This window comes from Leptosomus discolor, chromosome 9 (assembly GCF_034619465.1).
Source record: "Leptosomus discolor isolate bLepDis1 chromosome 9, bLepDis1.hap2, whole genome shotgun sequence".
Lineage (NCBI taxonomy): Eukaryota > Metazoa > Chordata > Aves > Leptosomiformes > Leptosomidae > Leptosomus > Leptosomus discolor.
Genome location: NC_141399.1, coordinates 10,456,534 through 10,565,594, shown reverse-complemented (window position 1 = coordinate 10,565,594; position 109,061 = coordinate 10,456,534). Strand labels below are relative to the sequence as shown.

At 45.9% G+C, this 109,061-nt stretch overlaps 7 protein-coding genes across 10 annotated transcripts; 4 read left to right on the top strand and 3 right to left on the bottom strand.

Moving 5' to 3' along the window:
• The first annotated feature begins 956 nt into the window (after positions 1–956).
• On the top strand, positions 957–3,387 carry RPP14 (ribonuclease P/MRP subunit p14). Its single transcript, XM_086470119.1, has 5 exons — positions 957–1,042; positions 1,145–1,229; positions 1,940–2,016; positions 2,591–2,669; positions 3,299–3,387. Exons 1-5 carry the CDS (start codon positions 957–959, stop codon positions 3,353–3,355), a joined length of 384 nt encoding a protein of 127 aa, XP_086326245.1. The 3' UTR covers positions 3,356–3,387.
• Positions 3,374–4,017, top strand: HTD2 (hydroxyacyl-thioester dehydratase type 2). Its single transcript, XM_086470120.1, has one exon. It carries the CDS (start codon positions 3,399–3,401, stop codon positions 3,903–3,905), a length of 507 nt encoding a protein of 168 aa, XP_086326246.1. The 5' UTR covers positions 3,374–3,398; the 3' UTR covers positions 3,906–4,017.
• A 2,362-nt stretch (positions 4,018–6,379) lies between these two features.
• Positions 6,380–43,497, top strand: PXK (PX domain containing serine/threonine kinase like). Of its 2 annotated transcripts, none has more exons than XM_086469990.1 (18): positions 6,380–6,486; positions 17,130–17,180; positions 17,856–17,903; positions 23,233–23,419; positions 25,357–25,434; positions 25,614–25,687; positions 26,566–26,640; positions 27,940–28,044; positions 28,212–28,313; positions 28,930–29,091; positions 30,439–30,556; positions 31,008–31,086; positions 33,303–33,351; positions 34,122–34,199; positions 34,594–34,680; positions 35,288–35,357; positions 36,325–36,387; positions 43,264–43,497. In XM_086469990.1, the coding sequence occupies exons 1-18, from the start codon at positions 6,385–6,387 to the stop codon at positions 43,464–43,466; spliced, it is 1,731 nt and encodes a 576-aa protein (XP_086326116.1). In that variant the 5' UTR covers positions 6,380–6,384; the 3' UTR covers positions 43,467–43,497. The 2 variants fall into 2 exon arrangements, with proteins under 2 accessions (XP_086326116.1, XP_086326115.1); XM_086469989.1 differs by having other exon boundaries at positions 43,261–43,497.
• A 127-nt stretch (positions 43,498–43,624) lies between these two features.
• On the bottom strand, positions 43,625–49,306 carry PDHB (pyruvate dehydrogenase E1 subunit beta). Its single transcript, XM_086469991.1, has 9 exons — positions 49,166–49,306; positions 48,849–48,956; positions 48,715–48,777; positions 48,594–48,629; positions 48,210–48,495; positions 47,385–47,495; positions 46,688–46,779; positions 46,085–46,226; positions 43,625–45,704 (listed from the first exon to the last, which is right to left on the bottom strand). Exons 1-9 carry the CDS (start codon positions 49,304–49,306, stop codon positions 45,559–45,561), a joined length of 1,125 nt encoding a protein of 374 aa, XP_086326117.1. The 3' UTR covers positions 43,625–45,558.
• Positions 49,307–49,889: 583 nt separating this feature from the next.
• On the top strand, positions 49,890–57,563 carry KCTD6 (potassium channel tetramerization domain containing 6). Of its 3 annotated transcripts, none has more exons than XM_086470715.1 (3): positions 49,890–49,911; positions 54,827–54,935; positions 56,163–57,563. In XM_086470715.1, the coding sequence occupies exons 2-3, from the start codon at positions 54,909–54,911 to the stop codon at positions 56,847–56,849; spliced, it is 714 nt and encodes a 237-aa protein (XP_086326841.1). In that variant the 5' UTR covers positions 49,890–49,911; positions 54,827–54,908; the 3' UTR covers positions 56,850–57,563. The 3 variants fall into 3 exon arrangements, with proteins under 3 accessions (XP_086326841.1, XP_086326840.1, XP_009953606.1); XM_086470714.1 differs by lacking the exon at positions 49,890–49,911 and adding an exon at positions 53,236–53,539; XM_009955304.2 differs by lacking the exon at positions 49,890–49,911 and having other exon boundaries at positions 54,609–54,935.
• A 1,744-nt stretch (positions 57,564–59,307) lies between these two features.
• On the bottom strand, positions 59,308–76,529 carry ACOX2 (acyl-CoA oxidase 2). The gene is made up of 14 exons (XM_009955303.2): positions 76,370–76,529; positions 75,009–75,171; positions 72,376–72,527; positions 71,804–71,911; positions 70,949–71,068; positions 70,361–70,476; positions 69,782–69,954; positions 68,499–68,661; positions 67,641–67,831; positions 66,329–66,490; positions 65,233–65,338; positions 62,193–62,410; positions 60,333–60,462; positions 59,308–59,370 (listed from the first exon to the last, which is right to left on the bottom strand). The coding sequence occupies exons 1-14, from the start codon at positions 76,527–76,529 to the stop codon at positions 59,308–59,310; spliced, it is 2,025 nt and encodes a 674-aa protein (XP_009953605.1).
• A 7,315-nt stretch (positions 76,530–83,844) lies between these two features.
• FAM107A (family with sequence similarity 107 member A) lies at positions 83,845–97,382 on the bottom strand. The gene is made up of 4 exons (XM_009955302.2): positions 97,271–97,382; positions 88,993–89,167; positions 85,103–85,259; positions 83,845–83,952 (listed from the first exon to the last, which is right to left on the bottom strand). The coding sequence occupies exons 1-4, from the start codon at positions 97,380–97,382 to the stop codon at positions 83,845–83,847; spliced, it is 552 nt and encodes a 183-aa protein (XP_009953604.2).
• Between the last annotated feature and the right edge of the window lie 11,679 nt (positions 97,383–109,061).

Genomic DNA, 109,061 nt, shown 5'->3' with positions numbered 1-109,061 from the left:
GGCTGTATTTCACACCAATCTTCAGATCAGCTACACCCATGCATGCTGGTACTGAAACTGTGTTATCTCCTCAACGTGGTGCTGAGCAGTGAGATGCAAAGGCACGCTGCCAGCCTGCTACTGGGTACTTTTCTAATCTGTTTCAGTTGTGTTTACTGCAAAACAGAGGCTAGGATAACACAATGCCCTCAATGTTAGTAACCTGCTACAGTGCCAGACAACACGCCTCACCAGGAACTGCATCAGGACCAACATCGTTTGTTCAAAGGGGAAGGGAGGGAGCATCTCTCCCAGCCCCTCTCCAACAGTGTGTTTACTGTGGAGCGTTCAGTATTTGTCCTTCTGAAGCTAAACGCTAGCACGTAGCACTCGGCAGCACCATCTGTTCCCCCAGCTTCCCAGAGATTGGTTTCAGCCCCCAAAACTGCTTGTTGCCTTCCTCAGTCTGAACAGGCTTAGCTCAGGCTTTCTGCAGGGCGGGTTTAGGGACTCTGGGCGCAGGCCTTGCCTGGCCTCGGCACGCAGGGAGGGCACAGCGCCGGCAGCGGCTCCTCTCGCCACCGTAACCGGGAACCGGCCGTTTCCTCTGCCCGGAGGTTCAGCGCCTCCAGCCCGACCGGCGGGGCGCAGCCCCCGAGCCAGGCAGCGCGCTGCTGTGCCCCTGGCCGGCGGCTCCCCGAGGCCGTCCCTCGGCCACAGCTGAAGCCGTGGCGAGCGGCTGCCTTCCCCAGCAGCCGCCTCGGGGCGCTCGCCGGCGGCTACCGCAGACGGGGACAGCGGCCGGGCCGGGCCTGGGGCGACGCGCTCCCACCGGGCGCCTCCCGCCGGGTCGCCATGGCGACGCGGAGGCGGGGCGCGGCGAGTTGACCCCGCCGGGCCGCCGTAGAAGGCCGGGAGGTTCCGCGCCGTTATTGGCTCAGCGGGGGCGCGCGCGCGCGCGCGGCCGGGGGGGGCGGATGGAGCGAGCGGGGCGGCCGGGCGCCACCTTCGAGCGGCGGGTGCTGCGGAGCGCGGCGGAGCACCACTACCTGCGCGTGCGGCTGTGAGTGTCGGCGCGACCCTCCGCGGCCGCCCCTCCCCGCCGGCCGCCCCTCCCCGCCAGCCTCCCCTCCCCTCCCCTCCGCTCTGCTCTGCTTCCCCGCAGGGAGCTGCCGGACGGCGGGGCCCGGCCGAGCGTCGCGCAGTTCAAGCAGCTGGTGGTGACGGCGCTGAGGGAGCTGCACGGAGAGGTGGGCCGGGGCCGGGGCCGGGGCCGGGCTGCCGCCCTCGGCTGGCGGCTCCGGGTTGGGCTCAGGGGAGCCGTGTGGGAGCGGCCGGCCTGGCCCTGCCTTCCGCGGCCGGTTGTCTGTGGGTTCTGCCCGCGAGGTCGGTCAGCCCGTGTGGCTGCGGGGAGGGCGGGCTGAAGAGGCGGGCGGGGGCCGGGCAGGTGCCTCTGGCGTGCCTCTGCCTTAACCTGGTCCCTCCGCTCCCGCCCACGCTGTAGCTCGCTCCTGGTGAAGCTGGGCCTGTGCCTTTTGGCTTCGCGTCTACAGTCGAGTGTCTCCGATGGATCCGGCTTTTCGATTTTGGGGTATTGATGCTTCGCTGTAGCGAGGTTGTAAAAGCAGAGCCGTGGGGATGGCTTCTTGGATGGGGACGGCCACAGTGCAATTCTTGCTCTGTTTACAGTGTTGCTGGGTGACTTTAAGCCAGTCACATCGCTGCTGGGTCCCTCATTGTCCAGCTGTAATGTGAAACTAAACGTTGCTCCTATCTGAAGAGCTCCAAGAGGAAGGGCTCTCTATAAAATCTAGTGGTCTTGTAGCTGAAACACTCGTATGGGATTTGAGTGTAACTATAACACCTTTAATGATGTCACATGCTGGGAGTGGCATCACTTGACTATAAACCATTATAAGAGCATAGGATGGTACTTATTAAATAACAAATTTTTTCATAGGTCGGTGCAGCTTTGCCTGTCGATGTCTTAACATATGATGAAAAAACTCTGTCTGCCATATTAAGAGTTATTAGCAGGTAAGGTATGGTAGGTACACACTTCAGACATTGCCATGAAAATAGTTTTCATAAGAAAACAGAACTCTTAAGAGTGGTCTTTGAAGAATTCAGCCTGCTTGCAGATGTCTGCGTACAGAATAAATAAAATTTCACTAATATTTGGTAACCTACGTGCATCAGTACATTATTCCTGCTTTGAAACAGAGTGGTCTGGCAGGAACTCAGCACGCTTGATCCATGTGTGTTTAAATTCTGTCTGCAGTAAAGATGAGAGTGGTTACCTCTGTGAAGACAGCTGCAGGTGACTGAGGGGGAGAAGGAGAGAACGCAGAGAGAGAACAAGAACAGGGCTGGTAAAGGGAACTTGGAAAGGCTGCAGGACGTGTCTGTACGTCAGGACAGGGACTGCAGTCATTGCAGTAACCCTTCAGTGCGTAGTGTTGCCACTGGAACTCATGGGTGAAATGACTTGCTGTTAAACTCGGTTAAGGTTTCATTACTCTTTACGTAACCCACTTTTGAAGATGTTTGTGCTGCAGGAAAACTGAGAAAACCAAATTTTATTAATGTATTTCTTTTTCTTTTTGCTTAGTGGCCTCGTCAAGCTGTGGAGCGCTCTAACATTGCTGGGCTTCTACCAGAACAGGAGGTGTGCCTTTCGAGTGCTGCAGGTAAAGCCCTGCGGGGGCTGGCTGGCTTCCCCCAAATGTCCGTTCTCGCTCTGAGGTTGGCTGGCTGAGCACGGTGCCTCTTCAAGAAGGGTGGCCTAGGTGCAAAAACATCTTGATTTGGGAGTGAAATGCTTTTCAGTGCAGGTGTGTGGGCCTGTGTTTAAGCAATTCTCATCTTGCAGTGAATCTTGTGAAGAGTGATGGTGGTGGCTGTCTCGTGACCGTATGGTTTCATTCTCATTAATACGTCTGTGAGAAAATACTTTCGGAAAGTGTTGTTCTTGGCCCACATTTCATCCAATCTTTATTTCCCCTACCCCATTTCTTCCCTTTCGAATAGTCACTGTTGACTGCCCTCGTTTAAAAATGCATGCATGGACATGCAGTTCCACAGCTTATTTTTTTTTTCCAGAGGATGCTGCTTAGTGAAGTGAGTTTCAACAATTCCTTGTCTCTGAAGCCATGGCTAAACAAAAATCTGCTCAGGCATAGCTCTAAGTTTTACATAAAAACGTAAAAAGGAAATTTAAGTATTTTCTATTTGAGAGCATTTGATGGTGATTTTTTTTTCATGCTTTAGTTTGTTTCTTGCTTTGTGTTTTGTTTTTTTCTTCTTCCCCTCAAACTAGACATCTCCATTTCTTCTTGCGTTATCTGGCAACAGCAGAGAACTGGTCTTGGACTGAATGCAGTTGTTGGTTTGGTTGTACGAAGCCGAAGTTGCTTGAGATGTTGCAGTCCTTCAGGCGTGGGATTTCTGGAGGTGATTTCCGACAAAGAGCCTTGACAAAGCTGACGGTTATCAACTCACTGCTTGGACGTCCTGTACTTCAGAGTTTACACATAAAAGTTGGAGACAAAGCTGAACTCACTAAAGCTTTTACGCAGAATGATGTTGTTACTTTTTCTGATTTAACAGGTGACACAAATCCTTTGCATTTAAATGAAAGTTTTGCAAAGAAATCTAGGTTTGGGAGAACTATCGTACATGGGGTTTTGATCAATGGACTTATTTCTGCAGTTCTGGGTACTAAAATGCCCGGTCAAGGATGTGTATTTCTTTCTCAGGAGATCCGATTTCCAGCTCCTTTGTACACTGGTGAAGAAGTCACAGCTGCAGTGGAAGTTAAACGACTGAAGGGTTCTGTGGCACACCTTTCAGTGTCGTGTGAAGTCAAAGAAAGTGGAAAGACAGTTATGGAAGGGACGGTGAAAGTCATGGTGTCAGACAGTTAGAGCTGTTGATCCTGCGCTGCTGGGCTGTAAAAGCCAGAAATGTATGCTTGGTGTTGACTCTGTCTTTTTACATGACATCACTTAATCCAGTAAATTTGCAACAAAAAAACCTTGAAAATGTTTCAGTGCACACACTTAAACTTGATAGAACTGCCTTAAACTTGGAGCTTTTAGCCTCTGTACTGCCAAGATGGCACCAACGGAACTAGGCGCTTACTGTGACAGAAGTGGCACGTTCAAACAGGCCTTTCCTCTGCTAGTGGGAGGTCTGGAGTGGTGGGGCTTATGTTGAGGCTGTTCTCATCTGCGAAATCGCAGTCCACACTAGCTAAGTTCAGTTAAAACTTGTTCCTTCTTTACAAAGCAGCTGTGTGGCTAACAAGCCCCGGAGGGAGGGGATGGTGCCGTGTGTTTAACAAGCAGAGCAGAAGTGGCGGTACTGACACACGTGGACTGCAGGAGCTGTTGTCATCTCCCTGTTGGTGCAGTGTGCTCTTTTGCAACGTTCTAGCTAGTAAAGCCTGCCTTAGCTCTGCAAATAGGCAGTCGTCAGCCTTCACATAAACATGCTCTACCTGGCTGAGCTGGAGATGTGCCTCTTGCTATGTTTCAAATTCTTTAGACACCTTAAAAACCTGATTATAAACAAACAAAGAAGTTACCTTTAATGATTAAGGCGTCCCGCAAGCAGAGGAGGAGCCTTTAAAAAAGCTGTATTGTCACTGCTTGCTGCCTCCGTATGCTCCTGGGGGCAAGACAAGCAGGGGCAAATTTCTTGAGCCCTAACTGGCTTCTCTCTGCTTACTTGACTGTGGAACGTGTGTTCCCCTTTGCCTGCTGAAAGTACCTCAGTGGCTGGTCAAGTAGGTGTTTGGTTAATTCATTGGTAAATCATCTGGGTTAAATTACTTTATTACTGACATGAAGAAACTTTTTTTAGGAATGGTGAGGACCGTCGGATGTAAAAGTACAGGCTGTCTTCAAGTCATGGCTCATAGTTTTTTGGCAAAACATCTGTTATCCCCCTATCATCTCCGTGGCAGAAATGCATTTGTAACTTTTGCTGGCTGCAAATAACCTCAAAAGTTGTTTGCTCTTGAAAGAATGTCCTCAAACTGTGGTGAAGGCCACCGGTAAAACAGTTACGCTGTCTGGGCGTGTCTTGTCCTTGAATGTGACTGTGCTGCAGCAACAAACCCCAGGTGTTGAGTCCAGCTGGATCAGAGGAGGGGTAACCTTCAGATGTTCGACGTGCCCCCTGTCTTCAGAGACGGAGGTTTGGCCTGTTTGCAACATGGAGCCAGTACTTGGCGAGAGCTTTCCTTATCTTTTGTCTGTAGGACGTTTCCTTTTCCTCTGCCTCGGGTCACTGCCGGATCACTGGCTTTTGCTGTGCAAACCCTGTTTTTCGAGGCGGGTGTGCTCCTTCCCCCCAGTCGTGTTCACCTGCCCCTCTAGATGGGAAGTCGTTGTATTAAGGCCTATTAACAAAATGAATCAAACGTGAGGATGAGGCGGTGGGTGAGTTGTCAGGGCAATAACTACATCTGTATCCAACGGGTAGCTGCAGAAGTAGTTTGGGAAGATGGCTGTTCCAGCCTGAGGTCTAGCTGCTTATCCACAGCGCACAGCCTGTTTTCCTGTCAGCGTGGAGCTGCGAGACAGAGCGACGAGGCTGTTAATGATATCTGTCTGGGGCGTGCAGCCGACTCGAGCTCTGCAGTCTCGCCTGGAGTGAGATTAATTCCAGTGTATGGAGAGAAAAGGCAAAATGCAAACAAGCATGCAAGAGGCAGCAGGTTCCCAAGTGCTAAGGGATATTGAAACTGCTACCGTGGAAGTTGTAGGTTGTGGAACTCAATTGAACAACAGCTGTAAATCTGTGTTTTGCAAAAAAAAACCACCCCAAAACCCAACCAAGCCCCCCCAACCCCTAGAATCCACCGATTGAGCAGATGGCGCTGGATGCTGTTTGAATTTTTTTTTTTTTTAATGATCTTTTAACTACACAAAACCCCCCAAAAGGGAAAGAGCAGCAAATGCGCCAGCCCTTAAGTTCCCCTCCCTGCGAGGAGCAGCAGCGTCGCGGGGCTGATCCCGCGCTGAAGCTACCGGAGCGGCGCGGAGCACCGGGCGCAGAAGGCTGGGGCAGCGGGGCGCGTCGCTCGCTGCAGAGCACTGGGAGGTCGCATGCCCCCCGTCACATTCCCCGTTATTAACCCCGGGGGACGGTCCGCAGCGGGCCCCGTTCCCGTCCCGTCCCCCCCCCCCCGCCCCGCTCCCGGGGGCGGGAGCCGCCGCGCGAGGCCGGGCCGGGCCGGGCCTGCCCCGCGCGGGCGGGCGCGGCGCCCCCTGGCGGTCGGCGGCGCCAAGGCCCGGCGGCGGCGTCGCGGCGCTGCCGTGTTGACAGCGGCGGCCGCGCCGGGAGCTGCCCCGGGAAGCAGGTTGGCGGTGCCGGGCTCCCGCTCCCCGCCCCGCTATGGCCTTCATGGAGAAACCGCCGGCCGGTAAGGTGCTGCTGGACGACACGGTGCCGCTGACAGCGCAGATCGAGGCGAGCCAGAGCCTGCACTCCCACACGGTGAGCGGCGCCGGCCGGCGGGCAGGCCGGGCCGCGGGGGGCGGTGGCGGGAGCGGCCGGTGCCGGGGCGGGGGCGGGCAAGGGGAGCGAGGTGAGGGAGCGGGAGGGAGCCGAGTAACAGGGGGCGCGGGGCCGGGCCGAGGCACGGTCGGTGCCGAGGGGAGTGGGGCTGGGCGGGGGCCTGCGGCTGAGCCCGGCGGGAGCGAGGCCGAGGGTGGCGGGAGGCGAGGAGGGCGCTGGGGCAGGGCCCGGGGCAGCTGGGGCGGGTGGGCTGGGGCCGTGCGGGGGCCTGGGGCAGCCTGTGTGGTGCTGGGGCGGGGGTGGAGGGTGAAGCGGTGGGGAGGCAGCGGGGCCGAGACCCTGGGAGCGCGGGTTCCACCCCCCCAGGCAGCCTGGGGAGCCCCTGCGATGGGGATGTGGCGGTGCCGCCGTTGCCCGATGTCCTGCGGCGAGCCGGGAGTTGCTCGGCTCCTTCCCCTCGGTGCTGTGAAGCGGGTGTTCCTCCCGCAGGCTGCCACGGCTCCCGGTGGCGGTACCGCCGGGGGCTGGCGGGGCGCAGGCGGTGCGGGGGCTTCGGCGTGTCTCGGGCTCTCTCTGAGGGAGGCCTGGTGCCTTCTGGCTCAATAAGTTGTTGTTATTTCTGTTTTTTCTCGGGGTCTGTTACCAGCGTTTGGAGCAGAGGTGGGTTCTGGTTGCCTCGTTTCAGTAGCTGTGATGAAGTTACATTTGAACGGGCTACGTTTGCCTCCGGGTCCTGCTGTGCGACTGTGGTGAGGGGCTGTAAAGCTGCAGAGACCTAACTGAGGGTACAGCCCCGCTGTCTTTGTTGTGGGGAGTGATGACACTCAGCAGAACAAGCCCTGCCGTGACTTTTATGTCGCAGATTAATTCTTCTGGGACATCTAGTACACATGCACACTGCCTCCATAAAAATTGCGCTGTCTTTCAGTATGCAGTAATAGTCCAAATTTCATAATCTCCTGTTTGCAGTTATTTTCCACTTTAAAAACTAGGTTTACTTATGGTATGACCAAGCAGTGCTGTGAATCAGACAGGCTGTCATTTCTGATTCCTGCTTTAGCTGAGAGCAGGGATGCTGGAATAAAAGGAGGCCAGAGGTACTTCAGCAGCAGGTAGGCTAGCAGGAAGCGTGTTTTAAATGGAGAGAGGGTGTTCCTTCTGCCCCTTACACAGCTCTGATCCTGCATTGTTGACCTCTTTTCCTGGTTCCTTGCATCTGCTGGATACTGTTATCCTGAATGACAATAACTGTAGGTTCATCACAGGACATAGAACTGATCTGTAGACTGTCTTATTAAATACTCTTCCTATAAGTAATCTGCACTTAAGTGTTTTTTGCGTGAGGAACTCACATTAACTAATATTCCAGTCTTCCTCTGAGTAGCAGTTACGTGTGAGAAATTGTCCAGAAGATCTTGTAAAGCTAGCACACTATGGGTCTCAATTGTTGCAACTCCTATTATAAATAAAACTGATGAGGTTTATTTTCTGGCAAGCCTGATAACCTGTTTCAATAGCTGAGGGGTGCATGTGCCAAGTCCTGTGAGAAGTTGTGTAACTCCTAATACACCCCAGTTAGCAGTCCGGATTACAATTTTGTTGTTTTGTTTCCATCATGCCTTATTACACTTTTTCCCTCGTGCACATGACAATAGCTTTTTGTGTTCTTTCCTTTGGTTTGTGTGATTATGGTTAGGAAAAAAAAAAAAAAGTCACAAAATTCTGTTAGAATGAGCACTTGGAAGTAGTTTTTCAATGCAGACTCCAGGCTCTGTGTGTATGTGTGTTGTCTTCTCTGGGTGAGTGTGATGGCAAATGTTGCTCCCCCCACTCTGTCTTTCATCTCTCTGTTCTGATACTAATGGATGTTCAGAAAAAATTCTCTACTGATTTGTTCTGATCTTTTGTTAATAACAGAATGCTGGAGCACTGTGCCTTTTGATTTAAAATCTGTCTCTAAGATACATCTATTAGTAATTGTTTGTTTTACTGCAGAAGCCCTGTTGATAGTTGAAAGATGGCTTGAAGAGTGTGTAGCACAGATGGTTTATATAGAGGCAGTGTGGGATAACAAAATACAGGAAGCCATAACAGAGACTTGGTTTCTTATTTGATGTAAGTTGACTATTTTGTCATTTTGGACACTTCATCTTATGTCCCTGGTATCTGAATAATTTGTCTATTGGTGAGTGATGCTGTCCGTGATTTGAACTTTACTGGTTTAAATAAGCTACACAAACAGATCCCTGTGTTTGAAGAGTTGTGTAAACGAAGCCCCTCTAAGAAATGGTGTTTGGACTTGATGATCTCAAAGGTCTTTTCCAAGCTAAATGATTCTATGATTCTATGATAAGGGTTAAAGTGCTTTTGTGGGGCATTAAGACTGTATTTTACTTTGTTATTTTATAGGTGTAAGGAAGTAGGTTGTCATTAACAGAATGCTTTTTGGGTTTGTTCCTCATCCCACCTCAAAGTGGTATCTTTAAAAGATGTAGATCTATACAATTCTTCATCCCTAACTAATGTTTGGAGAACTAGGTCTTCGCATGCGAGACTCACAAAGGCATCCATGAATAAATTTTCTATTCTTTTGTCAGCAGTAGGTATTAAGATTTTATAATGCTGTCTAGTGTTGCAAGAGTTGCTTTACACATGGCGTTTATGGTGGTTTTTTTTTTCCCATAGATCATTGCTTGTAAAAGCACTCGTATGAAGATGATTTAGGCCCAGGTTAGGTGCAACTTTAATCTGGCAACTGAACTAGTAATAATGTAAACCTTCTGTGGGTGCTGAAAATAGCCAGTCTTCTGAATATCCAGCTAAGGAAAAGGTGAAGAATTTCAGGAAAAGCTCTGTAGACTCGGTGAAATACCACAGGGAAGACCAAAGCTTGTGTCAAATGAATAGTGTGCTTGTCTATTGTTCTAAGCAGCTTCTGTTAATTTAAACTTAATACAACAGACTGGGTAAGTGTAAACTTAATAGCACTGAATCAAGGGCTGTACTTGGCAGAGGCTGAGTTTCTGTTCCTGGGGATGAAGGTGAAACTAAAAAAAACAAAACTGAAAACAAAACCTGAAACTACTACACACTTATCTGAATTCTCTAGAAATCTAAGAAGGGACAAAGCTAGTATTTAAAATGTGCTTTTGAGGGTTTGCACTTTTTGCTTAGTAAGAGCACGTCAACACCCTAGTAAATGTGGTTTTCAGATTGTTGGGAAATCAACTGCAAAATTTTCTGGTATGCTCGTAAGTTCTTCATGTTGCTTTCGAGTCAGAAGAGCTCAGAAGTTCTTACTTGAGTTAGTACATCTCAACTGGTGCATAAACTCCATGCTTTTGTGTTGCAACAAAGAAATTGTCAGCTGAGGTCTTCTTTCTGTGTATTTATTTCCAATGATAATTGAAGATCAAAATGATGCCTTTTCTTTCTTACAAAAGTTGTTTCCCTGGTTAAGTGTGTTACAAGCAGTCTGAGTTTTGTTGGAATGTGCATTTACATGCAAATAATTCTGTAGTGCAGTGTTTATGGAGTCCTTTTCATTTTGAAAGCCAAATAAATGTATATTGCAGGCACATTCCAAACAGTGGTACCTCACTTAACAGATTTGAAATTACATGAGCAAACCCTGTCAGCTTCATTTTGTCTCCTGCTGTACGCTTCGGTCACTAGCACTGCATAAGAAGAGAGACTGACTGTAACTTCCAGGAGTGTGCTGGGCACCTTCTCACAGGTGTGGTTCAGTGCTCGTGGTAGGTACGTGTACCAGCAGTTTTGCAGCACATGAAGTTGTTTCGTTGCCGTTGCATTCCTTGAATTCGATAGGAGTGGGATTACATCCAATATATTAAGCCATTTGCAAGTGTCTTATCTTAATGCCAAATGTTGTGTTCTGACAACAGAGGCGTTTTCGGCACTAAAGCTTTGATAAATCTTGGCTATTGAATTTGCTTCATATTGCAATATTTCCTCTGTATATTCACTATTTAAAAGTGGCTTTCTTTCTAAGCCTTAAAATAGGATGCTATTTTTTTCCACAATAATCTAGATACATTCCTTAATAAGAACTGCACATCTTTACGTACAAGTTTTAGAGCACTTTAGAGCGGTAAAACCACTAGTAAGTTATGCATATACTTACTAGTGTATTACTACTGAACATTCCTTAATTCTTTTATGAAGTGATTTTCCTTTTTCACGCATTTCTTGTTGAAATTGAAGTAGTGAAACAGCCAATTCTGCTACGGTACATTGCTGTCTTAAAGGCATTTGGAAATGAACAGCTGAAATAAATCCCTCTCGTAACATGCTTTCAGAGTTTTTAGTTTTCCTTAAGCAGTGATGAATGTCGGCACTCATAGCTTTTGGGTTAGAAAAATGTTGAGAAGGCATTTCTATTTATCCTATATTGTTCTGTGATACAAAAATGGAGCCATATGTTTCTAGAACTGTAGGATTTATTTTAAAAGCTTGTAAAGGACTTTGCACATCTGCTTTATAAGGAATTCAATCTCTGCAAGGTTGCATTCACTTTGGAAAAGACAAAAATCATGAAGTTACTTTTAGAGGGGGCTTCAGACCAGGAATGATTAGAGTTCACTTGTTTGAGGTTTTGGAAATGCAGTTCCTCCACTGAACTTGGTAAGTAAGCTTGACCACCTCCCCCCTCCAGCTTAAGCTCTAAAGAGGTAGCTGTTTCATCACACCTAATTTTAGATATCCCAACCTTGTGGTTTCCACTGGTGAACTTACTAAATTAGTATTGCGTTTGTGGCTCCTGCAGAGGTTGCTGTCAAAATATTAGTTGCCATATCGTGCCTTAGTAAGTCTGTTGCCTTAGAGATCTTGGAGTGTAATTAGAGTATTTTTGTTGGCTACTGAGTATTTCCTGAAAAATACCGAGTCTTTTGCTTTTCTGGTGAAGGCCGTGGTGATGCAGAGTGCTGAAAAGCTGTTACTTCTCTTGTCTCTCTCCAGAGCTTTTCTTGTTCAGTAAGTTTCGTTACGTGCAAATGTGCGTCCTATTTTTTTTCTGCACTTGTCCTACTTTGTAGCTTTCACATGTTGAATGGCTTACTCCTTCCTACACCAGCGATACCCTGTGTGTGGGACTGTGTAATGTCCGCGGGCATTGTTTAAAATGCAGGTGAGCGCTGCTGTTGCTGCTCCTGCCTCGGATGGGCTTAATGGCAGGTTGTGCGATAGCAAATAAATACTGTGCCCTGTAGCAAAGACGTCCCTGAGTCTGAGCAGCTTTCCTGATTTTGTTGCTACTTTTCACATGGGAGATTTTCTAAATAAACATTTAAAAGACCTTCTTACTAGAAATTGTTCCAATCCAGCCTACTTAAGCAGGGATTGTGTTCATGCTTAATTAGGCTTTCCTCTCTTTAATGCTTATAAAATAAAGCCCTTTCAAACTTTAGTTGATGTGACCTGAAGGTGACCTGGATCTTTATAATGGTTGGCTTTTCAAGCCTGTTGGATTAAACAGATGTACAGCAGAAATCTGTGGAAAAACAGGCTGACTATCTTGAGCCAGAAATTCAGAAGCTATCTTCTTGGGAAAACGGAATGTATTACCCAGTATTGGCGAGACTACGTTTTATTGTATGAATCTCTAAATTCACCACTTGTTCTTTGCTATTTTGTCTCTGGAAAAGCCTTTCTTTCCTTTTTGCTTTCTGTTGCAAAAACTACAAAAGATGATAAACAGCAATCGTTAAACATTTGGACATGCTTTGCTGTGTAACTTTCACCTAGGAATGTTAACAAAATCATCTGAGCAGCTCTGAGTTGCTGATGCTGGTGTTTTAACAAGTGCTGGAACACCAGGGAGTAATCTTGGTGAATTTAGGGGGAAAAGACACCTAAATGTTGGCTCTGCGTGAAAATGGGTAAATTCAGGATAACGTTAATCCCGGGCAGTGATTGTGAAACTGTTATTGGCAAAAGATTGGAGAAATACAGTGTGGTTGTCACTGATCCAAGTGGATGTTTGGAGAATACTCTTATTCAGAAACTCTATCCAGCACTCTGTAGTGGTAGGAAGAAGATTTTAGGAAATGACAGTGTCCAACTGAGGTCATACAGCTTTCCCTACTCCTGACCTCCTCCTCCCAGCACCAGTTTCCGCTTTCTTGACTAATTGGAGCAGCCAGGAAATGATCCTGTAGGTAAAATGCTTTGCTTGGCATCTTTAAAAATGTATATTAAACTGCTGCTGGAATATCAAGGTTGTGGCAGGATCTGCCTTGGCAGTATCGGTAGGAAAAGTAGCAGATGCGCAAACCTTATCTGTGTGGGAGTCTGGAGGGACTCGGGGAGGTTGTCTTGGGGAATGGTTTTATGGCCTGTCTTGTTGGTGGCTCCTGCGTAGCTGCTGCCCGTGAGCTTGCTGCCCGTGGGAAAGATCAGTAGTGGGAGGTTGTCTCTCTTCTGCAGGCTGAGACCTTTCTTTGCCAACTAGCAGCTGTTAGGGCTCCTTTGAAGTTGTTTGGTAAACCGAGTCATAGGAAAGATTTTGAGCCATTCATGTAGGAGTGAAAGATGTTGTGGGCATTTCTGCATGAGCATAGCTAAGCTAGACCTCGCTGAGCCTGGTTGTTCATCCCCAAATTGTCGGCAGGAGTGAGCTCTGGTAATTACTAGCCCTTTCTGAAGCCTTTTCCATCATATTTTCCTGTGTTAGATGATGCAGCTAAACAGAAATGATTCTTAGGATGCCTATCTGTTTTCCTTACACTTTATTTCCTATGGGCACAGTTTCAGTCCCACTATCAAATCAGGCTGTCTCAGAAGAAAATTAGATTTTTTTTCCCCTAAACAAGACAGAATTTGGCAGAGTAATAAAGGCTTTTGTGCATTTAGGCTTTTTACTTGTGGAGTTGAAAGCTCTTCTTTGGTCCTATGGGAAGCGTATATCAGCAGTGCTAATTATAATCCCAAGACAAGCTTGTTGCCATGCAGAGGCAATAGGAAGTATCAGCTTCTCACTAAAACTCAGCATACTGTGCTCTGCCGATGAGGTGTAGCCGTGGCAGATATTGGGAATGGGATTGTATTTCTTATCGTGGCGTATCTACTGTAGCTATTATTTGACTTTCAATCTCGTTATCAACTTTAGGGGCAAAAAAGCCCCAACAGAAGACCATTTAGGCTTTTTCATTAGTTGTATTGATAAGGTAGCGCGGAGGTGGCCATTTCTTCATTACGGTCAGCGCTGATGGGGAGAGCATGGTGGGGACTTACCTTTTCCATACAGACAGAACTAATGACCATGTCTGAAGAGTGATTCTCTCTTCTTTCAGGTTGTGAACCCCATGACATAAAGAGGGGCCTCGACTAGTGCATTAGGGTGCCAAAGTAAATGTTCGAGTATGTATGGAAAAAATAGTTGTGGCCCAAATCTGTTTTTTAAATAGAATCGTACTGTGAGAATGAGCTCTGAGCCCTGAGTTGTTTACCACTAGGCTCTCCAGAAGAGACGACTGTAGTATTGATCAGACTGTTGTATGCAGTAAGATGCTTCGACGGTTGTCTGATGAATTTGTGTGTTCTGCCTGCCCGAGAGCATTTTCTTGGGGTACAATAGAAAAGGTTAATCACTGGATAAAGAGTAAGTGCTACAAGGGATTGAGCAATAACCCTGCTTCTTTCAGATCCTAGAAAAGATGAATGACTGAACATGGTGAATCATCACTGACGTGGCTTTTCAGAGAAACAGCCAACGTTCCTTTGAGACCTGCTAAATAAGCAGTTGCTGCATTTTTTTGGCTGTGTGTGAAGTAGCCTCTTCCTACTTCCCCAAATGCAGCAGCGATCACAAAACAGGAAAAGCCGCAGTAGTGATGAATGTGGGTTTCCAGGTGTCCCTTTAATCAGTTTCTGTTGCAGTTTCCCAACATAATTACACTGGTTGAATTGCAGTCAGCTCTGTGGATTTTTTACTATTTATGAGGATTTGGGCTTCTTGTTTTGCAGGAAAATACCTTAATTATAATTTTAGATGGGTAGGAGAAAAGAATATGGAGAGAGTGTGTCAGGCTGACTTTCTGAAAATAGACGCTTTAATTCCAGTATAATAGTTAATGTGTTTTGGCTTGTGACATCTTGAATTTCTGTCATTTCCAGCTAAGCTGCTAGGACATGAATTGTTTTAAATCACTTTGGTTTCATGCTTACTAGTCTTGAATTTGTTCTCAAGGCTAGATGGTTCAAAACTGCTACAGATATTTGACAGCTGTTGATAATAAAGGATATTTTAAGTGGGTTTTAGAAAATGGAATAGCATTTCTGCTTGGGCAGCATTGTGCTTTGGAAGGAAACTTCAGTAAAAAAATTCTGGATTAGTTAAGGTTGAACACACAAGGTAATGCCATCTGGTAAATGTTGCCTTTGCTGCTTGTCTGGAACAGTCATAATTCTTGATTTACAAGACTTACTTTTCATGGTGGTAAATGTTAAATGAGAATTTGATTTTACGGAGGGATTCTCTGATGTGCCTCACTTTGTTTTCAATCAATGGTGTATTCATGTTTTCCAGTGTACAAGCTTTTAATTTAATTTTGTTTGAAAGAGAAGAATTAGTTCCGTGTGGTTCTGAAGGCAACTTCCAAACCCAGAATATGCTTTGCAGTACCTGAAAGAAGTTACTAATAGATGCCTGTAGTGGATTTTTAACTGTGAAGCTGAATGTGTAATATTTCATGGATCAAACACTCAGTTAGTTGAATTATCTACTTTGGTATGCAGGTACACGCCAGAGTTACTGTTACAGAATGGACAGATTTGATATATAAACTTAAGGTGCTGGAAATGCCTTTGTTTATTTGTTATTTGTTTCATTATTGTCTTTTCATTATAATATGGAATGCAGCATTAATTTTAATATCTGAAAAAATTGTGCATAATGCTCTGATCTATCCTTTTTGATGTGCAAGACTCCTATTGATATAAGCAGTTCAGCAAGATTAGGTGGCATTTGAAATCGAAAAATTATTCTGCACTTTGTGTAAAATACGTTTTGAAAGTTTGTACCAGGGTGAATGAAGTCATGTGAGCTGAATAACAAAAGATTTATCATGTGATGCTTGCTGCACTGCGGGCAATAACTGGGTGGGTACTCACACGTCGCTTGGCACCAATGCAAAGACCTTTTTGCATATTCCAGCTTAGAAACACTATGAGCCATGGCTTGAATTTGTATTTGTTTTATAATCTCTAGTTCTCACTATGAATTTTGTAGCTGCAGGTGTGCAGTGAGACTGAGCGTGTTCGGTGAGGAAGCGTGGGGGGGTTGGTAGTACTTTGAGCGCCAGTGGTGGGTCCTGCCACCCCTGGCCAAGCATAGCGGAGAAGATGAATGTGCTTAAAAGGCGTTGGGGACATAGACCTCTCCTACGATGTCAGACTGATACGATGGAAGGGAAGTGTAAAAGCATAGGTACCTGTGTGGCTTCTTGCCCCTCTTCTGACTCTGGGTACTCTCCAACTCTAGTCAGTGTTGTGAGTTGCATTTTCCCAGGCGGCACCTTACTTTCTGGTTCTCTATTTTCGTGTTTTTCAATGTAAATTGTGTGGCCATGGGATTCCCTGTAAAAACAGCTGCATTTATAGAGCTTTGTGTATGCAAATGGTAAAGGAAGTATCTGTTACTGTAGCTATCCCAGATTAATTTTATTTCCTTGCAAATTAAACACTGTCTAAAACGGAGACTGTAGGCTTTCTAGGAAAAGGACTTGCCTCGTTTATGATCTTTGAAATGTCAAAAGTGTTTTTAGAGCTGTTTTCAAACTTAAACAGAGTAGGAGTAAACAAAATCACGGCTTCCTTGAAGTGTGTCTGAGTAGGTGTACAAAATACCTGGTATCTATTCTTGAGTTAACGAGATAAACCTCAAATAACGATATTGCTGTATTGGCCAGGTATTAGCGTACAAAAGGTATGGTGGAACTTGAAATGAAGAGGCTGAAAGAATTGTGCTTTACGAGTGTCATTGTGATAGGAGAATTATTAATTCTTAAAATTTAAAAGTGGTTCACTGAGATTTAAATGTAGCTGCATAGTTAATATATACATAATTAACATTAAGCATGCATTATAAATGAAGAATTATCATCATGAGAAACTGATACATTCTAGTTACTCAGGCACACTCCAAAGCTTTTGTGGCAACCTTTCTTGTACAAAAATAATTAGAGGTTGGGCAGCGGTGGCTATTTACTGGCATTTTATTCTGTTATGATGGTGGCAGTAATTCCTGGGGACTACTTGTTGGGTGTTGGAGGTGAGGCGAGGAGAGGTTTCTTCCGTTGTTGTTGGTAGAGATCTGTGGTGAGTATGCTCCTGCTGTCTTTTTCCTTAACTGAATGAAACAGTTCAAGTTCTTCACAGGTCTGCAAATTCTTGGACCTCTCTTTGTCTTCTGCTCTGTGAAGCAGAGACAGCTACTAGTGAAGGGTCTGAGCAAACCCAGCTCTGACCTCCACCTCAGTGCTTAAAGTTTGGATCTGAATGTTCTGTTCCAGAATGTTTCCTGATTGGGTAGTGGTGAATTACCTGATAACTTTCTTCAGCTCATTAGTTCTCATTTCTAATAACTTTTTTCCTTTTATTAGGAATACATAATCCGTGTTCAGAGAGGAGTTTCAGCAGAAAACAGTTGGCAGGTAATTTCTGAAACTATGGTTCATGTAACCAGGATGCCTTTTTGGGAAGAGTTTGAACATTGTCTCTTACTAGCTTTTTAAAGTTGAGCTGGAGAGGGAAGTGTTGCTTTGGAACTGAGAACATGAAGTGCTTGAATACTTTTAGTCAAAACCTAAGAGAAAAACAATATTGCTGCCAGCTACAGAAAGCGTGTTGTCTGCTGTTATTGTGAATATTCCAGGAAAAGTGCCTGTTGTGTTACCACTTTCTGTTGGTATGACCGTTGTTCTTAAATCTCAGGTGCAAGTTTGCCTGCCTTAGTGCTGAAGTCAGCCTTGCTGATGTGTGACCAGTGAAACCTACAAGTAGTCATGAAGATGACTATGAAAAGTTGTTACATCTAATATGGCAAAAATGCTTTGTTTGCAGACAACTTTGCTCACAAAATTTTTTTTTAAGCTGTTTTAAGATGATGCTTAGAAATACATTTTCATTCTGGTCAAGATGTGATTAGAAACTCTCCTTTGCTCTCTGGCAGCATGACATAAATACAGCAGTTATGCATTTGTACAAAAATGGTTAAAAGAATAAGGAGTTTATAAATGGGAATTACTTTTCTTTGATGGGATTTTGAAGACTAAAATGCTAATGAAATAAGTAATATATTTCCTGAACTTTGTCTTTATATTTTGCAGATTGTGAGGCGATACAGTGACTTTGACTTGCTTAATAATAGCTTGCAGGTAACTTTAACCCTTGATATATAAATATAAAATGTCATTTAGAAGGATATATTTAAAATGGCTTGTGATAAAATCTTGCAGTGAAGAAAAAGTGAAAATTCACATAGCTGCAAAAAGAAACTGTGACTTCAAATGTAACTTGAATGTATACTTTTTTCACTCTTATGTTTTCTCTTGTCAAATTTTAATTTTAGCATCCACAGGACCAATTTATGTAGAAATGGAGGAAATTGGCAGATGCTGAATCTTTCCCTTCAGTGCTGTGACTTGTTCCGGTTTTATGTGTTATTATTTGTTCCTCCTTTGATTCGAAGAAAGCCAAGGCACATACCGACCTTATAAATTCAGCATTGAAGTGCTACGTGTCTCATTATTTATATTCGTCTAAAAGCACTACCAGATGCTGCTTATCATGTGATGGTTTTCTGTATCACTGGAAAGTGTTCCTCGGTTAAACACTGGACTTACTGTCTGTTTTCTTTTGCTTTTTAGGACAATTATTTCTTTTTAGTTTGTGTGGGAAAAAGCAGGGTACATGAGTGTGTTTGGGAAAAAGGGAGAAGCAGCAGTGGCTGGCATCTACAGGAGCGAAACTTGTTACTCAGGATTTCCAAGATAAAAAAGTGAATGCCTCTGCGATTTGAGGACAGATTTTTGTGATTTTGAAGTGTTTCCCCCCCTGTTAAATGTTGTGTGAATTCACGAGCTTAACACTGCTTCCACTTCCTCTCCCTCCCCACCACCCCCATCAAATCTGCTGTCTGCTTGATAAACCTCAGTGACCAAAACCATGTAAGAGTGTTGAATTGTGTGCTCTGCTAGTCTGCTACAACTGGTTCCGATGCTAGAAGGTGGATGGGAGGGCAGATTAGTCATAATTCAACAGATGCAGCATAGTTGCCTTGTGGAATTATTTTGTTGAATATGCAGTAGCACGTAGGAACTTTTGTCGTGACCTAGAAACCTCTTGTGTGGTGTTCTGAATAAATGCAATATAAAGATGTCTCCTGCTCCAGAGATATCCAAGATTTAAGGTTACATCAGCACCTGTAGGAACACAAGGAAATGAGATGGTACTGGTTGTCACAGTACATAGTCATCATTGTGGTCTTAACCATAGTCAAGTTGTGAGAGAGATCACAGGGGAAAGAATTTTGAGAGTTTTAAAAAGAAGAAGTTCACTTTTGTAGCCACCTACAGCAAGCTGCTGGGGAATAGAATGTGTTAAGGTATTAAAAAGGATTTGTTGCCTTCTCATTTAACTTTCAAATGAGGCAGCTTCAGTAGAAAAGGCAATGGACCTTTAAGACTTAAAATTCAGAAATGACAGGTGCTGAAAGGTTAGGCCTAGGTGGAAGGTTTGGAAAGTGAGAGTAAACAGGTTATGTATGGTGTAGTACAGAAAGAAAAAGCCTTTCTATCTGAGACAGAGGTGAACAATAAAAGTGGAGGGTTCAGGAAATTATTTGACAGCAACTTGCGGAGTGGGACAAAGGAATTTGAAACAAGAGAGAGATTTTGCATATATAAGATACCCAGATCTGGGACAAAAACACCAGCTGCTTGAATGGCTAGAAAAGATCAAACAGAATCATCAAGGCATACCTCTAACTTCGATGGGAGGGTATACATGGGGCAGATAAATTAGCAGGTCGTGTTCTTTAGCACTTGGTCTCCTTTAATGAAAACTGCTGCTTGCCCCTTGATGTTCAAACTGCTGTTTCTGCTTTCCACAGAGTAGAAAGGCAAAGATGTATCTCTGCTTGGAGACAGGCTTTTCTGGCTAGCACAGAGAGCTGCCCTGAGAGGTGTAATTCTTCATTATGCGCCCAGCAGAAGGGCAGGAAGACAGTTTTAAGCTGTTATCAAAGACGCACAACTCTGCTTTTGACAAACACCTCTGCTGCTCCAGCCTAGTTCCGTATGCCAGGGCTTGCAGGGGCTGGCAAGAAGCATGTTAAAATTGCTCTTTTTTCCCCACTGTTTTGGAGGGTTTTATAAATTGCTCTTTGTGATGCTGGAGCTGAAGTTTTCTGATCCGTTAAGACGTGCAACCCTCCTCAGTTCTTTCCATCCAGAAATATAAGCAGCAATATTTCTTCACAATATTCAGGTTCCGTGGCTTGTTTTTTAACTCTTGTCTTGTGTATATTGAAATTAGAATAAACAAACAAAGTAACTTCCAAGTGAAACACACACACCCACCCCCAACCAGTATAAAGCAATGACCAATAAGAAAATACCAAACCCCAGTCTCCTTCCTTCAGAATAAAATGTTGCTGGAAAAAACTGCTGGAGCTTCTTTTGGGTGTAAAACCCCAAGTTCTTCAGTTCTTGTGGCATACTTAACCTCTCTGTAGGTTTGGGTGTTGTGTTTGAACACAGAGGTGCAGCTGAGTTGGAATGCAACTTTTCTGCTGTTAATCTAGTGCTACCTCTGTAATAATAGCAAGGATTGAGAATTTCAAAACTGTCTAGGCTAGGGGATGCAGTCCTACCAAACACCTTGGAAAATAATGAGAGGTGCCCTGCATTTCTTCCTTCCTTTTCGCTTATTTGACAAAGATTTGTGGAGATCGTTGGCTGCTCTTCTGCTTTGTCAAATGAACTACCGGTACAGTGTTTGCAGCAAGATACCTGGCTTTTGTGAAGCATTTTATTGCAGCTTTTGAACAGACATTCCTGAGCGAGTTGTGGTTTGAAGATAAGAATGTTAATTCCCAGGTTCTTCTGTGTCAGAGCCCATCCTGGCTCCAGTGCTGAGCTGGGGCCGCTCAGAAGTACCGCTTGAGTTTGAAAGCATGTGAGGTCTTTGCAAGGTCAGGACCTCAGTGAGGTGTTCTGTGGTAGACGGTGGTCTCGCTGTGCTGTGTGTTTTGGCAGATTGCTACAAAAACCTGGGGGTGAATGTTACTTCCTACTGAAAAATAGCAGATGTGTGGTTTATTGAAGTAAGTTTTAAAACAAATAATAATGGTTTGAAAACATCTGAACTGGAGTCCTTTTCTGTCTGGTGGTGGCTAGCTGTCAGGTCAAGAAGGTGAAGGTGATTATGATTTAGACATGCTTTTACAGTGAGTAATACCAGAAATGGATTTAGTTTTTGTTTAGAAACTTGTTTTTGAGTTGAGGTAAGACTGATCTGCTGAATGAAAGTTCTGTATGCCTCTGGTGTTAAAACTAATTTGGTGAACGACTGGTTGTGAGTGGTATAGTGTTGCTTTCGGGTTTATTCCTGGATTTATTTATTTTTTTTTGTTTTCCCCTTGGGTGTAAAAAAGCCTTAAAAAGTGCTCAGTGGATAGAATAATTTTTATTAACATCTTCTGTAATTCAGGTGTAGTTATAGTTCTTTTTCAGTCCGTGACTGGCAGTCAGAAGCTGAAGAAGTAGAAGCGCTAAGGTTAGCGGGGGGACAACTCCTGTGTTGAAAAGAAGGAGGTAACAAAGGAAAGGGATTGCTACTCCTGCCCAGTTTGTTGAACTAATCCTTTACTTTTTCCACTAGTTAAAATGAAAGTTGTTCAAACACCAGAAGTCCCTGTCTTCTCCCTGGGGACCTGTTTGCTTTAGAAATGAGGTTATTGAATCTGGTGTAATTGATTCCTGCAATACACATTCCTTAAAGGTAACTCCCATGGAGGTTCAGCGTACCCAAGGCAGGTGCTTTGATCTGCAGGACAACGATGTGTTAACAACATGAAAAATTTATTCTGGCAATTCATGTGACATAATGGAATATAAACACTAAAGATGATCTCTTTGATCTGACTTACATAAGGCTCTGAATTTCTGTACATGTTTTCATTGTCCTATTGTTGCAAATCTGCAGTGGGTAAGAAAAACTTCGCTACACAAAGTCAGATCAGTAGAGACGTCCTTTAATAACGATGCGCACCGGGGACATGGGATCCTTCCCAAAGATGTCCGCCTGCACATTACAATCAACAGATATTTATACATTAAATTCATACATATTTAGTCTATACAATGCATATTTAATTTCATCCTCTCGATGATTGGTTCTTCTTTCCTCGCTTCTGATGCAAATTAGCGCGCAGCCTCAGTCGTAGTCTTCTGTTGTTCTCTTTTGAGTAGGGGGTATAATTTGGGTAGGCGGACCGTGAGTCGGAGGTCTCGACCACTCCTCGAATTGACCATGTATGGTCAGGGAACATGTCCTTGGCTCGCAGGCTCTTGGCTCGTACCTGCTTTGGTCATGATTCAAAGATTATACACAATGGGTACCATCATAAATCCGGCCTTGCAGACATCTTGGACTACAACATACTGTCCTTGTTTGTAACCACTAAGAGATTATTGGTTAATGAATACCTTAGGTCTGGAATTTTACAGAGGCATGCTAGCAGCATAAGCAGTACAGATTTTATTTTATATTTAATCATTTATTCTATGTGAGACTGATTACCTAAAATTATCACTAGTCATCCTTACTAGTATCTACTAATTAGAATTCTTGATATTCAAGTCAGAATAAGAGGGGTAAGGGGTTTTCAGACAGCATCGCTGGTGCATAACAGGTTTCAAGTTTCTCTAGTTTCTAAATCGCAATCACCTGGTGAAGTTTCTGTGCTTACAGATTTCAAAACACGCGCACAGTTCTAACAGTCTAAATCTGATGATTTTATGCAACACTATTTCAAAGTATTTCTCTGATTTTATCTGAAGTTTTGGATCACTTATGTCAACATAAAACAACTACTGTACATCCACCGGTAGATTGCAGATATTTCTGGGTTGAAAGATGTGTAGCTGTTTAAAAACTATACAGCAACAAATTCAGAAGAGAAAATGGAAAAGTTTATTATATTTGAAATTTAAAATACTGACAGTAAGGGCTTTAAATTACCCATGAAGGCGGTAGAGGCAAAGAAGCATTGTTAATCTCCACTTCATGAAATAAGAAAGCGTAAATCATATCTGGAGAAAATGGTAAGGTATGAATTGTTTTTGTGCTGTGGCAGAGGTATGTCATCGAAAGGATTTGGCTGAAAATTGCAGCCGTTTAGTATCTGAAAGTTTTGTGTAGCGATCTTAAATGCATGACTCACCAGCAAAAATTTATCTCCTCGCATTCTCAGTGTTGTTCCACTTACTAATCTCTTGACAGTGGGATGTGAGCTGTCATCTGACTAGCTCACCCTGATAACAGTACTTAGAAAAAACGTAAAAGCTTGTATGTACACAGTACAAAAAGAGTTATCCAGCAGTTGGATTGCTGCTGAGAGCCTTTTACTTTCTGAGTTGTTACTTGATTTCCCTGAGGCATTTTGAGAGCAAGGTTAGTAATTTTTCCTCTCTTTTTAAGATCTCATCTTTAAGTCTACCTCTTCCTCCAAAAAAATTGATTGGAAACATGGAGCGTGAATTCATAGCTGAAAGACAGAAGGGACTCCAGGCCTATCTCGATGTAATTACAACCCATCACATACTGTCTAACTGTGAACTGGTAAAAAAATTCTTGGACCCAAACAGCTATTCTGTAAACTACACTGGTAAGTGAGGAATTGCAAAATTGCATTACGGTTTCACTTCAGCATATGTGTGTATCTTCCATTACTGCTGGCAGGATTTCCACTGAAGCATGGGGAGTGGATGGGGGGAACAACCTTCAAGATTATCATATTGGGCATGCGATCCCTTTATGATAATGTTTCTCTAGCTCTGTGCGTGAGTCGTGCTGCGATTGTCAGATCTAAATATTTGAATTATTTTACAGAAGAGCGATGAAGGTCAAGATCTAGATGAGCAGAACTTGGGGGAGGGAGGTTGGTGAGAGTGACATCGACTTTTTCACAGTTTGTAATAAATGGGGGAGGGTTGGTGTTTGGAAATTATTTGTCTATCAGAGTGTAAGTTGGAGTTAAGTTTGTCAGCTCTGTGTTCTAACAGCCAGTCTTCTGAACACTGAATCTTGCATTCGTCATGGTTCTGTGGTTTTTCAAATCAGCAGGAACGATTGTGGTCATCTTGTCTAGCTCCCACTGTCACTTTGGGTTATGAGACTTCCTAGAGCTAATTGTTTGAGTACTTTTTCAAGGCTTCAATAAGTCACACACCCTCTCCCCCCAAATACTGCAAAATCATGGCATCCCTTAAAATGATATCCCTGTGATCAGTTCTCTAAATGATTCTTCTTTGAATTTGTCTGGCTTCAGCCATTGGAAATTGTTAAATATTTGTCCTATAGACTTGGAAAAAACCTTCCTCTTAGTGATGAAACTCACTACACAGGTTTAGTTTATGTGCAAACTGACTCTTTGCAAAATGCACAGCTTGTTTTCGTAAAAGCAGAGCCTACTGAAGCAGGAACTTGCTGCTTCCTTTTCACTTGTCTTTTTTCTCTCTCTTTATGTAACATGCTTGAGTTTTCAGCTTCAAAGTGCAAAAAACATTTCCCGGATGTTTATGATAAGCTGTGGAGGAGTTGTAAATTATTAGTAACTCTTTAAGGATGCAGTTTGTCTGGCTAATGCTGAGCAAGCAATTTAAATCCTCTAGGAGACACCCTGACTTTTGTGTTAATTCTGAGCGCTTTCATCAGGATTGTTTTTTCAGCAAGTTGCTGGAAAGTTGGTAGCAATCAAGTCATTGCCTATGGTCTTTGGAGACATTATTAAATACTGGAGCAGCGAGCTGCACTGTTCTCTCTTTTTCATAGCATATTTTTAGAGAGAGATGATACAGTGCAGAAAGATCTGTGCATCCTTACCTTCTATGCCAAGATGAGCCATGTTAGAGAAAACTCCTTGTTGGCATGATTCCCTTTCTCTCCCTGTGGTCACCACTTCTCACTGAGATTTCCCCTCCAATTGCTTCATGAATAAAGCAGTTGTGTTCCCAGATGTGGGAGAATTCAGGAACCAGAAGGGTGTCCACCCCCCACCCGCCGAAATGTGTGTAGGATGGTGATAGCTAGCAGAATAGCTTTGTCTGCACAGAAAAGGGCAGAATAACACGTAGTGAAACAGAACTGATTAGTGTACATGGTTTACATGTAGTAATAGCAATGTAGAGCCGCATTACAGAGGTGTAAAAGTTACCACTTTTACAGGTGCAGCAGAGGCCTTTCATGATCACACGTAGCTTACACCTACTGTGGGAAATCTTAGCTGTGAGCATTGGGTTTAGACTTGGAAATGCAGATCTAGTGCAGATAGAATGCAGACTGGTAAGCTAAGTTTTCCAAAGGCAAGTGCTTTCTCTCTTGTCTCTCTGGATTTGAGTTATCAGGTTAGAAATGCAAATGCCCTTTAACTGTGTTTTTATCTGATTTCCTTTTAAAGTGATTTTGCTGACTTTCAGTCTGAATTCCTGCAGGCTTCCTCCTGGCGTTGAACCTTATCTAATATGTGGATAATTACATTATATAGTCTCTTAAAAAACATTTTTAGACTGGTTTTTATTTTTCCTTTTTCCTTTTTCTTCCCAGAAATTGCCTTACAGCATGTTTCAATGTTCTTCCGATCAGAGCCAAAGTGGGAAGTGGTAGAACCATTAAAAGATATAGGTAAGAAAAGCATGTATGCATCAAAACTTGTCTGATTTTTTTTTTTCCCCAACTATACAAGTTGTCCTAAGATTATAATACTATCTTTGCTTACAGACCTACAGGCTTTATCCTGCCTGTAAGCTGTGTGATTTAGTAGTCTAATTAAAGCTGCTGCTGACTTTTTTTTTTTCTTGTAGGATGGCGAATACGTAAGAAATATTTCTTAATGAAGATTAAGAATCAACCAAAGGAACGGCTAATGTTAAGCTGGGTATATATGCTTTCATCTCATATTCAAGTCTTTCTTAATGAACCTGGCTTATTTCATTTATATTGACTACCATGCGTGAGTGCCAGAGAGATCAACTTGAGAGCTCAGGCTTTGAAAGAGCCTTGAAAGCCCTTAGGTGGATGTGTGGTGTGGGAACGTCCTATGTTTCTTTCCTCTGGTGGCAAATCCAGTTTGCAGGTTTCTGTGCCTGGTTGTTCCCATTCCTGTACCTCAGGTTTCTTTAGTTGAAATGATGTAGCTGTTGACCGTAGTATAAATTTGATCGCTGAAAATAACAAGGTGATCCTTTTTGAAGTGGTGTGTTTTCTTGCACCGATCTTCAGTTGTACTGACAAACTACTAGGTGAGAGAGGCATGAATTGCTCCTTTAAGGTAGACATGTACTGACACCAGTTTGTTGTTTAACTAAACACTTGCTTATGCTCCTGTGCTGAAATGTGCTGCCCTCTTAATTATATGAGCATAGCTGTTTGTGTGACTTCACTGAAGAGTGGCTGTCACTAAAGCCTGCAGTAGGAGGGAAGGTTTTTTTGCTGGAGAGGAAGAAGGTGGGGGTTTAAGCCTTATCAGTTCACAATGCACATGGTCACCCAGTTTGGGGTTGTCAGAGTTCAGTCAGTGGTAGCAGTGCATGTCAGATATGGGGGAGGAAGGAGGCAGTAACACTTATTTATGGTCAGTCGCTTTGCGTTGTAAAACCATGGCCTTATGCAGCTTCTTCAAGTTTCATTCTGTATGTGTAATTTCCTTTCTTGTTCTTCAAACAGCTGTCTTAATTTGTGAGAGAATGTAGATCACATTTTCTTTGTGGAATGCGACATCTATTATGATACCATTCTTTTCTTATTTATTTCCAGGCTGATCTTGGCCCTGATAAATACTTGTCTGACAAAGACTTACAGTATGCTGTGAAACTTCTTTCTTCCTGTTCTGTGAGTATTACTTGAAGACTTTTAAATTGTACTAGTGCAAAAGTGCTTGTTAAGGACTGATCTTGCAAAAGCACATGTAGCCTAGTAGACATAGTTTGTAATTTTAGAGTTGCTCTCGTTTAAAGATGAGTGAACATTCTAATTGCATTTCCCACATGATATGAGGTAACGTGTTCTCAGCGCAAATAATAAATCTGCAGGATTATTACAGGAGATTCAGAATTGTGGTTAATTGTATTTTTTTCTTCTTGTCCAATACTGTGAGATCATGAGCTTTTATTTCAGCTCCTCAACACTTTTAGGCTGCTAGAGTAGTGCTGTGTAGATGTTGCTAACCCACGTGCTGGGAATATTCTCAGGCAGCAGTAGGTAAGGCAGTGGACTGAGCATCATTATTTTTTCAGTTCTTTGAACTTAAGACAGGAGTATGTTAGTAGAGGTACGGCAGAGGCTGTACAATTTAAGCTCCTGCGCAATGCCGTGTTACAAATCCAATAGGCATCTCTGTCTGAAAAACTGGCATTTGACTCCAAAAGGAGTTTCTCTTTAAGGATGTTAAGCATGTGAGAGACTGTCTGAAAAGGATGGTATTTAAACTGGCAAACCTCTGTGCAGTCCTGGAATTCAGCAGATGCACATGTCAGAAGAGGCTGACACCTAGGCTTCTCAGCCCCCAAAGCAGAGTGAAACTGATGTATCAAAATAAGACATGAACAAGGGGTTTCTTCCTGACTAGCAGTTTCAGTTAGTGTATGTGTTGCATGTGTAATTTATTTCCAGCTGTGCTGTCTCATATGGTATCATAAAGTTGCAGGAAGTTGTTACAATAATTTCTGAAGACAGAAAACTGTTATGACACCTATTAGTGCTGAGTTTCCTTACGTGCCATAGTGGTGTAGAACCATGAATTAATTTTTTAGCTTAGCGTGACTTACACATGAGCAGCTTTACTGCAGGTTTAAGTGCTAATGGGGCTGGATTATTCATTTGTTTAAACTGCGAGTCTGTTTTGTTAAAAAATTTTAGTGGTGTTTTTTTGTGGTTGTTTGGTTTTTTGTTGTTTGGGGTTTTTTGTTTTGTTTTTTTAAAATTTATGTGGAAATTGAACAATGCCCTGGTGAAGTTTTGTTTGCATTTACTTGAGGTTGAGACTGAATAACTTGAGCAAATATCACTGACAGAATCCAATTTATTACTTTAAATATACAATACAGGCAGATATTTTCTTACTTGTGAATCAAGCAAAAATTAGTTAAAATATGTCATCTAAAACTTACCTACAGTTTCTTCTTTTGGTAGCATCCCTATATTTACAAAGTCACTTTTGCCACTGCCAATGAATCTTCAGCTTTGGTTATTAGACCGTTCAGTGAAAAAGGGACACTAAAGGACCTTATTTATAAGGTAATGTCTCTCCCTTCCCCCCCTGCCCCCAACTCGGATGGTAGAATGTTTGCTGGAATGACCATACTGTGTCTTTTGTAAAACTGTTTACTGTCTATTGCTAAGCAAACTAAGACAATTACTGGCTTTTCTGGGCATGATACTTGATATATGTGCTTCTTTTAAAGGCAAAGCCAAAAGACCCGTTCCTGAAGAAATACTGCAATCCTAAAAAAATTCAAGGTCTTGAACTTCAGCAAATAAAAACATATGGAAGGCAAATATTAGAGGTATTTTTTTTGCTTTATTTACCAACCTTTATGATTTTTTTTTTTTTTGATTTAACTCGAAAAAGTAGGCACACTGTTGAGCATACATTTAGTATTGAAGTCTGCTTGCAAATTCAGATTAGATGCTGCAAATTTAATTTAGATATGGGGGGGGGCATTTCTGACTTAAAAAAAGGCAGTTGGTACATGTGCAGCTTAAGAGGGAGAGAGGTGATAATGTAGTTTTTCCCTTGTGGAAAAAGGGAAGGTAATTCATAGCCTGCAGAACATGTGCCATAAATGCATTGTCATTAATGTGTTTGGTTTGGTTTTTTAAAAATTTTTATTCAAACTATAGTATTTAGTAGAATTGTGGATATTAGTTTCCGATTCTCTTTGGGAGGTGTCTAAAAGGCTGGTTTGAGGATCAGCATCAAATGTTTGTTTTGTGAGAAACATTACGAATGAAATGGAAGTGAATAGTCAGCCAAAGATGATGTAGATAGAAGATCAAGTTGAGCAAGCATTCCAAATAGGGGCCTCATTTATTACGTATCTGCTTTAGCATGGGAGCATTTAAGATCTTGAGATCATCAGAGCACCTTGTGACAGTGCTTCTGTATTGGACTTTTTCCAGGTATTAAAATTCTTACATGAGAAAGGATTTCCTTATGGCCATCTTCACTCTGCCAATGTGATGTTGGACGGAGACACCTGCAAGTTACTGGATCTAGAAAATTCCTTGTTGGGACTTCCATCATTTTATCGATCGTACTTTTCACAGTTTCGGAAAATTAACGTAAGATTCAGACAGTTAATTCAGCTGACTCTTATGCATCCCTTTATCCTCAGCTTCTGTTTGCGGAGAACTGACTAGAATGAAAAAAATCCTCTTTCAACCCCCTTTCTTTAGTCTGAGCTTTTCTTCATCAAATCCCTTTTCTGCTTCCTCCAAATCACTGTCTGGCTGCACAGAAGTCTTGTTGCAGCACACTGGAGTGAGGCTGAGGCCAAAGGTAAGCGGGTAGAAGGGGAGTGCAGGTGAGTGTTTTTGTGACAGCAGTGCTGGCACAAATAGAGGTAAACTGCAGTTGTTTAAGATATCTTTCCACTCTGGTCTTGTATTTCGTAGGAATGTGCATATTGTCTGCCACACTGTTTCACTTGTACGTCTTTACAGGGTGCACAGGTTATTACTTGGTCTTAGCTGGGTATAGTAACCAGCCTTGTCTTTGGTGGATGCTGTGAAAATTGATTAGGTACTTGCAGACATGTAGCTATTAAAAGCCGAATTTTTATTTGCTTGAAGGGTGTCTCTTAACTGCAGGCTTGCAAAGCAAAATATTACTTTCCTACAAAAATATGAAAACAAATTTTGTTGTTGTGCAAACTGTGCAGCAATACAGTCTTTTAGCCGGCATCTTCCTCTGCCTTTAAGTGCTCATTGTAATAAATTCTGTCCAGTGTCACGAGACAGCTGCTTGCTGACCTTGCAAAACAAGTTCTACTGTGTTGTCAAAGAAACGATCAAAAGTTCATGGTTAGTCCAAATCTGTTAGTGCCATCAAAACCCTAAGCCTCTTCCAGTAAGAGGAGCCATTTCTGTTTAAACATGATTCAGAAATCTCAGAAATATGCTGTCTGGGAGCTTAGCAGGTATGTGCCGTTTGTAAAACCAAAGGAGGAGTGAAGGACACTCTTCTAGGTTTGTTTGGTATGTGGTTTTGCTTTCTTTTTATCTACCTCCCTGTAAAGTGACAGCTGGTCATATTATGAATCTCATTCTTTGCTGTTTGACTTAGCTAGGAAAATGTGCTTGGTTGTGAGAGCATATGGCTCTCAACTGCTATGTATGAAAAGAATTTACTACTTTACACGTTTTTACAGAACAGGACTCTACTGCTATCCCATTTGTATCATCACATATAGAAGGACAGCAGTAGCTCCTTTAGCTTGAGACGTGAAGATTTCATTTGAGCTGAAGTTATGCAGGGAAATGGTTGTGGTTAGGAAGTGTCTATTAGTTCCTCTTTTCTCTCTTCAAATGCAAGACCACTCTTTAATGGGTCATTGATGTTTTCAAACCAGTTGTGAAAAACTGATTAGTTCTAGCAAGTTGTGTTTTTATTTTTTTGTCCCTGCACAGACTTTAGAAGGTGTAGATGTACATTGCTTTGGACACTTACTGTATGAAATGACATACGGAAGACCCCCGGATATGATTCCAGTAGACAGCTTCCCTCCTGCACCATCAGTGTTTGTTGGTTAGTATACAACCGAGAAAATGTCGGTCTCAGCTTCCTGGGTACTCTTGCCTTTTACCTAAGCTGAAGTGCTGTGAAATAGCCGCCTAAGATCTTTGCAGCCTGTGGCGGGAAAGACTTAGTAATTTGTGAAATAGAAAATGTGTTCTTCCTGAAATATATGTAGCATATAAATAAGACTTTTTTTTTTTTTTTTTTTTAAGTGAGGGATAAAGCAGTGTGCAATAAGTAATTAGATGCCTGGATTCCCTCGCCTCATGTCTAACATTCTTGAAAAGTTTGTATGTGTAATAGTAACATTATAATAAAAACCACATTGCACAGAGGTTCATCACTGCTTACTTGGTGCAATACTTATGGGATCATCACACAGCAGTGCCAGACATTCATTCTAAATCATTTGCTCTCCTGCCGTGCAAAAATGTGTTCATTCTTATTCTTTCTTTGGTAGTGTCTGTGTTGGAATCCATTCTGACCTGTGAAGCTATGAAGAATGGCATGCCAACTGTTTCACGGCTCTTACAGATGCCGTAAGTCTTGTTTTACTTGTTTTATACTCATAGCAATGTTTTTAATTATATTAGGAGGAAGAACCTTTTTGCTCTTGTTCCTTTTTTTTAGAAGGATTTGCTCCTCGTTCTGAGGGATGTGTAGCGTATCCCAAATGAAGCTTTAAAATTGATATGCTTTATAGAGCCCCTCCCTTGTGAATATGATAGATGTTCATTTGACATTTCTTGGTGTTTTGGTGTGTTGAATACATTTTATTTAGAATGGTGCTACAGTTTAAATTGATCCAGCTGTTAAAGTAGTGCGAGCATGATTAAGATCGTGTACAGATTGTTTTAAAGCATTTAGAATAAGGAGTCTTTTTCCGTGTCCCTTCAGACCTACTTCAGTAGATTTTGCTAAGTTTACTTACAACTAGCAAAATAGATCTCGTGCTTTGCTCAGCAGTGACATTTAGACTGGGTCTGGGTACGAAATGCTGTGGTTGGTTTCCTGCAGGGCTGGCGTAGGAAGTCTCTGAATAGACAGAATAAATGTCTTTACGGGCTGTCCTCCCAGTGGTGCAGTGAAGTGGTAAGGGCAGGTTTGGGGCAAGACTGAGATGCAGGAAGGGAGCAATGTCAGTGCATGCCTGAGCTGGAGATCATACCTGTCTGCAGTGCCGCCCTACCTGCAATTAGGAGACAGTATTACTGGGGAAATTGTCTGCTGACACTGTGCTGCGACATGTCACCGGCATGCTGAGTGTAGAACCACAGTTCCTGGTGGGGGGTTCTTTTATTTTTTCTTAATATGAGGTGCCAGAGTCGCGACATTATAAATGATAGGTTGCCCATACCTAAATCTGGGTCTGATCTCAGAGTATACAAATTGCAGTACATCTGGAGCATGCTCCATGGTTTGTATCTCTTGGTTGGGAAGAGTCACTGCAGGCTTGTCTCAGCTTTCAATTCCTTCTACTCCTCCCTTCCTCTGCTCTTAAAGGAGGTGGGAGGTAGAGAGAACAATGTAAGCAGGGGAGAAAAGCTGTAAGAAAAATCTGTGAATACAGGAATATACAGGTCTTAAAAAAAGTTGAACAAACAATCCATGCCCAGCTGTACCTGATATGTGGGATGTTATGCTACATCCCCTTCATACTGATACTCTTCACGAAAGTGTTCTATGTAGATGTGCAATGCAATTAATGCTATTTAAAGCAATTAATGTAATTTAAATATTTATTAAGTTTTATTATTTATTACAACCTTATAAAATATGAGTTTGCAAGGATCTGTAATCAGAAAGGGTCAGAAGAATGCCCTGTAAACAAGGGTGAACTTTTGTGGGTTTTTTAAAGTCTTCTAAAACGTGCTGTATTTCTGACTCTTTCATTGAATGCTGTTCTTATTAACGTGATTCTAGGCTTGAGTTTGTTTTCTTTAGTATAGGCTTGTGATAATTTTCCATAGTGAACAGCAACAAAAGATCTCTGAAATACTTATCTCTGAGCCAGGCTTGAGATCTGTTTCTGGGACAGTTTTCTAGTATATTCTCGTATCTTAAAATGGACTAACCAGTTTATTTCAGACTACCATTGCCCTCTAGTGTCTTTGTTTTGGATGGAAAAGGATTAATAATTTATGGTGTTGCTGCTGATACCATAAAGGGGAGAGTGAAAATACTAAAACGTTTGCTTTAGTTGCCTTTGCCAGAGTACAGACAAGAATGCAGGTGTTTTCAGATGTTAAGTTCACTCATCGATCTTTCACATGGGTCTTGTTAATGCTAAAACAATAGTTGTGCTAAGAGAGCTTTCTTAAAAAGAGCAATCGTTTTGTTTAGGTGAAATTTAAAATAAAGTCCCTGGTAATCTTTTGTTGTTAAAGAGTCCATACACTTTTAAGGAAAAGGTCTTCTTTTTGGGGGAGCCCTTCTCTGCCTTTGATAATTGTACCTGTTCTATCAGCTTTAAGAATACTTCACACAGTCTTGCTTACTCTGCCATTGGTAGTGGCTACATTCTGAGGGCTGGGTGCTGCCAATTTTACAGCAGTGACTGGAAAATAAAAAGCAGTACATAAAAATCTGTGGGAAAACCCCAAACGGTGGCCTAGGGATGAGGACAGAGAAGGCAAAGGAGAAAGAGGGAGTTAAGCGAACAGTATCAATAGTATTCTTGCTGTGGTTCTGCATATCTCTTGGGAATAATATTCCTTTTTTTTTTTTCTTTTTTCTTTTTTTTATCCACTCACAGATTATTCAGTGACGTCCTGCTAACAAGTTCTGAGAAACCACAGTTTAAGGTAGAGTTGAACATTGATTTGCTGATGTTTGTGGAAGCGCCAGGCTGTGGGTAGCTGTGCATTGATCAACAGACAGGGTAGAGGAGAGCTGGCTTTGTTTGGCTTTATGGAAATTGCCATCATATTTGTATTCCTTTGCTGAATTGTACCCAAGAACATTATTATCGCCCCTTGGAAGGGGAGCACAGTGTGACCCATGAGTGTTCAAGTGCAGTTGCTGTCCTGGAGCTCATTTCCGTGACTATTGATGGTGCTCTACCTGCGCAGAGGCTGCGAAGTAACGTGAGTCCTGTGCAGTGAGAGGAAACAAATTGCTAAGACCTGTGGAAACTGGTTTTGCTAGGTGAGACCATCGGCACATTGTTGCCAGCTCCAGTGCTGCAGTGCTGGGACTTCTGGGGAGCCACATCTGCTCCCATTGGGGAGCTGCCCCAGGGCGCTTCTCCTGGAGGGCATGTGCCGTGCATCTTACCTGGACAGCCTCATGGCAGTTTGGGGCTGTGACTGGAGTATCAGAACAGTTAGCTGTCCCTGCCATTAGAGTATCCCTTCCATTCTTTGGTGTTTCTTTGTCCCTGCTGTTAGATCTGTGCTACATTTGGGTGGAAAACATACATCTAGAGTTGTCTTTTCCCTTTCACTAAGGGAATAGTGTCGGGGCTTTAGATGAGCAACATGATCAGACAAATGGTGGGTTTTGAGCGGTGAAGTTGTGTTTTCCTTTATCTCATTTTGTGCTATGTTTGGTTTTTTTCCCCATTCTGTATTAGATTCCTACTAAGCTAAAAGAGGCATTGAAAACCTCCAAGGAATGCATAGAAAAGCGATTAACAGAAGAACAGAAATTGGTAACTGTGTTTCCTACAGATATTCCATTTCTCTCCTTTTACATGGGGAAAGTGAGTTTTTACTCAAAAGTGATTTTGAGTAATAAAGGCTTTCATTGACAAATTTGCTTTCACAAAAATGCAGTATGAGGAGCTGCAGAACAGCTGGTGACTCTGTGGCATTTCACTGTTTTAAGTGATGCGGCTTCACAGGCAGCGGCTCCTAAGTTAAAGGGTTGCTTTAACTGCAATGTGAGGCTCCATCCTCTACCAGCAACAGTAAAGATAAAAACTAAAAATGAAAAAAGAAAACTAAACATTCAAAGTGACTACAGTTTGTTTTCTTGTACCCCAAACGTATGCCTTGTTTGGGAACATTTAAGATCTTAACATGGTCTTTCCCTTCGTTTTGAAGATTCACCAGCACAGAAGGCTGACAAGAGCTCAATCTCATCATGGCTCTGAGGAAGAAAAAAAGAAAAGGAAGATCTTAGCACGAAAAGTAAGCAATCTTTAAATTGGTTTCTCACATAGAAAAAGACGTGTATCTTTTTTGAATGTTTTGCGTGCACGACCACAGGTACACTGCTCCATTCTGTCCTGTGTTTTTCTGTGCTACTTCTTGTTTTCACTTCTGTGGCTAAGCAATAGACTTCCTAAGAAGTTTAAGTTACAGTGGTATCTGACTTGCGTATTGGTTTAACCTGTTTGAGGTTTTTGTATGAAAACAGTCTTAGTTAACACCTCGTACACAGGTAACAACCTGTGCTGCTTCCTGCTGCCCAGTGAGGGTGTTGGAGCCTTTTTTAGTCTGCTTCTGCAGCACGCTGTCTGCATTTCTCTTCCTTTTTGGTGGGTCAGTTTTCTGCCTTTCCCTTGGGGTCAGGGGGCACTGGAATTGCCCTAGTTGCTCGTCTGGAGATATCTGAGCGCAGCTGCTGTTACCATCATGGCAGCACGTGCTGGGTGTGGGGAGAGGGATGTTGGGCATTGATAAATCTCGTGTGATACAGTAGATGGCTGGTACAGATCTGTGTGCCAGTTCAGTCCTTACCCATGGAAAGTGATTATTCATTCCCATCTTCTGTTTCTTCTGCTCCATTTTAAAGAAGTCAAAACGCTCTGCCTATGAAAGTGGGGAAGAACACTCAGCAAAATACAGCAACTCAAATAACTCAGGTAACTACAGAGAGAAGAGCTTGCCTCTACACAGCTATGTCAATGTTTTGTTGTCGCTGTCATTTTCTGGCTTAAAAGATTCAGGGTCACCATCAGTTTACACATTAATATGGGACTACCAAAGCCTGATACCACTGGTGTGGTATTTAATAATAGATAAATTGAGGGCTTAAAAATATTGTCAGTGTTAGATTTTCATCTGCCTAATTTAAAGCAATGTGTCCTCTCTCCTATGTCCCATTCCTAAAAAACCAAAAAAACCAAAACCAAACCAAAAAAACAACTCTTCATTCTGTTTGATATTTGAGTGGAATAACAACATCATCTGTTGGGCCATTTAATAATACAGCCTTCAGGGAGAAACTGGTGATCTATATTCTGTAGTAAGGTGTTAAGGTGAATGAGAAAATTACCTGTGTCAGTGCCACATTCTAAAACAACATAGCCTTTGGCAGGTTCTTTGTTTAGTTAGAAGGAATGGTCAGTACTATTGAACAGTTTGACAGAGTTGACTTGCTTGGCTAAAATGTGTCCAAAAGCAGAGTATTGGGGAATAGTCAGATATCGGAGTAACTTGTGGAGTACAGCAATTGACTGAAAATCATCTCTTAGACGGAGAAATGGGGTGCCATCCATGCAGTGGCACAACTCTTAAGGAGAACAGAATTTGGACGCTGAAATCCAACAGCCTAAGCAACAGAAAAGAAGTGTTTCCCATTGAGGAATACTGTTGAGTGCGTTTCTTATGTGTTTGGACCTCCTCTGATACTGTGTACTGTAACGGCTCTCTGTTCAGATCGGGTCTGAGTGACACTGTTCGGTGAATGGGAATCTTTCCCAAGGTTTCAGTGGAAGCAGGATTGGATCTTCAGTCAATAAAGTTGGCCTGTTTCCAACAATCTGTCTTGTCTGACTGTGTTAAATTTTAATGTCACAGCTTTAGTTACTAGACTGTTGTTTTATTTAGCAGGCTCTGGGGCGAGTTCCCCATTAACATCTCCATCCTCCCCCACTCCGCCCTCTACAGCAGGTAAGTTTAAGAGTCATTACAGTGTTTGTCTTTTTTTTTTCTTTTTTTTTTATCCCCCCCCGCCCCCCCAACTGTGGGTGTTGTTCCCAAGGATGGTTAAGGGGGATGGTGGTTTTCAAGGATGGAACACAGACATGAGGTTTATCTGGTGTCAGCCTGAGTGTGGGCATGTGCTCTCTTTTGAGGGCCATAGAGAACCTTTTAATACTGTTCTTTTTCGTTTAATAACCTTTCTTGAGATATACACGATATGATTTACCCATAGAGTGTAAGTGCTTGCTTCAAAGTCTCTATTACTCCATCCCTACCAACATTGCTACTTTCCAGACATTTTGTGGGCCTCATGTTGCGATATGCATTTGTTCTGATGTTAATGTTCTGTTGACTCTGAAATAGTTTGTTGATCCCTTGTTTCTGTGTATTGTCTCTTTACACCTGTACTGCTGTGATGTAGTTTCAGGATTTTTGGGTGTGACAAATTCAGTGGCTTAGGCTGCGTAGATCTCCCCAGTTCTGCTATAGCCCATTGGTAAGACCAGTAAAACTGGTAGAAATAAGTCAGAGACTGATTTGGGTTAAAAACAATATCTTTATTATATTTGGCCAGTTCTGTTTTCCAGTGTGCTGGGTAGCTGTGCGAACAGTTCTGCTAATGTTTAGGACAGGTGGTGGGAAGTGGTGAAGAATCTGCTTGAGTGGGCAATAGAAATTCTCATGAAAGTTTGATTACAAATCTGAGTATTGAGCAACAGTGGATGTGCTTCAGTCTGGAAGGCTAGAAGAGCAGCACTGGCAACCATTCCCAGCAAAAGGTGTTAACGGAGTACATTCCTAGAAGGGAAGCAGTCCGTGGCATTGTTTGTTATGATGACTTGTGCCATATGATTTCTAGTCCCAGGAGCAACACAGCACAACTCGTTAACTAAAGCAATGCAATCGAATGTGTGTTTGCTGTGGATGATCTTTCAAAGGACACTGCAGTCTGTGTGATGTAATTCAAATCAGACATGCTGAAATTCAAATTAGTCATTTCTCCTTCAAGTTGAGGGTATGTTGAAGTGTATATTCTATGAACTAAACTTCTCCAGTTAGTCTAAACAAGATAATTACTGTTATTGTGTTGCACAATAAGAGTGCTGTTCTCTGGATGTAGTGACTCTTAGCTGGAGGGTTTATTTCAAGTTCTGTATGCTTTAATAAGGAAGTAGCTGAAAATGCGAAAGAAAATCTTCTGACTGCAAAATGGACAGATGTTTAGAAAACACGTTTTTTGGGGGACAATAAAACTCCCTTTTACTTAATGTTTTAGCTTGAACCTGTTGAAACTCGGTTGGAAGGTTTTTCAAGTTTTGAGAACATGATGCAGGTTTGTGTGTAGATGTGTCTCAAATGGCTAAAAAAGTCTCAAGTTTGGGCTCAAAAGTTGTCTCTGTTGTTCAGACCACATTGTCACAGTGTGTCAGTCATCTTGCTGCCAGTGTTCTCATGGTGACTTGAGGTGATCAGTCCCATTTGACACGGTGCATGTGGCCTTACCCTCATTCAAATCGGAAAGTGCTTTAGCGTGCCGATGGCTTTGATCCTTTTGATCGGGTGTAAAGGCAAGTGCTGCCATTTCAGGAATGCTTTTTGAGTAAAATTCATAGAAGAAACTTCAGATATTAGTTGTAAGAGAAAGCTAGAGTGCCTGATTTTTTTTGTTTTTCACCAGCAATTTAGTTTTAGCTGTTCTAAACAAGTATGTTATTATTGACTCAATGAAAGTCTTACTGGCCCCATGGCAGGACTTTCTGTGTGACAAGTGACGCATCTATACCTTGTCTCTCTCCCTTCCAGTTTCCTTGTACTTAGTAAGGATATTTACCTATAAAGTTGCTTGTGGGCATCAGTGTGGTGAGATGACTCTCAAAAGGGGAATAAGACTTTCAGTCTGTCTTACTAGTTTGGTTGTGGTTGTGTTAGAGTCATGGCATCTCAAAGCATCTTGCTGATATGATGCCATGGCAAAATGAAGGCTGACATGGAAAAATGTACCCAACAGAGGCTCTTGCCCTTGTCCTGGCCTGTAACCAACTGAATCAACGTAGTGTGTGGGCATGTGCAAAGCCAGAGACACTGACCAAAGGGGAATGGGCTCCAGGATGACATGCCCTGGGGAATGAACCTTGTTCAGAGGGGTTCTCATATGTTGAGAGGTGCTTTGTCTCTGAACAAAGGCCTTGTGAGACTTAGCTTGCAGCAGAGTGCTTCGTCTAGTCCACGCAAAACATACTAAGAAATAAAATGATTGCTGGCTTCAGCTGCCTTTGTGATGACAGCTGCAGGATTGACTGCACGGCCTGCTTTGAGGGGGAAGGTGTCTACTAGAAACATAGGCTCTCGTGGGCTCTTCTCCTTGGCCAGAATGTTTTGGGCTGGTTTTGTTGCAGGTACTCAGCTTCATAACATCTTTGAAATACATTGTTTAGATCAAGTGATTCCGATGTAACTTCCTGTGTTTCTGACATTCTCCCTTGAGTGTTTGATTCTTTTTTTTCTCTACTTGCACAATTCTGTGCTTCCATGAAAATCTGTTATTTTTCTTTGTGGCTGTGAGCTGTGGCTAGGATCAGAAGAGATGCAGAACACTGTGGTATAGGTTATTTAAAACTTCACAGCATCTTCTCTAAATCCAGTAAGCCCATAAAATACCAGTGAGCTCTCTTACAATAAAGAGAAGTTTGGAGGGTGTCATTTTTTGCTTACCTGGGCTTCCCTGTGGGAATAAAGTGAAAGAGTTGTACTTAACTTTAGCTGTGTTTTTCTGTGCCAGTTGTTCTGAATCCTTCAATATGACATGCTTCATAGACACCCATATGGTGCATCTTTTCTGCCCTTCACGTTTCTGTAAGACAATTTGAATGCTTTAGTAACTGCTCTTCTTGGGTGTTTCTGACCCATGCAGCCTAAGCGTGAATACAGGTGTTAATACGACAGGGAGTGTTCCTTGAACTGAATGGATTTCGTCTTCTGTGGCTAATCTTCCTGCAGATTTCTTGCTAATTCTCTCTAAATGCACTTCAATCCTGTAAAGCTTGAATTATGGCATGTGCAACTGAAAGCATGTCGTTGTATTTGTTCATCAAGTTTAATAACGCTTATAGCATGGAAAATCGTGGTTCATTATTCAGAATCAGAGTATTATATCTGTAATATGAAATAGTCAATCTGCTATCCTCGTATTTGTCAGTGAATAAAAATGTGTTGATTTTTGTACTAACTTTTCAGCTAACCGTATCTGTTTTTCTTACTTTGACACGAGAACCGGATGATTAACTTGTGTCCTCTCTCTTTCTCTGCTGTCTTCAATAGAGCATGCATCATTTTGAACGTGAATTTTCGGAAAAGTAAGCTAATGCTGATTTATCTCTTTAAAGATGCTCTGTTTCTGTATGGGAAAGTTGAATGCAAATCTTGAACTTGCTTAGTATTGGGAGGGAATAGAAGAAAAAGATCTGAACATTCTTACGGATTATTTTAATGAAATACAGCATCTTTAAAAACTCTATCACTAAAATGATTTTCTTTGTTTGCATCCCATTCTCAGCCAAGTTTTTAATGCTGTTTGCACAATTACTGTCACTTTAAATTCATAATTAAGTTTTTGTTTCAATTCAGGCATCAAGTTTACAGCATCTGATTTACTTCCTATTCCTTTTAACACACTCTTTTAACAAAAATGTCCCTGTAAAAAACCCTTGGTAAGTTCTTGTTTGAATGTTTTATTCTTACAACTGCATGGATGAGTAAAATGTGTGTTTGCAGGCAACTTTTTCCAACATATGTATTGGAAAGCTCTAGTGATAACTGAGCACTCATCTCAAATGTGGGTTTGTTGTTTTTTTTTTTTCTAGTAAATACAGGAAAATATTTCACTGTTGGACAGAACAATTTAGTCTGTAGATGTAACTGCATATAAGTATGCAAGTGTGAACTAAGATTTCCTTTGCGCTGCTTGTGTCAAGAAGGGAAAGACAGCTTAGTTTTGATCGACTAACTGAAGTGAATGGATTTGAAGATTTTCAGAATCATGTTCTTAATTAATAGGTTTGATATGTAACACTCATAGCTGGTCAGATACCATTCTAAAACGTGCGTATTTTTTCTAAGGGAGAGCTCAGGTGTAAGAGTGGTGTTGTCTGTAATCAGTCTCCCAAGAGTTTAACTGTATGATGTTGTCAGCAGCTCAATTTCAGTAACAGTGAGTCCTGAGGAATTTAACAATTTTCCAGGAAGGAAGGTGGCCTCTCCCCCTACTTTCCTGTCTTTTCTACCCCCATTGTAAGATAAACCAAAACTGAAGGTAACACATGGAATCTTGGCCTAATAATACTTAGTGATCCAAGCACTTGGTGGCTTTTTCTGCCCATCCCTCCCCCCCCCCCCCCCCCCCCCCGGCAGCTGTGTACTTTCTTTTACTGCCTGTGTTACCATTGTATTTGCATTCCATACGGAGTCCTGGCCGCTGTTTTCATGGTCATTGCCTATTGCATCTCATAAAACTACTCGCCTAGCCTCTTCAACCTCACCGTGCGATTCAAGCCGAACATCTTGTCTCTGCTCTCTGCAGTTCTTGCACCTCTTTCAGGCCATTTCATTTATGATTAGCTGGCGTTGGCTCTTTTACAGCAGTTCATCTGATCAGTTTGGTGATGGCGTTGGTATGCCACTCGTACAGTGTTCTGCTCTGACCACTTTAACCACGAAAGTTCTTGAACTGTTCTTGGTCTTGTTCTCCCTTTGGCAAAATGTCAAGTTTTGCTTTACTGGCAGTCCATACACACATGAGAAACAGGAGGACTCTAACCTAGGGGATGGTTTTCCAGCATTTCTAATAATAAATTCTCTTACATCTCTGGCTAGTGTGAAAAGATTTGGGTAACTTAGATGGCCCCAAGGCACCGATATGCAACTTATTTCAGTTTGTGCTAACATTATATAATGTTTTGATTATTTAAGAGAACAGTTGATCCATGTGCAACAGGCATCTTAAATTATTTCAGTTGATCTCTGATATTTCTACTAGGACTTGAGTATTTCCTCTGGAAGAGGGGAGAGTGAAGATGAGCCCAATATGTACTTCCATGTTTTGTTGTCACAGAAGGTTTTCATGCCAATGAGAATTTCTCCTGAAGAGTTGGAAGTGATACAATCCCAGCATGTATTAATGTACACTGGCAAAATTGGATGCTTTGTGTGAATACTCTACATTTTGAGCTTGCTCCCATATGGCAAAAGTCTCTCTTCAAAAACTGATAGAAATAGAAAATGAGGGAACTTTGAGCTACAACTTTCATCTAGTAAAACTGCTTTTTTTTTAATTAGAGCAGTTACTTTTTTACTGCTACTTGTTAGTCTGAAAGCAAGTGTTAGTGAGGAATTGAGAGAAAAGTGGAGCAGAAAGAACTTTGCCTGCTTTTTGTTTTCTATAGCTGAGCTTTATCCTTCATCGAATACCTCGAGTCCGTGTGGCATAATATCCTTCAACTGCTTGGTATTTGCTTACTTCACAGCAAGCACTTCTACTCCACTAACTGTGGTCTCTTGGTTGGTCTCGTGTTGTTTTGCTTTATTATCCTTCGGTATCATAGTTCTTGCCACTTACCAGTATGTTCCTCTTTGTAGGCTAGAGCTACTGGGGGCAAGTGTTAGACTATAGGTGCCATTTGTCTCTCTAGTCTTACTATTGAATAACTCACAATCTAGATGATAGGGTTAAAACACACTGTTGAATAGTTCTAAGATACTAATCATTACGCCCGTACTCATTTCAGAATATGTAAGACAAGACAGGCCCATCCTTCCCCATATAGCTGGTGATGGGCTGCAAACGCCACCTTCACGTGGAAGAGCAAGCGGTCACCTCTGAAGCCCTTTGCTCTTACTCCTGCCTGGATCTTTGATTGTATTTGTGTAGAAATGATGGTGCAATGTGCAGCAGCAGCGTTGCACACGATCAGGGTGTTGGGGAGAGCAGCTTCGGGCAAATAAGGCCACCTGCCTGGATCTCAGCTGCCAGGAAGCACCTCCGCGCAGGCCCTCACTGCTGGGCTAGCTGTCTGCGTGCACTGCTGCGGGCTCTGGCTTCCCAGGGGGTCAGGACATGGAGGCTGAGGCATGATGAGAAGCATGAGACGTGACTGGGGTAGAAAGCCAGGGCCAGAGTGCAAAGGTGACTGGTGGGAACATGAGAGGCAGGCGAGCGGTGTGAGTGGCAGATGGTTGTGATTCATTCCACCTGTGAAACAAGTGTTTGTTACAACGTGTCTGGAGAGTCTGACAGTGCTGTGGAAGCGTAAAACACTTCCAGAAAACTCTATCTGCAGTTAGTACTTGAAAAGTGGACTATCATCTGACCAAGCAGTCCTCACAAATACTACAGCAGTGTGGTCCTTCATAAGAATGTAAAGTTAGTCAAGTAAATAAGAGCAGGGAGTGAGATTTGCTTCCAGTCTTTGTTACTGTTCATGACCCAAAGAGCAAACTGCTTCACTGGGGACCAAAAAAAAACCAGAAGCTGAAGCTGGGAATTCTGTTAAGTCATCTCCATGTCCCACAGTGCAAGATTACATTTGAGTCATGTTTTGCATCCCCAAGTACTGAGGCACTTCAGGCTTCATTTCAGAGGTGTCTCAGATGACACAACTCACCTGCAGATAGAGGGATTTGATCACTTTGGCATTTTTAATCCATTCTGTTCTTCACACTCCACTGGCATTCAAGGAATGATGTGACTAGTGCAGAACTGACCAAGTCCAGCTAAGCAGCTGCAGTCCTCTGCAGGAGGACCTCCTTGACGTAATCAAACTATATCTTCTCTCCTCAACTCAACAGGAGCATCATCGATACCCCCAGCCCCGCCACCGCCGCCCCTGCCACCAGCAGCTCCTCCTCCAAGTACAGAGGTGCCAACGCAGCCAAGCCCGCAGCCCGACGTCAGTGCAAGCCGAGGAGCCTTACTCAGCTCCATTCAAAACTTTCAGAAAGGAACTCTGAAGAAAACACAGACGTGCGACTACAGCGCTCCCAGGATCAGCTGAGACCGCTGGTCACACCAGGATTGAATTCCCTCTCCCCCTCCTGTGCTGCCGAGGAACAAGACCCTCCTGAGCAGCGACTGATCCACCAGCACAATCACGCTGTAGCTCTGTTTACCCCCATTTCAGCTTTCCTTCAGTAGCAGCACTGCCCTGTCTGAATTGCGTTGCCATGCTGTGATAAGTACTCCATTCTCTGTTTGGTTTCAAGAACTTTGTTCTCTACTTTCAGGGGTACAGCAACTTCTATATAGCTGAATAAAAATCTGAAAATAGGAAAGACCATGATCATGGTGAATTAATGCTTTTTTTTTTTTTTCTAGCTCTTCCACCCTTTTATTCAAATTACAGGAATGTAGCTTTAGTCTGCTCAGTTTTTCAACTCTGTTCATGCACTTGTAACTCATCTTAATTGTTGCTGCATTGAATCAGCAAGTTTTGGTTTAGGTAATCCAACCCTTAAAGCATACTGCACAGGTGAGGGAACTGGAGAATTAAGTCTTGTTCCTGTCGTATTTGCTGGTGGAATAAAACTGCTGTCTCATTAAACTTGTTTAAATGGCCATCCTACCTGTAACTCTAAGGGAAAGTGTTTTTAAATGAGGAAACAGTTGAAATGGGAGTTAATAGGGCACTGGGATATTATTCTTGATTTAGTTAAATGCAAAGTTACTTCAAGTTAATTCTAGAACTTAAACTTTATTGAAAGATCCTTTTTGATTCAAAACCTTAAAACAAATTGCACTTTAAAGGATTATAGATAATCCATTTTTTAAATTCAAGTACATCAGTGTTTGTTACTATGCAGAGAATGTCTGTACAAAGTTTCATGTAACCTGTGACGATATTCAGTCATTTTTATTAAAACGTTAATGGAATTCCTGCAGCAGCGTGGTGGTGGGTACATTCAGCGAGGACTGCACCTGCAAGCCCCACTTCTAAGAACTTCTAAGATAGCACTTCTGCTAAAGGGAACACCCGGGAAGGTATTCCTGGCCCTTCAATTAAATAGGACCCGAGCTCTGCTGCCTGCTCAGGGTAAGTGTCTCCTCTGCAGCCGTGCAGCGGGAAGGCAGCCTGCCCGCCGACAGAGCCAGCCCCGCTGCACAGATCCTGCAGGCAGCTTTCAGGCTGTACCAGAAGCTGCTGCACAAGCCGAGCGGAGCTCTCCGTGCCTGCCAGGACCAGCCCCTTAGCTAAACCCTGGTAGCTGGTGGTCTGCCAGAGGGCTGCTGCGCCTGTTCCCCAGCTCTTCAAACACGATCTACATAACTGCGGCTTCAGACCCAGGCTCAGTGCGTCTGAATAAAACACCTTATTTTGCACTGTAAGAACTACAGTTTGAGCATGCTGTTGACCCCTGTGATGGGTTTAAAAACAAACCAACCAACCCCTGAAACCAAAGCATCTGGGCAAGTATTTTTTGTACCACTGTATGGGGCAGCCAGTAAAGAAGAAGGTAGATGTTTCCCATCACATTCTGAAAAGGATCAGGATCTGTATATAAGCTTTTGTGCAGAAGATTTCCTGCAGGAGCAGAGCACTCTTCACACTAAATGCGCTGGCCATCTCTCAACCCGTACCACAGCCTTCCAAAGCCACTTTGTGCAGAGAGCTGCGCTTCCCTGTTGAATGGGGAAGCAAGGCTTCACCCGCTCCGGTCTGGTCGTTCCCTTTTAAGAAGACTTGTGGCCATGGGCTCCTGGAGAGCTGTACAGCATTGCAGGGCTGCACTCGGGGCCTCCTCTTCCTCACTGCACTTCACCCAACCACCACTGCAGCCAGTGTAACAGCTAGTCTGGTAATTACAAGCCAAGCAGAAATGGAGGATTTTTTCCTCACTGAATTTAGAACAGGATTTCTCCACATACAGTAGCACTAACCCACCCACACTGTTGAACAAACAAGCGTTACCACATTGTTGCTTACATGAAGCGTGGCTTAGAGGGCAACCCCATATAAATACTCTGGGAGGCCACTATACTTTCCCCACTGTACAAAAGTTCATGTAGCTATACAACAGAAGTTATGCATACAACTTGCCCTACACCATTAATACTCTGTAAAGCTGGACTTTAAAACATGTATTTACAACTTAGATATTCAAAGTTTTCTTCACTGCAAATATTATATCCTTCACTTGAGGTATGCAGTTATCTTCTAAAATTTTTGCGTAAGGCATAGGAACATCCGCACCAGTAACACGCACAGCTGGAGCATCCAAGTAGTTAAAGGCTGATCCTGAAACAGAAGACAGTTGTCAGGTTGCTGTGCACTACGGTTTTCTGTCAATTCAACTTCTGAATCTTTAGCTATTTAAGCAGTTTTGTTCCTGTGGCTGCAGTATTTCAGAGAGCTGTTCCTGCTCCTTTATATTCACGCACTATGGTTTAGACAAAAAGTTTCCACCCTGCTTCTCGCACAGTTAAGTTCCTGGGATAAGAATTACTCGTAATAGAAGACGAGTTGGATCCACCCTGTGAAAACCTCTAGAGCGAGACAGCTAGGCTCAAGGTCCTCAGATATAAAACCCCGACTTTGCCTTTATCTGGCTTTATCAAGAAGTCGTCAGGATTTAGACTAGGGAATGACATCAACATGTATACTGCAAAACTCGGTACCTTCCATGATCCTGGCGCAGATTTCGGCTCCTACTCCAAACTGCGGCCAGCCTCCTTCTACAGTTACAAGGTGGTTTGTCTTTACAACGCTGGCCTCCACCGTCTCAATGTCCATTGGTCGAATGGTACGTAGGTTTATAACCTGGGGGGGGGGAAAAGGGGCTGTGTGAGTTTTTCTATGATCTAAGCCCGTCAGGTACCACTGTTCGGGTACAGTGCCCTTCAGCACTTTCATCTAGTCTCACTTTGAAGACGAGACTTAATAAAGTTTCTAACTTTTTATTCTGACAGAGACTGTGCAGAACAGTTTCTGGTGGCTCCTGGAAAATCCCAGGTATTGAGCTACAACCATGCTTATACAAACTGTCATTGTTCTGCTTGCCGTACAGCTGGGTCAACCTGAAAATCGTTAGTAGTTCTGCCTTAATTTTGTGATGAAAAGGTCAAATGCAGAAACACGAAACGCCTATGCTGATAAGGCATTTACAAATATAAGCAGCTTATAGTTAATACACTGAAGTTTTGCAAAGCCTGAATGAGGAGACCCTCTGCTTTTTTTCCTCCACTTCAGGGAAAGAGAACAGCAACAGCAACCCCCCCCACCTCACACTCTACTCCTTCTTTGGCCAGTACAGCAGCTGCTTCCAAACAGTGTCCAACGGGTCTTGAGTGTGACACTAGTGTAACATGAGTTCCTAGAACAGAAACAAATGTTAAAAAAAGAAAAAACCTTAAGATTTAAAGCTTTTTTTCTAGACCTCAGGCTATTTTCAATGTAATGTTAGGAGTCTCTTGTAAGTTTAAGTTCCTTACATTTACTTGAAATGCTAAGTATGCCCATACATAGCATGAGGAGTGGTAGCAGGAGGACTATGCTACGATACGAACTTTACCTTTTAATTCAGGGAACTGAAGAGATATTTAATACAGTTTTCAGATTATCCTTTTCAAACATTCATGTAATTCAGTGGTAAATTATGAACAAATGAGCTGAAATACTACAGTGATCTCTCTTCTTGCATTTTTGACAAAAAATACGCAGTAAGGTGAGGAAAAAAGCTCTGTACTGCAGAACAAATCCTTTGCAAGGGTATAGTTTTAGATGAGATATCCGGTGATCTGTCCTTATAGGAGCAACAGAACAATAAAGTATATCACTGGATAAAGTAACATTTGAACATTTAACACTTCTAAGTACTTTTCTGTGCCCCGTGACAGCAGTATTCTGAATAGTGAAGAGGTTACAGAAAGTCCCCAAGCAGTTCAGTTATTAAGGAAACAAACCGCATTCGCAGCTTACCTTGCCTTTCTATTTTAGCTTTTCCAATTGGAACAACGAAATCCTTTGACTGTGCCTGTTCCGACATTTCAAAGGGAACACCATACAGCAATTCATTTTCCAGCATCACAACTAGAAGAAAACATACTTGGATTAATGTGTACCTCTGCAGGCAGAGGGCTGTACTGGTGGTTAACGGTACTGCAGCAGACTAGCTCAAGAGACTGAGCCCTTCCAGGCAACAAGGACTTCAGTACGTTTGCAAAAGCAATAATAATAAAAAATAATCACAGGCTTTACTTCAATGCTGAATTATTTAAAAAATTGTCTACAATTACTCTCAAAGGAGATCAGGTATTTAACTTTTGGTACATGATGGTAGAATTGCTAATTTTAGAAAGGTCTTACATTTTGTATCCATGTTTGTGAGAAATAAAGATAAAAGTTGCCCTGCTTTTAATTAATGACATTCTGTACTTATTATCTGAATTTCACCATCTGTAGAAATGACTTGCATGGACACTGTATGCAGGAACTCCTCCTGACTCATCTTCATCCTTTTTAACCCCTTTACAATAGATTCATAAATGCTTCTAAGTTTCCTGACTGGAACTAGCACTGAAGATAGGTGGCTGGCAACAGCACAAAACTAGCCTACAGCTAGCCAGGCAAGTGACTGTTGGGAAAAGAATACTTCTGTGCCTTTGTAAGTACCTAAAGCTGCAGTAAAGCAACCTTAACTGTTTTAGGGTTTAACAAGCTTTTTTTTTGTTCTGTTTTAAATGGGGTGGGAGGGGAAACCAGACATTCTTTTCAGGATCAAGTGCTAAGTACTGCTGTGTTCACCTGGATTATCGTCCCGGATTGATGCTTTCAGCAGACCTTTGGCATCTTCTGAGCTCCAAGGACTAACAACTTTCAGTCCCGGGCAGTGCCCGTACCAAGCTGCGAAGCACTGCGAGTGCTGAGCGGCGACTCCAGCTGATGCCCCGTTGGGGCCCCGGAAGACGATGGGAACAGCGATGGATCCTGAAGACATGTAACAGGTCTTGGCAGCGGAGTTTATAACCTGGTCGATCGCTTGCATGGAGAAGTTGAACGTCATGAATTCACACACTGGTCTCAACCCTGCCTATTGAGTATATTAAAATACATATTGGTATGTTTTTATATAAAAATAGTCTATTTAAAATTTTTAAATCAGCAGTAGAGGAATGCAAATTTACAAACCATAGCAGCACCAACAGCGATCCCTGTGAAGCCCATCTGAAAGAGAAGGAAACCAAGGGCTAAGCGCCAGGGGAGCGGCTGATGAAGGGATCGCCATGGTAGGAGACGGGGCAGCCCTTACCTCTGATATCGGGGTGTCGATCACCCGCTTGTCCCCGTACTTCTTCCAGAGACCCCTGGAGATCTGCAGGGCAGGAGAGGGGAGTCAGGGCCAGCCTGAACCCCTCTCCCGACCCGGTAACAGCATCCACGTACCTTGTAGGCACCATCGTACTGAGCCACCTCCTCGCCCAGCAGGAAGACACGCTCGTCCCGCTCCAGCTCCTCATCCAGCGCCTGGTTCAGCGCGTCCCGCACCGTCACCTGCGAGACACCGGCAGTCGGGCAGGGCGGGGGCACGGCCCGCAGCCGCCAGGCTCCCCACACGCCGGGGACGCGGCGAGTCACCTCACCGCCCACCCGCCCCGGGGCCGCCTCGCACCCCCGGGGCCGGACGCTTCCCCCGATGGAGACGAGCCCCTCTTCCCCCAACCCCTCCTTCGGGGCAGCCCTCCCCGCGGCGGCCCCGCTACCTGGATGGCGGCGGGCGCGGAGAGGCGGATTCCCCTGCGCTGCTGGAGCAGCCGCCCGGCGGCGCGGCCCTGCGGCGGGAGGCGGGGGAGGCGGGCGCCCACGGGCGCCAGGTGCCGCAAGACCGCCGCAGACGCCGCCATCTTGGCCGTGTCCTCTAGCGCGGAGGGAGCGGGGCGCCGCGCACGACCAGGCCCCGCCCCCGCGCGCCCTGCCAGCGGACTCGCCCCGCCCCCCCCGAACTCTCGCGAGAACCGGCGACGGCGGGCGGCGCGGTAGTTGTACGCCATTTCCGGTACCCCGTAACGGCGGCGGCAGCGGCGGCTGGGCCTGCCGGGGATAACCGTGCGCCCGCCCTACGCTGACGGGGAGGCGCATGGCTCGGGCTCAAGCGCCGCGACCGCGGCTTCGCCTTTTGGCGACGGGGCTGCCCGGGCCGGAGCCCTCCCGACCCCCTCGGTGACGCCGCGGCCGGGCACGGGGCCGCAGGGCCGAGGCGGGCGCCGAGCGCGGCCAGCCGGCGGGCGGCCCTGAGGTGAACGGGGGCGGCGCTGAGACGCTTCGCGGCCCGGCGGCTCTCGCTCCCTCCCCGCCGTACCGAGCAGAGGGGGCGTGGCTTGGGGGCGTGGCTTGGTTAGGACACACCCTCGCTCCGCCTCCGCCCGCGCCGGCGGCTCAACTCCGGGCTCGCGCTCAGTCGTCCCCGCCGCTGCCGCCGGGCTCTGCCTCAGCGCCGGGAGCTGCGCCCGTGAGTGCCGGGCTGGGCCGGGCCGCCCCGGGGCGGGGGGGTGCGGGGCTGGGCGCCCGGGGCCTGCCCTGCTCCGGGGCAGCGGTGAGGGGCCGGGCGCCCGCGGTCCGTGTGGGGCGGGGTGCCCGCACCCTCTGTGGGGGAGCGCGTGAAGGCGGAATGTCCGCGTCCCGGGTGGGGATGAGGGGCAGGGTGCGGGGCTGGGCTCCCGGGGACTTGTCGGTGCTGGGAGTGGGCTGCGGGGCGGGGTGGCGGGGCCCTGGTGTACGGGTGGGGGTGGGACAGCTGGTGCCCGGGTCCTGTTCCCGCTTGGGCTGGGGGAAGGAGCGGGGAGGGTGCCGGGGTGGGAACTGGGATGCCCCGCGGTGATCTCTGACTGGGAGAGTCTGGGGTGTGTGGGTCCTGCCCCATGCTGGGAGGGGAGTGGGTCCTCCTGCCCCACTGGGGAGAGGCAGCAGCGCTGGGACACTGGTTTGGGGTGGAGGCAAGGGTGTGGGCTCTTGGGTCAGTTGCAGAGGGGGGAGGCAAAATGTCTGGGTTCTTTTCCAGCGTCTTTGCTGAATCATTGTGATCCTGGGGAGAGTTCTTCCACTATGAGCTCTCTGGCTCCTCTGTGATGGAAACTGGCACTTCCCGGCTCCTGCTGCAGGCCCGGGCCCCTCTCTGGCCTGGGCTGCCAGGGAGGATTTCTGCCCCTGACTTGCTGTCGCTCCTAGGTCTGTGCATGTGCTGAGCCCCGCTGGTGTGTGCAGGGAGCTCAGGGTTTCTTGCAGCTGTCTTCCTCCAAACCTGTTTGGAGACACGTTTCCACAAGCAGGCAACTACCAGTTAGTTTCAGAGAAGCAAAATGCATGGGTAAAACCCAATCACTGTCACGGGTCCCGAAAGTCTGGGTACCTTGGGTTGTTGCAGCAGCACGGGGCCAGCAGGACCGGGCTAGACACAGATGTCTTCCTTGGGCTCTCATGAGAGGAAGGCCAAAGTGATATCATGATGTGGGCTTGTCAAACAAGTAGCAATTAAAATAAAAGTCTGGAACTTGAGCTTAAATCAGGATGTCATAGTCCTCAGGGGAGGGAAGGAAACTTCAAGAGCTTGGAATTTATAGTGAAGCAATTAGACATAAAGGAGTGAAAATGCTGAGTGGCTGGCGTGAGCATTTTTCCCTCCTGCCTGAAGTGAAGACTAAGTACTAGTAAAAAGCAACTAAAGTAAAGCAAGAACTAAGTTAATTTTTAATAAAGTGTATTAGTCATTATAAACTTGATGTGTAGAAGATGATGGATGCTTTCTTGAGTGAAGCTGATCTGCTGAGTTACTGCAGGACTTGGTAATTGGTCGCTCTAAGAGCTTACCTCCTCCTTGCTCCCTTGGTTAGGGTAGCGTGGTGCTGGAGCCTCATGGGTTTGCTTTGCAGACTATCGTCTTGCTGTACGGTTTGGTGGAGTACAGATTAAAGACTAGTGCCACAGGTAAATCCTTTTAATTCTTTTGTTGGAAAAACTAGATGGAATACATTCAGAGCAAGTCAGGTGGTGTGTGCCTCTTGACTTTTAACTGAGAGGTGTATTTCTGCTCCTCCTTCAAGTCACTGCATGTGACACCAGGGCAGTGGTTTTCTCCAGGTGCAGTGTGTAGCCTGTGGCCTTGACCAAGCGCAATGCGTGTGGTCCCAGCAGTGCAGATGCTTGGCAGTGCTGCTGACGTCCCCTGGCCTGGCCTGAGCCCGTGTCGTGCTCACGGATGCAGACATTCAGCTGACTCTCATTTGCTTTCTCTGAATTTTGGCTTGCAAAATGGTTGCACGTTCACAGCGCTGTTCTGGCAGAAGCCCTGCTGAAGTTAGTGGCACTACCTGTTGCAGCAGTGTTGCTGGTGAATAGCCTTGTAATCTTCTGAGTCATAACATATGAAATAAGAGTGAGCTTTTTATAAATGCAGGTATCCAATTTGGTGTATTAAGTATAATATGATGACTTGAGAGCTTTTCTTCAAAGGTACTCTCTTCCCATGGTGCCTTTCTAGTTTCGGATGTGCCTGGTGCTGGGCTGTGGCAGCAGCTGTGGTGACCGTGTCGGTGCTGTGTCTCTTCTCCCCGCTCGCAGAAGCAGCGTAACGAAGGACTGTGGTTTGACACAGTCAGTGCACTTCTGCTCTCCCCAGAGAACGATATCCTGTTTGGCTTATTGCGTGTCAGCCGTTTGTCTGGATGAATTTAATCTTAAATGAGTGTTTCTTATGGTTGTTAAAGGCAGGCTGTCAAGGGATGTGGCGGCAGGTCGTCTGTCGCCTGCTGCCTGGACGTGAAGTAGCCACGCTAGCGAGGCTGTCCCCGTGCGCGGCGTGCTGTTGTGTGGCACAGGGACAAGAGCTGGCTTGAGGCTGCCCGTGCCGGGGTAGGGATGGAGCGAGTGTCTGCCCACCCTCACCAATGCATCACTGGTTTTCATTCAGGAAGATTTTAAAGCATGGTTGAAAGGGCCTGTGTCACGGAGGGTGTATGTCCCCACCCTTGCTGTGATGCAGCTTGCTAGTCCTTATCTCAGGTTGTACCCAAGAGGAGGTATTCTTGCCTGTGAAGTTGTCTAGAAATTCAGAGCCCCCAGGCTGGGGAGGGAAGCAGCGGGTGGTTGTGATTGCGCTCAGGCCCTTTGGGGTGGCCTCCCGGTGTCGTCCCCTCGCGTTGTGCATCTCACTCCAGCACTGGCTTTGCCAGGGAGGTTTGTGCGTGCCTAGTGGCTCTGGGTCGGTGAGACTTCTCGATGCTGCTTATATGTTGAGGGCTGGGTTTGTTTGGGCTAATTGCTCTCATCAATTATTCACTCCGGTGTTACATAGCAGTGCTGTGATCAAAGATTAGTTCATGCCCTCGTACAGAAAGGCGATGTCATCTGTTTCCTTCTCTGATAAAGAAACTCTTGATTCATCCATACTGTGGACTTAGATGCTGACCAAAATAACATAGTATCTGTCCACCAGTTTAATTAACTCTGGTGGACATCTGTCTGTCTTTGAAATATTCTGAATGTATAATTCCAGTTAATTTTATTAAGACCGCAGATCTGTTTTTATCATGATTACCAGTGAAGTTTCTGGCTGGCTGCATTGTTTCACTTTCAAGTGAACATGTTCCTTGAATATCAGAAACATGAACCAGTCTCTCCTGTGGTTCTAATGCATCTGCAGTTATACTGGTGTTACAGTTGACCAGAATAACACCTATAAGTGCTGGAATTTAAAAGGTCTGGCCTATTGAGAAAAGTTATGAGCTGTACTTGAATGACAATTCCAAATAAAGAGAACCAGAATGAATTCCCTTTTTGATTTGTGAACAGTTAAAAAAAAATAAAATTACAGAGACTGGCAGAAGAGCTGGCATTCCAGGTTCGTCTGCTGTCGCGGGGGGGTGTGCTTTAATGTACTTTCTTGAGGCATGTTCCGTCTCTAATTTGTAAAAATAGGATCCTGGTATGACTAGTTCTGTATCTTAGTATTCCTTAGTCTTCTGTTGTCTGACCTCACGATTTTCATATACTGATTTTGATTTTTCTGTTCTTTAATACATCTGAGATGCAGCTGAGGCTGTGCTCGTGCTGCTGGCCCCTGAAGTCCTGACCCGCTGGATGCTGTGAGTTTGGGCAGGGTAGCAGAGCCCAGAGGGGTGGGATGTGCTGCCTTGTTCTGTGGTGCATGAGACCGACCTCGTTTGCTAGGAATGAGAAGGGCAAGTAATCTTTTTGGTTAGGAATTAACTGCGAACCTTCAGTTGTTCTGGAGCGTAGAGCTCTGGCTCAGCTAAATCTTTGTGCTGCTTTTAGCTGGGTGACTGTGCGTTGAAGTTTGCTAGTAAAGAGGATGGGAGCAGAAGTCTTGGTAACGGTGTGGTCTTTAAGATGTAAAAATAAACAAAGCTGAGAAGCTGTACCCTACTTAAAACAGACTGACCTAAATTTTCAGCAGTTCTAGCAGAGAGGCAGGCTCTTGGTAGGGATAAAGGCTCACTGACAACTGGCTTCTCTGTCCATGCACCACTTGGCATGGTTGACAGGCCACCTTTGGAAAATCTCCATCCACTGGTGTCTGGGGTCATTCACTCTCCCCGCCCCTGAGTTGCGCAACTGGGGCTGTGGATTTCCCTTGTTGTGGTCATGTGGAGAGAGTCCCCTTGTTATGCAAGTCAGCGCTTCAGCATCTTCTGGGAAGTTACGGCATGAACCGCTTCTCAGATTGCTGCTGTTGGAGCGTTGTTGCAAACATGTGTGATGTCCCCTGGCTTGTCCCTAGAGAGATTTCTTTTGGGAGTGTCTATGTGTCTGTGAAGTCCATTCATACGCTTTGTCTGTAAATTAATGTTCTTGCTATCAATTGCAGTTCTCTACTACTGAATTATTAATTATTATTTAAAAAGTGCAGTGAGGTGTTTTTTTTTCTTCTTACTGTTCATTGACTTTCATGCTTGATTTATTCTTCTGTGCAGTTTGAAGCTGGAGCATGGGAATTTTGACTAATATTAATGGATCACATGTATGACCTCAGTGGTGGCTAAATAAACTTTTTTAATTGGGAGGACAGCTGTCTTTGAAAGTTTTCACAGTTTCCCAGGTGAAAGGTAGTCCATTTGTGAACATATATTATCCTCAGAGGCACATTGCTTGTTATTTAACAAAACTGATGCTCAAGCAGCCGGTGGAGTGATGACGGGTGTGCTCCCGGGGCAGTCCTGTGGGCAGCATGAAGGGAGAAGGAGGGAAAAGCTCGTCTGTAGATGCTTCTGCTGATGTGGCCTGGTAGCTGAACGCTCTTCTGGCAGAGAGCCTGCCTTTGATTAGAAAGCATTCCTCTCAGTGGTTGTAGGTACTGATGGTCTGCCTTGTTTTGTTCTTTGTTGTGTTTGTGCGTGTGCTTTTTCCTGCAGGGAGATAATAGGAGGTGGGTCGCGTATCCTTTCAGCAGCCTTCTGTTAAACTTGGAATACCACGGTTCAAGCAATTGAACAGATGGATAATGGAGACTGGGGATATATGGTAAGTGAGCCTGTGTGAGTGTGTGCTGCGCGGTGCAACTGGGCTTTCAGGATCTCGCAGTAGGAATCCTTCCAGGTCTGTCTTGTGTAGATCTAGAGCTTGGGTCATGTGAGAAGAACGACTGTGCGTGTTACAACAGCTTCCTTACATTCCGTAGAGCACTTCAGCTTGCGTACTGTTCGTGGGGAGAGCTCAGATTTGTATTTCCTGGGCACAATCAGTGAGTACTTCACTGACGCCTTAAGCTCACTGTTACCACTGTCCTAACACACAAAGGCTGAAAATAGTTTGTGCTTCCTGCATATAATTTTAAGGACTTTGTCGTTTTATTTATAAAGAGAAATATTTTTTCTTGTAAACCCTGTCTCAAACTAGACAAACGCATCTTTTTCTCCACTTCTCTTTCTCTAAACATTCTGCTGCCATGCATATGTCTCTCTTCTCTGGCTGGCCTCCGTCCTGGTTGTTAGGGTTGGTGGCCAGATGGGATTTATGTTCCGTTCTCTCTTGCTTCCTTGTGTGCTATCTGCAAGCTGATGCAGACTGGTTTGTGCTCTGTCCCCCCTGCTTCTACACAGCATGCTAATTTGCCAATAAATATTTCTTTTTAGACTTAAAAGCTGAAAGTTCTCTTTTTGTTTTCTTGTTTTAATGATGCCTCTTAAGCAGAGCGGGTATTATTTTGATTGTGAGCTCTTGGTGCTGTGTCTAACTTGCACCGTCATCCTCTTTTGAGGGAGAGAAATAGGCTTAAGACTTGTTCAGCTGATTTTTTTTGGTGGTTTTTTGGTTTTTGTTTTGTTGGGTTTTTTTTTGTTCTAGAATGAGAGACAGATTGTGAAAGTAAGGAACACTGATGGGCCTCATTCAGACTAACTTGTTCTTCAGGAAATCTCTCTGTTCTCATTTCCCCATCTGTAGAATAGGAAAAAACTTGTTGCCCAAATGCAAAACTTGTGACAGTAGCTCAGTTGTTAAGATTTCTAAAGCATTCTGGAAATGTGCGTTCTGAATGTTAAGTATCATCCTGTCTAGCTGCCAGTTGTGCCTCGTTGCTAGGTGGCTTGGGTTTGTTCGGGTTTAAACACCGCTTAAAGGCTTCGAATGGGAGAAGCGCGATTCTCTCCAGAGTCTGCAGTTGTCAGACAGCGTTTGCCATGTGTGTCAGTGAGGTGATCGAATCTTCTGGTGGTGGCTTGATAAACTCTGCAATTTCTCTCTTTCTAGATGACTGATCCAGTCACGCTAAATGTGGGTGGACACATGTATACGACATCCCTCACAACTCTAACGAGATATCCTGACTCAATGCTTGGGGCCATGTTCAGGGGAGACTTCCCCACTGCCAGGGACTCTCAGGGCAATTACTTTATTGACAGAGATGGACCACTTTTCCGTTATGTTCTTAACTTTTTAAGGACCTCAGAGCTCACTTTGCCACTGGACTTCAAGGAGTTCGACCTGCTGCGGAAGGAAGCAGACTTCTATCAGATCGAACCGCTCATTCAGTGTCTTAATGACCCTAAGCCGCTGTATCCCGTGGATACCTTTGAGGAGGTGGTGGAGCTCTCCAGCACCCGGAAGCTTTCCAAGTACTCCAACCCGGTGGCTGTCATCATCACGCAGCTCACCATCACGACAAAAGTCCATTCGTTACTGGAAGGCATTTCAAACCACTTCACCAAGTGGAATAAGCATATGATGGACACCAGGGACTGCCAGGTGTCCTTCACTTTTGGGCCATGCGATTACCACCAGGAAGTGTCGCTCCGAGTGCATCTGATGGAGTACATCACAAAGCAAGGCTTCACGATCAGGAACACCAGAGTCCATCATATGAGCGAGCGTGCCAATGAGAACACAGTGGAGCATAACTGGACTTTCTGCAGACTGGCACGGAAAACAGACGACTGATTCTGACTCCGCAGGAGCCACTTCAGTGATTAGCAACTTAGTTGGACAGTAAACCCGAGAGAGTCTGGATTTTGACTAAAGCAACAATGTGGGCTTTTTTTTATACGACTATTTATTGTTTATCAGTAAGGACCGGAGGAGTTTCGTTCTCTAGCAGCTCTGTCCTTTTGTCCTGTTCAGAAAAAAACCATGCATGTGCCTGTTCGGTCAAGACACCTTTTTGTTTGAAAGAGGGAGTCCGAAGAATTAGTACAATAGGGTGTTTTGTGTCATTAACACAATTGTCTGACGCAATTTTAAAGTGCTAAAATTACCTCCGTTTAAATGGTTTCTAATCCATCTAATGCTACAACACTGGGAGCAAGAACAAAAAGAATTTAAAATGCAGTGGGGGAAAAGCTGCTATCGTGTAGACTAATCTAGTTTCTAAATCAATAAACAGTATTGTAATATTCTAGGAAAACAAATCCCGCCCTTTAAAAGTACTTGATAAGTACAGTTTCTTACAGTTATGACAACTGTTTCTTTCTATGCATATAAATCAAGCAACCAAATATTATCTGTAGCCATGGAAATATGATTAGAAATATTTATATTGGATTCTAAATGCAAAATGTCCCTGTGGTAGAATTCATATTTTTAATGCCTGGTGCAATATTATTCCCAAGTGTAATGCCTGCCAGCAAGAAGCTAATAAAAATGTGAAATACAGAATACTGTTTTGTGGTTTTTGTTGTTGTTTTTTTTTTTGTCTTCTGAAACTATGAAAAATAGTTAAAAAACCAAAACCAATCAACCAAACACCACCCCACCTCCCCCCGCCACCAGACCATGTTTTTCCACGCTGCAGAGTAGTTCAGATGCTCTGGTAGGGCTTCTTTCTCTTCCACTACTGATGTACTTTGTTCCTTTTTACATTAATCAGTTGATTCAACTGTCCTCAGTATAGAAAAAGCTTGTGCTCCGAAAACTGCGTTATGGCTGACAAAAAAATGGCAAGTATTTGTACCAGCTAAAGGGGTAGGGATGGAGGGAACACAGAGCCTAAATACTCGTAGCTGCTAAGTATTGTTACCTGGTTTGTCAGCCAGTTATCTGGTGACTTTGTACATAATTTTAACTGTAGTGCTGTTTCTGATGATGTTCAAGTCAAGACACTCAAATTCTGTGTTTTTACTCAATTTTGTATAGCCATTTCTGCTTATCATGGGCACTTTATCATAGTTATAGCATAATGAGGAATTGCATTAATAACTCGCGTGCTGTTGGGAGTAAGAGAGTTGATGCCCGTTTTGATGAATCGGTCCCGTTCTCCCGTGAAGCTCTTGTCACAGTGTCCCTCACCACAGCCACTTTGCTCTCTGGGCTGTGTGGACCACAGCTCTTTGGGGATGTAAAAGCAGGTCTGGATTTCTAAGGTGGGAGCTTTCCATCCCGTCTCTCCCTCAGAAGGCCTGTCTCGGGGGTGTGTTTGCCATATTTTGCCTCCCCCTCTTTGTACATTGCAGGGTTTTTGACTTTGGTAATAAGAGGCAGTAAGAGCTTTATTCTCCTGATAAGGGGGGAAAGGGAAGCTGAACTGATGAAGCTCAGGAAAAGTGGTTGTTTCTTTCCTGCAACACGTGGTAAGAAATATCTGTGTTAACTGGCATTGAATTATAAGCACAAGATGTTCTTTGCAACACTTCATTTACTAGCAAATTAATGACTGGCCTGGATCAGCCTGCCCTTTCCATAATTATGAAGTATAATAATTAGAGAAGCAGTATTCCAAATAATACATTTTATCAGAGCCCAAGATTTGTAGAAAGACAGTGTGAGTGGCTCTATTAATGGGAAAGTAAATTCTGCAGACTGGACTTGGCATCAGCTTTGACTGAATCTTCATTAGCCAGGAATATTCCACTGCTGAGGAAGTTAAAGAGCTGTCTTAATTGTCCAAACAGATGTGCTTCCTAATATACGTATTGATCTAAGAGAACGAATTGTTCCTAGAAACCAAGGACAATAATTTTACCTTCGTCAGATCTTTCAGTAAAGTTGTGGTTTTTTTTTTCCCTTTGAAGGCACTGTACAGTTACAGCACACTGAGGGGGAGCTCATAATGTGGTGTTTTGTTTTGTTTTTTTTTCTGTAATTGTCATATGGTGGATTTAGAAAAAGAACAAGGAAGCCAAATGGCATCGTTTTGATGCTGTCAGGACACTTCAGGTTAGAAAGCAGCGAACGTTCAGCTCTTGCTGACTGGATCGCCTCACGGCCGTGGGTACCACTCAGAATTGTCTGGCTTCTGTCTCATTAAATGCAAGTGGCTGGCTGAGAATCTTGTTTCATACTTCTTGCAACTGCAAGTAAGTGACTGATTATTAATTCTGATTAGTCATTACCGATGCTTCATAAATGTACTGCTGCACAAAGAACAGGAGGAAATGTGCGGCCTTCACTGAGATCATGGTCTTCATAATTTCGATAGCTTGTTGTGAAGAAGCGGCTTCAAATACCTCTCGTAGGCTGGGCTCATCTGTTCAGAAAGAGAACGTGGAAGGGAAGTAACGGTAATTAACAAGATGGAAAAGGCTATGATTTTTTTCTTAAGAATGATCTCTGGAATATAGAAAGCTAGACTATTAAAAAAACCCAAACAAAACAGCAACCCAAAAAAACCCCAAAACACCACCAAACCACCAGCTACTTCAGCTGCGCGCAAGAGCTCTTGCCCTATAGATGTGCTGTCCTTCACAGCCGGTACACAGGACTCATCCCAAGTGGGACAGCATACTATTTAACTTCAAAAGATATGCTTGGACTTGAATGTTTGCTGAAGGCAAATTTCGTGTTCAGCTGTAGAATTTCAAAGGATTGCTGATTACCATAGTAAAAACCTCACTTAAGGCAAAATGAGTTTTCAAACAGAGCAACAGCTATTTACATCGTGCAGAATTTTACATTACTCCGCAATATGGATGAATTAAGAAGTGACAGTAAAGTGCTAAAGACCATGAAGGATGAAATTGCCTTGTTTGGCATTTATACTCTTTCTGGTTAAACATATTATTAAAAAAAGTAAGTATTGCACTAGTAGAAGTACCAGGATAGAAAATATCCTGCATTTAGTGGCTCTTGCAGCCATCTAGTGTTGTTCCATAGTATGTAAGCTATGTAAACAGACTTTTGTTTTAGCTTATGTTGGATAATGTTACCTCAGTGACGAAAGTTTAAGGACACATTGGTGGCACATGACAGTCCTGCTCCCTGGTACAAGCTCTGGTACTCTGGGGGATGTAGTTCATTGTTAGGTTAAATACCTGAGCTAAGGCTATAGGTGGCATAATTGGGAGCATTACAGGTCATTGTTCAGTGTGAAATACTGAGAATGAAAAGCTCTTATTCCACTTTTATCTGTATTGCTTTTATTAAAAGAAAAGCAAAAAAATCTGCTCTGGCTAATGCAGAAGTTGCCTGGCTGTAATCCAGCATCCGTACCTTGTTGGTTGGTGACTTCTGAGCCCACTCGTAAAGCCGTTGGTAAACCTGCCCGTCGTAACTGCCAAGCGCAGAGTTCAAGCTCTTATCTGTGAAGTCAAAAGCGTCCACTAGTGGAACAGCGTCCTTCCTACGGAGCAGATGAGGGACAGTCACGTTACTGAAGTGGGTATTGCTTTGTAAGGGAGGAAAATAAGTCAATGGTGAACTTGAAAGTCAGTTGTCCAAGTCCCTCAGCCTAAGATGCTTGTGCCAATCTTCCCCCTTACCTACGCTGTGGGGAAAATCCTGCTTGATTTGATTCCTCAGGGGCGTGTTCTGCTAACACCCTGAGTGGTCTGTATTGTTGAGTGGTTGTTTGCAGGGTCTTGTAACTACCTGGAGTCCATCCCTAATTCCCTAACTTAGGGCTTAGTCTTCTATCAGATGTTTTCTCGGCAGACTCTGCCAGTTCTTGCTTTTGGTTTTTGTCAGGTTTTTTGTTTGCTTTTGTGTTCTTATGCTGTGTGTCTTACAAAACAGAGTAAGGTTGCTGCTAGATTGATGTGAAGTGCTTTGCTGATCTCCAGGCTTCATCTACTCTTGAGTACTTCTGTCACCTCATCACGCGCTGTCCAGGTCTTCTGGTCTTTTTGTGTCTGTAAGAACAAAGCAACCCTGAACTGCACCAGGGGCCAATCTGACCGCAGTCAGCAGCAGACAGCTAGAGCATGAGGACAAGTATGTAATGACCGTATCATCTCCTAAGCAGGAGATGGTTTCTTCTTCGTTCTGGGTGTGGGAAGCTGTGCTGGCTGTACCCCCGCACCTCAGGTACAGGGATGCAAAAGGGTTTGCTCAAATGTTGGCGTTTGCATCTACCAGTTCCTTTTGGGGAAGGGCTCTTTGAGGGTTTGGGAGAGGCTGGGTGTTGCTGCGGACTGGGAAGTGTTTGTGTCCTTTCTACTAATTATAAATAACTGATGCTGGTTACCCAGGTAAACATCCACTCCATTCTTGAATCCTGTTAACAAGGCATGGACTAACACAGAGAAGTTGCAAGGAATTCCAGAGACAGCAAAGTGTTAGGCTTTTCAAAACACTACGTTAACTTGTTGCTTGTCTTGAATTCTGTGATCAGTTCTGAAAATGCTTGCTCTTTGGCTCAGTCCTGTTCAGCTCGTGGTTATGGTGTGTTCTTGTTTCCCTCCAGGTGGCTTAAGTAACATTTTACATACAGTAGCAAGTCAGTTCTCTGCGCTGTCAGTTAGTCTGTTCTTAAACAGCACCGAGTAGTGAAAGGCGAAGCCTTTGTCAAAAAGCCTTTGTGAGTATTGTGGTAAGTTACATCCTTAGCATATCTCAGAATTCACATAGTTAGTAATAAATGGTGTCGAGCAGATGCATCTGAACTAGCTGTAGGCAGGATTGTTTGGGTACCAGTTGCAACTCAACCATGGCAACAGAGTAGGCTGTATTAGCTGTGGCTTAAGCAGATTTTGCAGTGTATGATCGGTTGCTGTGGCTGCCTCCTGCCAGTGCTGCTCTGACTACATGTTTTCCTGCTTTCGCTCTACTGCAAATGGTAGAAAAGTGTTCAGGATTTCCTGATTTATAATTTAAGATTTCGTATTGCAGAACTTTTAATTTGGAGATTGCAGAGGAGCTGGACACAGCAAAAATATTTTTTTTTGCTGTGAAAATGAGCTCCATGTAGATGTTTCAATCCATTTCTAGTGCTGCCAGGCAATGAAAATAAGAACCAAATTAGGTGAATTGACTTTGGAGATGTTGCTATAGGTACAGCAGCACCATCTTATAGCTATCACAGGGACAAACTGAATAGTTGTGTAAATCTCCTCTCATGCTAGAGCAGCTCACCGAATGACAGCCAGGAGGTCCAGGTATGATGCTGTGACCATGTCCATTTGAGCTCCAGATATGTATCCGTCGTGCAAGAAGAGTCCTGCATTCGAGAAGATCCCGTGTAATGCAAAGAGGTCACAAAGATGTTTTATAATCTTCTGGATGCCAGCCTGGGTCTCGAGTTTTTCCACAGTTTCTGCAAAGTTCTTCACTGTGATGTAGTGGCAGTGAGCCTGGAAAACAAATGCAATCAACAGTGAATGCACCTCAAAACACTTTTAGTAGGGCAAGTGACTCAGGCGTTCTTGCAAAGAATATAAAACCTTTTCATTTCCCTGGCACTTTTCCAGTCTGTATTCTTTGTTTGCTGGTTGACCAGGCCTTTTGCATTCATGTCTTACAGCAACAGCAGAGAAGAGAATTGGGGGTGTAAGCAGTCAACACTGTGGTATTTGTAAACTCTAGAAAACTGCTTCAGAAATCATGGTAGTACTTACTCTAAATATTTCTGAGGAATATCCCAAAGAGTTTGTGTGATGGAAACACACCGGGGTGTGCATGTGTTGACCCCCTAGCAAGTGAATCTTGGTTATACGTCAACAGGAGAAAACTCTTCTATTGAAGACCTTGGGCTCATGGTACGTTGGGCTCTGTGTCTGTAGGGCTTCAGCTCTGAAAACATCTGTTGTCACAGAAGAACAACGAAAGCTACCTCTTGCTTTTGTGGTTTTAAGTAAACTGGTAATTTCTGGGTCAGACACCAGTACAGTGTCTTAACTGCCAAGTTACAGAAATCCTAGCTGAGGTCCAGAGCCATTGAAGCAGCCTGACTCCACCTGTTTGTGGGGGTGACTCTTGTTGTGTTGACATTACTGCGAGCGGGTGGTGGTGCTGGTATGTGTGTGGGTTCACTCCCCCACTGTCCAGTTCCCCTCCCAGCTGTGGGTGTAAGCACGGCACATCTGCACTGCAGCTCTTCCTGCTGGCACGGTCAAGCAGCGTGGAGGCCAGCGTGGACTGCAGAACCTGCCTGAGAAGCTGGGTGTCTGCTCAAGCAATTAACCCACGTGGAGTCTGCAGGAAAGCTGTACCCAGTGTCTGAGCCACTCAGCTGAGGGCTGGCGGGCGTCGGTTCGTATAGCTGCTGTGCCAGTCGTGTGGGTGAGTCTCCAGGGAAGGTGTGGAGTAAGATGTAAATACAGAAGTACCCCAAGAAGGCAGCAGGCTATCAAAGTTTTAAAGTTATGGGGGAAACTCAAGGGGTTTGGGTGACTTTTCCTGGAGTATCTGTGAACTGGGGGCTCAGATCCCATTTTCTGAAGAGTCTAGCAGCACAGTCGCCACTGACGATGCCACAGCCAGCCCTCTGCATGTGTTGGGCTCTTCAGAAAGAGTTTATTTCTGACTAGTCCTGTGTCTAGGTTCTCCTCCTTGCTGGGTTCCAGCTCCTCCTCTTGACACGTGGTCTCCCCTGTTCTTTAGTCCAGAGACCTCAGCCACCCATTTGAGTGGGTGCAGGAGGGAACGACGTGTTCAGGTTTGTGTGCGGGGAGCGCTGGTCACAGCCTTTTCTGGAGGTAATCTCAAATAGGAACATTTTACTTCAGTTTCATTCCACTAAAAATATATTTACACTGAAACAATTGTGGGAAAAGTAATTTTTAAAAGTCTCTTTGTTTATAGGTCTCCTTTATATTTGAGACAATTACACAGTTTTTCTGCTCTTTTTCAAGCTTGCAGCACTCAATACCTGCTGCTTCCACTGTGTAATTGAAAGTGGGGGGTGATGCATGGCAGACAGGTGACCACAAAAAATGCTGATGCTGAGATCAAGTCTTTGCTCCCTTACTCGGTGATTTCTTGTTTTGAAGGATTATGACCATGCTTACCAGTACAAGCAGATCAACGCTTCTGATGGTTTCGAAAGGATCTCTGCTGTTGCTGAGAAAGAGTTTGACTCATCAAGGACTTAGTCTAATTGACTGAGTACAAGGAGGCTGTTCCCTACTGTGAAATCACCCAGATGGTATCACCGCAGTTAGGTACGTGTAGGACTCCTTTTCCCTGTCAGGGGCTTCTTGCTAAGTCCATTTCAGTTTGGGTTTGCTCTGGCTGAATGGTAGATTACAACAAGATGTTTTTCATTAAAAATTGAATGAAGTTGAAATAAGCCGTGGATCTGTTTCAAAATCTTCCTTTCCTCAGGGAAGGAAGGAAGGAAGACCACCACAATAAATGAGAGGAATTGCACTTAATTGCCTATGAAAAAAATAACTCTGGTTTTTGAAGATAACTAGGTATCAGTGGATTTGGTTTCATTTAAATTTGGGGCTTTTGTCCCCTCTTGCTTTCTTTTCTGCTTAGTTTCGTACTGACTAACCCTGTTATGGGGAACAGATGCTGCTGTCCTGATCCCACTTCAGCTGAAGGCATGCTGATTGCCTGTCTAATCCATGTGAACTGGGAGTTGGGTTTGAATCTCTTACTAATTTGACTTTGATTTGATTTTTTTCTTTCGCTAGTAAACATTGCACTTATCACTGCTTTTCATTGTTTTCACTGCAGTTAGCTTTCCTTGTGAGAGTGGCAGATGTCAGAAATACCAGGCATGTTTCACCCTTACTGTGACTCCATCAGCTTTCAGTAGGGTGGCTTTGGGGAGGCTTTTCTGTGGGAGCCAGGAACTCTGGACTCAGAAAAAGACGAGCATTAACTGGAGATGGTGGGTTCTTGTTGCAGGATGTGGCAGGTCTGATTCTGCTAGTAGTGGCAGCGTAACCTTGGATGTTTTGGGGGTTTTTCTCCCTTTCATTTCTACTCCCTCAAGTCTTTTTCTGCCTGGCCTATTCAGATGACAAATTCTTCAGATCAGGAATTGCTTCTTACTGCAATTTTTCCACCATGCAGACCACAGTGGTGCCCTGATCTTTGTGGTGTCCCTTAGATGCTAACAGAAAACAATAAACAGGGCTAAGACTTTAAGCTAGTCATGCTGTTTCTTTTGCATATTGTATCATAAAGACAAATATCAAATAAGCAGATGAATTTTGCTAACCTTTGCAGCCTGAGCCAGCTGTACTGTGCACTGGTTCCACGCATCGTGCTTTTTGGCTCCAGACTGAATCAAGTCCTGTAGTTTAGCTGCCGTGCTGCTTACAAGTCTGGAAAATTGAAAAAGCATATTGTATGTGAATATAGCAGCCCACATGCGCTCATTTCATACTCAGACTTGTGTGCGATCGTATGGCAAAATGACACTTCTGACATTTGAAGTTATCTGCACTCAGTATAGGCGAACTTAGATTATGCAAAATCTACGTACAAACTGGGAGAAGCACCCAGACCACCCTGGTACTGAAGAATTTCGCCTTCTCAGCTTCCAGGGTAGTTTACCAGGGGTTCTGCTGAGTTTTTCTTGGGTTGTGTATGTGTAAGGCGAGTTTTCAAAACAAAACAAAACAGTGATAAATTGGACTGACGTTACATTATGTTTCTGCTTTTCTACACAGGGATCCAAATCCTGCTCCCATTGACAGCAAAGCTTTTGGGAGAATGGCTCTGTTTTTACGCTGATTTGAATGACAGCAGCGTTGTCTGTCTGTATACCTGGTTTTCAGAGATGATGCCTATATGGCCCATAACTCTGCACATAATACTAATGAGATCACTCAGGATACCATTTTTATTTGTGTTGAGTAGTTGAAAGGCTACGGACAGGATGAGAGGCTCTGTGTTTGCTGTGGTGTTAATTGAAAGCAAACATCAGTTTCAGAGGTATGTGGGATTTTGACTTTCTGTATAGAACTGCACAGTTGCCTAAAGGCTTTACTGGATGGCACCTCAGTGATGTGGTCTGGGATTTACTTAAATAGTGCCATCAGCTCGGTGTAGAATCAGCTCTATGGAAAAAAATTGTTAGGTAGCACGTGGCTTAATAAACTTGTGATGTTCTGAATGTGAAAGCTTCGTATTGAGCATTTGACGTGGCTGTTAATCCCATGTGAGTCCTCCTTTTCTATTTCAGGAGCAGATGGTGTAAATTCTTGTGTAACTTACGTTATTTTACCTCCCTTTAAAGCAAGGAAGAAGCTGAGCTCTTGATGCATTTCTGATGTCAGAGAGAAACGCCGTCTCTTGTCCTCCATACTGACCTGGCTGCCATGTGTTGATAGGCCTCAGTGTAAGTGTCTGGGCTGAGAAAATCCAACTTGCTCTTGGCTGGACAATTCCCAGGTTTCACTGCAGCCAGGTAAGTGACAGATGGCGGAACAGGCTGGCCAGTGCTGGCTGCCGTGAAGCACTTAATCAGGAACCTGGGAAGAAAGTAACAGTCAGAGCAGGGTCTGGTTGTGATCCCCATGTAGCAAATGGTCATGCAAAAGTAAAGTGGGCTCGGGTGAGGAGCAGGGAGGTGTGACCCATCCCATCAGTGGTCCAGAATGGACTTGTTCAAGTCATGACCTCCTGTTTTGTATGTTGTTCGCAATAACCTGATCTGTGATGGGTCTCAGGGGTAGCCTGTCTACCGTATTTAATGCTACAGCAGTTTGTAGCGATGAATTTTTAGGAAGAAACTTGCTGTGGCCGTTAGCAGTCTCAGCAGCATGGTGATTAGATACATTATCAGCTTTGCAGCCCGAGTCTTAATGCCCTGGGAGTCTTGATGGTGGTTTGGTCTCACCCTCTGTGATCCCCAATACAGTCTCATTATGTTAACAAACATGAGACCCTTTTTTGGAGCTAAACATGCGTCTAAGGAGCATTCCCCACTCCCTTATTCTTTTGGTCCCTCCGCTATGACCTAGACTGACCAGGTCTGGAAGTAAAAGGTTACAGCATTTATCTTGTCCTTGCTATTGACCTTGCAAGAAGAGGCGGTAACGAGTGCACAAGTGTCTGCGTGCAAGCACAGAGCTGTGTGGTAGCACCTCTGTCCCTGGGAAGTGTACTGGTTTTCCCCTTCTAGTAAAAACGCATGTTATTAAAAGTTTAAGCAGCTGTGATTTCTTTCTCCTATGTTTCATCTGCTCTGAATAATCATCAGTCTGCGTGTTCGGAGGAAAGTAGTGTTCTTGGAGCATGAGTCATCTGCTTTCAGTATCCAAGAACTTTGCCTCCTCTGAATCAACCTCACTTTACCAATATCATGTTACATCGATTGCTTAAAAAACAAACCACAAAACTTGTATAGCAATGCTTTTGCTGCACTACTAGACAAAGAGGAAAATGAGGTTATGCAGAACAGCACCTGCATACATTCCAAAACCAAAAACAGAAGAGAAAATCTGGTTCCCACACACCTCTATGCCTGCTGGACAGAAGACATGAATAGTTTATGTCCTGAGCTGTATTTTTAGAAGGTGCTGTAAGAAAGGAGTAGCTGGTTTTACTGGTTTTGGAGAAGAAGTAGAGGTTGAATAAATGAGGGGGCAGGCTTTTAGATGAACAGATTTGAATTGTTACCTGGCAGTTTGCAGGAGCAAAATAGTGTTTTCCCCTTCATAAATACAAGAGGCAAGTATTTTAGTGTACAAGGAAGGGAGTCCACTCAGCAAGGAATAACCATGTCCTCCACATGCCCGGAGGCAGATCTCCACTGCTGAAGTGCTATACTGAGTAACCATGGCTTTGAAGCCTGAAGAAAATGCATGAAGCTGTTTAAAAAAAAGAAAAATAAAGGCAGAGTGTTAATGGTGAAAGTATTCTAAAGCAATCCTCAAAATAAGTTTGCTTTTTTTAATGTGCAATTTCTGGGCATGACATCGCTGTCAGACCCTCGTTTGGGTGCTGGTGTAGCACTCGGCTCCCTGAGCCTGGCCTTGGGTTTCTGCCTGGGCTGCTGCACACCCTCGGGCACGCTGTGGTCAGTTTATGCATTTTTGGGTTTCTCTCAACAAGGCTTTGGCCACCCTTGTTCAGAGTGTGTTTTCATTTTAGGCTTCCCATTGCAAAATCTTCTATTCTATCTAAAAAGTCACGGTTTTGGTTTTGGCTCAGAAATCAATATTTCCATGTATGTTTGTAGATGAAGTTGTGAAATAATGCTTTGTGCCACCAACTACTTGGAACAAGGTTTTTATCAAATGGACTTGCTTTTCAAGGACTTTTCACTCTGCAATAGTTCCCAAAATGGAAAATTTGGGGTGGTAAAGCAAATGCTGTTGCTGACTGGTTGTGAACCTAGGACGTGCCGTTAGATCTCTTAGTGCTTCCTCTTTCTCCAGTTATCTAGTGGTGAGAGGAATGCTTGTCCAGCTGGCTAAAATACTTTGATATTTCGAGATGAGAAGTGCTGTATGAGCTAATCCTGCTGCAGCTCACCTCTGGCAGCGTGTCGAAGTTCTTCTTCTGGATGTCTCTGTACCCCCTGTCGAAGAGGTTCTGCAGGTAGTTGTTGATGAAATGAAAGGCATAGGCTGCTGCCAACTGGGGCAGCAATTTCTCTTGCTGAGTCTGGTAGTCAAGGATTTTTGCTTCTTCTTCCCTGTTGGAAGACAGCTAATGAAGTAGGGAAAGTGCAGACACATGCAGCTACTGTTAGTTTTACTTATTGCATAATGAAAAGTGGCGTTTTTCATTACCGAGAAGCAGTACCTGAACAGGACTGAGCTGATGTCGTGGCAGCAAATCTGCCTCGTTTGCTAAGCTGTTAGAGAAACAAGCCTGGCTAGGAAAAAAGGGATTTTTCTGCTGCGTTGGTGAACCAGCCTAACAGAGTAGAAAAGGCTCCGTGTGATCTGTCAGTACAGAGGTGGGGGACCAGGGACTGTGGGAGAGGATGAAGATGAAGCCTTCAAGGATAGCAAGTTGTAAGGTGTTATAGGGGAGGCGGTGGCGCTGCACCCTGAAAAACTTTCGCTTTTCAAACTGGATCTTTGTGGCCATCGATGCAGATAGATTTCTCTGAAAATATTTGAGTCTAAATTATTTTAAGCTTTCTGAGCTTTTTTGGGATGTTCTTTACCATTTTTGCTGTGGTTAGTACATTCAGGACTTCAAGTGATGGAATTGGTTATTACAATAGTTCAGCATGCTGGGCTCTTGTGTTTGGTTTGTGTTTGAACCAAACCACGTTCTCATTAGCATCTACTTGCTTTTGAAAGGAGATTCAAGTAGAAATTTTTGAAATCCATTCAAATGAAAATACCTATTTAAAAAGCAGAGATTCTTACCAGACTAATAAAATTCAGTGTTGTAAAGTGTGGATATAGAATTGTGGATGTAGGAAGGTATTTTAATGTCGTGCCCACTAGCAGAATGCTGTGGAATGAGAATTCAGCAACTTGTCCACTTTGTCTGGATTCTGCTGAGTTATGGGATTTCACGGGAAGGCCAGTTATAAGGAAAATAAATTGCCTGTATGAACCGCTGAGCTATTCAAACTATGAAGCTTATCTTAGAAAGAACTGTAAACATTCTCTTGTACTTTGACTGAAGCTCGTTAATGTAAATAATGGGGAAGCATGTTCGTAATACCCTATCTGGGCCAGGAAATAAGCCAGTGATGTGCTTGAAAGATAAGATGAAAAGTAGAAATAGAGACTGGTGCGAGGGAACACGGTATATGGTCCCCTTCCCACTGCTGTGGACTTGCGTGGCGTTACCCAGGCTTCAACTTGGACTGCCGGCGAACCACGGAGTATCGGATGGCAATGGTGCAAGCTTTCATCAGAGGTATTAGGACTTGGTCCGAAATGAGGGAGATGCGCACTGTAGTCATTGTGAAATAATTAATCTTCTTTGACCCCTGTCTTACATAGGTGCCATCTGGTTGAACCTAGAGTAGGGAGAGGATGTTAGATGCCACCTTCTTCAATGCTTCAGTGCTAGGGTGGCTGTGTAATCTCTATGTGTAAGATAAAATGGACATCGAGATCCTTCACTGAATGCAAAACGAGGTATATTTGTGTATGATGGATGAAATATAGCCATTTGAAGAGACAAACTCTTACTGCTTCTGCCTCAGATGGTTCTGCCTGCCCCATGATCCCCAGCCTCTGAAAGTAGAATTCCTGACACTGAGTTTCACTTAGGATTCGGGTAACTTCTGCCCTTGGTAAAACCACAGAGACTTGCAGATACCTCAAAAGAAGATTTTTGTCCTAAATTTAGGCAGGTCCCTGTCATCTCGCTGGCTGTGCAAGAGTCTGATGGGTGAGTCGGTGATGTGAGACCGTACATACCTCGCAAAACTTGTTCAGCATGTTCTCCCTGGGGACATGCACGTTCTGCAGCATGAGGTAGCCGTTGTCAGTGTGCTCAAAATTCATTTTGGGACCGATGTCTCCTGCAGTTATGCCTGCAGTGAGGGAAAATGCAGCCTGCTTACTTCCACTAGAACTTTTTTCTCCCCATTTTGTATTAGGCTGGGGATCTCAAAGGAAGGGCCTGTTCAGCTCTGCTTCTTCCCCAGCATGCATGGTCTTGCCTGAGGCATGAAACAGGCGTTCAAACGCCTTGTGGTAGTTTGTTTCCATGATCCATCTGTTACCCATGTTGGCTGGGATCGAACTGAGGTGTTAATGCAGAGGTGGTCAGAGCAGCCCAGGCTTCTGGTTAAGAAGGCACGGTCTGGATATGCCTGAGGATACATTATATCTTCCTTTAAATAAAAAAGTTGGGGTTAATGATAAGTGTGTCTTGGTTATCTGTCTTGGTTTGGTTTTGGCAATTAGAACTCTCTCTCCCTTGGGCCCAATGTTTTAGAAGACATTTAAGGGCAAAATAGGCAGAGCACCTGCACAAGTGCTGCAATGTCTGGGGTGGTTTACCTGGGCAGAGTGAATGGTCCTGAAGGCTGCGTATCTGCACGATGAAGGGATGCACGCCATAGCACTTCCCATGGATGTACAGCTGAGCAAAGACCATCGTGTGAGTTGCTGTCCTTCCCACTGTGAGAAGAAAACCAGCCACATTCCCTTAAGACAAGGTACAGTACAAACCCTTCCACGGTTAACAGCAGTCACTGCTAGTTGTGTGTTAGGTCTCGCTAATGTATGGATCAGCATAGGTGCGATCCACAGGTGCTGGAAGCTGGAGATTGCCTAAATCTGTGCTCTGAGCCTTGCTCTTGGCTCTCAGAAGTCACATCATCCTTCTGCCTCTGTTGCTGCTCTTGGGGCTTGGATGAACAGTTTGTATCAGCAGATGAGAAAAAACCAAGTAGTTAAAGTTCACGCAGTGCTGAGAGAGTGGGAAGTGCTGTGGCTGTTAGAGTAACTTCAGTTATTTTCTGTGAAATACCTTCCTGAAGGGAGCCATGAATTTCACACTTGAATCCTTTATGCTGAGACTGGCTGATGACTCGAATCCTTTATGCTGATGACATCCCTGCAGTTTTTGGTCATCTGACTGTCATTTACAAAGAAGAGAAGATTGATTCCTGCTGAGGCAGGAGTTTCCCTGAGCAAAGTTCTCCTGCCCTGCCAGCCAAGGGCTTTTGACAACAATGGTGGTTCCCTTCTGGCCTTTGTACTTGTACAAACCCCTTTGCCTCTCAATGTGTGCATCTCATACCGAAGTCCTCTGCTAGCACCTGGGCCCTCAAACATGGAGCTTGAGCAGGGCAGAACAAGTAACTGAAAGAGACAAATGAGGAAAACCAAAGTATTTTCTGTGATACTTACTGTCTCCAGGCCACCACTTCATGGCAGAGATCTTTGGTGTGTTCAGTATAAACTCCTGTGTAGCGACATCAAAGACTGCTGTTGTTTCCAAACCCTGAAGATAAGTTCCTTAAAAATAATAATAAAAAAAAGTCTCCTGGTGTATCACAATGATGGAGAGAGTGAAGGATCCCTGGAGCTGCTGTGGGTGTTACCAGGGTTTTGTGGTTTACCCTCCTGACGAGAACCATAGGACGATGCTCCCAGTGACCCCACACCATCTCCTGCAAAGATCTCTTGAGCCACGTGGTACTCAGGCAAGCTGCCTGGTTGATCCCCTCCACCAATGGTGACTGCCTGCTATCTAACCATGAGTTTCACCCTCACTCTTGTTCTTTTTTCCACATTGCAAAACCAAAGCCAGCACATCTCCAGCTTGCTGAGGACATCAACCTCTAACACGCAGGTGGCATTTACCCCCCCAGCCACCCCTACCCCAGTAAGGCATGGGCAGCTGGAACTCAAATTCCCCCGAGAATCTGGGTCAGAGCCTTTTGTCCTATGGAAATGCTACGTTTTCTCTGCAGCCTTACCGTGCCCCAGTTCGGTCTGGGCATAGCTTCCGATGAGCTGATACTGGACGGCGAGAGGAATCCATTTGGCGATCTGTTTCTTGGAGCCCAGCACTGTAATACTTCTCATGAAAACGCGGTGAAGGAGAAACGCGATTTCTCCTGACAGTGCCCTGCGGAGAAGGCACAAGAGGTATTTTTACACGGATGGAGGCCCAGGATTGTGATGAGTGAGGCAGTGACAGTTCAGTGTCACCAGACAGTACCAACTGCTGCCTTTTGATTTCTGCGTTGTCCTGCCTTACCCGAAGTCCAGCATCCACACAGTATTACAGGAAAAGTGCTCTTTCAACTGCTTTTGTTCCTTCTTTCATAACATAGTTTGCTTAAGCGTTGCTAGCTCATTATTTCACTTGCTCTTGGAGGAATTATTTGTTCTGAGCAGCAGATGCTGAGCTCCTAAAAACACAGCCTAGCTCCAAAGCTCCTGTGGCTCTGATAGCTTGTGAGCCCTTCCTATCTTTATTTTACTTCATAGGATTTTTTTCCTGATTGTTTAAGTCATTTTAAGGCTGAGCTAAAAAAACCCCACCTCCCTGCCCTAAAACTCCCAAACCCTGGCAATTCACTGTGGGGTGCGTTAGACTGAATTGCATACGTAGGCACCTGAGACCTGGATTTCCTGAACCTTCCCATTCCCATTCTGGGGAAATAACTCGGTACGTTGGGTTTGTTGCTATACTATTCCCTGGGTGTTTTCTGTCCATCACAGGCAGTGAACAATAGAATCATAGACTCATTTTGGTTGGGAAAGACCTTTAAGATCATCAGGTGCAACCATTAACCTGACACTACCAAGCCCACCACTAAACCATGTCCCAAAGCACCACGTCTATATGTCTGCTGGGGTTCACGGAGATTTGGCCTGACTTTAGATGCTTTTTTTTTCTTGTGGAAAACTTCAAATACATCCTTGTGACACCTGGATTATTGTCTGGTCAGGTCCTTCGCCATCACCATCTGGTAGGGCTGCATACATCCTAAAAAGCACTATTCTAGAAGCTGTGTATGGGAACTTGGGTACGGTAATTTCCACAGTGAAGATCAGAAACGCATTTGTTTTAAGGATTTTTTTTTGTGCGAGAAATCATAAGAAAATATGAGGAATATAGTCCCTCTTCCTGGGATTCCTCAGAATATGGTTGAGTCACCTCACGGATCTAAGTACATGTGCTCTCACACGTAAAAATAAGTGGCTCTGCTGTTCTCAGTAGGTTGTGTGGCTGTTAGCACATTGCTTTACTGCAGTGCTCTCATTCTAGACAGGTACCTTTTATTGTTAACAAGTGCCTATGACCTTTCTTTTACACGGGCCCTGAGAGAGAATCAGTCATGCTGAAAAAGTAGAGGGAAAAGTATGAACAGAGAAGTTAAAGGGAAATTGCTTTGATTAACAGAAAAAGACTTAATAAACCCTTGGAAGCCTATCCAGAAATAATGTTACTTTAACTGCAATTTTCAGAGGCTGGCTTTTAAATCTGTGCAAGGGATTCACTGTGCCTGACACCAGGACTTTGTCAGTAAGAGCTTGGTGCTCACCTGGTGTTTCATCAGCAAAGAGCTGTCCTGCAAGGCGGCTGTGCTCTGAATCCAGCAAAATGTGGTAGCGCAGGGCTGGCCTTGCCTGGTCTCGGGGGCCTGATAAAAGCAAGCCTCGGTGGGAGAGTTTTGTCAGGTTTTTGAAATCTGCTGGGATTTTTTTTTCCCTCTGAGGGAGAAGTGGAAAGCTGCTTTTTATTGGTAATACAATGATCAGGCCCAAGATCTTTTGATGGAAATTTTCTCCCTTTATCAGTCCCACTCTCTGTAGGTGGCAAAGAGCTTAATGAAAAAGTCTAAGATCTTTCATTATATGAAATATTGGAAAGTGACTTTGAGTGTCAGTGGTGATTTGTAAGGTGCAGGCATTGTCCTTTTGAGAGATGCTTTTGAATGTACACTTTCTTACTGGGTATGTAACTGCACCAAACTAACAGCGTGCACCAGGCAATAGCAAACTGGGACTTTTATTTAGCAAAGGGGGAAAGAAGGAGGGGCAAGAAATGAAAATGAAAATGTGGAGCTCACCCCATGCAAAGGGTTAAGAAATTTTTTTAAAGGAAAAGATTGTGAAAAATATTTTATTCTGTTTACCTATGAACTAAGTGGGGTTTTTTTCCCTTATTTTTAATACAATATGGGTTTTCTAGATACAGAAAATGTAATTTTTAATTTATCTGGAAGTCAGTAACCTAACTGAAACAGCACCACTTCTAGTTCTGTTTATACATTAAAAAATGTCTAGGGGGTGGTATGAGGGCTGTAGCACAGGTAAGGAGCTTGCTGAAGTGGAAATACCGTGTTTGGGATGTGAACTAAAGTGATCTATCACGCTGTACCTGTGCGCTGCTCTTTGAGAAGTTCCCTGCCATGTATCATCATTTTCCCTTTTCCCAAGCGTGCTGCTAAAGTAAAAACCTGCAGCACATTTGTACCAAAACCTTATCTGTCAGCTGTCGGCCTCTCCCAGCGTTTGCTAAAGCTGATGCTTGTTGGCACATGGAACTTTTAACAAAAAGATCAGTTGTACATTTTAAAAAAGAAATAAAGATCACCTGTAAATGTACGTATATTCAGGTCCATCCTCAGTCCATCCCATTTCCTGCATCTTTTTCCGGAGGTGAACAGCTTTTCTGACTGCTGCTTCATACCTCTCGTTCTGGCTCTGGAAATACTCATTTTCTCTGCTAAATTCAGGGTCGGATTCGATAGCTTCAACTGCAAAGCAACATGGCAGAGTTGGTTCTCCTGGGGCTGGAGAGGTGTGGGCAGCACCTCCAGCCCTGCTCAGGAGGAGCGGGCAGGGCTGGGGTTGTGGATACCGGTGCTGTGACTTTCTCGGGTGATGGCAGGCAGGTTTTGTTTTGCAGTGCTGGCTCTGATGGCTGCCATGCCTAACTCTGACAAGCAGTGGGTTTGGGGAAGGAGGAGGGGAACCCAGTGGGCCTGAGAGAGGGGTCTGTTGAGTGGAAATAGCGACCCTGCCAGGTGAGACACCGTCCCTAGTCAGGGTGTTGGAGGTGACCTGGTGCCTCAGGCAGAAAGTGCCATGGATCCCTCGGTCTCTTATTGCTGATCCCGTGCTGTGATGGCAGCCAGAGCTGCTGTTAGCCGGGTTTTGCCTGGATGGCGGCTAATGGCTGGAGCTGCCAGGTGTCCGGCTTGGCACCCGCACTTCTGCTCGGGACTTTGCCAGCCCTTTGCATCACTGTGAAATAGCTCTTGGGCTTGATCTTTCTGTGTTGGCCTGAATGCTCCCGCTGCTCCCTATTTGCCTTGAAGCCTTGAGTCCATTCGTGTTTAAGATTATACTGGACTCCAGCGGCACAGCAAAGCGTGCAATCCCAGTGGTCTGTGCCATTTTAATTTGGGTAGGGTGGAAATATAGGTGTAGTTACAGAGACAAAAGAGGTTTTGTTTTTTTTTCTCTGTTCCTTTTGAGCTGACAATCATTTTTTTGGCACGCTCATCAAGGGTGAGAGCAGCTCAGCCTGGCCGAACCAACACACGCAAGGAATTCCCCACCTGGATGAGCCTGATGTGCCAAGGAGGGTCATTGACTGTGGTTCACTCATGGCATGCATTGCTGTGCAGCAGCACGAGCCCCCTCACACAGAGATGCTCGTCTGTGTGTCCTGCAGTCCTTGTATTCCAGTTTAACGAGTCTTGTCAGAGATACTGGGGATGGGAGCAGGGAAGGGGAAAAGCTTCTGATGGGGAGTGGCTGCAGAGGAGTCGTGTTGATTTATACTAACAGGGGACGCCATCTCCACGCTCCCACTTTTTTAAGAGATGAGCAATAAGCAAATACCCAGGAGCACAAAACCCACTGTGCTGCAAAGGAGGAGCAAAACCAGCGGGGACGTAGGCACGCTTTGTACCAGCCCGCAGCCAGGAGCTCGTAAGGCTCACTCACCCACCGCCCTCCGTATCCGAGTGCGCTCCACGCCGCCGTCCAGCAGGACCATGAGCTTTTCCACACTGAACGAGGCCGTTTGCCTCTCGCTGGCCAGGTCAGGATTCACGCTGCCGAGGACTGAGCCCTGCGAGTACTTGTTGGTCTCCAGCAGAGCCATCCTGGAGGCTGAGCTGCTCTGGGAAGGGATGGGGCTCGTTCAGCTCTGGCACCCCTTCAGTGGGTGCTTGATGAAGGTGTTGGGAGGTGTGAGGAGCGGTTTCAGAGGCTGTACCTGTACAGGGGTTGCGTGAATATTTAGGCACTGTCTTGTCCTCGTTGCGATATAGACAATGAAAATTTAGGTCACTTTTAAGAGTTCAAAATGCAGGTTTTATGATGTTATTTTTAAACATAAAATCTTTTTCTTTCACTGGTCTGTGCCCAGTATTTTATGAGAAGTTACTGCTGGAATATCCCACAACTATATGTGGATGCTTAAGGGAGCTTCTGGCCCTGTCCCATTCCGCCCCTGACGCTGGCTGCTGCTGCTGCCACCTAACCCACAGGCGCCTGCTGAGAGGCTTCCCGACCTGCACTTGCAGCTCTGCCCGTGCTGCCTCCATCCTGCTTCCCACAGGGCTCGGTTTTACATTAACTCCTAAACTTGTAATTCCTGTGTTAGCAGGATTTGCTGCAGAATACTAATAAAAAAAGAAAAAGGGGTGGTGTGTGGAAAACAAATCAGGTTTGTCCCTTTAAGAGGCTGCCAGCCTTCCTGAACTATTTTTAATACTGTAAGAAATTTAAACTCTGTAAACTCTTGCAAATATGTGCTTAATTCCTGCTTTTCTGATTTTCAGACCTTTAATTCAAGGTGTTGGGAGGGAGAAAAGCCTCAAAGCAGCATGCTGAGTACACAAGATTGAAGTAACTCAGAGCTGCCCTTGAGCCATCCCAGGAAGCACTGGGCTCGGCGCTGGAGCACTGAAACAGCTCAGCTGCCAGTTCCCTCTTCCGCGAGGCTACGTAAGAAAAATCCGTGTGTCTGTCCACCATGTGCGAACGCAAAACCCCCACGTACCTTGTCCCACGCGCCCTTCGGGGAGCTGCTGCCTACCTGCCTGGGCCGTGTTCCCGCTGTCCTCGCTGCACGGACCTTGTCCCCGCGGCCAACGGAGCTCGTCCTGGCCCGTGGGTGTTTCTGCGTGTGCGCAGCAGCGTGTTGGAGCTGACCTCTGCAGGGGCGGGGGCCTGTGCTCCCGCTAGGCGTAAAATCCCACAGCTCCCAGCAACGAAAGAGCTGGAGATGCTGCATTTTTTTAAAAAAATGCTGTTTTTCGGATCTTACTTCAGCCCATTTGTACGTTGGAGGCTGCACTTCCAGCTCTGTCACTGACATGAGACCCTGCCCTTCTCCCGGTATTTAAATTTATTTTTTTTTCGTAGTCTGCTTGTGATGGAGGGGAGCCCCCCTTGGGCTCTCGCTGCTCCTTGCCTGTGGATTTGACTTGCTCAGGGTTTTCCCAGCTCAGTTATGGCACTGACCTCGGCCCTTCCCGCAGATTGGGCTGCAAGCCTGGAGATCAGGGGTGCGCCCCACAGGCTGCGTCGTGCCAGGGGACGGAGGGAGGTTGCCATGGGGTGTGTGCTGCCTTCATCTTTGTCAATCCTGAATCTGTCCCTGCTGCAGACTGTCCTGGTGTCTAATGGGCAGGAGCTGGCAACTCGCACCCCCCCGGCTACATCAGTGTGAGCCTGATGGGAGATGAGTCCCTCCTGCCCACAGTTGCTGCTGCTTCTGACCTGCTCGTCTCTCGCTGGAAACTGCTTTGTCAGCGAAGGAGGTGAAACAGGTGGGATTCATCATACCATAGAGTTATTTTAACATGGGAAGTTATACAAAGGATGGGAAATCAGATGTCGTTTTGCATAACTATAATTTCAAGCTTGAGCCTGAGTGAACCAAGCCCAGCAGCAATGAGGTGCAACAATAAATCAGAACAGCTGACTGTAATGCAATGAGTGTGCTCATGGGCAGTGGGTGGTGTGTTAGGGGTGAGTCTGGTAGGTTAAAGGTGCTCTGTGGCTCTGTCACCCTGCCAGCACAATAGGTGTCCCATGGACGTGCTGCTCGGTATTGCAGTCCGTACTGCACAGCATCACACCCTACGGTGACTCGGGATTGCCAGTGCTTGGGAGACAATAGCATCTTTCTGAAGTTATCCGTGGGCTTTCTCTATTTGCTCTGCTGTTTTCTTCTGCTAGAGTCAGAAGCACTCAGACTTGTCCTTCCTGAGTGCTATTTGCAACCCAGCTAGCAGGTCTGGGTCTCCTGAAGGAAGACTGAGGGATAACAGGTTGGAAGAAGCCTGTCCCTAAACATATTTTGCAACTTGGCGTTCATGCAGGCTCATATTTGGGCAGGCTCTGGTGCTGCCTGGGTAGGTCATCGCCAGTCTGCGTCAGGGAGGTCTGAGCTGGAGCGCCACCGGATCTGCACACTCGGCAGCGTTCTTGTATGCTTTGGCTCCCCATGCCCGTGGGGTGCCCAAAGATCTCTCCGGCTGTGGTGGGAACCAACAAAATCCACAAGGGCACCCGGTGCATGGTGCAATTACTATGTTGCTGATAATTTTGCGTTTTTCCCCATTTGCATAAGCCTGGATATCCCTGGTATCGTGTCTGAGTCAGAGGTTTCATATGGCGCTTTTATCAACACAAAACCAGTCAGTCTACGGCAGTTTTAGATGATTTTGGGAAATGACCTAAATATAGAGAAATACCTAGGATACGCAGAGGAGAGTTCCTGAGAAGGGATGTTCGGTCAGTCAGGGCCAGTCTGAGGATACCGCTAGCTTGAGGAAGAAAACCAGAATTTGCCATTTCTGAGGCAGTAAATTAGACAGTAAAATATAAGGCTCACCTGACAGGACATTCCACTGCGGCAAAATATCTAGGAGCGCTTCAGAAGTGAGTGCATAGGAAAAGAGGTCTCAGCGTGACCTGGATAAATTGCAAAGCTGATATTGAGAAATCTGGCAGTAAGAAAAACCCTGGCAATGGAGCAGTTTGTGCATAGCTGAGAGACAGCGTATCTTTAAAGAACAGAAATGATTGTTTCTTACTCTCTTCCATAGAAAAGGAACTGCCATGACATGAATGACCGCCTTTGGCAACCACGTGTGATAGGAGGGATGTGATCAGTGTAAGCAGTCTTGCGGCATAGCCCATCGAAACCTCCCTGGTTGTGGCTGTGAAAGGTTGATAAAGCATTCACAAAGTCCTGCCTGAGTCCCCTGGTCTCGTGTCTCACCAAAGGCCGCTCTCTCCGGTGAAGACAATTCCCATTGTGTGGTTTGTGCCAGGGAATGAAGTACGCAACCTGCCATGGTAGGGTAACAAGTGAGCTATTATTATAAGCGGCAACAAGGTGAGAAGATGTTTTGGAAACCTGACCCGAAGAACAGATTTAGTCAATGAGCTCTCATCCCTAATGATGAGCTGACTGCCCACACCAGTGCCACAGGGTGTGGAGGGTTGGGAACGCTGTGTACCTCCCAGTGTGGCAACACCAGCGCATACCTTGTGTCAGAGAAATGCATCCAAGCACCATCTCTGCTTGGTTCTGAGCGGGAATGGTGTCTCTGCCATTAAGGATATCACCGATGAGACATAAAAGTCCTTTTTGTTTGCTTTGCTGCATTTGGTTTTAGTCCTGGCTCTCGGGGAGCATGGTATGACCTGCATGTGTGAAGCATCCTCTCTTTTTCTTACCTGTTTAGTCTGTGGTCTTTGATTGCTGCTAAAACACTTTAAAAATGTTTAAAAATAATGAAGTGAGCTCACTAGTGTGAGGATTACTTCTCAATTCAAAACTGAGTTTTTAAATTAAATCCAAGGTCAATGTGTTTCCTTGGCTTTGTGGATCTTTCTTACCCTGTCAGGCAGGTGGGCATCCATGGCCAGTTAGAAATCAAACATATGGGAAGTTTCAGTGCACAAAGCCTGATTCCACAATTTTTGTGCCCTTAAACTTTCAGTAAATTGAGATGAAGTCTGGGGATAAGCAATGGATGCAGCACTGGGTGTGGATAATGAAACCAGTTCATTGATGAATAAGTTAACACAGCACTAACAAAGGAATTGCTGTCAGACTTCACTGATTTTTATGTTCAGTCAGTTTATTTGGCTGTTGTCTGCTTGCATCCTTTTCAATTCTCTTGCAACTTTTTCAGTTCCTTGTGGAAAAGAGCAAAATATACAATCATTGTTTAGTTTATTTCTTCAGCAGTGTCCACATTAAACAGTGTGAGTTAATTAAGTAGAGTTGCATGACACATATTTTTATATAAATGTATAAACACCAACACAGAATATAGACTATATACCACATAGGCAACATACACAGTGCAAAAAATTGTCTTCCATCAATGCTCTGATAATCTTCTGGATACACCATGTTTATTCAGGAATGTGTTTTAGGGGCATAGGGAGGAATTCATTTAAAAGAGACATAAAGACACCCCAAAATCTTCCTGGTGATGCCTGCACTGCTGTTTTTTTCAGGTGCCACCTGCACGCCACCACGCCATGAAGCACAAGAGCATCGGTGAAGGTTGCACAGGCTCCAAGCCTGAGCCCAGCTGGGGAGGCAGTTACGCCGGGGTGAGAAGGGCGGTGTTGGAAAAAGCTGTGTTTTTTTTAGCCAGCACTTGAAAGGTAAAAGCATCATTTCCCACGTGCCATCACGGAGGGCTGGAGCCAGCAGCTCTTGCCGGGACGAAGCGCCGTGTGCCCCACTGTGTGCCATGGGGCTGCTACAGCCTGCCCTGGCCCCGCTGCTTGTGGCCGGTTTGGTGGGCCGGTGTGCGGACGTGTGGCTGGGTCCTGGCTCACAGCCCGTGGGGTCCCAGTGGGCAGCTGGGTCAGGGCTTTCTGCTGTTTCTCCACTGCTGGAAGGACTTCTTGTGGCTCTATTAGCTCAGCCTGAGTGAGGACAGTATGACCTGGCCTTCCCTTTCCCTTCTGGAGACCCGACCCTCGCTTTTGCTTCTAGACACCCACTGAAAATGACCCAGACACCCCTTGGCAATCACGGACTGTGCTGGTGTGCAGCCACACTCTGTGCTTGGTGGACACCACATCAAAGGGAGACACCTTGATTTTTTTTTTTTTCCAGATAATATTTGCATACTCAAGAAGACTGCAGCAAAATATTTTCAACCTTTTCATTGCTGATCTGAGCACTCAGCTTACCCAGACCTTACCGGATGGCTCCCACCCAAGGACTTGCATAAATGCCCCCTTCCCAGCCCAGGTGAGCTGATAACAGTGATTTCACTGGTGCATATGGAGCGACAGATTGCCTCTCCTGGAGTGCATTTCCATCTGTGGCAAAATTACAAATTAGTTTGCTGAATTTTTTTGAGCTCTTTGATCAAGGTTACTTAATCTGTGCCATAACCCCCCACAAAACACCAGCACAGTAATTCTGGCCTGTTATTTAAACTGATGTTGTCTATGGAGTATCATACAGCATTCCTTACAGCTGTGTACAAGCATCCTTAGCAACACCTTTTCTTCTTGGTGAAACTTGGATTTTTTTTCTCCCTGAAAAAATGGTTGATGCTGCTTCTTCCTCATGATTTTTGTCATAACCTTTATGAAAATCTTTACATTTGGAAAGGACATAGCAGATCCTTTCAGATCTTGCTTGACCCATAGTGACCATATGCACTGGATTTCTGAAATAAAAAGTTGTTTAGAATAAGCATGGTGAGCAAGGGCCTTAAAGACTACTGCAGAGAGAGCGCCATGAGGTGGGGCTCTCAAGGACTGAAACTGAATTAAGGGCTTTCATAGTCCCGTCTGTCACAGAAGCCCCATACCTGTATTACTGCTCTTGACACGTGATGTGGCTCAGATGTTTTATTCAAGCTGCCAGGTTGAGCAACAGCCCTCTGAAATCAAACACCCCACTGGACCAGGGAGACTAGGGAATGAATTAGTAACTTTGTAATAAATATGTGATAAATGCCCAGTTTCCCTTAATTTATGTATGGATCCACTGAAGATGTGGATAGTAGATATTGTTTAACCAGGTATCACCTTCCCAGCTGACTAGGTCCGTTGAGGCTTGCCATTCAAGAGCCAATGTTCAAAGGCAGTTGGTGAGTTATACTGTTTAGGCTTTGTATCAAGGCTGATGTGAGAAGCGAGAAGCTGAGATCTTCCTGAAGGTGCAGTTTTAGCTCTAGATGTGGACACCTCAGGGCATGGGTGCCCCATAACTGTCCATAGATGGTGCAAATGCACCACCTATCTCAGCTTTGCTGTACCTGCAGCAAGAAGCTTAGCTTTGCAAGGTGGCAACTGAAATGAGGCACCTCTGACCTCTGGAAAAGGGGATGAGAAGCACTGACAAATAGTTTTGCATCAGTACCTATGTGCCCTGTAGCCCCTGGTGCCTGCAGATGCCAGCTGCGTGTAGGTTAACAGGACAGTGGCCTGACACCCCTATGACGTTACCACACTACCACATCTCAATCACAGCACGTTTTTTTGTGGGTCCTTATGGTACCCCACGTCCAGCTGCTGGGTGAGGGGCTGAAGCTCGGTAGTCCAGGGACAAGAAGCAGTTTGTCTGCTACATCCACAGGGATCTGCTGCCTGGCCACTGCACTCTTCCATGAGCACCCACACTGAAAACACCCGGCCTTTGCCTTCTGCACAGCGTGTCTGCCTCCTGTTCGGGGCGTTGATGGTACAGTCCAATGTATTTTCTGCCTGAGCATGGAACTGCCTAAATAGCTATTTTCAGACAGGTTTGGAACGCCGTTTAAGGGTGCTCACGAAGAAGAGTTGCACCTGCCTGTGCTGCATTGCTATGGGCACACAGAAGTTGATTTTTCTAATAGTACGGGTGTACTGCTGGGACACACAGCCTCACCCAGGCTTGACTCGCACACTGCTGCAAAACCAGTGACCCCTGGGAAAGCCATTACGGTCACCTGGGCTGCTCTCAGTAATACGCAGATTGTCCCTTTTAGTTATCACACCAGGATTCCAGGAGGTTCTCCAGAACTGCCACCGCCCTCCTGTCCCCTCATGCCTGGCAAACCTGCCTCCAGAAAGAAGCAGGGTTCCCCCAAACCATCCCTCCACATACTTCCCTGGCTTAAATGGTAGCTGTGTCTCAAGAGTTAACCAAGAATTAGCTGGAGGTTAGCATGCACCCACAGCCTGGGGGGAAAAATAACATAATTTCTCTCTGCATCTCCTCGTGTGAGTACCTCTTCGGTGAATACTGCACCTTTTCCACAGTGATACCTTCCTGGACTGGGAAAACCTTTTTTGTGCCTTCTACTGGAGCAAGTGTTAATAACCGTGAGTGGCTCCAACGATGCGCCTGTGAATGTCCACATGTACAGAGATGTCAGTGTGTATGTGTTAGCGCCGGCCTTGGTAGGAACCCTGTTGAGTTTTGGCAGAAGCTATGCTGCTTTCTCGTCCCCAGTCACCGTTGATGTTCTTCTCAGGTTTTCCTTGACTTTAATGAATTCTGGTGCATGTTCTTCCTGCTTCTCCTGCTCTTTCTCCAGCTGTAAGAAAGAAAAGTCACTGTTATCTGTGCATACTAAAGAACAAAAGTGCATTAGCTGCATTAAAATTGTGGGCTTCATTATTGCTGGGTGTCCAGTTATTATCACCCAAAGTCGAATTAGTGTACAGTGCACATGTTGGTGCTTCTTTTTTCCAAACCATTATGCCAAAGCCATGTTCACCTTTAGTCTCTTTTTCTGGCCCACTGAAACATTAATTTATGTTTTTTTTTCCTCCAGGGAGAAACGTCTCCAGCAGATAAGCAGGGGAGTGCTTCACTTCAGATCTGGCATGGAGGAGGGAGGAGGAGGTTTGAATCCTTCCCAGCAAAGGAGGCCTGTAAGCCTGGGAAAAGCTCTCAGCATTAGGTTATTGTCTAAGGGCGGGTAAGTTGTTGTCCTTCCTCACTTTTGTATGCAAAGTCTTTATGGATCTGTCCCTAAACCACCGTGTTTCATATCCCTGATTTTTCTCTGAGTGTGCTGGGCTTTGATTTTCAAGTGATCTTGGCTTGACTAATACCATTGCAAGGGAGCTGTTGTGTCGTTAATTAAATAAACTAGTTTCATCCATTTGCAGTGCAAATGCTGCCAAGTAGGACAGGGAGTGACTTTATTTTCAGTGGCCACAACCCTGATTGCTGCTTGCCCTGGTTTGGGTAGGAGGGCAAGGGCAGAGCACCTGGCTGCTGACAAGTGCCCATGCTGAATACTGCTTTCCCCAGGCATATTTTTGGCCAGCGTGGATGCCAGGAACTGCTCCGAAAAGCAGATTGGGTGTGACTGCAGCAAGGTGTGCACCTTCCAGCACTTCTGCAGCCTCTCACCCCGCAGCCCAGGGTCCTGAGCACCCCTGTGGTGGGTGCTGCAACAGCCTCCATGCTATTTGGGATGCTTTGAACTGGAAAGCACATCCCAAGGACATCATGTGTGACCAGTGGTGAATGGCAGGGATCCTAGGTGAGGTGGTAAAAACGAGGTGGCTCCTGCTGTGAGGATGAAGGTGCTGCAGCTGCATGGGGCAGCAGCGAAGGATGTACCCTTATGGAGGGGTGGCAATGCTGTACCTCAGCTCACCCACCTTCCCATGGTCTATGCCTTGCAGGGGGTGGTTAGGATAACCAGGGGATGACTGAAAACTCAGTTCTACCTGATCCAGCCTCTGATGCCTCTTTAATAGCTCTTTTTCGAAAGGAGACTGCAATTTTTTTGCCTCTTCCTCTTCCTTCTTCTGCCTGATGAGCTGATTTCGCCGTCGGTGCTCAAGCACCCGCTGCAGCTCTGGCTTGCTCTCCATGCCCAAACCTCTGTGGATAAAAAGCAGATAAATCAGGCCCAGAGCACCTACACCCTGGAGTGTGACCACTGCCAGCCTGGCAACCCCAAAACTCTTCTTGGTCCTAGATGGAAACATTGGAGACCTGGTCCACAAACCAGTCACAGCCCACAAATCCATCCACAAGGTTTTGAAGGTGTTACTGGGAGCACCTTACTGCTGAGATGGTGCCTTGGGCTGCCTGCCTCCAGTGGGCACAGTGTTTGCTGTCCGTGTGTGGGACTTGTGGTGTGGGAAGTTTTGCTATTGCATCACGTTACAGGTGCTACAGCTTTCTGGGTCGGGTGTGGAAACGGGACCTTCCGCTGGCTCCTGCAGTTGCTAGTTTTAATTATGGCAGTGACAGATTCGGCTGCGTTGAGGGCATTTTAAATAATGACGATTTTTTTTCCGCCAGCAGGGGTAGTCATTGATCTGCAATAGCTGTCCCGGCAGTTCCTTTCATCCCCGTTACATCCCAGCTTTGCTTCAGAGCTGAGGACTAGCGATCCCCCTGTTGACATGGGGAGTTTGGGTCAAAAGGCCAAAATGAAACGTCCTTTTCTCCTGGAAGTCAGAGCGTTTGCCGATGGCACAGGCTCCTGGCTGCCCTTCAACCCGAAACATCTCGGACGAAGCGAGGCTGCTCCAAGCCCTCCTCTGGGAGGGGTGGGATCACGGGAAAGGAGACCCGGCAAGGACATGCAGGCAAGGCATAAATACATGGTAAAGAGATGAAAGAAGTTCTCCAAACAAATTTCAGAAACCTAGCACTTTGAATTTAGACACTAAGATTTACCTCCTGCAGCTGACCCCCGCCACCTTCCCACCAGCTTGTGCTCCCCTGGAAGCGTGGGAGTAGTTATGGATATGTAGGGCTATGGGTGAATGTGGAACAAGTCCAGATGTGGTCGTGGGACAGTTCCTGCCCTTCCAGGGTAGTGGTTTGACCAACTCGTCTCCTCCATGCCAGAGGGAATACGCCTTTGTAAAATCCATCTGCTTCCTGGCTTAAATCACTAAAAGCGGTGACTCCCTGCCCTGCTGAGCCCCAGCCAGAGAGAGACAAAACCTGAAGCTGCTAAAAAGTCAAACATTTGCTGAATTCAGGGGAGATTTTGTTGCAACTGCACAGAGTTTTGTGTCGCTGCAGAACAGATTATTAAGAAGTGGTCAAGGCTGCATTTACGCAGGCTATCTTCTGCAGTAGCAGCTGGACTGTAAGTAAACTTGCAAGAAAACACAGGACTAGAAGTAGTTGACCAAAGTTGTCTTTTTGAGTAGAAGGAGTTGAAGACCTCATAGCTGTCAGACACAGTGAAGGAGCAGGGCCTGACCACTTCTGTGGGCTGGGTTTAACACTCATTTAAATTGATGGTCTGAGAGTATTTACAACTCCCATTGTAAAATGTGGAGTGTTCGGTGGTCGTGTGAGTGAAGGTCTGTGTTGAAGGTGAGGAGGGGACCTAGCTGTGTCTGTGCTAAGAGCTTGCCCAGGGCACAGCAGGTCGGGTTGCGCTATTAATGCAAAACTCCTTGTCAGCACTGGGTGGGTTTCTGTTGACCGAAGGCTGGTTGATTTCTGCTAAGGTCGTTTGAAAACAGAGACATCAAACTGTGAACTATGGGGCTTTCTTGGCAAGGTGGCAGGCGCTGAGGTGGTATCTCCCATCATGAGAAACTGAACTGGCAGGCAGGAGAGAGAAACGCTCTCCAGGGGCAGCAAACCTCTGTGCTGTCACAACATGGCTGGGGACCAGTGGTGGCATCCTTCCAGTGCCATGTTTAACAATGCTTCCTATTGTAATTTCTTTTTTTGCTTTATGACGGGACAAAGTTCACGGCAATATCAGTGAAGGTAGCTGTGGCATTTGCCTTAGAGCTTTTATGATGGTTTTTCAAGGCAGGAAGAACTTGGATGCTGCAGAAATACTTTTCCCAAGGCTTGAGAGAAGGCAAACCTGCCTTGGCTTGCTGGAGACACAGCTTGCAATGTTGCCTGTGGATTTGCTACTACTCTTTGATTTAATCAGCCTGTGTTGTTAGTACCCAGAGGTGTTGACTAAGATAAGGGTTTGTGGCACAAGCTGCTGATTTGAGTTGCTTCTCCTTGCTGCTTAAGGGGAAAAACCATCAGCAAAGCAGAAACAGGAGCGAGTTGTAGGTCCTTCTCTCTCCCCTTCTCCCCTCTCTCCCTCTACAGTAACATGTAGCAGGAAGCAAAACTGGTGGATTCAAGAGTGACAAGAAACCAGCAATGATGAATTATTGTTTGCGGTAGGGTTTGTTTCACATATTTGCTGAAAAATATTTGGGAGACCAGAGGCAAAGCAGGTTTAAACTGACACCTGAGACATACAGGAATATAAGGAGAGGGGCTGGGAGATGCAGGATGGCTGCAGTGGAGCTGCCTCCTGCCGATATCTGATGGTGCATGTGGGTGTAACATGGTGGCAGGCACAGAACTAGAACACAAAGTGATGATGCCCTTTTTGTTTGCTGGTTTGGAGTTCAGCTCAGTCCGATGCCATGGGGTCTGTACCCATCTGCCACCATTCGTCTCTGCAGGGATTTCTTCATTCTTTGTTCCATCATGGTTAGACTGGAATAATGTTCTGCAACATCAAATCCACTGCTGGTGGATGAGCCTTTAAACTGAGCAGTATCACTAGGCAGAATATGGTCACTCTCAAGCCAGACAGTTTTAAAAATATCTAGCTGGTATAGTTACCTCTGCCTTGATGCAAGAGAATGGCCTGAGTATGGTCCCTGTAATTCTTCTGATTCTGGGAAAATCAAATCAAACCTAAGCCCAGCCAGTGCCAGTATTGATTAATGCACCCCGCTGGCAGGCTTGATTGTTTGCCGCATTAATGTATGTGCCTGGTTCTCATGATGACTGTAGTCCTTTTGAACAGGGCTGTCCTCCTTTTAATTAGACGGCCAAAGTGCTGTCGTGTCAGAATATTTCAGGGTATTTCAGAAAATGTCAATATAAAGCCAGCAGATTTCTTGCTGTGCTTAAAAGCCTCTGAACTGAATATGCATTTATTGCACTGATGTTCAGACAGTTGCCATGATGAAATGATGTGGTTATAGGGTTATAGATTCTCAGTCACTGGTGTAGTTTTCCTGATGTGGTACCTGTACCCCCAAAGAGTTAAATTGGGGTGATGGGGTAGGAAGCCAGGAGTGTGAATTCTAGCCTATCTTTACTCATTTGATTTTTAGGGAGACAGTGATTAGCCTTCTCCTTGTACAGATGATCTCACCCTGGTGCTCTCCCAGCTTTCAATAGCTCCATCCAGTCTGCGCCTTTTACTGCCTCCAGGTTGACCTGACAGCACACAGGAATGCTGTACATTGCTGGGGACTTGGCAAGTTGGTGATGGAGACGGAAAAACCAGGACCAGAGAGAAAACATGTGTGGGACACTGAGAAGGGGGCTGCAGGGGTGTCTTGCATCTTCTGGCTCTTGTGGTTTGAGCTGGGTGGAAATAGCAAGCAGCTCCAAGAAATGCTAGGCGATGCTTCAGGATGGCAGAGCTTTTCATTCCACTTTTGTTTTAAAAGAAACTGTCAGGTCAGAGAAAAGAGCAAAGGGCTACAGCAAGTTTTACGCTGTGTTTGCAGCTCCTGGGCTGTGACTTGTGCCTTGGCTGCTGAGCTCCTACGGCTCAGCAGCTTTTGGACCACCCCAGCAGTAGGGTGCAACCTCCTCTTACCTTTTGTGGTTCATCAGCAGCTCTCTGTGCAGCTCTTGGTGGCTCTTTGAGGCTTTTACAGGATTTAGGAGCTTTTTAGGTTTGATGAGATCTGGGTTTCCATCTATGTAGTCCGGATGAGTCAGGATATTCTCGTCGTCTGGTCGCTCCCGCTGTATTTCAGTGTACATCGATGCTGGAAGAAAAGGGAGGTGTTTACATGAGAAGTTTCACCCCACTGTGACGTGGGATCTTGTTGGGGCTCTCCTCCCCTGGGCGAGACAGAGGAGAAGAGATGGTGCCTGCCCCTGCTGCTCAACACCCGTGTCAGTGTCTGCGTGCACGTGCCTCCATGTGCTAGGGTGGGCTTTTTAGAGGTTTCAAAAAATATTCCCTTTGTGTTGTTGATGAGACACATATTAATTAGATCACTTAAATTACTTGCCAGCCGCTTGGTTCAGTGGCTGCAGCATTTAGTGCCAAGGATTAATTAATTAATTAAGACGGGTCTAAGACTGGAAACAGCCACGGATGTGGACTGTGCTGAGCTGCTGCTTTGGTTGTCATGGCCAAAGCTGTCAGTCCCTCAGCCCAAGGGGATGCTATGGGATTTGAGGGGCTTCTGAAACAGAGGCTTGAGGAAGTGCTGCTGTATCTAAAACCTCCTGTCAAGGAAAGATTTTGCTGATAGCCTGCTGGCCTAATCCTCAGGATCGAGCCAAATGCCAAGAAAAGCATAACTCGCCCATGCAGTATGTGATCGTGCTGTAATAATTTGTATGTTCCGGATGTAAGAACAAGAGCTCCCTGTTTTGGCAGTGATGGCAGCTTGGATTTCAGGCAAACCACAGGGCATGTTCACTGTTGGTATTTTCCAAATGCTCTACATTTCTCCTTTACAAAAAACCCTATACAAGGTGGGTACAAAGCACAAGTTACAAGACAAACCGAATGTGGTGGGTTGTGTCTTTAAGTGCAGAGCACAGTGGGGCTGCCTACAATTATTCAGTGTATGGTCTAATCAGGGGCTCAGAAAGAGCAATTTATTCCTGACTATTCACTTGAACAATTTGGAAGTTTACCAGTAAGAACAAAAAGTCCCAGGAAAAGAGTGTAGGCAGCTCCATGTCTGTAAATGTCTCTTTATTACAGTATTTTTGGGGGCCTAGTGTGAAGTTATACAGGTTGGTGGGCCAGCCAGGAAAACAGTTGTTCAGTAATGTGCCTCTCTCTTATTGCATTCTCATGTATAAAAGGAATAAAATGCTTTTGAAAGACAAATCAATAAAAAAAGGCAAGAGAAAGCAGACTAGGTCACTCTTTCATAGTCAGTAAGTACTTATCAAATGTGAAGTGGATTGCAATCAAACAGAATTGTGTAAGGAATAATACTGCTGAAGAAATGATTCAATATCAAACAACTTCTCATTGAATGTTAATGTGGCCAGTGCCCTACTGCTTTGGGAACAAAGAAAAACAAATCAGAGCCCATTACATGAGTGTAATTGGGGTGAATAGTTCGGTACATATTTAAAGGGTGCTTGGAAGCTGGAACCAGTTATTTCTTGTATCAAATTATTTTCCTCTAGGATCATACATCACTGCTGGCAGAAGGGAAGGTGGCGTGGTTTGATGCTTGCTGGCAAGTGCCAGGCTGAGTCAAAGCCCTGCAGGGCTGGACTCCACAGGCTGAAACTGGGGGCTCAATGCTGCCCTCCAGGGAGACACAGGGACTGAAGAACAGCCAAGGGTTAAGGCAGCACAGTTTAATGGCTAATTTTTGTTAGGGGAAAGACAGGTTTTGAACAATAAGAAAACATGTCAGGTTTTCACTGGGGTAAAATTGCTTTGTTTTTTTTCTTCTTCTAGTTCCTCCATTTTTTAGTCTTTCTTTTCACAGGAGAAGAGGCAGACAAAAGACAAGGAAGGGAAGGTACAAAAGCAAAGGTTTGATTTGGCAAGAGTGAAATGGATGAGCTCCCATTTCAAATGGCAAAGCAATGTCTTCATCCTTCAAACAAAAAAGTCTCTCCATGGAGTAACTTAAATAAAATGCCAGGCATTTTTAGTATAAACACCATTTTTGGACAACTATACTAAGACTAGCCTCAGTGTCACTTTGTCGTCCTGTTGCCCTTTTCCCACTGTTCCCGTGCCATCGTTTAGACCAGAGCTGCCTCCAGTGACAGAGATGCCCGCACTTGCTTGTGTGCTGGGTACCAAATCCTGCCGCATGGCAGGAGAAGAGCTAGGGTGTATTGATCTTGGATTTGTCCATCTTAAATCTTCCTGTCGTGCTCTGCTGGGGAATAATGCAGCGAGCAGTGACTGTGGAAGGATTACACGACCAACCAAGCCTGAAGGACCAACCTGGATGCTGTAAATGGCTGTAACTCCAGTGACTGTGGTGGGTTTTTTTCTATACCAATTAGCTCTCAGGCCTTGCCGCTAAGCTGTACTAGCTCTTGGGGCACTGGTGCAGCACTGTTATTTATAAAGTACTGCTTTCGTCCTGCCTCCGTGATGAATGGGTTTCCTTCTGCAACTCAGGAGCAGGAGTCCCTTCTTCCCTACCTCCAGGGCCCAGATCCCTGGAGCTTCACTTGGGGCAGGCTGTCCCCACATTCACACAGGGCTAACACCCAACAGTGTACAATGCTGTTGCATGGTGACATCTAGCCCTTCAGTTTGGTCTTGTGGTGTTTCCACCCCCCAGACACCCAGGATGATCAGGGAGAGCCCCACCTCACCCTGCCTTGGGGGACCCTCTGCTCATGCAGCATTTTGGGGGAGCACCACGGCGAGCCTGGAGGTTTTGTATTGGCTACTGTGGTTATTTCCAGACCGCAGCAATCTAACGTTGTGTGGCTGCAGCTTGCAAAGAAGCAGAAATTTATCAACCTATTTACTGAAAGCAGATGGGGAACTTTTTGCTGAAACTAGTAGAAACGAAGAAAATACTGAGAAGGAAGGAGTGGGAGGAACAGAAACTGACTGGAAGCATTTCTGACCAGGCTGCTGTTAAATCAGCACACGAAAATCCCCACTATGAGTGCAATTTGCCTGAATAATACTGTGGGTCCAGGACACAGCAGGTAGTGCTGCGCTTGATGTTCACTAGATGTGCCTAGCTGCCTCGTGGTGTGCAGACACCTCGAGGGTTTGTCTTCCAGTGGGTGTCCGTACTGCTGCCCTGGGGACAAAGTCAGAGCCCTAAGCTCGTCCTGGAAGGACCCTTGAACCTCACTACAAAAATAGCACATTAAACCTTCAAAAGACCTTAGTCTGGAACAATTCAAGGAATGTGTTCATTTGCATTGAGGAGAAAAAGAAAAATGAGAATATAAAAATATTGGTGCACCTGAAACACAGCTTGGGGTTATGCTGGAAGTGAGGACAGGGCATCCTTTCTCCTGCAGGTTGGCAGATAGAGACCCAGGGCAAAATGTTTCTCGTGTAGTAGATCTATCATCTTCAAGACCTGATGTGATTCATGTCCGTGTAAGGGGAGACAGACTGCTATCAGGCTGCTTTTTGTCATTATTTATAGTGCTGGAGGTATAAATCAAGCCAGATCTCTGCAGTGGATTTACAGCAGGATGTCTGTTTTTGCATGATTCAGCCGTAGATCAATGAACAAGGCTCTGCTCTGGCACCTCCTTGGCCACCCTCATAAATCAGGAAAAGGTGTTAGACACTTTTATATTGTTCTTGGCAAGACATAAACAAAAAATACACGTGCATTTTAATACCTTCTGCTATACTCAGGAAGACAGTGTGACCTTTGGAGTGTTGCTTATAAAAAGTAGCTGTGTTTGTTTCAACATACTCAGTCCTTTGGTTGCTTTTAAATATTTTCCCTTTCCTCATTTATAGAAGCCTGAGGCTTTCTAGGAAAGGTACATTTCCGGGGAACTTTTCTGTAAGTAAAAAGCAAGACTGGCTGGATGAGGAGGCCAGGGCCATTGGCAGATTCTTGGGCTTGACACGTGGTGTTACCTCCTCTCCCAACTGTAGCTGTGAAACAAGCCCCCAGTCTTGAATAGTTTTCTAGAAGACCCCACAGAGAATATTCGGCATCTTTGAGATGGCCCAGAGACCAACAACCCTCCTGCCTCAGGGTGTCGGACTGGCTGGAGGAGACAAATGACGTTTTAATCTCTTGGTCTGTTCTGACCTAAAACAAAGCCCAAATTCCTGCTCAGACTTCCTGGAAGTGTTTATAAATCACCCAGTTCCTGGGAGACTTGTGATAAAATCATCAGTTTGCAATCCTGGGGCAAATTGTTTCCACTACTGATTATGCTCAGCCTCAATTTTTGGGGGAATAAGATACCAGGCAGTTTTGGTGCAACTTTAAATGCCTTTGAAAAACCTGAGTGTTGCAAATAGTACGTTAAATATACCCTACTAGGAACATAAAACACAGTGTGCTGTGTGGGATGCTGAGTGTCTTTTGTGCAGCCCAGGGCAAGGAGAAAGGTTTTAGCCTTTCCCTGGAGAGGAGGAGGAAGAGGAGGAGGAGGAGAAGGCGGGCTGGCTCATGCTTAGGGACACAGGCATTGGACACAGAGGCTTGGCCACAGCTGGAATTGAGCTACGTTTCCCTTTGCTGGTGCTGCTTTTTGGTTTTCCCTCACTCGGAGGTGATGCCCTTCAAAGAGCATTTATTTGTCTCTCTGTGGTGGGTTGCCTTGTGAGCCCCTCTGCATCGGGAGCATGTGCCGTGTGCTGCTCCCTGCGTCACAGCTGGCAGCCTGCTTCACCGTCCTGTCGGGATGGAAATAAATCCCCAGGAATGTTAAGGGGATTAACAGTGCTGGAAAGGGCAGGTAACCCGAGGGGTGCAGCTCTGCTTATGGCTGCCTGCATGGCTCACAAGGGGAAAACCAAAACAGATTGAAAAGAAAATTAATCCATAGCTGTTGGGATTAGAAAGATGTAGGGTGGAGGTCTGGGCTCCTACCCAGCACCTCCTGACTTGCGACTATAGGAGAATGGAGGGTGCAGCAGGACACCAGCTGCTTTTTGCAGGTTTTCGTGTGAAATGTCCCCTCGCCCTCGACGTTTGTTTTGACAAGCTCTCCTCAATATCCTGTCCCTCGGCGACCCTCTTGCCCTTTTCCACGCCACCTGCAAACCGCCTTTCTCTTCCTTCAGTGCCGTAGGCAGCCCTGCTCTGCAGTGTGCCCTGCCTTGTGCAACAATGCCCTGCTGGTTCTCAGCACCCTTAACTCGCAAAGCCCTCTGTGCTGTCTTCTGCAGCACAGATCAGAGTTGATCTTTAGCTGAAATTTATAAAGCAAACAGTTTGCAGCCTTTTGTTTCTACTGTCTGTGTCATTTGAGAACTGATTTTCCAACTAGAGCATCTCAGGAGGGGTTTGTCAATAGGCACAGACAATTACCAAACCGCTCTTGTTAAAAATATTGTATGGGCAGCAGGTAAAAATGTTGTATGGGATCCAGACTCAGAGGATATTGCTATTGCCATTTTTGTAAACCCCTGTTATTTGGTAGAAGGGATGATACTGGGCAAAAACCTCAGGACACCCAGGGTCAGAGCCCTGGATCTGGGTTTGTAAAACCACTGACCCAAGGGATTGTCTCCTGGGCAGAAATGATCACTTAAAACTGTGGCTACAGAGAAGAACATCTGGTTTTCTGGATGCCTGGGATTTATTCATGAATGTGTCCCTTTTAAAAAACTGACAGATTAATGAAGGGCTGCTGAAAGAAGCTGGTCATACATATCCCACAAGTAAGGCGACTGCACACTCCATACGGATCAGCAGAGCTAATTTAAAACTACTTACACAAGTTACCTGAGAAATAATGTTTCTGACACATTTAACTGTGATCATGGGGGGACCTTCTCTTTTCTGGGCTACAGCCCCTGATGGCATGTGCAGGTGGAGGTGCATGGGATCTTTAAACTAGCTTCAGTTTCTTTTAAGCACTGGTACCTGCATGCTTCTACCTGTTAACCCAAAGTTAGCATATTTTTTTGTTTGTTTTAGAGCATGAGCTTTCAGTCAATTAATTTCCACTGTCTGAAGCGCAGCTGAAGTTTGGCCCTGCAGCTTTTTCCATGGAAGTGTAATGGCAGAAAAGGTCATGCTATGTGTTAAGTCTTACAAAGAATGAAGCTGAAAGCTTGTCTTTAGTTTTGGGTTCTTGAATTGATGGCATTTGCTAAATTGCATGATTTTCCTAATGCTAATTAATTGTATTTTAGAAACACAGAGTACCTGGGGTTAGCATCACGGGGCAGGGAAACAACTGCGTGTCAGTCTCTGTGAGCCCCAAAGCTTTGTGCGGTGAGAACAGCTTTCAGGTGTACAAGTGCATTGCAGAGGATCTGCTGCTGGGAGGACAAGTGGTTTGACCTCAAAGCCGGGTGCTTGCTTTTGGAAGCCACTTTCTGCATGGTCGGTAGGTTCAGGGCAGAGCGAGGCACTCAGGTGCCAGCTTTAGGGGGTCAGATGTGGGTGATGCCCGACAGACAGTGCCTGGAAGCCCTTTGGCAGGTAAGTCTCCGCAGCGGAGCCCACAAAATGTGCCTTAACACCCCAACTACTCCGTGTGTTGCTGTTAATGCAGCTGAGCCCAGAACAAAATACCTGTCATTCCTTCCATTAGCTTAATGACTGCTGTGGCTTACTGCCCTGGTGATGGATGATGATGATGATAATAATGATGATGATGTTAATAATGATGATGGTGATGATAATAATAATAATATGGCAAGCCCAAAGATTGGCAGATGCTAGTCGTTACCCTCCCTGGGCGAGATGGTACCAGCTCCCATCCTGACAGTGATTTTCCTGTCCTCTGATTCCAGCCATGGCGGCAGCTCAGGAGCATCTCATACCGATGGACCTGGCATGCTCCCCCTTGCTCGTCACCAGGTGACCTTATCACCGATAAATGATACGCTTGCTCCGGAAAGGAGGCAAAGAGCCTTTGTCTGCTTTTAATCTATAGTTTTAAATAATTAAGCAAGGCTAATTCTGGTATTTATAATGCACTGGGATGAATGTAACTCGATGTGGCCGCCATGGGAAGCGCTTCCCAGCTATGGGATGGGTGCTTGCCTCAGGGCAGCACCCTGCAGCTCCCGGCACTGTTACCACATGTCACCACCGTTCCTACCTCTGCCTCTCTGCTGAGCACATGCTGGGGATGGGGCTGCCCACCAGTATAGCCAGTGTTCCCCACCAGTACCACCTGTGCTGCTCACCAGTACAGCCAGTGTTCTCCCACCTGTATAGCCAGTCTCCCCAGTCCAGCCAGTGCTCCAGTCCTGCTCACCCTTGCCGAGTGCTGTGCCAGCACTTCAGCCTGCTGGGCCAGGGTCCCCCATTTATACCAAGGGGAGCACAGAATGGGTGCTGGGCTCAGCCCAGGCTGCTCACACACCACCGGCTGCAAACACCCCAAATGTAAAGGATCCTGGCTGTCACCACGGTCACCCGCTGAGCTTTGCACTCATGCCCCTATTTGGAAGAGAGAAATCCCAGCAGGTTTGGGGCTAGCTGAGTTGTCTGGTGCATAGAAGTTACTAGTTCCCTGTTTTGTGTTGGCTAACGCTGGAAATACTTGTACAGTCAGGCAGCAGCAAGCTCCCCTCTGCCTGCAGGCAGGCAGGATTGGGTGTGCTGGTTCATCATTTCATTTAATTACCTTGGACTGTGATAAGCAAAGATAACAAGGCTGGGATCCCACTCTGTTCGCAGTCACCAAGGGATGTCAGCCCTGTGCCTTTTACAAGCGGCATGTGGAGTGGCTTGTTAAGTTTTGTTAAGCAGTGACAGATGCTTCGCAGCATTTCTCAATCGCAAACTTACTTCTAATAGCTCATCAAATATTTGCTCTGTTCATTTGCCTGCCTATGACAGAGACACACATCAACCATTAACTTTTTAAGGTATTTTGTTGAATACAGAGAAAATCCTCCCATGTTGATTTGCAGGGATTTTATTAGCAAGTGCCCCCTCTCCAGCCCAATGCCTCTCCAAGAGGAAGGTTTCAGTCACAGCATGGGTTTGCTTGGGGAAATTCTTGTGGGATGCAGGTCCACTTTGAAAGGCAGAAGCAGAAGCTTCTCAACCACTACAGAAGTACTAAAGTAACAAGATATCTCAAAGAAAATTTAAAACAGGGTCCAAAGTCACCTGCACATAAATACGTATGCAGTGCGGACTGATCCCACGGGGGTTCAGCAGCCTGTCCCTGCAGGGGGGAGCTGACAGAGATGCGGGGACCCCCTGGGGCGGCTCAGGGGACCCTGGGCTTACCTGATTTCCGCAGCGTGGCCCTGGGGAGCCCAGGGAGCAGGTGCTGCCCCGCGCCCCATAATGTGGGGCTGCGGGGGCTGAGGCTGCTGCTTCTGCCCGGTTGCGCTTGCATGACTTTTGGCCGGGTCCGACAAAGCTGCCTGGCTCCTGCCAGGTCTCTCCAGTGGGAGCAGGGACGGAGGATCACGTGGAGGTGGCTGCTGCACTGGCACTCGCTCCCTGCTGCTCTCGCCACCCCACAGGCACCCCACCGAGGGCTGGAGTTCTGCTGGCAGCAGCTGGTGGCCTTGCCCGCTTCTCAGTGCCAGTCCCAAAGGTCTCTCTGCCACCCTGAAAACTTGCTCCCTTTGCTCTTCGTTGCCGGATGGTGTTTCCCCAGAGTGGATGAACAAGCTAATGTTTTTTTTTTTTCCCCCCAAAGCAAACAGCTCTGTGCGTGCCCAGGCACCCGAGCAGCCTGCTTAGCACGGCCGCTGCTGCCGGCAGAGAGGTCGTGTCCCTGCTCCACGGAGGATGATTTCTCCTAAACGTGCCTTAACCACGCTCCTGGAGAAATCAGATCGCCCCAGAGGAAGCCACACGCCCACTCTCTTTAGCAACCACTGCAACAGCCAAGCCCGGCACCAGGGCAACCGCTCGAGTTGTCGTGATTATTCCCTGGCGTGTTGCAACACCCTGTCATCTACCAACTGCTGCATGGTCCAGAGGAAGCAGCTGCTGCACTCCATGGGTAAGGGCTGCGGGAGGGAGAAGCAGCCCCTGCACAGGGGCCACGGGCATCCTGGTGGCACCAGGGCTGTGTGACGTTGCTGCGTCACTTCCTCGGGCTCTTGGTGCCCCAAGTCTCACCCTGCTGAGATGCAGCCTCTGCCTGGACTGGGCCTCTTGTCCCCACCCTTGCTGTGGCTGGAGGTACCACGTTGGCTGTCCGTGAATGGCTATGGCCTGGGAAACCAGAGGCTGCAAAGCTGGGGGAGGAGAAGGAGTTAAACCACCCCAGCAGCTCCTTTTGGCCCTTGGATGGGTGCTGCGGTCCAGCTCTGCCCAGGCCACCCTGAGCCAGCCTGCAGATGTCTAGCATTTTGGTCCCAAGAGGTGGGCAGGGATGGGGCAGGATTTCTACCCAGAGGAAGGGGATAAGGGAAGCCAGGGGGGGCATCACGGTGGTGCCCAGCCACGTTCACGTGCCATGGCACCCAGGGGTGCACACACAACGTCATGGCCATGTCCTGGCCTGACACTCCCAGCCCCATGAAGGACTGGAGAAAGAGGCCAGGCTGCCATGGGCATGGGGGTACTTATTTACTTATCTTCACCTCCCCACGTTTTGCATCTCTGCACGTCCCAGCATATTGCCCCATCCTAACCATGTTTTCCAGCCAAGAGCTCAGCAGTGCCGGGTGTGAACAGAAGCCCCAGGCTTTCCCGGCTCTCCTCGAAAGCCAGTGCAGGCTGCTGGCACTCACCTGAGCCACCACTCACAGACTTCCCGCTTCCACTTGGACACTTGGGCTGAAGGGAATATTCTTTCTGGAAGAAAAAAGACAAGAGGGAAATGGGAAAGGACTATACAGGTATTGCTTTGTTACAGGAGATGAAATGTAGGAGGAGGTGCTGGTCAGTTGCTACTGGAGACTTAAAAAAAAAAAACCAAAAACTTTTTTAAATCTCCTGACCAGGAGCTGTTAAATTTAATTGACATGGAGTGTCAGATGCAGGAGATGAGAGGCAGGCTGGTCTGCATTCCCCTGTGTGTGGTGTGTGTGTATGTGTGCTTGCGTGATTGTGGTCAGCCCGTCCCGTCCCGCCGTGGGTTAGGCACAGGCAGGGTTGTCAAGATCCCACACAGCTTTTGCCCCTAGACCAAGGCTGTGGAGGAGGAGAGGGCTTTAAGTGGGGAGGTTATACAGTTCACCTGCTCAAACTGCAACTTGCCTTGCAGCCCATGTGTGACCCATGAGCTTTTCATGGCAGTGGAGATTCCCCTCATGTCACCCATTGCCCCATAGCCTGGCTGCTCATCGCACACTCCAAAAAAACATTTGGCTCAATTTCCAACTGAAAAAGAGATGGATGCACATCTGTACTACTCCCCTTGGGCCGCCTTCGAACAGGCTAAAGCTCAACACCTGGTGTTGGTCTTCGGGCCTATGAGTTCACTGGAGATGTGTCAAAGTGGGAAAAGAGCATCAATTTAAACCTGCTTTGAGCTCCCTAGTAAGTGTGGTTGTGGCTGGTAGATGCAGGAGTGGAATAGGGCTGTGATCTATCAACATCTGCTTTTGACTGAGTAAAACAAATTTGGAAAAGGCAAGCTAATTTTTCTGGACTTATTTCTGTCTAGTACGCCCTAGTGCCTGACCAGCTGCACATCTGGGCTCCTCTCTGCAGGGATGTGGGTTTGTGGGGTGCTTAGGACCTCCCATCCTGAACTAAAGGACTTTTCATGGCAAAGCTGTTTTTCTAGGAGCTCCTTGCACAACAATTCTCTTTGCTATCTAAATTAGTAAGCAATCTCATCCTGTGCTCCTGAGTCTTGGGGATTAACAAAAAGCCTTTGTATTCCCCCTGTAGCTCCCTGAAGGTTACTGTGCGAAAGCAGTTGATTGCTGGCGATACTTATCTGGAGTGGCTCCTGCAGACAAAGAGTCGCGTCTTTCACTAACTGCCCTGTGTTTCTTATAAAGTGGCTTCATGTCCCAGGAGAAGGTGACACGGAGAGCTCACCCCAGCGTCACTCATTGCGTGCCCTGTTCCCTGCATGGTCCCATGTTGCTGTGAGCGCTGCCAGGATTTTGCAGCTGAGGGTCTTGTTTGGAGGTGTCACCCCCAGAGGAGCAAGCCCAAGGGAGTCCCCGTGCCAGGAGCTGGCAGAAGTGCCGGGTGGCTCTTTGGTATGTGTGGCCAGACAAGCCTCATTTCTTGGGACTTGGACTCTGCCCTGCTGAGGAAGTGACGTGTTTTTTTCATTCAATTTGCACGTAAAGAGAAAATAACTCTGTGCTGAATGTGCACCTGGAGTGTCACTGATGGGTGGCTGTATGGTTAAATTAATGAATGCTAGGAAGGGGAAGATGGCTCTGGGGGAGCCCCAGCCTCATCATCGTTCCTGGGGCTGTACATTAGGCTGACTTTAGCTCCTGAGTTACTTTGCTAGTGAAGTTGGCTGCTGGCTCTCATTTCTCTAGCCAATTGCTGAAGCACCAGGAGCTTTCTTGTTTGGACATGTCTCCTGTGTATTAAAAAAACCCCCAGACATGTCAAGTGAGTACCCAACACAAATACTGCCTTTTCCATGGTTGTGTAATGCAGCCAGCCAACGTGCGTGCAATGACAGTGAGGTAACACTGCCGCCGAGATGGGCTTGCTGTCTGCCCGGCCGCAGCGCCGAGGAGCCTCAATGCAAGCTGTGAATTACAGAGCAGACAGCTCTGCCTGGCCCTGCCTGCCTGTATCTTTATTAAATCTCCACTCTCAGCACAGGGTTGGGAGTGCAGCATCACTGCCAGTCATGATCCGCAGACAAAATTCTGGCCCCGCTGAAGTCACCAGGGGCTGGGACTTGAAGGCAGACAGCATTTCACCCTCCGCTGCAGGGAGGTCCTGGAGGCTGGTTAAATATTTCCTCTGCTGGGCTAATGCTAGATGTTGGCTGAGGTGCTGCTTGTGGTGGACTGGTCAGGCAGCCCAGCTCTCCCTCCCAGTCCATGTGCCCCAGCCACCAGCACAAACTTCATGCAATCCCATTGCAACATAAGAAGTCATGCTGGTTGCACTGTGGCGGTGACCTTGGTGGTGGCAAAGCCAAGGGCAGGGGATGTATAGCCTGGTCCCTGGTACCCCGTCACCTCTATGGCACAGGGTGGCTGGAAACACACTCCTGCTAATCTCCACTTGAGCCATTATTGTGTTTGCAGAGCAGGACGGCTTCTTGTACCTCCCCAGCCCGCAGTGGGGAGTTAATGATTGCCCAGATGATAGAGGCTTTTGCCTGCTCCCCATGGGACAAAGCAGGTTACAGGACTCTGTCCCTGACCCAGCTGGGCAGGGGGATGGGTACCACAGGAGTCAAAGGACTTTGTTTGTCACAGTGAGGGCTCAGACGGGGAGGGTGTATTGCAGTAAATGGGTGGAAAATGTCTGCTGTTTTCCCAAACCTCCTATTTCCATGTGAAATTCCAGGGAATTTCTCCAGCGAGAGAGGGAGGATCCTGGAGACACTGCTGATGGGAGCAGGTACCACTTCCAGCCCACAGGCCAGCTCCTGCCTGGGATCCCGAGACTGCTTTGACCATGTCAGTGAGGACACCTACCACTTGATCTGGAATTAGCCTGGCTATTAAGTGGGGTTAAATGCAACAAAGCAACACAAAATATAGATAGTAAGTAGTCTCACATTGTACTTTTACTGTTCTATGTTACTCCCAAACATCCTGGGCATCATTATATCCCAGCAGGACCATTCCTGGCCCTGACTCTGATGCACAGCAAAGAGCTCCTGCAGCAAATGCCTGGAGGCAGTTTTGCAGGTGTAGGCTGCATTGAACCACCAGCTCTAAGCAGGCAGCCTCCTCCGTGGCTCCCCACTTGGGGAGCGCAATGCTCCTGCTGTAGTTTAAAGCCAGCCTTCTTGTAAAAAACATTAATCAGTGTTACTTGTCCTACACATCGGTGCTTTAATGTTTACTTGTAGCAAAATTGATAGCCAGTAATTTTGGACCATGTTTGTGCTTTGATGAAAGCATTTAGGGAAATGAGCCATCAAGCATGATCAGAGTGTGAGCCATGGAATGGGCGAGGAGGATGGCTTCAGGCAGGTTCAGATCAATACAGGTGCCACTAAGGCGCAGTATCTTAGCATCTATATTGCACTGTAGCCAACATCTGAGCTAATAAATTAGGCAAGAAATTGCTGCAATCAGATCATGGTGATAAAGAAGTATGAAAGCGGGCAAAATGCCACCCAGGCTGAGAACTGATGTGACTCTCCTGCAGTTCTGTTTTTGGGAGGGAGGCACCATTAGCAGGGTTGGAAGTTGCCCAACCTATTTGGGAGCAGATGGGCTCAGAGAAAGGTACTTTCTCCATAAGGTGCTGTAGCAGCTGCTGACATTGGTGTTCAATGAATGAACACATCCATTGATTAAAATAGTCTTATTGCTTAACCCAGAGGCTTTGAAAGAAGTTGTCATGACCTGGAACAAGGCATTGCTGGTTGGCAGATCGAAGCCAGCATTTCTGTTTGTGATGAAGCCACAAAACATGCGATTTAGAGGTTAGCCAAATGGCACTCTAGCATTGCTTTCAATTATCCCCAAACACCCTCTTGCTGCTCCCAGTGCTGTGTATGAAAACATCTTTTACATGCTCCTGGATGCTTAGATACCGTCTAAGATGTTGCCTAAATCTCCTGTGTTATTGCTGAATTCTGGTCTATCTGTGCTCTTTTGCAGCATCTGGGTTTGATCCAGAGACCTCAGTGAAATCATCCACCGGAAGAAACTTTTGAGGATTAGTAAGACTTTTCCCCATCTGTGATGTCAATGCACAAAAATCTGTCAGCTCAATTGTTTTGCTGCAAAGTCTTGCCATGTGAGGTGTTGAGGCTTATTTGACTCAGCAAGCTGGTGCACATGTTTGCCGAGATGATACCATTTTCTAGTCAAGGAGGAACACAGAGGAAATCAGCAGCTTGCCCCAATGCCTAGTATTGCTGCTAAACCCCTGCTGGCCTTGGTCGAAGGAAGTGCTGCAGTTTGGATGAATTTCCAAAATTTCTTGAGGGCTAGGAAAGGCAGTATATCACCCCCCTCCCTCCAGAGCTGGCACACCGGGTTCTGCCTTCCCGGTGGAGGTCATGACATAGCTGCTATTGAGGCTGTTGTGAGAAACTGTGGGTTCCTCTCTCTTGCAGGGGCAGAGTGATGCTGGGTTCGGGAGAGTTACTTCCTGGTGAGGAGCTTGAGCGTGCACATTCCTCTGCTCCCAGCTCATTATGGGACACTGTTATTTTGGCAGGTTTTGCAATCGGGACTGGCAGGCACCCAGGAGTCCATGTCCAGGCACATCCCGGCTCTCCTGAGCTATGAAATCTGCTGCCGCAGCGCTGCCCTTGTCATGGGGAAGGGTCTCAGCAGGGTCTCTGAACCACCACGGCACGCAGTGCTCGCTCCAGCCCAGCACCCAGCCCCGTCGCTCCCTGTGCCGGGCTGCCCGCCACTCTGCCGCCCCTGTCCAGCCCTCTGGACGCAGCTGCCCGGGGGTGAGCAGGTTTTTCAAGCGAAGCTGTGAGCTTCTATTACTTCTGGTCCCTGGCCACAACCATAGCTGATTTCACTATCATATTACAAAGGAGTCTCAGAAATATCAAGTTATTGGTGTAACATTTCGTTACCGGTCTTTTGACCTCTACAAGTCTGCAGCATTTCTTGGGCTAAAGTGGAGCTGAGGGCAGATGCTTGTGGCCGGTCTCGCAAGGGCAACCAGCAGCCTCGGAGGTTTTTTGGCAAGAGCGATTTGTAAATTTAAGCTTGCAGAAGGAGGCTGGGCTCACAGTCTGGATGCAGGGCCAGGCTCACGTTACTGCAGCGCCCGCGTCGCTCTCGGGGAGCACCAGCCAGGTGGGCACTTTGCTGCCTAGTCGAGTGGAAAATTGCAAATGCTTCAAATAGCACTTGGTGTTATTTTATTCATAAAGAAAACACAATTTGACACAGACGAGTGCTGCGCTGACCTCTGCCTCTCTTTGTCACCAATGCTGCTCCCCTCCCAAACCCTCATAGCGGGGATGACCCCAGCAGGCAAGCACAGCCCTCCTGCAGCCGTGAAAGGTGGCAAATCGAGTCCAATTTCACAGGCTGCCCAGAAGAAAGTGCAAAAAAAAGCTAAAGCAGGGAAGCAGCAGCATGGGAAGGGGAGCTTGCTGGAGTTGCCAGCCCTGGGGCAGGGACCCCTGCTGAACTCGCCGCTGAAGCTGAGCAAATGCTGCTCCCCGGCTGCATGGGGCCCCGTGGCTGGGGAAATGGAGTGTGACGCACCAAAACCTCAGCTGAAAATTTCCTGCAGATTAATGAAAGCAATCAGTGATAGGGCTCAGCCCCGTGGCGGCCGGTGCTCAAGGCTCACTTGTGAGCGTTCAAGCTGACTGCAAAGCCCGACATCCTACTGCGAGAGGCACGGGGAGGCTCTCGGCAGCTCCCCAGCACAAAGCAGAGCAGCGCATCCACCCATCGGTGTGGTGCCGAGGGACCTGCCGTTCTCCCTTGGTCCTAAGGAAATCCTCACCTGCAGTTCAGTGCTTTTTGATCTGGTTCCTTGCAACGTGCAGAGCACATAATGCTGCTGCATACCAGGACAAAGCCAAACTCTCGCCCTGCTATCTGTTCGCAATACCTGCATCACCCAACTCAATGTTGTGAGCAGCAGTTAAGCGGTTGCCAAGGATAAACCATTTTTTACCTGTCTCAGGAGCTTCTTTTTGCCCTGTGCTGGAAGTGTGGTACCACTGATGATGAAAGACAGCTTGACTATTTCTGGGGATGCTGCCGATTGCATGGGAAGAGCATCAGTCATTGGCACAAAAGGGCTCCAGCAGTTTTGGACCAAATTGCTGTCATGCTGCAGAGAGACCATTAAGACACTCTAAAGTGCCTTGAAGAATAGTATTTTGCAAAAAAGGAGGCTTATGCCACATGAATAATAGGGACAATATTTATTTCTGGCACTGTGCCATGTTGTCCTAGAGCCACCAGGTTGCAGTGGCATCATTCATTACTCCATTTCCCAACTAGGGACTATATGTTAGGGGCCAAGGATAGTGCTGATGTCAGAAATGTGCTCTTCTGACACAACCTTGTCATGCTCTTTAACTATACAGGGTCACTAGAATTGGTCCTTAGCTTGGAAAAATGAGGTTTGTGAAAAATAAGGGCAGAAATGCCCTGGCAGCCCCAGGCACTGCTGGTAGCAGGCTGGCAAGGCAGAGCGGGGTGGTCTGTTCCCTGCGGGCAATATGTGCCAGCGGCAGCCGACCAGGTCCTGTGCAGGAGGGAGGGGGGCACACCCCAAAGGGAAGGAGCCAAAAAGGAGGAGGTTTAGTTATTATCTGGGACGAGATGCCGCCCACCAGGCTGCCTGCCACCACGGGCTGCAGATGGAGGAGGCAGCAGAGGAAGAGGTGAAGCGTCCCTGTTATCGCAGGGTTCATGAGGAGGCAGCAGGCGCCACCCGAACAAGACCCCCGGGAGCAGAGCAAAGCAGCAAAGCAGTGAAGCCTTTAATTGCTTTAATCCATTTTTATTTGAGGACCGCTGAGCCATCCCCGACCTGGCAGCTGCTGCATTTCCCATGCAGTGATCTTCCTCGTCTCCCCACGAGCACGTCATCCACCTCCCTTCAGTCGGAGCCCTCTTCCATAGTTCCCTGGTAGCCCTGGATGCTGCAGGTACTGACCAGCCTCTGCCCTTCCTGTGGAGGGGCTGGCAGCATGCTCCTCTGCGTCCTGCCCAGCACCTTCAACCACACATGAGAAGCTTGTAGCACAGCGTCTCACGCACGGACCGGTGAGATGTGCTTGGTTGCCTTACTGGCATGGTGGCTGCAGGTCCTGTGCTGGTACGCGCACCCCTATGCTGCTCCCAGGCAAAGTCAGCTGTCTAGAGAGTCAGTATGGATGTCATGGCACTGGGATGAAGGGTGCTGCACATAGGTTGCTGATCCAGTGCAGCTACAGAAGCAGCAGTGCAGGTTGGGGAAGGCAAAGCTTTAAGCTGGGGTGACTGTGTCCAAATTAGTTCCCTGCTTGCACTGAGCCCATGTAAGCCCTCTCAGGACCAAAATGCATGCCTCTGGAGGCAGGGAGTGGGTTACTTTAGGAGTTGGAGCTGGTTTACCTGTGCTGTCTGGGTACTTGGGGTGAAGAGGTAAGAAATAAAGCTGTGATCTCTTGCCAGGAGCTAGAGCAATCCACTGTAATGAGTTCGGCTTCTCAGAGCTGGGATGCTACAGTGTTTTGTTTTACCTTCTTTGAAAGCTAAACCTGGAGCAGTGTCTCTGCCTAATTAGAGTCCCCAGATGTCACCACCTGTGGGACTTTAAAGGGTTGAAAAAGAGGAAGGCAAAGAAGAGGAAGCAAAAAGTCACCTTAGAGGGCTTCTGTCAAGGTTTTGGGACCAGACCTGGCCCAGCTCTCCCACTCCGGGCTATGCTGTGTCAGACAGATGAAAGGACTTACAGATTTTTGCTATTTCATGAGCCTGAGCTGTTATTTTCTGCGCGTACGTTATTTTTGCCCAGAAATGGGCTTTTCATCAGTGATCCCCCCACTCTCATGAGGCACGTGGGACTTTTCTGGTGTGCAAAGTTATCAGCTCTTGTTCCTGTCCCTCTGAACCAAGGCTCATTGCAGGCAGTACATGGCAAACCTGTCCCCCCAAGCAGTGCAATGCTCCAGGACACTGAAACGTTGTGGTTCGCAGTTGCCATCTGATTTTTGGATTTGCTCCCGGGGCCAGTGCCACCAAACAACTGGTGGCATTCAGTGACTGTCGGTGGGACTTGTTCTGCTCATGGGCCTTGGCACCTACAGCCTCTCTTGCTGAAAGCAGAGCAGCAGCCCCGGATGGCGAGGGGGGGACGGCCACTGCTCCAGTGACAGAGCAGACAGGGTCCCTCGGAGGGCTCTTGTGCTGCCTGGGCACAAGGATGCTTTGAAAGAGCTGGCAGGGACACTGGCTACCGGCTTTCTGAAATAGCTGTCAGGGAGAGCCAGGAAAATCCCGCTGTGCCTGCCAGTCTGCGGAGCACGATGGGGCAGCAGTGTCCCAGCCCACCGCCTCGGAGGGCTGTGTCCCTGTAATGTCCCCTGTGATGTGAGAGGGGCTGCTGGACGAGGGAGCCTCTCCTGGGTGTCACGAGCTGCTGCGCTTCATGCCTTTCTGTCTTTCTGTGGTTAAGCTCTTCCATCCCTTCTGGGAGCAATTTGGGCCTTATTCCTCATCTCGTTCTTGAAGCGGTTCCAATTCCACCTGCTGCCTATGCCAGTAGCTGAAGGGAAGATGCTGGCTATGACAGGTCCTGGGACTGCCTCCTTTGGCCTCGTGTCCCTGTACCCAGACAGCCACTGTGCTGGTCCCTTCATGGCAATTTCTTCCCTGTTCTCTGCTGCACCAGCATGAAACAGCCCTTTTCTTTCTCATTATAAACTTCTCCTCTGCCAGCCACAGACACAGCTCCTCTTGTTTGCCTTACTCACTCCTGTGCTTTCCAAAACAAGGGCCCAGGATTTTTGTGGTTGGGATAAGAGTTTCTAAGCTCTTGAATGGTGAGAACCAGCTTTTTGGTCAATCTGGATCTTCCATTTAATTATATAGCCATTTTAAAGTTTCCCTCTAAACGTTGCCTTGGCATTTTGGAGCTCTTCTGCCTGTCAGACCACGGTTTTTGTGGCTGGTGCTATTCAAGAAAAGTGATGATGCTGAGCACAGTGGATACTGCTGTAGCTGGAGTTACCCCACATATGTGGACCTGGTGCTGGGGTGATGCCAAGCAGGATACGTATGTGTGGAGCTGAACTGCCAGAGTTAGTCCCACAGGAGGGATGTCTGCTTTTGGGTGTTTACCTGTGTGCGGGGGGGTCTGGAGAAGGGACTCCCTTGCTCAGCATTAAGTGATGCTGGGAAAATAAAACTGCTGCTTCCTGCTTTCTTCAGGATGGGTAGAAAATCCAGAAAATCACAACTTTTAACTCTTATTCTTTCCCTGTCCTGGGAAAGCAGCAAAAAAAAAAGCCTTTTAAAAACTGAGACTATTCTCCTGACAGTCAAGATTACTGACTTCTGCAGAGATGCTTAGTAGGAACATGACCCTGTTATTATGACTCCAGAGCTGCTGGAAAGGCAGTGACCCTTATCTACCTGTTTGAGAGTCTCCTCCTGCTAGTGAGGGGCCGAGCAAGAGTTATTCCCCCTCCCACCCTTTGGAGAGGATTTTTTTTAGGAGTTGCTCTTTGTTCTGGAGCTGAAGTGTTGATTTTGGTAGTCTTCACTTCCCCTAGTGTGTGAATCAAGTGTGTGATCTCCTTGAAGTGCAGCTAAGTGTGTTGGTGGAGCAGGTCGGCAGAAGACAAAGTTGGTCTGAAATAGGGCTCTGGTCTGGGCCATGTGTGCTGGGTGGCTGGGAGACATGGTGCATGTCCTGGACCACCTCTCTTGTGCCCTGAAGAGAAGGGTAGATGAAAGACCAGAGAGTCTGTCCCATGTGAGCTGGGATGTAGGTGAAAACACTTCTCTGGCCAGGCTGTGGGGAGACCCTCACCAGTGAGTTGTGTTTGTGAGGACGTCTCACCAGCAGCTCTCAGAAATGCTGCTTCAGTCCTGCAACACTCAGATGGAGGAGGCTTAAAGTATGCTCTCAAGGCCCTAGTTTTCATCATGGGCAGCCAGGTACTGCGGTTTGCCTGAACAAGCAGAGCCTCTCTCCCTGGCGCTGGCATGCTGCCTCTTGTTGCTTCAAACCAGCCGCAGAGCAAAGCTCCCCGCTCAGCAGCGAGGCTAATCTCGGCTCATCTGATATTAGTGTAAACTGACACTCTTGGGAATTTGGGGACAGAAAACTTTCCCTGGGGAAATGGCTGCTATGCAAACCCTACCTTGAGAAATTGGGGAGAAAAGCAGCAGAGAGGTGCAGGTAACAGCCACCTCTGCTGCTGGGGGTCTGGGAGCACCTGCCCAGGCACCCAGGGGAGCTGCTGCCAGGGAAGCTCTGCTTGCAGGGTTATTTGAAGGCAGTTTGC

Excerpts from the sequence above, each read along its gene's own strand:
- RPP14 (XM_086470119.1), top strand. The coding sequence starts at position 957 with ATGGAGCGAGCGGGGCGGCCGGGCGCCACCTTCGAGCGGCGGGTGCTG. Across the intron at positions 1,230-1,939 it reads TGAGGGAGCTGCACGGAGAG|GTCGGTGCAGCTTTGCCTGT; the intron begins GTGGGCCGGGGC and ends ATTTTTTCATAG. Across the intron at positions 2,017-2,590 it reads ATATTAAGAGTTATTAGCAG|TGGCCTCGTCAAGCTGTGGA; the intron begins GTAAGGTATGGT and ends CTTTTTGCTTAG.
- HTD2 (XM_086470120.1), top strand. The coding sequence starts at position 3,399 with ATGTTGCAGTCCTTCAGGCGTGGGATTTCTGGAGGTGATTTCCGACAA.
- PXK (XM_086469989.1), top strand. The coding sequence starts at position 6,385 with ATGGCCTTCATGGAGAAACCGCCGGCCGGTAAGGTGCTGCTGGACGAC. Across the intron at positions 31,087-33,302 it reads TCACGGCTCTTACAGATGCC|ATTATTCAGTGACGTCCTGC; the intron begins GTAAGTCTTGTT and ends ATCCACTCACAG. Across the intron at positions 35,358-36,324 it reads CAGCAACTCAAATAACTCAG|CAGGCTCTGGGGCGAGTTCC; the intron begins GTAACTACAGAG and ends TGTTTTATTTAG.
- PDHB (XM_086469991.1), bottom strand. The coding sequence starts at position 49,306 with ATGGCGGCGTCTGCGGCGGTCTTGCGGCACCTGGCGCCCGTGGGCGCC. Across the intron at positions 48,630-48,714 it reads TCGACACCCCGATATCAGAG|ATGGGCTTCACAGGGATCGC; the intron begins GTAAGGGCTGCC and ends CTTCTCTTTCAG. Across the intron at positions 45,705-46,084 it reads CTGCGCCAGGATCATGGAAG|GATCAGCCTTTAACTACTTG; the intron begins GTACCGAGTTTT and ends CTTCTGTTTCAG.
- KCTD6 (XM_086470715.1), top strand. The coding sequence starts at position 54,909 with ATGGATAATGGAGACTGGGGATATATG. Across the intron at positions 54,936-56,162 it reads ATGGAGACTGGGGATATATG|ATGACTGATCCAGTCACGCT; the intron begins GTAAGTGAGCCT and ends CTCTCTTTCTAG.
- ACOX2 (XM_009955303.2), bottom strand. The coding sequence starts at position 76,529 with ATGGCTCTGCTGGAGACCAACAAGTACTCGCAGGGCTCAGTCCTCGGC. Across the intron at positions 72,528-75,008 it reads GAATATACGTACATTTACAG|GGCACTGTCAGGAGAAATCG; the intron begins GTGATCTTTATT and ends CCTTCTCCGCAG. Across the intron at positions 65,339-66,328 it reads TATCAACACATGGCAGCCAG|ACTTGTAAGCAGCACGGCAG; the intron begins GTCAGTATGGAG and ends TCAATTTTCCAG.
- FAM107A (XM_009955302.2), bottom strand. The coding sequence starts at position 97,382 with ATGCAAGCGCAACCGGGCAGAAGCAGCAGCCTCAGCCCCCGCAGCCCC. Across the intron at positions 89,168-97,270 it reads GGCCACGCTGCGGAAATCAG|CATCGATGTACACTGAAATA; the intron begins GTAAGCCCAGGG and ends CTTTTCTTCCAG. Across the intron at positions 83,953-85,102 it reads GGCATCAGAGGCTGGATCAG|CTGGAGAAAGAGCAGGAGAA; the intron begins GTAGAACTGAGT and ends TCTTTCTTACAG.